Source organism: Meriones unguiculatus, chromosome 18 (genome assembly GCF_030254825.1).
Source record: "Meriones unguiculatus strain TT.TT164.6M chromosome 18, Bangor_MerUng_6.1, whole genome shotgun sequence".
NCBI lineage: Eukaryota > Metazoa > Chordata > Mammalia > Rodentia > Muridae > Meriones > Meriones unguiculatus.
In genome coordinates this window covers 23194864-23330252 of record NC_083365.1, presented here as the reverse complement: position 1 = coordinate 23330252, position 135389 = coordinate 23194864, and the positions used below count along the sequence as shown (strand labels likewise).

The window sequence follows — 135389 nt, the reverse complement described above, 5'->3', positions numbered from 1 at the left end:
GCTGGCTCTTAATCACCACTGCCCCCCGGGCAGGGAGCCCAGCCTCCAAGCCCTCAGCCAAGCCAAGCCTGTAAGAAAGGTGGAATAGAGGGACCCGGGGATGGCTTCCTAGGCCCTTTCACTGGGCCCCATCTCCTCAGAGATAACTCAGCAATGAAGAGTTGGAGGCAGCTTCCTGCCGACTGATGTGTAAAGCATTGGGATGAGTGAAGTGGGGAAAAAAAAGATATCCAGAGAAGGTATCAAGGGAAGGAAAAAGGAAGAAATGAGCCGGGCATGGTGGTGCTTGCCTAGAATCCCAGAGCTTTGGACGGTAAGAGGCAGGAGAGTCAGAAATTTGCTACGTAGTAAATTGCCAGGCTTGACTATGGGGAGGCCTTCCACAGTAAATAAATATTAGGCTGAGATCAGCTTGGTCCCCCAAACTTGAGGAACACGTGCCTTGTGAAAATGCAGAACCAAGGAGAAGATAGCAAAAGCCCAACCAACAGTTATGTCTTGGGTGAGTTTTCCACTGACTACGTTCATGAGTCAACGGTAAGATTTATGTGTGATATTAGAGATGGGACATTGTTGAAATATGTTATCTATTTACTGTACAACAAACTCACAAGTGCAGTGGACAGAAGAACCTGTCTCGCCAGTAGCTCAGTCAGGGCCAAGTCTGGAATCTGGAGGTTATCCCTGCCTGGCAGGAGATAATGGCTGTAACTCCACTGCAGCTGTCCTCTGAATTACCTACAGTTAGCCTTTCGGTGTAGCCGCTCATCTTCCTCTTGGGTAACTCTGTTATTCAGGGACGAAGCGATGTTGATTCTTACAACCCATTTCAGCATCTCCATATCATCATGTCCACTCTGCTGGATTTGTTGAGACAGCCACGAAACCACCCTGCATTTAAGCAGGCAACCCTCGGGAGTGTCAGCCACTAGTAAGAAGAACGAGTAGAATATAGAGCAGAATATCGCAGTCATTAAATGTTAGGTCAAAAGAGTTTCCTGTTAAAGGGCTTTCTTTCAAAAGTTTGGGTGTTTTTCCAGAATTGGGCCTGAATAGGTCAAAAAACCATATTAAGTACTTAGAGGGTTTGTCCTGATTTTCTTAGGCTACTGTAACAAAATGTCTTCTACCAAGAAGCTCATAAACAACAAAATTTTGCTTCTGATAGTTCTTGACTGAGGGGAGGAGGTGTCCAAAACAGCACCAAAGCTTGTATAAATGAAGTAAAATAGGGAAGTAAAATGAAGAAGGACATGGTGGTGCATGTCTGTAATCCCAGAGCACAGTAATAAATACATACATACATAGAACTCAACTGAGATCACCATGATCCCCTCTTAATGGCTTTTACTGGAGGGAGAGGAGCTGGAGAGAGCCTGCCGAGGAAAAAACCGCTGTAATTCCTGGCTTCCATCTTGAGTAGGTGGTTCTCTATTTCTTCTCACTCCTGGCTGTAGCCCCCTCCATCCCCTCCCAGTCCCACCTACCCTTCTTCTTCTCCCCCTGAAAGACTCTACCCAGCAGGGTATTAAAGCAGATGCTGAGACTCATAGCCAAACTTTGGATAGAGTGCAAGGAATCTTACAAAAGAAAGGGGAGATGGACCTGGAGAGGACAGGAGCTCCACAAGGAAACCAACAGAGCCAAAAACCCTGGGCCCAGGGGGTTCTCCAACCAAGGACCATGGATGGAGAGGACCTAGACCCTCTGCTCAGAGGAAGACGGTGGCTCAGTTTCCAAGTGGGTCCCTAGTAAGGGGGGTAGGGGCCATCTCTGACATGAACCCCGTGGCTGGCTCTTTGATCACCTCCCCCTGAAAGAGTATGGGCAGCCTTACCAGGCCACAGAGGAAGACAGTGCAGCCAGTCCTGATGAGACCTGATGGGCTAGGGTCAGAGGGAAGGGGAGGAGTACCGCCCCTGTCAGTGGCAGTTCTCTACTTCTGTGTGGCTAGTTCTGTGCCTATGTGAAAAGCGTAGTCAGTGCTTTGCTATGTAGACATTGCTAACGTTGACCGTGTCTCCATCTCTTCTCCTAGACTCACAGGAAACAGTATTTCTCAACTGCCCTTTCAAGTAAGCAGGGCCATGTGATGAGGCATTTGTAGCCGAGAGAGTGAGATGCTGTTTCTGATTATCCAGTCTCTCTTCTGCCTTGCCACGGTGGTTGGAGAAGGGAGTCTTGTGCTGAATGGAACTGCCTAAACACAGAAGCAGCCCATGTCTGTGAGACAACTTAGGGGAGGGCTCATGTCCTGGAGACATAGCCACCCACAGTAAATTTTGTATGAGCAAGAAATAAACACTTTTGTGCTAAACTACAAATATCGTTACAGTTACTCCTTTTCACAGCACAACCCGGCCTATTTTGGCACACAGTCATGGCAACAGGCCTGCATATTCAAGGGATCATACTTTATTTATGTGAGTGGAAGGTATTAAGTCAGGATTTTTTTTTTTAATCTCTGTGTATATTGGTAGTGGCAATAGAACATTCTCGGTCCTTAGGAAATGGAAGTGGTAATGGATAATACAGCCCCTGGGAACCTTTGAATTAAACTATTGGGCTTTTTCTGTCCAAAACTGTCTCGGTCTCTGATAAACATGCTTTGTCTAAATGGCTTTTTGGAGAGTATTTAAATGGTGATAAGCCATTTATCTTCTGGATACCTAGGCTGGCTTTTGACACAGGCACACAACTGGCCTTCTCAGGATTACAGAGTCCAATATAGCCTGAGCAGCAGCAGGGCAAAGCTGGTAGAACATGGATGTGAACCTGTCTCAAACCTGTCTGTGAACCTGCACCATTCCCAAACCTGTGTTTGAATGTCTATGCCGTTTCCAGCCCTCTTTGCCTCTGTAAACCCTTCTCTATCAAATGGATATAAGGAGGAAAAGAGCCATTTGGGTGGGCTTTTCGAGGAGCGTGCAATACTGAACTTCACTATTAGAGCAGGTCCTGTTTATTGATGATTAAAGAAAAATATCAAAGAGGGTAATGCATTCGCCTTCCAACATTTTAAAGCATTCTCTCTGTAGGCTTCAGTGAAATATTACTTAGCAGACCCTGTATTTCCCCCCAAAAATGAAAGAATCACTTACTTTTCTTGCCTTTTTTTTTTTTTTTTTTTTTGATGGAAGATGTTCACAATGAGTCTTTGGTAGTAGCTAAGGCTGACCTTGAACTGACTTTGTAGCCAAGGACAAACCTGAACTCCTGATCCTCCTGCCTCCTGAGTGCTAGATGTGAGTCATCGTACTAGGCAAGTTATTTTTCAGTTAGCAAAGGACACAGTAGTGTTGAGGGGTGTTTTTGTGTACCATGTATTCAAATGCTAATTTCTGTACCCAGAGATCTAGTTGCAGTCTGGGCATTGGCACTGGCATTTCTTAGAAACATCTCCTGTCTCAATGTTATATAAAAATTGTTCTCCATCACCTCTGATCGGTTAATAAAGAGCTGAACAGCCTGTAGCAGAGTAGGAGAGTTAAGGCAGAACTTCTGATCCCAGTGAGGAGGTCCCCAGGTGGAGGCAGAGAGAGAAAAATGTCACCAAAATAAGAGGTAGCCATGAGGACATGTATGGAGCAGTAACAGCCAGGAGGAAACTAAGATGGCAGGTAACAGAATGTGGCTGGGAGGTAGGCCAATGTGAGGATTAGTTGGGTTAAATAAGATTGAGCTAACTGAGAATCTTCCCAGCTATAGTGTTTGAAGCTTATTAATAAATATAATAGGGAGCTAGAGCAGGCTTAGCAAAGCCCTTAATTTTACACAGTAGCTTTTTGTAAAAATTTGCTTACGATTTAGAGCTCCATAATCATAAATATCCTAATGTTCTATCTGTTCTAACTGTCTCATGGACAGCTGTAATGGCACACAGCTTTAACCTGAGCGCTCAGGAGGCAGAAGCAGATGGAACTCTTAAGTTCAAGGCCATATAGAGCTCTAAGTTCTATATAGCAAGTTTCAGACCAGATAGAGCTATATACTGAAAACCCTGTCTCATAAAGGGTAGTAATATTAATACATTCTTTAATAATGTATTAAAGAATAATAAAAATTATTTATTTATTTATTTATTTATTTTATCTAATAAAACCATTCCCCAACTGACATACAAAATTTCCTTGTATGTCAGTTGGGGAATGGTTCCCCATGGATATGAATCTACAAATACATTTTAGTAGCCCTTGCACCTAAAGACTTGCTATTAAAGTTCTCAAGAGTATTGCAGAAATAGAAAGTTGAATACCCTTCCCTTCCTCCCAAGAAAGCCTCAATAGTCACTTACAGACGTATCACATACATACACACACGTTCACATACTGATCATGAAACAACCCGTGTAGGTTTATATTTTTCACCAAACCTACTTTATTTAGGGTTCTTAAGCACCTTTACCTCCCTTCCAACTATTCCCCCACACCACAACCTTAGGTAGGAGATTAGTGAGGAAAGGAGCTGTAGTCTTCTTTTATCTACTTCCTGCTGACCAGGGTTGATGGACCCTTAGGAAATTACCAGACTCGGTCTTCAGGATATCAGCAGTCCAGTCCAAAGGCCAACACAAAGCAGCAAAAGCTGAAAGAATTGGATTGCCCACAGAAGCTCTCTGGAATGTTTCTCTCTATGAAGCCAAGTGTCAAAGCACAAAGATCAACACAGGATGTCGATCCAAAAAATGGTGTCTCACTGTATATGGCCCTCTATATTTGTCCTCTCCTCAGAGTCCACCGACAGATGTTCTCAGCTGACCAATGTCATGCTCCTCCCACGTGAGAGCTCACAGCAAACCATCACGTGCCTACCTTGCAGCAAAACATCACATGACAAAATTCCATCTTGAAGGAAACCAGAAATTTCCACTTCAAGCCCCCAGCTCTCCCGTACCAGGGACTAAATCAAATGCCTTGTGCATCTTAGGCAAGCACTTTACCATTGAGTCACATCCCAAACCCAGACCAATTTCTAATAGTAAACCAGAAATATCCATGAATACTGTCATTCTTGGGTTGTCTTAGGAAGCCACATAGTTGTTAGATTTTTTTTTTTTTTTTGAGACTTCTCAACACTTCTTTGGAGCTCTCTGTTATTGTAAACTTGAGAATCTAGCACATTCTTTCCTGTGTTTCTGTTCATGATATGTCCTTTAAAAATAAATGTGGTTTCTTTGTCAGAGTCAAAAGTTATCTAGAAGCAATCCTGGTAAAATGAGTGATCAAGACAGTAACATCTCCTTCAGGACAAGCTGAGCCATGACTATGACTCAGAACCTAACTTGGAAGTAGTGGTATAGGTTTGGACTAAAGTATATACTTGATTTATTCCACAAGTTAAAAGGCAAGATTCAAAAATTAATGTCCATAATGCGACAGAGCAATGTTAGAAAAAAATCTCTTACATCCTAAGAAACTAAAACCTTCCCAAGGTTCTTTAAGACTGAGTACACAGTCTATTTGGTGTTTATTGTTTTCGTTTTTTTTTGGGGGGGGGTTGTTTGGTTGGTTGGTTGGCTGGTTTAGTTTGATTTTTATGAGACAGGGTTTCTCTGTGTAGCCCTGTCTTGGACTCACTTTGAGACCAGGCTGGCCTCAAACTCACAGAGATCTGCCTGCCTCTGCCTCCCTGAGTACTGTGATTAAAGGTGTATGCCACATCAGGCCTGCCTGTTTAACCTCTCTTTAGAACACTGTAACAACCAACCTTACATGGATTTCCCATGTAATCAACTTTTACAACCTAAGTTAATGCATAGCTACAATCTTATATACTCTTCTGTACCCCTGACCCAGAGTAATGCATGTGTGTTCTAATAATCATTTTCTGAAAGCAGCAAAAGTAGATGTCTAAAATGAATATCCACCAAAAATGTTGAATCCAATGTAGGGATATTGCTTGAATAATGGTGTTTGTTGCTTGGGTCCTATGGAGCCTGTAACTTAATCCCTTGTAAAACTCAATATTAAGATTTCTGTAAAGTATCCTGAAGAAGAGAATGTCATAAAGTACAAGTATCTTGCGGATTTACACTGGGAGAAAACCAGGCTAACCCTAGAGGGTTAAGAACAGAATAAGAACAGCTCAGGATTGTGCTGTGAAGCTTGGTAAATAAATAATACAATAGAGTCTCAATCATTTGGTTGGTAGCCTGGCTAAGAGGGAAACTGAGAAACAAACAAATTTTATAAAAAAAAAAATAGCTGAAAAAAAATAGCTGTAACATTTTGGTGTGCTAAGTGGGGCTCCTACTTACATAGAAAGTAAAACTACAGAGCAGTTTCTAAGTTCTGTTCCTTAAAAAATTAACCATAGTTTCTCAGGCAGGAACTCAAGGCTCCTTGATTAGATCCCCTGTGGTGCAGCAAGGTCCATAGCTGCCTGCAGAAAAAGAAAACCAAAACAAACACAAAAACCCACAGCTGGCATTTTAACACAAATAAGCTTCTCAAAGCCAGACCTTACTAGCCAAGGCAGAACTCTATAATCCCTTTGAGTAGGGGCTCATGGCCAGAGGACCTAACACCTGTGGACCCAGCAACTTCTCAGAGGGAGGGATCAGGACCCCGTGAAGGAGGCAGAAGCACTCTGTGACCTAAAAGACAAGGGCATGACTACTCACAACTCAGCAAGCAGGACCCAGGGAGAGACTGAGAAGCCCCGAGTGTCTGGTACAGAATTGAGCTTGAAAACAATAAGAAAAAAGAGAAGCTGGATATTAAAATAAAAAAAAAAAATCCCGGGAAGAAGTGTTCGGCTTAAATATAAGGAAGTAAAGCCTTAGGAAGAGGTTTTGAGATTTAAAAGATTATTTTCTATGTTGAAAATGGAGGAAGACACCGTGACACAGTGCATCTGGATTTCATCTGAGTTTGTTTCCCTTAGCATACAAATAATTCTTTAGTGATGATTACGGTTTTGTATATCCTCTTTGGGAGAGGTCAGAAAAAGACAGACTTGAAGAAAGAAGACACTGAGACATTATATGCTAAATTAAAGGCCATAGAACAGAGGTTGGAGGAATCTTTAGATCAAAATGGGGAACTTTCAGGGAACTCCAATCTGGAACTTACAATAAAACTGAAAGAGGTAGTTCTGGGTGAGAAAAATCTGCAAAGGCTTGAATAAATTGCAGAATGGCAGTCCATTGAGATGCTGGGCAGAAAGGCTTTGGCTATAAGCCAACATGGGCAGACTGGATATTGTATGTGTATTGTCAAGGTTCAATCACTGGATAAAGTTCTATATGTAAAGTTAGAAATGCAGATCCTGTTTGGTGTTCCTTAGAACAAGGTCATACAATGGCTTGTGTGCTCCGTTTTGCAGAGTTAGGAGAACTGAAGTATATGCACCACGCCATATTCAGGATTTTAGTGAGCAACTGCTTCAAGTTCTGAAAAAGCTGATTTGGTCATTACACATTTACTAGAAATTACAGCAATTATGGAAATGCCTGTAAAAATTAAGACTGACAATGCTCCAATATATGTCTCTAGTAAAATAAAGCAATTTTTCACGTGTTGTAATATGAAGCATATTACAACTATGCCACACAACCCTACAGGGCAAGCAGTTGTAGAAAGCTCCAATCGTACGTTAAAGGAGATGCTTAGCAAACAGAAGTAACAAAGACACCCAGAGTTAGAATAGTGCCTTATTAACTTTACATTTTTTGAATGGTGGTGAACAAAAAACAGCAGCTGAAAGACGTTGGATTATGGAAGAATTCAGCCCATTCATATTGAGGATGTCATAACCTCAGAATGGAAGGCAGGAAATATGTTATGCTGCAGAAGGAGTTATGCATTTGTTTCTATGGAAGAACAAAAACTGGATTCTACACAAATTGATAAAAATCTTTTTTTAATATATATAAAAGAGGTTTATTAGGTAGATATGGAGAGAGAGAGAGAAGGGAGAGCAGGACATGATGGGGAAAGAGAGGGAAGAAAGAAAGGAAAAGAGAAGGGGAAAGAGAGAGGGGCGCCCGATAGAGAAAGGACCAAGAGAGAGAGAGAGAGAGAGAGAGAGACCACATGTTGGTTGTCCCTTTAAGGAGCAAGGTAACCGCGCCTTCCAGGTGCCACCTGGCTGGTGACACATGATGATATAAATTGCTAGGCAACCCTGAAGCAGATTTTGTTCCAAAATCCTAACATTCCTCCCTTTTTCTATAATAATCTTATCTGAGAGAGGAAATCCTTCCAAGTTCTTGGCTGCAGACAGAAGGAAAGAAATCAGGAAGGCCAAACAGGACAGTAACATGATTTGCTGATCCCTCCACATGGGAACAGCTCTGAGACTGACTGAGGCATGAACATGTCTGCAGCCAGGACTTGAGCTATGCATGACCAACAAATCTTTGGCTGCAAAATCCTCAGGACTTATCACTCCATTCTTTTAAATGACATAGATAAAAACTTATTTTACAGTTTGGTTATACAGTCCAAACTAACTTATATAGAAAAATAAATGCCAGTCAGGCATGGTGGCACATGCCTTTCATTCCAGCACTCAGAGAGGCAGAGGCAGGTAGATTGTTGTGAGTTTGAGGCCAGCCTGGTCTACAATAATTCCACAATAATATATCCCTCCCAGTTAAAACAGCTGTTACAAAAAAAAAAAAAAACCTGGAGGGTATGCCAAGAAAGAACTCTTACTCAGTGTTGTGGGACTATAAATTAGTATAGCCATTGTGAAAAACAGTATAGCAAAAAAAAAAAAAAAAAAAAAAAAAAAAAAAAAAAAAAAACACTAGAAATAGAACTACTGTAAATCATGTGTGGGCATGATTCCAAAGGAAATGAAATAAACCAGTCTTTCAAAGCACCTGTACCGCCATGCTGATTGTTGCTCTGGGTCAAAATAGCCAAGATACAGGGTCTACGTAAGCATCCATGAATGGATGGATAGGTAAAATATGGCATAGCTATATAATGGAATATTATTCCACCACAAAAATAAAGAAGTCCTATCATTTGTAGAAGCATGAAGGAGCCTGGAGGACACTGAGATAAGAAACAGGAAGACAAATGCCACATCTATTACCTCTATTCTATGAGAAAGCTAAAAACACTCGTCTCCCCAAAGTAGGGTAGAATCACGGTCACTGGAGACAGGGAAGGTGAGAGGAAGGAGCTCAACAGAGGATGCTTGCTGTGGTTTGAATGAAAATTGTCTCCTTAAGCTCATATGTTTGAATACTTGGTCTCCTTCGGAGTGGGTGTGTCACTGGGGATAGGCCTTAAGCCTGTTTCATTCCCTGTTAGCTCAGTGTTTCTCTCTCTCTCTCTCTCTCTCTCTCTCTCTCTCTCTCTCTCTCTCTTTCTCTCTCTCTCTCTCTCTCTCTCTCATTCACTCTCTCATTCTCTCTGCCCCCTCTGTTGTTATCCCCATATGTAAGCTCTTACCCACTGCTCCAAAACCATGTCTGCCTAGCTGCTGCCATACTCCTAAACAAGACGATCATGGCCTCTAACCATCTGGAGCCATGAACCGTCAAATTAAATACCTCCTTTCATACATTACCTAGATCAGGGTGTTTTATATGGCAATAGAAAAGTAAACAAGACAATGGTTACGTAGGATAGGAAAGCTGGAAGATGTCTAGCTGGGTGGATATGGTAGTCTAAAATCACTGAGTATAAAGAGAAGTGAGCAATCAGTTGACAGGGAGTGAACACAGGGGGAAAAAACATAGAGAATAAGAGGGAGTCAAGAGGATGGACAGAAAGACTCACAGGAAGTAGAAAGGAGGGACAATCAGTGTGAGGGGGGTTTGATATGCATAGAGAGGAGAGCTTCCTTTTCCTTTTGGGACATCTGCTGAGGAGGAAGGTCAACTGGATGCTTTCTCTGCATCTCTGAGCTAGCAGGTTTTCACCCCAGCATCTGGCTGCTGGACTCATTGTCGATAAAATCAAACAAATGAAATTTTGTTAAAAAAAAAAAAAACAACAACAGAGCAATCAAGGAAGGTACACAACCTCAGGCCTCTACACACACGTGAACATGCACCCACATGCACATGCACATAAATAACACACAACTTTTAATGTTCTACAGCCTAATAGACCAACTCAGGTAGGCAACAATTGTATGCTTCCAAAATCTCTAATAAAGAGGATCTACAGTGTTCCTAACACAAAAATCATGTCTGGTGTTTGAGAGGGTGGGTACCTTGATCTGGTCCTTACACATGGCTTACAGTTCCACACTGCTGTACCCCATACAGATGACAACTAGTTTATACCAAATACAGACTTTAAAAAGAGAGAAGTGGCAGATGTTTTCCATCATTGCTGAAAGGAAAGAACGGCTGACTCAGAACTCTCAATCCAGTGACACTATCCTTCGTACATGGAGAATTTTTGGAGGACAATGGCCAGAATGTAGGTGTTCTTTCCCTCGGGAAGTCAAGGTGAACAGCAAGACCAAGAGGTGTAGTTTTCGTGGCAGGGAGAGCATGGAGAAGAGATTCTTCTCTGAAAAGACTAACTCAAAGTTCTCGGAGGGGTTGGAGATATTCTGCAGTAGAGGAGCACTTCCCAAGTACAGCGATGAAGGAAAGGACAGATGGAAGGAGAGGATTTAGAAAATAAGAAATTTATCAAGTAGAATATTCTTTGAAATGGATATTTATATATTCTAAACCTGTTGAGTTGACCCTTTTACTGAACATCTAACTACCAAAAGCAACATGTTGAATTTGTTTAGATTTTAGATTAATAAGCCACTTCAAATAGAGGAATTTCTTTTAACAGCATGTTAAGGGATAGCAGATACATGACACACTATGTTTTAATGGTTAGCACAGGCTTTAAAGTTCATTTTCTTTTACTTTGCCTTGCTGGGAATGGAACCTAAGGCCTTTTACTTGCTAGGCAGGTGCTCTGCTAAGTTGTAACCCTAACCCTGAAAACAAGCACCGCAAAATAATGAATGTACACACCACCTGCAAAATGGGCATTTAGCTTTCCTGGGATCCCTCTCCTCACCTCCTCAGTTATCCCCAGCCACTGGCAAGTACTTGTCTTCTCTCTATTACTAAATTTGTGTTTCTTAGTATATTACAGAAATGGAATCACAAAGTATCATTACATCTCACTTCTTTATTCATATAACAGACTTGGAATGGGCATATGCTTTCATTTCTGTCAGGCAGAAACCTTGAAGCACAACTGCACAAAAGATATGTACATGTTTAATGTGTGTATATGTGTATACATGTGTATATATGTATATACGTATACATATAAGTATGTATATACACAGAAGGCTGAAGCAAGAGGATCACTAGTTCAAGGCCCACCTTGGCTATCCAATAAGTTCCAGACCAGCCTGAGCAACTTAATGATACCTTGTGTGAGTGTGTATGTGTGAGAGAGAGACAGACAGACAGACAGAGACAGAAAGAGACAGAGAGAAAGAGACACAGAGACAGACAGACATACACAGAGAGAGAGAGAGAGAACTGAGGTTTTAGCTAAGTAGAGTACCTTCGTAAGAAGCACAGGGCCCCCATACTGCAAGAAGAGATCCAAATTGCCGCCTTTGGAATGCACGCTTTTGCCCATCAGACAAGACCACTGGCTACCATTCAAATCCACCACTGAGCAACAATGACATCCTTTTAAAAATGAAAATAGTTTCTAACCCATACCTCTAATGCACTTTCCATTTTCTATTCCTGCCTGTCCTTTGCTGCATTTTGCACCTCCCCCCACTTTTATAGTCGATGTCAGTCTTTACCTTGTTGCTTAAAATGGTGGCTATCTACCTAGGGTCGCCATGCATGTGAGTCAAGCATTTCATTACTGAGTTGCAGCCCTTAACCTGTCCTAACCTTTTTTAAGCTTATTCACACCTCCTTCTTACCAGAATAGTTCATAGGACTTCAGACTCAACTGGCTTGGAGAGAGAACTGCAAAACATAACTGCAAAATTCATAATAGCCTCATGCCGGGCTCCGTGAAGTTCTACAACAGCAGCCCTTCAGGCTCCCTTTGCTTTATAAAACAGTCACTTGAGGATTTTATTTACATGTGCCAGTGATTCCCACCTTAGTGTTTTGCATTATTTGATGTTTCTTATAAAACAGTAGGCATTCAACTGTAGTGGTCTGAGTGAGAATGCCCCCCCCCATAGGTTTATGTATTTGGATGCTTGAGCCCCAGTTGGAGGGACTGTTTGGGGAGGATTAGGAGGCATGACTTTGTTGGAGGAGGCATGTCAATGGGTGTGGGCTTTGAGGTTGCAAAAGCCTGTGCCAGGCCCAGTTAGGATCAGCTGTAAGCTCTTAGCTACTGCTCCAGGATCACGCCTGCCTGCCTACTGCATGTTCCCCACTGTGACAATCATGGACTCTAGCCCTCCGGAACCCCGAGCCTGGAATTAAATGCTTTCGTTTATAAGTTTCCTTGGTGAAATAACTGAGACACCAACTCTCACAGTCTAAAGAGCATTATCTAAGAGATGGGTGGGGCATGGAGTCTTTTTAGGTACATGAAACTATTATAGGGAGTCATATAATACTGGAAAAATTACATTTTGTGTTTGTTCTAATTCACGGATTGTACAACACTGAACCCTAATATAAACTGTGAATGTTAGCTAGTGATAATGTGATGTCTATGCAAAGAACACAGCTCTCATCTTAAAGAGAATAAGAGGCTGTTTGTTCTAAAGCTGTTTTTGAGTGACCATCGCCCAGGAAAACATATCTAGGTTCTATGTTCCAACTAGAAGCAGTAATCTTAAGGTTTTGAGTTTTACTGAACAAAGAAAGTCATAAATCAGGACAAGTTTAAAATACATTGATGGTAATCAGAGAGTTAATTACAGCAAGATAGGGGAAGCATTTCTATAGGCTTCAGATGATATCTGATGACATTCTTAGCTTTTGGGTTGGTTGTCTGCAAAGTTAATAGATATGAAATATCTATAAGTCACAGGATACTAGTTTTAACACAGAGGTGGCCAAGGAATCCATAGAGCTAAAGCAAGCCCTAGACCAGATAATTAGCCCTGGATTGGTAACATTTAAACTTCGCATCCCTGCAGTTTCCATCAGTCAACCAGTCTCTGCAGACACAGCCTTCTTTCCTGGAATTCTGTTTACAAAAGCATCATTAGTTGACTGTAATAACAAATGTAATTAGAGAAAGCTCTGGAAGAGAGAAGGTTTATGGGAACTCTCTGAACTACCTGCCTGGATGTCTGTGACCTTAAAAAAGTCTAGTAGAGGAAAGGGGGTTGCTTTTTCAAACTGACAAATGAGACATTTGTTACAATGTTTTTAAAGACTAACAATGCAAGTTCCTGTCAAGGACCAGGAACTAGAACTCTGGAGAACTAATGGTGATACAAAATTTCCATTTTGGAGCACTGCTTGACAATTCCTAGTTTCTTTCATTTTGAAATTGTAACATTAAACTAGTTTCAAGCTTACATGAAGATTGCAAGAGTCATTCAGAGAACTCAGAGGCACACATGATCATTCACTTAAATTCTCCCATACTCAACATCAGACATTACACTTCTCTTTTTTTTGTTTTGTTTTGTTTTATTTTGTTTTTGTTTTTCGAGACAGTGTTTCTCTGTGTAGCCTTGGATATCCTGGACTCCATTTATTGTCCGGCCATGAACTGAGGGCGGCTTTCGGGGGATGCTGTTGCTTTTGAGTGATGCTGTTGCTTTTAGTAACCCCTGTTTCCTGCAAGTAACCCCTCATTCACACTCCTTATTAGTAGCACAAAAGCCCATTGGTTCACCAAGTTAGACCTTGGTCCATTCGTTTCTTTGGGATGAATTAGAATTGTGTGTGTGTGTTGTGTCACCCAGGAAAAGGCTGTCACACAACACCAAAGTACAATTATTAAAGCTAGAAAATTAAGTCTGATATAATTCTTCCATCTCATCCACACCCTTACAATTTTGGTTGATTGTTTTGATTATGTCCTTAGTGGTCTGGCATCCAATACAGATTCTAATTTTAGACAAACGGCAAGTCTTGAACTTAGAGTGGGTGTTAAATGCTTTAAAAATAAAAGTTATATGGCTCTGGAGAGATGGATGGCTCAGTGCTTCTAAGCACTTGCTGCCCTGTCAGGACACCCCAGTTCAGTTACTAGCACCCACACGGCAGGCAGCTCACTCTATAATTCCAGTTCCATGGGATCTGATGCCCTCTTCTGACCCCTAAGAGCACCAGGCATTCACAAGTCAAAAACTTTTTTAAAAAAAAAGTTGCTCATTGGTAAACTACATGCCTAGCACCCTTAGGGTCCGGGGTTCAGGTTCAATTCATAGCAACTTCCCTCACCACAAAAGACATTGCTACATTTTTAGAATTCAATTTTTAAAACTTCAAAGTTACACTTTTATTTACTTATTTATTATTCATTCATTCAGAGGGGGCATATGTATAGGTCTGAGGACAACTTGTGGGGGTCAATTCTCTTCTTCCCCCATGTGGGTCCTCAGGCCCTTAGGCCATCTTGCCAACCAGAAGGTGTTATGTTTTAAGGTATAAGGATGACCTTAAATTGGCCTCCAAGGTTCTCTTCTGTTACAAATATATGCGTATATGTAGACAAAGCCCACAATACTTGAGATTTAAAGCATCCCTAGAGGAGGCGAAAATGAAACTATCTGTGAAGACTTTTGAAGTTGCTGGCCTTGGGTGACAAATACATGGGGTTGTCCTAATATTTCCCTCTGGTTTTGTGTTAGAAAAAAAATCCAGGATGAGTTTTTCTTTTTTAATAGAAATGACCAGTTGGAAAATGGACGAGAGTTTTAGAGATGGGTGTGATCTGACCACATTTGTGATCTAGGAACTTTACTTTGGCTGGCATGGGGAGAGCTGCTTACCATGGAGGCAAGGATGAAGACTGGCCAATGGAGAACCAGCGAAGAGGCGGAAAAATGGGACACAGCTTAGGGGGAAACTGAGGAAAAGACGACAGTCTGAACGTGAGAGCTGAAAAGGGAGTATGGGGGGAGGGGGAACCCATATCTTCACTGTTTGTTCAGTGCTGCCCTGTGCCCAGCCAGGGGTTCCTGGAAATGGAACAGGTCTCTAGTGGTGAGAGGGAGAAGATTGTTTTGTTTTGGTCTTTCAAGCCAGGGTTTTTCTGTGTGTAGTTGTGGCTGTCCCAGAACTCACTCTGTAGACCAGGCTGGACTCGAACACCCAGAGACCCGCCTGCCTCTGCCTCCCGAGTGCTAGCATCAGAGGCGTGCGGCACCACCGCCCAACAAGAAGACAGTTTTTAAGGGGCCCTTATGTTATATTATCTGAACAGAGTGGATAAATAAAGGTGAGGTGCCTAAGCAATCATTACTAAATGAACAACATAGATGCATACAAGATGGACAGAGATGTGTCACCTAAACCTAAGCTGAAGCACAAGCCGCAGCATGTAGAAAAAGCAATAGAAATGTCTGGAGAGATAGATTATCTATATGCTTGAAAAAAAAATATGGTCAGTGAGTGATGGTGGCATAGTCTCATGATCCTAGCACTAGGAGGACGGAGTAGGAAGACTGCTATGAATTCTAGGCCAGCCCATGCTGCAGAGTGAGACCCTGACTCAAAATTTACATGTAAACATAAGGACACCTATACATCCCTATAAATGTAAAGTAGGATGCGACAGAAAGAACGCTCAAATTTACATTAAATGAGCTGGTCGGATAATTCTCTTTGTAGAAGTGTAGCTCATAAAAATGCACAGTTTTTCAGTTGAAAATGCAAAGAGAGAATTTCAGAGAGGCCAGAGAGCATATATGAGATATTAAATGGATGGTTCGATGGATGACTGATTTTCGTGGGAAAAAAAAGGGGGGACTACTTGGAAAGGGGCACGGTGGAGATGAGGGAGGGAGGGAGGGAGGGACTGGGAGGGAATGAGGGATCGGGACACGGCTGGGATACAGAGTTAATAAAATGTAACTGATAAAAAAAATAAAATAAAAAAATAAAAAAAAAGGGGGGGACTTATATGTTTTTTCACTCCCAGGAGTCTCAGTCTGGGAAGGTCAGGTAAGACAAGACCTAACTCTTCGGACTGCCCTTTAATAACCTGCACTCACTCTCCCATGCAAGGTGAAGGAGTTCCAGCGCCTGTTTCTGCTGCAGACTTGTTTTGTGAAAACACGCCCTTGTCATTCCAACCTGAAAGACTGGCTCTCTAACTCCGGATTCGATTCCATCCCTCAGGATGGATTTGTTCTACCAGAACTCTTCTAGCCCTTGGAAGTTGGGGCAAAAGCCCGCCCACCGCCAACCGGCCTTCTCCGGAGTGGGCCAAACGGCTCAGCCGTGGAGAACCCCGCCCCCAGGCCCTCCTTCTGCCCTAGGCTCCGCCCTAGCCTCTCCTTACAGGCTCTGAGCCACCCCCCCAGGCCTGTCTCCGGCTCGAGGCCCCGCCCCCAGCCCAGGCTCCGGCTCGAGGCCCCGCCCCCAGCCCTGTCTCCGGCTCGAGGCCCCGCCCCAGCCCTGGCTCCGGCTCCAGGCCCCGCCCCCAGTTTGATCTCCGGCTCCAGGCCCCGCCCCCAGCACACCTCCGGCTCCAAGCCCCGCCCCCAGCCCAGGCTCGGCGCAGGCTGAGCTCCCTAGCGCTCCGGAGCACCACCGCTACCTCGCCTAGGCCGCTGCCCCTTCCCCGGCCGCCATGGCCGGTGGCCGCGGGGCTTCTGGACGCGGCCGGGTCGAGCCGCAGGAGAGCTATTCGCAGCGACAGGACCACGAGCTGCAGGCCCTGGAGGCCATTTACGGCCGGGACTTCCAGGATCTGCGGCCGGATACGCGTGGACGGGTAGGAACGTGGCTGGTCTGGCCCGGTGTTCTCCAGTTTAGGGACCCAGCCGGACGCCTCCGGGTTGGGGCGAACACTCAGACCCTGCAGGCTTTTCACGTCTCCGGTTCCACCACCCTCACTTTCTGCCTCTGCGCCGCTGCCGGTCTTGAGAGGCAGGACCCGGGCTGAATTCTCTCTCCCCCAGGTCGGCTCCTGTCTCTGCCGTGCTTCTGGTTAACCGCTGACATTCCCCTAACAGCCCTGGGTGCTTCCAAACCACTCTTCCCCCACCCCGCCTCGCCCCAGGCCGTGCGTTCACAGTCAGTCACACGTTGCTACTTTGTGCTGGGGATGCGAAGGGGGCGTGGGTCGAGGCCTTGTGCACGCAGCAAACAAGCTTCCAAGTCATACTTGGGTAAATCCTGTTCCGGTGTGGAAGAACTTTCTGTCCCTTCCTCCGAGGCATCTGAGGAAGAATAGATACAGCACGCGTTTATTGTCGCTGCAATGCTTTATTTAAAACATTGCTATCCTTTTTGTGTTTGAAGTTAAGCTGGGGACAATGACAGTTTCCCCCTAGTCTTGGGTATTTTATCTGTCGAACTAAAATGTTTCAGAATATTGCTGTTTTGCGAGCACTGCTTTCCTCCATCTGCCTTCATTCTGTAACCCGCAGCAGCTGACTTATCTAGCTTTTGTTTACAAAATAGGCTTTCCTGAAGCCGTCAGGGCCAAGATTCTCCTACTAATTCAATACACTTTTTAGTTAAATAGCTAATGGTTTAGACGCTGGGGACACAGCCTCGGATAAAATAGGCACAGAAGCCCTGCTGCCCGCGGGGAGCTTGCTTTTTCTAGGCCTTACTTTGAAGAGTTATTTGTAACTTTACAAACAGTTTATGCATGCTCCTGGCAAACGGTAAGATAACCTACGGGTCGTCTGAACCAGGAAGTAGGACCTTAGCAGCCAGAATGCGCAGGGGACTCAGGTGGGGCCAGCTGATTTTACTTTAGTTTTCTGCTCCCAAGCTGCAGGAAAATGGAAGGGGGAAACAGCAGCCACTTTTAAAGTATTGGTACTGATAATCTTAAGAATTTACAGCTGCTAGCCTTTAAAACACAGAGAAACCGTAACAGGCAAGTAGGGTTATTCAGTGCCTCTATCCGGCCCTGGATCATAAGAATATAGCCAACGCGTTCTTTCATAGGCCTCTTATGCAAATAGTAGGTGCTCAGTCTGATGAATCAGAGATCGTCCCTTGAACAAGCGCTCATTAGCACCTGCTACATGCCTCTCTTCACGGGAAGGTTATTGGGGTTCACTGTCCTGAATCCCCAACCCTTGAGGCCTGTGGTTTTCTGAATTTAGAAGTGTTCTTAGTCACAATCCCGGGTGCACGTTCCCCTCCTTCTGTGACTTAGGGGTGTGTCCAAAATGCAAACACAATGAAATAAGCGAGTGAGTATACAAATTTCAACTGCAGCAGAATAAACACAATGACGTCTTCTCATTTCAGGCCAAGTTCATCGCTCATAGTAAATTCAGATAATTTGTTTTTTTAACTTTTTTGGGGGGGCGGGGGGATATGTCATGAATTACGTTTTGATTTTGGAGCATATATTCATAGATATCCAAACATTTTAGAGCCCATATAAATAATTAACTTTCATATTAAAAAGTTTGGGCACCTGTAATTCATGAATATATTCTACAGTTGGTGGACACTTTAAAAACACTGCTTACAGGGCTGGAGGGACAGCTCGTCAGTTAGGAGCACTGAATGCTCTTCCAGAGGACCTGGATTAGTTCTCAGCACCCGCGTGGCAGCTCACAGGTGCCTGTAACTCCAGTTCCAGAGGGATGTAGCACCTTCTCACAGACACACATGCAGGCAAAACGTCAGTTCACGTAAAAAAAATATTTTTTTTATAAATACTACTTATTTTGTCTTGCTTTCTGTATTGGCAGAGGATCTGCTCCCTCAATTTGCATTGCAAACCCTCTTTGCTTCTGCTTCCAGGCCTACTGCTTGCTTCTGGGTGTGCTTGTCTTTTTAGTCTTCCTCAGCATTGAATATGTCATATTTTTCCAGTTTGTCAATGGTGAATGAAACCTGTCTCGTCCTAACTTTTATACTTTTATTCTTTGGTCAAAACTCATGTCAACTACCTTTGTTTGTAAACCACTCTTTTTCCTTTTCTCTGAACTATTTATTGATATATTTTTCTACTCTAAGGTCTATTTCTTTTTTTTCTTTTTTTTTTTTTACGCAATGGTAAAAATGTAGATATATGTTAGGGAAATTAATGCTGTGGTAACATGCTACAAATATTTCCTCCTAACTAAGCATAGACATGTTTATGTAATTTATACAGTTAAAATTTCTAACAGAATCAAAATGAACTGCTTATTTTATGAGCCATGTGGGGATTTTATCTTTTTTCCCCCTGTAGAAAGTCTGAGGTATAATGCTAGCCTACAATGCCCTAGGTTTGATTTCTCAGTTCCAGGAAACAAGAAGGAAAAAAACTCCCCTGCTCCAGTGTTACCATTTAAAAAATAAGAAGAAGAAGAAATGAAAAGAAAGAAAAAGGGATGAATCATCAGATTTTTTGAGCCAATTTCTTTTTTTAAATTTATTTATTCACTTTACACCCTGATCACAGTGACCCCCTCTCCTTCCACATACCTCTTCCCCCAACCCTGTCCTCCCCTCTTCTTCTCCTCAGAGAAGGGGGAGGTTCCCCAGGGGTACCAATCCACCCTGGCACATTAAGTCACTGCAGGACTAGGCACATTCTCTCCCACTGAGGCTAGATAAGGCAGCCCAGTTAGAGAAACAGGATCCAAAGGTAGGCCTCAGGGTCAGAGAGAGCTTCCCCTCCAGTTGCTGGGGACCCACATAAAGACCAAACTGTGCATCCACTACATATGTGCAGGGGCCTAGGAGCAGTCCATACATGCTGTTTGGTTGGTGGTTCAGTCTCTGTGAGCCCCACGGATATTTTTGTTTATGTTATGACTTCAATTAGATAAATACAGAAATACTTTTGTTGTTGTTGCTTTGTTTTGCTTCTTTCTTTATTTCTTCTTTCTTTCTTTCTTTCTTTCTTTCTTTCTTTCTTTCTTGACAGGATTTCTCTGTGTGGCCTTGCCTGGTTGGACTCCCTTTGTAGACCAGGCTGGCCTTGAACTCATAGAGATCTGCCTGCCTTTATTCCCTGAGTACTGGGATTACAGGTTTGGGCCAGAAGTAGCTTTTTAAAAGAGGCTTCCTCTTCAGGTGGGTCTAGATCACTAACCATTCTCATGGTCTGAGAAATGGTTGAAGCTTCTAGTTTTTTCTACTGCCAGTTTGAATGCTGCCTTTCCACCCCAAGACTGTTGGTTTCACAAGACCAGGCCTACTTACAGGTGGCTAACCCTTTCATTCCAGTGCTTGATAAAAAGCCTTCAAGAGTTGCTGTTGCCAATTTCCCAAATGTATTTGCATCTCTTCCCTGCCACCGTCTCTTCAATTTTCTTCCACACTATTATAACATTGCTTTAAATTATTGTATATTTATAACAAACCTTGGTGTTTAAGGAAGTCACCATCCACGGTACAGAATTTTCCTGATCAGTTTTTTCAGTGTGGATGTTCAAATGGGCTTGCCTGGTATTGTCTCTTCTGCTGCTATAACATACTGCTATAGATTGGAAATTTTATGAAACAAAAACCCCACCACAGTTTGTTTCCTACAGTTCTGGAGCCTGGAAGTCCAAAATCAAGGGGCTGTATCTTGTAAGGGCTTTGCCGTAATGGCGGAAGGCATGGCATGGCAAGGGAGGACAAATGTGTATGCCCACGTCTCTCTTTGTCATCCTATAAAGCCACCGATCCCGTCACTGGCCCACTTCCAAATATCACCAGAATACATTCAAATAGGTTACTTTCCCAACACATGAACTTTTGAGGGACACATTGAAACCATAGCACCTGTCCTGTTTGAATTTCCACTAGAACAGTGCATCTATTCAAGGAGGATTCAGATTCTGAATGTCGTAACGTTTGTTCAGAATGGAGCTGAAGGTCATATTAAATTTTAAAGACTCTAATGTTTGTGTGTCTTTTTAATTTCTACCAGCTTGACAACAGACAAACATTTGAGAAAGGAAGATGAACTTGATGACTATACAGAAAGTATTCATTTTTAGAGATGGAGGAATGAGGGAAGTAAATATTGAAGGCATTTCATACAACTCTAGAGGAATGTTATCTAATTCCATTTTCTGAGCACTTGTCATCAGTATCTTTCTGGCTGTTCTATCCTCATTTTTTTTTTTTACCATATGTGTATGTGTGTGTACGTGTATATGTCGTTACTTGTACTGTACCCCAATATGTGTCTTCCAGAGGAGAACATCAGGTGTTTTTCCCTATTGCTTTCCACTTGTTTGTTTGCTTGTTGGGTTTAATTGAGACAGGATCGTACTGTACCTCGAACTCACCAGTAGGCTGGCTTCTAGGATCCACTTACCTCTGCCCTCCATTGCCAGGGTTGTAGGCACGTGGATATGACAGGTGGATATGTATGGGTTTTGTGTGGAGATGGGTAGGGGGCAGGTCACCTTAGGAGGCTTCCGCAAAGAAGAGGGAAGCAGCCACCGCCCTGGCCTCAGATCCACGTTGAGACTTCACTAGTGTGCTGGGAGTCCTAGTAAATCAGCACTGTGTGCCGTGGACCAGGACCTTCCGAGGAGTCATAGGAGTCGCTGACACTTCACCCACCATTCCCTATGGGCCTCTAAAAGGCTCGACATTCCCCACAGGCCTGCCAGCCTCGCATCCCACCCTCAACAGGAGCTACTGCAGTGTGCAAGTAGCTGATGGGCAGATGAGGGAAAAAGAGAAGCAGAGTGGTTTGAGCACGATGAAGGACAGTAGGACTGAAAGACTGGATGATGGAGAGGAATATCCTGCTGTAGCCTGTCCTGCTAACTGAGGCCATGGTGAAGGCTCAGCCCGTGCTGCCACTGAGGGCCATGTCTGGCCCATGGCCATGCAGCAGCCAGGTCTGTGTCGCTGTCCATGGCTTATATTACTATTAAAGACCATGCACGTGTTCCTGATCTGGGCTGCCACCTGGAACCACATACATGGCCACGGGCTGTGCACAGCTGGTTCTGCTCCTCACTGATTGCAGCGCTTGGGAGACTGGGCCCTGTACCTCACCTGGGCAACATAGTAGAGCTGGCCCTGAGGGCAGGGATGTGGGTGAGCCGGCCCTGAGGGCAGGGATGTGGGTGAGCCGGCCCTGAGGACAGGAACACAGGAGAGCTGACCCTGCTACTCTTCTGCCATGAGTGGCATGGGCACCCTCTGCCCCTCCCCACCACCACCACCTGTGGTAGTTAGGAGAGTTGCCCCGAGGATCATGAGAGCAGGAGAGCTGTCCCTGCCCCTCACTGGCTGCAACACTCAGGAGAGAGGGCCCTGTACCTCGCCTGGGCAACATATCAGAGCTCTGGTGACATGGTGAGCCAAGGGTGTCCCAAGGGCATGAGAGTGGGAGAGCTGACCTTGCCCCTTGCTGGCTGCAGCACTGGGTGAGCTAGCCCAGGCAGTGCTGGAGAGCTCACCCTGGTGGTGCCGGTATGGGAGCGCTGGCAGGCTGATCAACTCAGCTACCACCCAGGGCCAGATCCAGGGCTTTGCGTTGGCCCACTGCAAAATCTACATCATCTGTGAGCTGCTGGAGCATGTGAAGGGGCCGGTCCTGCAGATCCAAAGCTGCAGAATCTCCACAACACAAGGCAAAGCAGGGTATCAGAGAGGCGTGCCCGTGAGGATCCGGTATTGATGGCGTAGCAGATGCCAGAGGTCTGAAATCAGGCCTCAATGACTCACTGCAATGAACATTTGCAAGTAAAATGTGGACAAAAGGGTATTCTGTAGGACACAATGAGAGAATTACAGCTTCCATGACAAGATCCTTTCTGTGCTTTGCTTTGGTTTTTCATTTTTTTAAAAAATATTTCTTCTGTGCGGGGAGGTTGCAAGGGCAGAGGGTGGATACAAAGATCAGGTCGATGAGTGGGACTGAGGTACATGATGTGAAACTCACAAAGAATCTAAAAAGTTTTAAAAAATGGGACTGTCACCTTCGTATTCTTAGAACCTGAAGATTTCAGCTTTGTGAAGTAAAATCCGTGGGTTTTTTTTTTAATTAATTTTAATTTTTATTTTTTGTGAATTAGTGTAAAGGTATCAGATCCCTTGGAACTGGCATTACAGACAGTTGTGAGCTGCCATGCAGGTGCTGGGAATTGAACCCAGGTCCATTTGGAAGAGTAGACAGCACTCTTAACCAATGAGCCATCTCTCCAGCTCCAACTCCTCAGGTTTTAAGGATCTTAACCCTTCCCTCTAGTACTCTTAGCAAGTACAGACACGTATCTAAACTGAGTTTATTTCACGGGGCCTGAGTGTTTAGGAGGTAGAGGTGCCTGAGAGAAGCCCTGTGAAGCAGCTTTTTATTACCATCACAAAATAGCTCAGACACTCAATTAAGAAAGAAGAAAGACTTATCTTGGCACAGTTCTTAAGGTTTCATTGTCAGTCGGCTTTTTCTCTGGGGCCTGTATTATTAGTCAGCATTCTCTAGAATAACAATTTATAGAATTTATGAATCTCTCTCTTCCTTCTCTCTGTATGTATGTATGTATGCATGCATGTATGTATGTAAAAAGAACTTTTATTCACCTGGCTCAGTTGCTGTCTCAGAGGATTACTGCCTCTGTCTGCTAACCTAGGCCTAGCTCTGGAAGCTTCTAGCCTCCATACACTCTAACCTAGGACTAGAATGTTTTCAGCCTCTGAAGCTTACTGCTGAATAAGCTCACTCTTGTTCTCTCTGAGCTCATAGCCAGCTGGTTCAACCCTGCTGTTCTGGCTCAGACTCCTCTCCCAGCTGACTTACTCATGCTGGCTTCCTTCTTGACCCTGAATTGCTCTGCTCAGCCTCAAACTAACTCCAGCCATCTGTTCTACGCTCCTGGCTCCTTCTCATGTTCTGGCTCATTCTGTCTTCACCTATGTTTAGCTTGTTCTCTTTTCAACCTGTCTCTGTATAGCTGTCCTGCTAAAACTGCTTCCTCTCCCTCTTTCTCTCTCTGCATAGCCCCTTAAGTAGTTTCCCTTTCCTTTTTCTTCTCGGGTGTATCCTATTCTGTCAAATCTTTCTCTGATTTGTCACTTTTTCTGCCACTCAATTAGACATCACTTTCGAACATGCGTGCTTCCTTTTACAAACTAACTTTACCTTCATAGCTCAGGATTAAAAGCGTGTACCACCATGCCTGGATCTAAGCTTTTTCTTTACCTGAAACTTAGGCTATACCAGGTTGGCCTTAAACTCAGATCTTCTTGCCTCTGTCTCCTGGATTAGAACATGTTTGTATTCCAGCCAGATCACACATTTTTTTTGGATGTGATTGCTTGCCAGAGCAGCCATGTTCTGAATTAAAATTCCTCTACATATGTCTGTATAATGGGGATTTATTAGAATGACTTACAGACTGTGGTCTAGCTAGTACAACAATGGTTGCCTGTGAACAGAAGGTCCAAGAATCCAGAAGTTGTTCAGTCCACAAGGCTGGATGTCTCAGCTGGTCTTCAGTATATGCTGGAATCCCAAAGAAGTAGGCTTTAATGCCAATGAAGGAATGAACATGCTAGCAAAGACTAGAGCAACCAGGCGAAGAAAAAGAGCAAGCTTCCATGTCCTATATGGAGACTACCAGTCAAAAGTGTGGCCACTTAGAGGCGGATCTTCTCACATCAGAGATCTGGATTAGAAGTGGGACTAGAAATGTGCCCAGTCATTTGGGTTTTACTTAATTCCAGATGCAGTCGAGTTGACAGTCAAGACTCGCCATGGCGCTGCCTTCGTGAGAATATGTAACAGAGGTGGCTTCATGGTCACATTCACTTCGTGGGCACACTGAGGAAGAGAAGGACCAACTTCTTCAGGGGCACATCCAAAAAAATACCCGAGACTTCCCACTAGGCCCTACTTCTTTAGAGAGTTCATTTCTCTGTAGTTCCAAACTGGGATGGAAGACTGACTTATGGGCCCTTAAGGGACATCGAGGATGCAAACCATAACTGTTTGAATAAACAGTAGAGACTTGCAAGGTTCAGGCCTGGGAGAGCTGTAGGAGATGTGCATGGGGTTGGCTAAAGGTCCCTGTAAGGTTCCGTGTTCCTATGGTGTTTTAAGATATTGGCTTCTTTGTTTCTTAAAGAACTAGGAGGGTTTTGTGTTGTTGTTTTGTTCTATTGTCTGTTTTTATTTTATTTTATTTTTCTGTGAGCTCCACATAAGCACGGCCTGGCCTCTCCTGAGGGCTGAATTTGCATTTCTTGCTTGAGTCTGTTTAGATATTTTGCTAACAAAAGAGTAGCCAACTTCACGCTCACATTAAGAAACATGTTCAGTTCATATTGTTATAAAGATTCGTGGCCTCTCTCAACAACCTCCTCTTTGGTTTTATAGACTAGGCTGGTCTTGAACTTGAGGTGATCCGTTAGCCTCTGCAAACCCCCTGAGTGCTGGGATTACAGGTGTGCTGCGCCACGTCTTACCTCAGGGCTTTTCATTGTACCACATTCATATCACTAATATTTTTCAGTCTTCAAAATATTTTTTTCACATAGACCTTTGTGGGTTTTAAAAACATTTTTACGTACCTTACTATTTTATGTGTATGACTACTTCCCCTGCATGTATGTCTGTATACTGCATGCATGCCTGGTACCCAGGGAGGTCAGAGGGGTGTCACATCTCATGCAACTGGAGTTACAGACCATTGTTAGTGCCATGTGGGTTCTGGGAATCTAACCCAGGTCCTCTGCAAGAATAACAAGTACACTTTAATTGCTGAGCAATCTCTCTAACCCCAGGCTTTGTATTTTGCCAATGATAAACCCTGCATGGTTTTCGTCTCCTTCAGTACTTTCTGTTATATGTAAGTATCCATAAATGCAGTCTTCCTTTGTATTGGTTAAATCAAAATGTTTCTAAGCATTGCTTTCTCATGGCCATTGTCTTCTGTAATTATGGAGGTTCTACCCCCAGCGTTCTCCCAGTGCATATTGCTGTTAAATAGCTTTTAGCCAAATCCTGCCTAGCTCCTGGAGTCCTTGAATGCCCCAATAGGAGCTGATTCATTGTGTCCTGAGCATGCCTTACAAAAAAGCCACTTTTCCATCTGCTTGAGTAAAACCTAGCAAATATTCTTATCTCTGAAAGAACTCTTCCTTGAGGAGGGTTTTGCTTTGAACATTGTTCTTTCAATAAGGTTATGGTAGTTAGTATTAAGTTTAGCTACACACCACAGAGAACCTAACAGCAAAGTTTTTACACATAAAAATCAGGAGTCTAGGAGCCCTTCCTTCTTGCTAAGGATGTTCAACCCCCTAATGAGGCCCTGTGCTCTACCACCGTTATCCAAACTCCCACCTTTGTAACTTTATTCCAACCTGTTTGAGGAAGAAACTGGTGAAGAAACTGCATATGAAATTGAACACAGTGACACAAACCTGTAATCTCAAACCCTCGGAAGTCTGAGGCAGAAGGATCGTGAGTTCAGAGTCAGCCTGGGCTATATAGTAAAGCCCCAAATCAGAAGAAATTATGAAATTATTGTATCCTTTTCTTTAAGATCATTTTCTCTAAATCAGACATGATCATTCTTTCCTTAAAAAAAAAACAAAACAAAACACCTGTGGTTTGGGGGACTGAAATCAGAGCCTCAGGAATGCTAGACAGGTACCGTACAACAGCTCCACCCTCAGCCCAGCATGTGGGAGATCTTGGTTCCCTTCATTTTCCAGAAATTAATCATCGGCTAAACCTAGCTGCAAGGTAGCCTGAGAGTTGTAATCTACTCAACTGTGAGGGATTCTGTTGCTACAAAAAAGAGGGAGACTGGGTCCTGAGGATGACCAACAGTCTTTTCTGAAAAGTACCCCAAAGTTTATAATCTGTGGGAGAAACACTACAGAGACCAATAAACTCTGTCAGCCAAAATAAAGGCCTTAAATGTAGCCAGTCAGCCTGTTCCTCGTGTGGCCTATTCTTGGCTCTTTGGGTCACCCTCACTTGGAACTCACACTCTGACAAGTTGTTAGGGTCCACCTCATCCTGTGTCATTCCTGAGTGGCTGTGGTCTGTTCTCAAATCTGAGCCACCAACACTGGGCTCCTGGGTTCTTGAAGGGAAAACTTTTATGCCTCCAGTGTCTCCTCACTTCATGCCCTATCCTCATTTCTAAACATTGGTTTTGGTGTTAGCTGGGCTGGCCATTTCATCCCTGGTGGTTCTGTGGTATTGCTGTGCTGTGGAAGTATCTAGACTGTGAAACCTGCCTGAGGGTCTAAGGCTGCTCCAGCCAAAGAGTATTTATGGGATATGTTTTATTCAGTCCAGGGTTCTGCATGTCATTACCCTTCCATGATCCCCAGGTGGTCCCAGGAGCTGGCTATCAGAGGCCTCTTTTCCTGTAGTTTGCTAGCAGTCCTTACATGGATTCATTTGCCCTTCATTAAGTGTTCCCCATAGAGAATAGCTTAATGTTGTGTAGTTCTCCAGTGAGCTGCTGTCTCCTGAAGCTTGCTGTGTCAGTGATTCAGAGCATTTAACCATGGCCTCCCTAGGCCTTTTCCCAAGGAGCTTAGATACATCCGAAAAGTCTCATTTTCTATGTCTCAGAGAGAGTGCCTGTCAGTTAGGGCCAGGCTTAGTCCAGAAGACCCGGATGGCCCCAGTGGTTTTGGTAAAGTTCTGAATGTGTGGTGCTCTTCCACATCTCAGTGTTCTCTCCTGGCTTTGCCTTCACCATTCTCCTGTGATTCTGAGGAACCCAGAAAATACCTAGTTCAGTATGACTTTTCACAAAGCAGACAAGACAAGTCAATCCTTGGCCTGTCCATCATAGGAGCACCCTGGCTCGGGTGCTCTGGCCATGTATCTGACAAGGGATAATGTGTGAAGCACGTTCAGTGATGCCCCGTCCCAAAACAAATTCAAGTGAAAACTCTTGGAAGATGTTGTTACAACTGGAAAATTCATTTTCTAAGATGCAGAAAAGTGTGTCCTTAAAATTATTCACAGTGTAGATCTACAATGTTAACTATAGATGAGTTTTCATGGATAATACAGTACATGGATGCCAAAAAACTTCTCTTTCCTACTCAGTTGGATGACCTTGGGACCCCAGGAATGCTGTCTGTATCAGGTAATAAATATTCTATCAACACTTAGGGAGAAAACTGACAAGAAGGAACATCAATGCATTTTCAAAGTTAACTTATCTTCTCTGCAGTCTTCCTACCTCAGTGGGATTAGAGCTATGAGCCTTGTTTCTTTTCCTTTTGGTGGCTATTTGGGGGCTAGAGAGATGGCTCAGTGGTTAAGAGCACTGTCTGTTTTTCCAGAGGTCCTGAGTTCAACTCCCAGCAACCACATGGTGGCTTACAACCCTCTAGAATGTGATCTGGTGCCTTCTTCTGGCATGTAGGTGTACTTGCAGATAGAGCACTTAAAGAGAGAAAGTAAATAAAATACTGCATTCTGGGCTGGGAAGATAGCTTAGTAGATAAAGCATTAGGCCTCAAGCTTTGAGGACCAAAGCTTGGAATCCACTGGCATGGTAGTTGCCTGCGATCCCAATACTTGAGAAACAGAGGTAGGATCCCTGGGGCAAGCTAGCTAGCTAATATAAATGGAATTTGAAAGCTTTGGGTTGAAAAGGCCTTGCCTCAAAAACACAAGTGAGGGTGATCAAGGAAGATACCCTGACATCAACAGTATCAGATTTCCATGTCCTTTCTAGCAACAAAATGGCTTCTGTGTGGAATTCTCTTGGCGTGTAAAGCACAGTGCTGGCCTACAGTGGTTGTGAGGGAGCCGGAGGCCCTTCACCCCTAGCCCACACAGCTGAGGCCCTGTTCCCTGAGGCACCTGCTCCCTGTCCCATTTAACACCCAAAAGCTTGAAAGAGCAGTCTGAATTTGCAGTGTCCACTTGTTCACCTATCTGTCACTTCTCGGTACATGCTCTGTGTTTAGTGTCCATAGCACTGATATAGGTCAAGTCACAACCTGTGTGTCCCCATGGCTCCAGCCATAAATTCTGCTCTCTTCCTTCACCTCAGGTAGCAACTGGGACAAGACCCTTTTATTTTCTTTTGTCTCCTTTATAGCCAGATCTTTCTTGGCTTGATCTCAAATCCATTTTCTCTTCCCCTTCCCACAACCTATCCTTCTCTGAGCATCTAATACTGGCCAAATTGTTATAGTCATTTTATCGTTTGTTTGAAATTCACAGTGCTAGGAATATAACCCAGGGCCTTGTACATGCAGGGCAAACTCTACCACTGAGCTATGTCCTAGCCATATTAGTTTTTTTTATTTCTACTTTCAATCTTCCCCATTCATTCCTTACTCAACAACCACAGTGGTCTATTAAAGTATATATTATATCTTATTGTCATCTTTAAATCCTGTCAAGTTTGTCCTTTATCCTGGCTGATAAAGGCCTGTTTAGCCCATCCATTTCCATCACACCTGCTTTCCTCGGTCTCCCTCACACTCATGCCCCTGACACACTGGCCGCCTTTTGGCCTTTGGGGACACTCGCCTGGGCACTCCCAGTGACTGTATCTGAGCATGTTCCCCTACACCGCAAACACAGTAAATGATCAGAGTACTCCTGTAAGAGTCCTGTCAAGGCAGGAGCTAACTTCTTGTGGGTAGCAACCAAAAAAAAAAAATTGTCCTTGTGACAGGAGCAGGCTGCTCATATATGTTTTGGTGAGACCAGGCCTAAAAGAAAGATATGGCAGAGTGCGAAGCACTGAGGACTACGAATGGGAGGGCTTGTAGTTGGGTACAAGATACCCCAACTGACAAACAACAGGAGGAACAGGGCTCTGGGCCAGTGATGGCAGCCCAGCTAGCCCCTGCCATACTGAGAGAGATGTGTCAGGCACTAATGTCCTTTTGAATCCACTTGCTTCTAATGCAGTTAGTTGTGATAGATTTAATTGTAAGGAAGGATGGCCACTAACAAGAATCTGCTCCCTAGGGAACCACCCCATATACAAGGAGCTGAAAAGGAAGTAACCAAGAAAGACTGCAGCTACGTCTTGGTGGCCGGGTGCTCTGACTGGAAAAGCACATACAGCTTCAGAAACACTCAGGGGCTCCTTCGGGTTCCTTCATGCCATGCATGGGTTTCACCTTGTGAATGTCTCTGTTCAAATTTAATCCAAATACAGGATGAATATCCATAATCTGAAACGTGAATTCTGCAACACTCCCGAAAGAAAGTTTTAAGGAATCTGCAATTATTTCAAAATCCAAAGCCTCTACGATCTGAAACACACCTCAAGCATTTCGGACAGAAATGCTCTACCTGGATTCCCTGCTCGTGAGGCCTCACTCCCATGTTCAGGCAGCTTCTCCCTCATCACCTCATCCCATCCACTCAGCCCTATTTTCTTTGCAGCTCTTCCCATCCTTTGGCCATGCTCATTTGCCTTCTAGTTTGTACGTGCAGTTTGGGGCCAGGTCTATCTAGATTTATCTCCAGCCTCCAGGCCAGTACTTAGCACATAACTGACAACCAGTACCATTCCAAGGAGTGAAAGCTGAGTGGATTTTTTTTTCTTCAATCCTTTGACACCTTTGAAAGGGAAAATACATTTTTTTTTCTAACACTTTTGTTTTTAAATCATACTTTTGGAAACCTGACCTAACACCTCTGTAAACTATGAAGTACTTTCAGAATTTAGGAGTAGAACTTTTCAACCAAGGTGATAATTATCTTCCTCATAAAATTCTTTCTCCAAGGGGGATGGAGAGATGGCCCAGTGCTTAAGAACAACACTGTCTGCTCTTCCAGAGGTCCTGAGTTTGGTTTGCAGTACTCAACACGGCAGCTCACAGCTACCTGTAACTCCAGTTCCAAGGGGTCTGATGCCCTCTTCTGACTTCCATGATGCCGGGCACACACCGATTTAAATACAGGCATAAAATAAGTAGCTCTCCAGAAAAAAAAAAAAAAAAAAGCACTGAGAGGCATGTTCTTTTTCTCTCGTAGGTGAAAGAGCCTCCTGAAATCAGTTTAGCTCTGTTCCCTCAGGGCCTGACTGGTGAAGAAGTGTACGTGAAGGTAGACCTGAGGGTTAAATGCCCACCAACGTACCCAGATGTGTGAGTACCTTCATGATGCGCTTCCATGCTGTTTTGCTTTTTCTGTAGAAACATTGCAGTTAGGAGTGTTTGCTCTTTCCTCCTCCTGTCTTCCATGTAAAATTGCATCTCCCACCACCTGTATCTCAGTAACACCACGTGAGCCCTAGACATTTTGACCAGAGCTGTCTTTAAGTCTGCTTACAGTTGTGGAATACTCACTGTGGTATTCGCCCACTGACTGCCTTTGTGCTTTTGCCACTTCAGCACTTATTTCAGTCTTCGTGATCTGGAGAGAAGGGAGATCTAGATGCATAGGACAAAGGTGTGGCCAGCATTTAGAGTGCATCCTTCATAACCATGGGAAATGAGGTGACCTTCTGCCCTGCCTGGCATAAAGAAAGGGATGGTGGGAGCTGCTGTTTTTCTCAGTGGAGGAGCAAGTGCCTGGTCAGAAGCCTGCATGCGTCTTACTTATAAGTTGTGGTTGTAAATTTGGGAGTTTCTACACCCCCCTTAGATTTGATAATTTGCTAGAATGACTCACAGAACTTGGGAGAATGAATTTGCCAGTTTGTTGTGAAGGATTTGATCTAAAGCATCCGAACAAGGCCGCATAGGACAGAGCACGGTGAGGGACATGGGTCTGCATGTCCTCTCTGGGATGCCATCCTCAGCACCTCCACATGTTCAGCAGCTCACAGTCCTCTTGAACCTTGCTGTTCAGGGGGTTGGGGAGGTTTTGCTCTCTAGGCATGACCAAGCAGTAATTCAGTCACTGACTGTACGTGATTGAGCTCAGTCTCCAGCACCATTCTCCTCCTCAGAGGTCTGGGGTATGGCTGGAATGTCTCAGCCCATAGTCATAGTCGAGCTATCTGTGACACTGTGCAGTCACCGCAGCTCCATCCTGACACTGTGCAAGCGCCCAGCAAGAGGGAACTTTTCCTCATAAGCTCTGGTCTGGTTGAAAGGGTTTGTGATGAACATAGATTCCCTTGAGCTCTATCTCTCATACAGTGATAGACAATTCCAAGGGTCATGGGGCCTCTGAGCCAGAAACCGCAGCCCAAGATCACAGGTAACATAGTCTTTATTGTACCATAGACTCAAGCACACAAATGCTTGTAAGTGAAAAATCAACATGAAAATCTCAGATATGTGAATACTAAAACATTTATCATAGAATAATTTCTGGAAATCAATAGACTAGAGCCAGGCAGCAGGCTCATGCCTATAATCCCAGAACTTGAAAGGTTGAGTCAGGAAGATTGTGAGTTTGAGGCCACAAAAGAGAACACCTGAGCGCAAGTTCTTACCTTGGAGCTACTGATAGGTTTAACAAAATGAGCTTTGTCAGTAAGCTATGCTATGCATGAGTCATATTCTGTGTCTACCGAACAACTCATCCCCGGGTTGTGATAACCTAAAAAGTGTCCAGATATTGATAAATGTTTCCTGGGAAACTAAAGCTGCCCCCTACCAACTACAAAGAACTGTTCCGATAGGTTATATGTCTACTTGATACAAACGTGGGATGGCTTTTTAAAACAACATAGAAATGCTTGGAATTTAGAAAGTTTAAAAGTAACCTTATAACCACATGAAATTATTAATAACATATCAAGGACATACAACATTAAAGTTTAGTATGGTACATGACTGGTTTGTTCCATGAATATTGCTTATAGTTTTTTGTTTGTTTTGTTTTGGGGGGTTGCTTTGTTTTGTTGTTTGAGACAGGGTCTCATTGTGTAACCCTGGCTGGCCTGGGACTCAATATGCTGACCACACCCTGGCCTCAAAATCACAGAGATCCATCTACCTCTGCCTTCCAAGTGCTGGGACTAAAGGTGTACACCACCACACCTGGCCAAAAAATTATGTATGTCAGGAGAGGCTGGAGAGATGGCTGAGTAGATAAGCACACTGGCTGCTCTTTCAGAGGACCCAAGTTCAAGTCCCAGCACCCACATAGTAGCTTATGACTGTCTGACACCCTCTTCTGTCTTTCATGGATACTATGGTATATAAACATACATGCCAGCAAAACAACCATCCACACACATAGCAGAAAAAAAAAAAGGTGAATTGTTTCTTTTTAATTTTTTAAGTGCCAGGGAGCTAAAACAGTAAAGTGCTTGATGTGTATGCATAAGAACCCAAGTCTGATCCCCAGCACATAGCAAAAAGCTGAACTTGCCTGGTATTCCCAGTGCTGGTGTCCCTGGGGCTTCCTGGCCAGCCATACAGTAATGAGTGCCAGGTCCCAGTGACAGAGACTGTCTCCATAGCCCAAGGTGGGCAGGTCCAGGGAGCAAAGCCGATGCTGACCTCTGTCCTCACATGCACGGGCACACAGTGAAACAGTTATGTGCGGCTTGATTTTTAAATGATGTGACCTAGGAGAACATTTGTTTCTGCACAGTAGTCCTTGATGCTTGCGTGAGAGAGAATCCTGAGTGTGCTGGGCTATCTGTGGACTCAAGACATTTTGGCATTACTACGCTTTTTTAAAAAATACAAACTAGATCTCCTAGATTTTGTCTGTCCAGGCGGATAATGACTATAGCATCCTGTCCCCAAGGGGTAGAAATGAAGCCTTGAGAGAATGCATAGGTAGGTGAGGACTCAGGAAAGCTTCGCCAAGGTGAGATGCCAGGAACCACTTAGAAATGCTTAACAGGAAGTGATGAATCACCTTCTCATTGGGAAAATTACATAAATTCTATTTAATCCCGGAGAGCTATTAATGGCTGTTTATTGGTTAGGAATGAAAAGGAAACGCTAAGGCTGCCCGTGTAATTTCCTTGAGTTGAAAGTGTTTGCTTAGACGAGCTCTGAGGGACGAAGCACCGAGCAACACACACAGAGCAGCATGCCCTCCCAGTTTATGAGCAGTACAGCCCATTGTGAGAACTCCAGATGGATCACGATGGCTGCACTCACCCGGCATTCATGTGCTTCCTGCCGGAGCCCAAGGACACGCAGAGAATTGCCTTTTAGAGGAATGCACAGTCAGGTCAGCAGCCAGACATACAGAAGGAGCAGAAAGAATGTCTGGAGGGCATCGGAGCATCAGCGGCAGTGATTGGTGTTGGGACATTTTTTTAAAAATTATAATTTATTCACTTTGTATCCCAGCTGTATCCCCCTCTCTCATCTCCTCCCAACCCCTTCTTCTTCTCCCCAGTCCGCTGATAGGGTTGGTCCTCCTCCCCTTCCATCTGACCCTAGCCTATCAGGTCTCATCAGGACTGGCTGCATAGTCTTCCTCTGTGGCCTGGTAAGGCTGTTCCCCGCTCAGGGTGAGGTGATCAAAGAACAAAGCACTGAGTTCATGTCAGAGACAGTCCCTGTTCCCCTTACTAGGAAACCCACTTGGATACTGAGTTGCTATCACCTACATCTGTGCAGGGGTTCTAGGTTATCTCCATGCATGGTCCTTGGTTGGAGTATCAGTCTACGAAAAGAACCCTGGGCCCATATTTTTTGGTTTTGTTGCTCTCCTTGTGGAGCTCCTGTCCCCTTTAGATCTTGCTATCTCCCCCTTCTTTCATAAGATTCCTTGCACTCTGCCTAAAGTTTGGCTATGAGCCTCAGCATCTGCTTTGCTACCCTGCTGGGTAGAATCTTTCAGAGGTCCTCTCTGTTAGGCTCCTGTCCTGTTCCCTGTTTTCTCGCTCATCTGATGTCTACAGAAAGGTGTTGGGACATTTTAACCAAATCATTAAACTGCTATTGAGCAGATGAGTTGGAAATCAGGCCTAGTTGGGGCAGGGTGGAGCTTTGTCTGACTGGCCCTCCCCGCTCCTCTGTAGGGTACAGGCCTCACCATGCTGGCATGTTGGCATGTAGTTGAAGGCCTTCTGAGAGTAAATGGATACACAAGTGGTCACAGGGAGGGGTTCAGTCAAGAGGTCTGTCCATGGAATCCTTCCTTCTCAATAACTTCTTTCTGTGTGTGTGTTTTGTTTGTTTTGTTTTCAGAGTTCCCGAAATAGAGTTAAAGAATGCTAAAGGCCTGTCTAACGAAAGTGTTAATTTGTTAAAATCACACTTAGAAGAACTGGCCAAAAAGCAATGTGGAGAGGTAAGGCTTGCTAAGGTGGAGCCACCCGCCCTGTCCCCAGTCTACCCCAGCAGTGACATTTACACCCCTGAGTCCAGCGGGACAGCCACCATCCTGACAGCGAGGCCGTCAGGGTTCAGGCTCCGTCCATCCCCACAAAGGTCTCGTACACGATTCTGAAGAATCTGAAGAATTTTGTTTTCAAGTAAAATGGAGTGTAGCTAAGTGCTAGCACAAGCTTAGGGACTCGTTATGGTAGGACATTCCCTGAAAACTGCCTGATAAAGTAACGGACTTCATTCTTTACACGGAGGCAGCACCTAAAACAGTGCTCGGGAATGGTCCCATCTGCCTTGGAGTGTCTGGGGTGGGGGAATGGGGTGTTGGGGAACAGGGTCTCACTATATAGCTCTGGTTGTCCTGAATCAGAGATGTGTGCTAACACACTCAACACTCCTGAGTGACTTTTAATCTGCATTAGCAGGTGTCTCGGTTGTTTGGTTGGTTGGTTGGTTGGGTTTTTTTGAGACAGGGTCTCACTATGTAGCCCTGGCTTTCTTGGAATTCATTGTAGAGACCAGGCTAGCCTCAAACTCACAGAGACCCACCCTTTGCCTCCAGAATGCTGAGATCAGTCAAGGTGTACGCTAGCACATCTGCCTATGTGTTAGCAGATCTTTATCGGCCCCAGAAAGTAATCCAAAAGGTACCAGAGATTTTTTTTTTTAATTAGTAAAATCAAACTCATGGGTTCCTCCCTAAATCAGTCAGCAGGTATTTACTGCCCAAACATCTTGTGCTGTGGAAATGCAAATGAGCAAACCATCTGGCCTCACTGAGGGGCATGGACAAAGCACAGTCTAAGAACCATGGCAGACCGGAGTCACTGATGCCCTGGAGAATTATGGTGAGGTGTCCAGGGTGGAAGGAGGGCAGGAGAGCCCCTAAGCAGAGACTGAGGCAAGTCCTGCACTATGTTGCCTGGGCAAGAGAGAGGTATAGAGTAAGAACCACTTTGGAATATGGTTGCTTTTATCCAGTCCTACAAATTATATCACATGTCGCTCACTCGGAAAATGCTAGCTAGCTAAATCCACAGGAGCAAACCCTTGACAGCTATGGCCCTGCCCCATCCTGATTTAGAAATGGTCTCTCGAAGTGATGGAAATTGCCTGCTTTCCCCAGCTTTCCCTGGGCTTTTTCTTAGCACAGGCCCCTTAGACTCTAGACTGGCGTTACTCAACTCCAGGTCAGGATATATTCTGTAAACAGCACAGCTTCTGGTATGTCAACCACCGTGGAAGGTGGAATGTCAAATGAATGGACTTGCAGCCTTCTAGAGGGAAAGTGTTATCAACACTCAGGCCCCTTTAAGAGCAGCATGAAGAAACAAGGCAGAAATGCTCTCTGATAACTGTGGGGGAAGGAACCTCAGTCCACGTTCCTCATTGGCAGAAGCAGCTTGGACGCTGTACCCTGGGCTGGGCCGGGTCAGTGTGGTCTCAGAACCCCTTGTACTATTGTTTTCCCACACCAGGTATGGCTTTGGCTTAGCCTAAAGGTCGGAAAAGTGGCTTTTTCTGTTTCTCTAATGGATGTTTGAAGTGGCCTTTTCTCCCTGGCTCTGCCTGGCTGGTTTAGGTGTTGACCAGCCTGCTGCTGCTTCATTGCCAGTAGGGAGGCCATGAGGGCTTTACAAATCTGCTTTGGGGCCTTCGATCACTATGTTGTATGAACAAGTGACAGCAGCGACACTCATGGGAGCTGGGAGCATTCTGCCCAACTGTCATTTGACAGGCTTTCTACTGGGAAGATAGCCCTTCCGCTATTGCAGCCTTAGATAGTTTCCACCTTTATTTATGCAGATGCTTAGATGTTAGGAAAATAACAGTAAATTTGAGTAGTTCTTCCCCTGAGCCCCCCCCCCCCAGGGCGAAGCTCACTTTTTATTTATCTCCTCGGCAGTTCATCTTGATCACAGACTCAGTGAACCTTTTAATAGCTTCTCCTGCTGTGGCCGTGTCATATACCTTATTCCAGGCATGCCAGAGCAAAGTGACAAAATGTCTGCATGGCAGGTATGAGTCTGACCGCCTGCTTCCCACCCTCAACTGATCATTTGTGGTTGTTTTTTTCTTTACGTGTATAGGTGATGATATTTGAACTGGCATACTACGTGCAGTCATTTCTCAGCGAGCACAACAAGCCCCCTCCGAAGTCTTTCCACGAAGAAATGCTGGAAAGGCAGGCTCAGGAGAAGCAGCAGAGGCTGCTGGAAGCCAGGCGGAAGGAGGAACAGGAGGTGAGATCAGGCTGTTGGTGCTCACCCCGCCTGGAGGCCTGTGGGTGTCCCTGTGTCTACTCCATCTCTGACTAGGAATGTGTTCATGAGTTTTCCTCAACATTTGATTCAAGAAATGGGAATTCATAGAAACACTACCCAGCGCCCTCCCTGCAGCCATCACTGCTGCCCTGAAAGCTCTTCTCCAGGTCTTTAAAGAATGGATGACAAAGAGAAAGTGGGTCGTCTGACTGGGCTTCCTGTTTCACTAAGCCTGCCAGGAGTTTACTGAACTGGGAGGCTGGTTTCCTCTTGACGGAGAGATGCATCTAATGTCTCATTAGTTGAAGAGCCAGGAGCTAGTGACTTGCATGTTCATTCAACATCTATAGTCTCCTTTTAGCTTACCCCGAGCAGGAACCGCTTTCTGCCTCTAAAAATCCTTTAAGATGGTTTATACCCTGCATTTCCTTCTTGATTTTAATTTCAATTGTTTTCTATTCAGTTCCCTGATTAACTTGTAAGAACTTGTGTGGCTGCAGCTTGTTAAAAGAAGAGGCCCTTCCCTAACACACTGAGCAGCCATTTCTCATTCAGTCATCTGTAGGGTTCCTTTAAAGCCATGGATCCCAGCCTTCCTAATGCTGTGACCCTGTAATACAGTTCCCCATGTAGTGGTGACCCCAACTATAAAATTATTTTTGTTGTTACTTCATAACTGTAATTTTGCTACTGTTCAGGATCATGATATGGATATCTGATATGCAGGATAATTGATATGCAACACCCGAAGGGGTCATTACCCATAGGTTGAGAACCACTGCTTTAAAGTGTTCTCATTGCTGGCCTATGCGAGAGGCTATTGTAAATTATTAAGTTCATTTGTTTTCTTGAGCTTTTGTGTGTTTTTTTCACATGCTCTGTTTTTTTTTTTTTTTAAATCTTTGAATGCTTTTCCCATCTCACAGGACAACCTACCTTTCTCCATCCCTTCATTTTCCTTTATATTTTCAACCATTCTCTTGCCCTCTCACTCCCCAGCTTCTTCTCCCTCTCTTAACTCTCTTCTTTCTTTTTTCCCAAGGCAGGGTCTCACTGTGTATACTGTGTATACTGTGTATCAGTGTGGTTATCCCAGGCTTGCACCACTTAACATTCCTTCACAGCTGAACTATGGAATTGTTTCTTCAGATTCAGCAGAACCCATACACCTCCTGAGATTTTGATTGATTAGAGCAAGTTTGCATAATTCATTTGGGAAGAACTGGTATCTTGTTCATGCTAGACTTCCCATCCAGGACTAGGTTTATCTTCATCCCTTGGGAAGGAAGCCTGATTTTCTTGCTATAGATATTACTACTTATACTGCAAGACTTGGATTTTCGCCCCCACTTCAACTTACCATGTTTCAGTGTGACATTTTCATGCATGCACATAACATGCTTTAATCATATTCACCACCCTGCTATCCTCTCATCCCTCCCTTTCTTCATCCTCTGGTACCTTTTTTTCTTCCAAATTATCCCCATTCTGCTTTTAGGTACTTATGTCTGGTTCCTGTTTCTGCTTTGTTTTCTCTATGCTGTGCTGTGCTAACACCATCTGTGTGTTGTCTCCAGAGAATGCTCTAATGTTTGACAGGGCAAACATTCTCCATCCCTCATATTCGGTTGAGATGGATCTCATCCATTATTGCTTAGCTCCCATTAAGCTATGTCTAGTCACCATTTAGCGTGCCTAGAAGTTGGTGGGCATTTACCTAACAGTCTTTTTTGATGTATTGCTGTAGCTCCCTGTAAGTGTAGGTTATGTTTTCACATTTTATATTATTGCAATTAATGTTCCTGATGATTTACTTAATAGTTTTGATATAATTTAGAAAGGTTGGGAACTTAGAACAATTGATGAAGATCAAGATAGTAGTTTTAATATTTAAAGGATGATGGAAAAGGCAGATTAAGGTCATGGTGGGTTGATGTGGTGCCTGGACCTTCATCCCAGTCTCAGGCTCTGAGGACACCTGTCCAGACCCATGGCAGAGAACAGTGCTTGTGCCCAGTCCCTGCACATGGGCAGATGTCAAAGCTAGGGGAGTGAAAAAAGACGACAGACTTCACACTTCTGCAGGAAAGCCTGCTTCTCAGGAATACTGGCAACACAGATGACTGTGCCTCCTTCAAGCTTTCATGTGTAGAACTCAGAAAACAAGGTCTTGGGGTCCCGGGAGTTCAAAAGCTATGTGAGTCTGCTATGGACCTGCTGGGCGCATTTCCGAGATTGGTGTCTGACCTGGTCTGATTTATTTCAGCAACGTGAAATCCTCCACGAGATTCAGAGAAGAAAAGAAGAGATCAAAGAAGAGAAGAAAAGGATGGAATTGGCCAAGCAGGTACTGTACATTCTATACCAAGGGATCTGTATCTTCTCTGGTAAAATGCCTTATTTCCATTGGAGACACCTTTCCCTCTCACGTGCTAAAGCTGAAAGTACCAAACTTCCATTTATTTATTGGAGGGGGGAGGTGTTTTATTTTCTTATTTGTGGCTCATGGCAGTTCTCCTGCCTCAGCCTCCCTAGCTCTGAAAGTGCCTACATAAGCACCGTGCTTTCTGTTGTGTCTTTTCAGATTCTCCAACTAGGTGGCAAAGTTCAGTGTTGTCTGTAAACAACTTGGGTTTACATAGTTACAGTAATTTATCAAGTGAGTCCAAAGACGGGAGAGTGAAATTTTGTTAATTAGCCTGGAAGAGACTCTTTATGAAACAAACAAACAAAACTGTGTTTTACTGAAGAGTGCATGGAAGCCTTACACACCTGCCCGAAACTTAATTTGGTAATAGAAAGAATGGTTCCCCAGCAAGTTAAAGCAGCTGGATGAATGGGGCCATTCTTCACTGTCTTTCGGATATTTGCAGGAAACAGCACCCGCCTAAGCTTCCCTCTTTCACTGTCCTGTGTGACCTTAGAGGTGACACTTTTCTGCGGCTCTCTTTCTTCGAAAGGACTAGTGCAGTCGGCCATGAGTGGAGTCGCATCTAAATCTGATTTTCTGTTGTCTGCAGCCCTCTCACCTCGCCTCTGGGCTGCCTCCCTTCAGCCACTCTCTTCTTTTAAACCAGCTCACCTCTCTCCTCTCCAATAGCTCTGTCCCCCTAACTTTCCGCGAAGATTCAAAGCTCTTTCACATATAACAATCTCGTGCTCTTAAAGCTGGGACCTAGACGTCACTTCTTGACCCCGAACTGCCTTCAGGTGACACACTCTGTGGGGAGCACACACATGCTCGTGTGTACACGTGGAGGCTGGGCTGGAGCCGACTTAGCTTCCTCAGTTGTTGGCTACTTTTTTTTTTTTAATGTAAAGTGTTTTATGTGCACACATGTTTATGTGCCACAAGTGTGCAGTGCTGGAGGAGGCCGGAAGAGGGTGTCAGATCTCCTGGGATAAGAGTTACATACAGTTGTGAGCTGCCAGGTGGGTGCTAGGAATCTAACCCAGATCCTCTGAAAGAGTAACCAGTGTTCTGAACCTGAGTTATCCCTAACCTGAGGTAGGGTCTCTTACTGAATTTAGCTCACTGATTGGCTGGACTGGCTGGCCAGTGAGCCTGCAGGATCATCCTGTGTCTGCCTTCTTGTTGGGACACATCACTATATCTAGGTTGTGTGTGTGTGTGTGTGTGTGTGTGTGTGTAAGGAATCAAAATTCAGCTAGTTTGTACAGCTGTTCCCCAGCACGCATTGCATATTCTAAAATTGAGTCCAGCTGGCTGTGATAGTTAGCTTGAATGGTCAACTTGACACAACCTGGAATCCCCGGGAAGATAGTCATGTGGAGATTGTTTACATTAGGTTGACCTGTGTTGAGGCTGTGGGTATTGTCCTGATTGCCAAATGATGCGGGAAGGCCCAGCCCACTGTGGCTGGCATCGTTCCCTGGTTTGGAGCCCGGGACTATGTAAGACTAGAAAAAGCCAGCTGATATGAGGCATGCTTGCTGCATCTCTGCTTGCTGCAGAGTGTCGATGGATGGTCTCCTCCCACCGTGACTTACCCACCGTGGTGTACTGTAACCCAGAACTGTGAACTGAAAACAACTTTCTCCCCTAAGTTGCTTTTGATAGAAGGAACAGAAATAAAACTAAAACATCCCTTCCAAACAAAATATTTATTCTGTACTGAGTTAGTGATTCCGGACCGTGCCGGTCATCCACTTGTGTGGTCAGCTAATGTGGGGCTTGCTCTCTCTTTTCTAGGAACGTTTGGAAATTACTAGTTTGCCAAACCAGGATCAAGCCTCTAAGAGAGACCCAGCAGGACCCAGGGCAGCCGCTCTTCTCCATGCAGGCTCTCCTGACTTTGTAGGGAATGGTAAAACCCGGGCAAACTCCTCAGGAAGGTCCAGGTAAGCCCCTCAGACTTCTCAGGTGAGTGGGGGGAATGTAGAAGGATGAAAATGGCCTGCAGTGCTTGTGGCAGGAATGTGGAGGTAGAAGCCTTAATGAATTGTCTGGCACTTTTTATCACAATCTGTTAATTAGCTGTATGAAACCAAGTTTTTATTTAACGTGTTCTAAGTAACTTCACATTTGTATGTGGTGCTGGTGTTTGAACCAGGGCCTCACAATTGCTGGCTCAGTGTTCCACCACAGAGCTACAGCCCCAGCTCTTTTTCATTTTATTTTGTGGCAGGATCTTACTTATAGCTCAGACCTTAAACGTGTGGTCCTCCTGCCTCAGCCTCCTGCATAGCTGGATTACAGGCATACATCATCACGCTTGGCTGCAAGCACCCAATGAAGTCTGTGACAGCCACAGGCTCACCTTCAGTATAGTTTGATTTGACTTTTAACGCTTTAAAATTTTTATCCATCTGAATCATCACCATCAGCTCAAATTTCTAATTTCATACTGTATGTGTTTCAGCCTGTAATTGTGTGTGGGGGGGGGGAGATGTAGGTCGGGGAGACAGGGTTTCATATAAGCTAGGCTGACCTCAAACTTGCTCTGTAGCCAAAGATGACCTTAAACTTCCAGTGTTCCTACCTTCTAGTGCTAGGATTACACCAGGCCTGGTTTGCTGGGTCCTGGAGGTTGAATCCAGGGCTTTGTGTGTGCTAGATGAGCATTCCATCAAGTGAGCTACACGGCCTGCTGTAGATGGATGCAAACACAGAGAGATGTATGGGATTTTCCGAAGTGGGCCGGTATAGACTGCCCATGGGGGGGTGGGGGGGCATCTGATGGGCTCCTGGGTTCTATGTCCCCAGAGAGCACAGAAAGAACACTACTTTCTCCATATCGTTTTCTGCTTAGAGATCTTGTCTGTCCCTGTGCTGTGGCCTCCTGCAAACCAGAAAGGAATTTGAATGCAGAAGCCATGAATGGAGCAGTTATTAAATTATAGGTTCCTCAGCTTGTTTTTAATTAAAGTTTTATTTATTATTATTGTGAATATGTGTGTGTTCATGTCCATGTGGTACGTGTGTGGGGACCACATATGGAATTCAGAGGACCACTTTTCAGGTATTAGTTCTGTCCTGCCAGTCCCACGGCCCCATTTCACAAAGGCCTCGGTGAGTCCGCACATGGTTGGGGGGTGCGACACAGCAACCCTGCTCACCTCACAGCCCCACAGAAGAAAGGATGGAAGGGCTGACACCCCACTGGGCCATGCCTGAGAGACTTCCAATGCCCAGTAGCATGGAGTGGGGAAGCCTTTAGCACATGGGCCATCTGCTGCTTTCCAGTTCCAAACTGTAGCAGCCACACGCTTGGCCTTAGTGGTGGCCAGGTTGTGGACAGGAGTGCAGAGCCAACACACCAGTACCTACACATTGCCACTTACTTTCTTGCCACTTGAACCCTTTAAGTTTGAACAGTAAAAATGTTTTTCGTTTATTATATGTGAGTGCCACAGCACACATGCAGAGACGGAAGGCTTTGTGGAGTGGACTCTTCTTCCACCTTTCCGTGCACTCTGCAAATTGAATTCGGGTCATCAGGCTTGTGAGGTTCAGCCAAATGCTATGACATCTGGCCCTCACTTTTATTTGTTTGCATGCGTGTGTCCGTGTGCACGTGTGTGTGTGTGTGTGACTTAGAGTTAAGAGAACAACCAGTGGGAATCAGTTCTCTCCTTCCACCATGTGGATATGCAGATGCAACTCTTCAGGCTTGGTGACAACATCTTTACCCACTGAGCCATCTTCCTGGACCTTGTTATTATTTTTTCTTTTCAGTTATTAAGAACTTACATTCCCAATTCAGTCTTTAAAAGTCACATTGTATCACGTTCTCAGTCCTTTGTAAGACCTAATTGTAGTATTTGCTATCTTGCTTGAAGCCAGCTTCATCTTATTAGGCTCACTGCTGCCTCAGCTACGAAGCGGGGGCTACCGTAAGTGACATTTCCACCAACTCATGAGCCGTCCGTAACCAGGACAGACCCTGGATTGACAGGTGGTGTCTGTGAGAGTTCAGAAGCTGCTGCTCTCGTCCTGAAAGGTTCTTCTAGCCCAGGGCTTGGTGCATCCCAAGTAAACAGTAGCCATTGCTGACTGGCCTTTAACTGTCAGTTCCATATTTTAAATTCTGTTCATTGCTGATGTATTGTTTGGGTTCCATCACTGTTCTCAATGCTGTTCTTTCCTGGCTGTCGTGTGCCACACTTACTATTTTGTTGATACTTTCACTTTTAAAATCACCCTCTTCTTACAACACTTTTATTTTATGAATGTATGTTTTTTTGTTTATTTGTGTGTTTATTGACTTGCTGCAGTGCTGGGTGGATCTCAAGGCCTTGCCTATATGAGGCAAGTGCTCTACAATGAAGCTGCATCCCCCAAACCCTAACACTGTTAACCATTGTAATGAGATGGTCAATTTATTTTTAGTTCTTTGAGAATTTCGTACAGTGTGTTTTACTGGCCCCCTACCCCTCCTAAATTCACCCTCCCATTTCCTCCCCACCCAACAGTGTGCCCTCCTTTTTTTTTTTTTTAATTTTTTTAATCCATCGAGTCTCATTTGTGCCGCTCATACATTCTCAGCTGTGTGGCATTCCAGTGGGGCTCGACCCAAGGGTTAAACTCTTAAAGAAAACTGACTTCCTTCTCCCAGCAACTGCCCTTTGCCAGTAGCTTCTCAGCCAGGGGTGGAACTTCCTGTCACTTCCCCTCTCCACGCTGTGATTTAGTCTGGCTTGAGTTTGCGCGTGGCTTGTGCCTTCCCTTGTGACTTCATTTGTGCAGCTGCCCCGTTGCATCTGGAGGATGCTGTTTTCTTGTAATCACTCACCACCTCTGATTCTTAAAGTCTTCCACCCTCTGTTCTACAATGATCCCTGAGGCTCATGAGGAGGATAATGGGATGTAGATATCCATTTAGGGCTGAGCATTCCACTTTGGGCAGTTGTGGGTCTCTGTGCTAATCACCAGCTTCTCTGATGGGGGCTGAGAGATGCCCTAATCTGGGTATAGCAATGTCAGTAAGAACTGGTTTACTACAATGTCCATTTAGCAAAATCATAGCAATAGGTTCTCTTCTAGGGCCTGTGACCTAGCCACAGTTTCTTGGCCCAACAACGGTGCCCGGTATGGGCGTCATCTTGTGGGGTGGAACTTAAATACAGTCCAAGTTGTTGTTTACCCCAGGATGCTCATGCCGCTGTTACAGCAATAGGCGTATTTTGCCGGGGCTGGGCAAGATCAACGATTGCCCCTCTTGTGGTATGAATAGTGCCTCCTAGCACTCTGAAAGCTAGCCGGTAGGGATGAGGCTTACAGATCAGTACCGACTTAGTATCTCTGCGTTCTGTGACTCAAGGGTATGGTGATGATTACTCTAGAACACCTGCAAACCTGTCCCCTGAAGGACATTGGGATGCCATGGGCTAAAAGGACTGTGTAGCACCGTCTGCTGCCTGGGGCAGAGCTCATACTAAGGGCTGCTGGATTCTTCATTGGAGTCTATCAGACAGTTTTGAACTTTGGCTTGTGTCCTTTTCTGTGCAAATCTCACCGCGCTCCAGTTTGCACAAGAAGAAGCTTAAACAGAACTACAATGTATTGATTGCGCCCTAGCATTCAGAATACGAGGGACATGTGTGTGGTCTGAGAGGACCCATGCGGGAAGAGGCTGGGAAGGGCATAAGTTGGGGAAGGGCAGGGTTGGAAGCAAAGACACTGGGTTATGACTGAGTGGTGTTTGAGTTTGGGGGAAAGTTAGAGCTATCCAAACAGGATGGGTAGCTAGTGAGGAGATGCAGGGGCGGGGGTGGGGTGGGGATGTCAGACCAGAGAAACACAGTAGGTGACCATGCCACCAGCCACAGTCAAAGCTCCACGGGAAAATAAAACCAAATTTGACGGTGTGGGAAGGTGAAGCTGGTTTGTGTTGGCTACAGTGGTACGGGGAGGGAATGGAGGCTGGTGGGCAGTAGTTTGAACTGAGGCATGGTCTGCAGTCTGTTGTCAATGCTGACTTGAAAGACTGCTGCCAGTGCCAGATTCCTTTATGGATGGGACCATACGGACTGTGAACTTCCTTCTGTGCCTCTTGTTTCGACAAAAGAAAAGTTCACAGTTTGTGCTCACTAGAACCCTGGCCCCCAGCTCGTTCAATACTTTTGCATTCTAGTTGCCCAGCTTGCGTTCTCCATCCATGTTAGAGGAAAGAGGAGGGCAGGGGAGGGGTCAGGAAAAAGAAAAAAATAGAAAGGTTCATATTTTGGAACAGTCATGAAGGGGGTGACAGGGAGTGTCTATCAGAGACAACAGGAGAATGAATGAACAGTCCATGGTTGAGGCCCAGACTGGAAGTGTAAGGACTCTGAGCCCTGCTTCTGAGTGTCCTCCGAGTGCTCTGTTCCTGGAATGAAAAGATGTGGGATCTGTGAGGGGTGAGTGTAAACTGTGTGGCAGCTGAGCTTCCTCCAGTGAGTGACAGCTGGCTGAAGAGCCTGTAATAATGAAATGCTGTGTGTCTCTGCTGTCAGTACAGGAGCCACCAGCCCTGGGTGGCGACTGAGGAGGCAAGAACTTAACTTACTGTTTGTGTGTGTGTGTTGCATGTGTTTGTGTGGAGGTCAACAATGTAGAGTCGTTTTTCTCCTCCTATGTTCCAAGGATCAAACTCAGGTCACCAGGCTTTTAGAACAAGCCTCTTTACCTGCTGAGCCATCTTGTGGGGTCAAGATCTGGATTTTCATTTCAGTGTAAACAGCCAGAAGCGGTTGGTGACTACCACCCTAAATGGAGTCCGTAGCAGTTCATGTGGAAAAGGGAACAGTGGGAGGTGGGCAGTAAGGGGTTTTCAACCCCATCCTCAGTAGACTCAGGCTGGACTGAATGGGCTAATAATTAGAAGGGATGGAGGGGCAAGGTTGTCCTGTGTTGAACTGTAAGTTAAAGGAAAAAAACAAAACAAAACAAAAAACAACATTGTCCAAATTTGTTTTTAAGGCGAGAACGTCAGTATTCTGTGTGTAGTGGCGAAGCCTCTCCCGGCTCGTGTGAGACCCTGTATTTCTGTGTGGGTGGCCCTGAGCAGCTCATGGTGCACAAAGGGAGATGCATCGGTGAGTAAACTAGCCAAGTCCACTCAGTTTGTTTAGTGACAAAAGTTAGTCCTGATGTGACAAAGCCACCTGGAGACTGACCGACACCTAAACCAGCATAACCCGAGCAGGGAGCTGTAATTCTGGCCCCCCCTTCTCATGTCAGCTCCTCAGATGTGAGGTGGCTAAAACCGTGCTCTCAGAAACATACTAGTGGGCAGACGGTTGTAAATGTTGCATCACGGGCATCTGGTACAGACAGAACTTGTGTGAACAAAATGGACCCTGACACTTGAGATCTTTAGGAACGAAATCACTGTTTTTCTCCTTCATGGTACTGGGGATTGAACCAAGATCCCTGTACAGCCGGACAGGTACTGGTCCCCTGAGTCACATTCTCAGCCTCCAAATCTGCCCGGCATTGTCCTACTTAACACATTGTGCCTGGCTGGAAAAACCACCTCATTTTCTCTACATCTTACTTAGCAGTTGTCTCTAGTGGCTACTTTGGAATGAAGTTTTCTCTGTAATTCGGGATTTTACTGATTTTCTTAAAATCCAGTTTTCTGTGTTGACTTTCTCAGCTACATGGATAAGCTTCTAGGGCTTGCTTTCATGGAGTGAATTTAACAATTAACTTTTATTTTCAATCCTATAAATAACACTTCCCAGAATTAATGGATACAGTGTATGAGTCAAGCTTGCTTGCTTTCAGCATCTTTTCTGTTCATTTTAAGGTGTTACAAGTAAGCAAGAGAGCACCTAATGAGGGGGCAGCAGAAGGAGGGGAAGAACCCAAACATCTGAAGAGTCTGTGATCTAGACACTCAGCCTGGCCACTGTGATAGCAGCTGGACAGACTAGGATTCTGCAGACACAGGGCTGACTGACAGCCCTGTTTGTTCTCCAAACAGCCACTAGGCAGGGTCAAGACCTTGGTAGAGGGAGTTGGCCTTGGATTTGAGACTCTCTTTGACTCAGACATTCCGCATTCAGGAACTGGCAACGTGAAACTCCCTGCTCCAGTAACCCGGGAACTCCAGAAGGCAAAGCTCCTCAGGCTCTTAGTCTCACTGGGGCTAGTACTTACTTAGAGTCACCTTTTTAACTACCAAGAGTAAATTTTTTATTTTCTCACAGTGGGTCTGGCGTTGTAAATAGACCCTAATTTTCTATCATCAACTAATTTTGTTATATGTTTGATAAAATAGTTTCATTTTGAAAATCAACAGATTAATGTTTTTCTCAGTTTAACGTTGTTGGAGCTAGAGAAAATAGAGAATAGTCTATGGCTTTTGTGGAGGCACTGACAACCCTCTGGATGGGTAATTATTGCTGGCGGGTGACAGCTTCAGTCAGCGTCCTGCTAACACTCTCCCTCAGCCTCAGGAAACATGTTCGCTGGGCTGCCTCTGCCAAGAAAAAAGGTGATATGAGGGTAGCAAACTGAAATTATAATTTAAAAGCCCTAGCAATTATGAAATGCCCAGCTCTGTCCACACAGTGCCAGTGGAGTAGCTTAATGTATAGGGGCACTTACCTGGCAGCCAAAAACCACATGTAGAGGAAAGATTGACTCCCAAAAGTTGTCTTGTGATGCCCACACACATACTGTGGCATGCATGGGTATGAGTACACACACACAATAAAATGTTTATATATGTGTCATATTTGTTTATATGTGTATATTTATATACAGATGTCTATAAATATATACATATATGACAGTGCACTGGGCAACACACAAATGTAATTTATGGGACTTCATGTTAATCATGTTATCCTCCATCCCACAAACTCTTAAGAGTCACTGTCTCCAATGAGCTGCTCAACACATGATTCTAAAGTTGCTTCCTTTAGCTGACAAGGTTTCAAACATCATGTTTTTTCTCTCTTAGGCTAAGACTTTCAGGAGTCATTGTGACTAGCAAATAATTAGATTATTTTACTTAAAATCTCTAAATTGCCAGCATTTCCCTGAAGTAAAAACTGCCTGTCAAATGCACAGTTTAGGTGAGCAAATTCAGCCATGATCCTCCAAAGTACTTTTGCTAAAACTGTTTTATATGTGCAGGTTTTTGTTGCTTCTGATTTTTCAAATGGAAAACATAAGTATCAAGGGATCTTAAATTTTTCTTCATTAGGAAAGTGAAATAATATCATTAAAAACCAGGGTTGTTGTTGGTTTTTTTTTTTTGTTTGTTTTGTTTTGTTTTGTTTTTTTTTGTACTGGAAAGAAATGGTTAGGCTGAGGAGACAGCTTCATCAGTAAAATGCTTATAAGAACACCTGACTTCAACCCCCAGAACCCACATTTAAAATACCAAAAAGAAAGCTAAGCATGATGGCCTGCACTTGTAATACAAGTTCTGGGGAGGTGGGTGGAGTCTTGGGGCTCACTGGCCAGCCAGCCAGCCACTAGGTGAGTTCTAGGCCAGTGAGAGACCACCTCAAAAACAAGATGCACACCCATACACACTTACACACACACACAAATCCATATACAGGGATAGATTACTATATTATTAGTGGTTTCAAACTGGACATGAGTTAGTAGCCTGGGCTTTTGTGGAGATACTGAAGAGTGCTTGTTTTCTGTGCTGGAGCTTGAACCCCTCACCTAGCACATGCTTAGCAAGCACTCCCCCACTGAGATGCTGAATCCTCAGGTGTGTTTGATGCTTGATGCTGCAGTGGGGGTCCTACTGGCATCTAACTTGTTGCCAGGCAACCAGGCACAAAGTATCTCGCTGCAATCATAGCTGTCTGGCCTGAGTGCTGCACAGATTGATAAGGTAAAAGAAGTGAAGAGGAAAGGAAAATTATATTTTCTTTTTTTTTATCATAATCTTTAATGGCAATGGATATTTTTGTGCAACAGTGTTTGATGTCACAGCAGTTCTGGTCCCCAAGGGGAAAAAAAAAAAAGCGGTGTGCCTGCTAGCTAAGTAAGTGCACTGCTTTCTAGCCTTAACCATCATTTCTGGTTCTTTCCCTCCAAAACATTTGGCAGTTTGGCTTTGCTGGGCATATTTAGAGTTTGTGCCTCTGACGTGGCCACTTTTCAAATTAGACTAAAAGCTGTTGGCACTGTGCATGCTGATCTGTATTGATGGAATGGCCCTGAGGAGGCCCTCCTCCCCGTAGAGCTATGTGAAGGGCAGAGCGAGTGTGGTCAGCAACGGGGAGCTGCCAAGGAAAACAGCACTGTGGGTCCAACAAGGCGCTGTTCTCTTTATCTCTCTTGATGCTAAAATCTCATCATCGCTGAACTTTCTGCAACAATGAGCATTTGAAGGCTCGGGTTATATTGGTAATTATTAAAAATTGGTTACAAATGGACGTGTACTGCAGTAAATGACACTTTTTCTAGTTAGCATGTGATACCGTTGGGGTTAAAGTACACACATGTGCGCTCGCACACACAGTTTGCAGGATGTGATGACCTTTTTCTGTCTCTCTGCAGGCAGTGATGAGCAGCTGGGGAAAGTCGTGTACAACGCTTTGGAAATGGCCACAGGCAGCTTTGTCTTGTTGTATGAGTGGGTCCTTCAGTGGCAGAAAAAGATGGGCCCATTCCTTACCAGTCAAGAGAGCGAGAAGATTGACAAGTGCAGAAAGCAAGTACGTAAGCCAGGCGTGGTGGCGCACACCTGTAATTGCCAGTACCCAGGGACTAGAGCTGGGAAGATCAGCTCGAGGTTTTTCTAAGCTACACAGCAAGTTTGAGGCCAGTCTGGGCTACACACACTCTCGTCTCAGATTCAAAAAAGAGACAATAAGGTCAGTAAGTGTTTGCTGTGGCTGACCAAAGACCTAATCTCAAGCTGTAGCTGACGAAGCAAAAGCCTGCATTTCATTGGCTCCCACCAACGGTCCACAAAGCGTAAGGATGAGTGGAGACCCACACCTTCACCAGGCCTCAGCCCTGCTCCCACCAGGTTAACCTGCTCCAGCCTCACACCCTCGTGTCTGAGACCCCGTGACTTCCACCTTCTCGGGATCAGTTACTGCTCCATTGCTGTGCTGTTCGCAGTTATTCATGTTTTCTCTGCTCTTTTAAAGCTTTAGAACTGGATTTTGAGGGATCAGAGGGATTTTCTTTTGTTTCTGTGCAGTGCTAGAAATGAGAAAAGACTTTTAGATGAGCTCCGGAACACTCCATATGTGTGTAGTCTTTACTTAATAAATCTGTTAAAAAAACAGCCAAAGCAAGAGAACAACGAAGCACACCAAAATCAATAGTTGTTTTGGATGGTGATCACATAAATAAGTTTAAGGGTCTTTTTTTCCCTTTATATTATAGTATAGTTAAATTTCCTTTTTGCAATGCTGGGAATCAAACCTAAGGTCTCCTGCATGTGGGTAGATGCTGTACAATTGAGCTATCCCTCCACCCCCAGTTTTTAAATTTTTTACAATAACACTTAGTATACTCATAAAATGCTATTTTAAATATGATGTTTCTTTTTTAAAGATTTATTTATTTATTTTATGTAGGTGAGCGCTCTATCTGCATGTATGCCTATATACCAGAAGAGGGCATCAGATCCCTGTGTAGATGGTTGGGAGCCACCACGTGGGTGCTGGGAATTGAACTCAGAACCTCTGGAAGAGCAGATGGTGCTCTTGACCACTGAGCTGTCTCTCCAACCTCATAATGAATAAACAGAATAAAATTGATTGTAAAAGCCACTCAGCAGTTTTACGGTATTTGGATGCTCCGTTTTGACACTGAACTTTAGCAATTGCATTTTTATGTACTGTTGGGTTGATTCACCAGTTCAAGGTCATGTATCTTAGTCTCCCATCTTTGAAAGTACTTTTGAAGTGAAGCACCACTTAATGTCATTTGCCTAATATTCTTCTCAGATTCAAGGAGCAGAAACCGAATTCAACTCCCTGGTGAAACTGAGCCATCCAAATGTTGTCCGCTATTTTGCAATGAACTCCAGAGAGCAGGAGGACTCCATCGTGGTAGACATTTTGGCCGAGCATGTCAGTGGGATCTCTCTCGCCAAACACCTGAGCCACTCAGGCCCCGTCCCAGTCCACCAGCTTCGCAAGTACACAGCTCAGCTCCTGGCCGGCCTAGATTACCTGCACAGCAACTCTGTGGTGCACAAGGTTCTGAGCGCATCCAGTGTGTTGGTAGACGCGGAAGGCACTGTAAAGATAACAGACTACAGCATCTCCAAGCGCCTGGCGGACATTTGCAAGGAGGATGTGTTTGAGCAAACTCGAGTTCGTTTTAGCGACAGCGCCCTGCCGTATAAGACAGGCAAGAAGGGGGATGTGTGGCGTCTTGGCCTTCTGCTGCTGTCTCTGAGTCAAGGACAGGAGTGTGGGGAGTACCCTGTGACCATCCCCAGCGACTTGCCTGCTGACTTCCAAGATTTCCTGAAGAAGTGAGTATCACTGATTTTTTCAGTTGTGCTTTCCTCCTGTGGGTCTCAAGAGCTGGGAAGCGGAAGGGAGCCCCTGGCAAATTCCTTTCCCAGGCCCAAGGGTTCTGTTTCCTCATTACAGTCTTAACCTACTTAAGTTTGATAATTGATTCTCTAACTGCTTTTGGGAGACTGCCTGGAATACCCTAGAATTTTTCCCCATTCCTGGCTATCCCAGAAGGGTTGGCAGTGGCGAGAAGGGCTCTGGGTGTTCGATGGGGTGGGCTTTCTCCGTCACTTTGCTCTGAGTCCTGAGAGACCAAAGGGAAGGCCGCAGGAAACCGGTTGAGAAGCGTGGTCTGCCCTCTTCTTTGTTGTTGTTATTTTGCTGTGGTTATTTAACTTCATTATATTCTTAAAATCTGAAGGTTTTAAAACAGCATTATAAACACCTGAGGACCATTCAGCTGGACATAGCATCTTCATATAGATGGTTTTTAAGAACAAGTTTAAGTAAGGCTCTAGTTGTATCAGAAAGGACATAAGTGAAGTAATCTTTTAGACATTTGCCTTGTTGTCTAAGGCACATTTGATATTCTAAAGAGAAAATATACACTCTTGTCCCGGTAGGCATTTTGTTGACGTTTAGAACAAATGCTTCCTGCATATATAACTGACTCCCATAACCTATATGCATTACACCACTATATAAAGTAATACCATGCAGAACTGTTTTCCTTTGGAAGCTCTCATTTATTAAAATAAAAAAGCCTCAATATCAGAATTAATGTATCTTTCAAAATATAGCAGAATTGATGGCTCAGAACTAAGAAAATTAATTAGAAATATTGCATAGGATAAAGAGCTTCTGTGTGTGGGAGCCAATCAGTGGAGAGTTTATCACCTGGATAGGAAGCTGAGAGGTACTGGTGATGACAAAATGATGCCCATACCTTTCAGGGAATGAACATCTCTATGTAGTCCTTTATTACCTCTGTTCTGCCCTCTATCTTCCTGACTACTCCTCCAGTGGCTCTCTTTCAGCCAGGTCTGGGGATCAAATGACCACCTGTTTCTAGCCCAAGGATACTCCATATTTGTGAATCACAAGTACATAATCATTACAAAGCCAGCTTTAAAAAATGCAGAATGTGTGTGTGTGTGTGTGTGTATGTGTGTGTGTGTGTGTATTTGTCCGTGTCTATGAGTGCAAGAACCCGTTGACATGATACTTGGGGAGGTCAGGGAACAACTTTCCAGAATCTGTTCTTTCCTTCCACCATGGGCACTAGGGCTCAAACTTAGGGTGTCAGGTCATGAGTTGTGACAGGCGTGCTCTCCCACAGCCATCTCGCTGGCCCAAAGCCAGGGTTTGTCCAGCTCGAGGGAGTCCTTAATAAAGAGGCTTTCCTTGGGCCTAACTTATTTGTCCAGGCCATTCCCTCAGTGTTTTCTGCTTTCACTCTGAATATTCTCAGTCTAAGCTGGCACCACCTTCTCCATCTCTAATAAGGGGACATATGATCTCTCCAGTTGAGATTTTCCCAGTACTCCTCTGGTCCAGCCTCCTGCAGAAGCTGCCCTGGACTACCTCCCCCTTCCTCACACTATCTCATATTTTTTCACCTTTGTTTTCCTAGTTACTCCTTTTACTCACTTCAGCTCTGTGCTTTCTTTTCCCTTGCCTTCTCATTTCTCTTTGCCAGTCTCCAGTTGACCAATCCATTGTGATCCCTTATCACTGGTTCTCCGGTCACTCATGGACGTCCCTGAATTTGGGCAGTCCTGTGCCAGACACCAGCGTTTCATCAGTGATGGACTGCATGGGGGATGGCAGCCACATCAGACTGACTGCGACACTGAGCTGTGTTCATTTATGCAGCACACCCTACAGTGATGTTGTATTCTCAGGCTGTGTCCCTGTCATTAAGCAACACATAGCATTGAAGCAAGGTGTGTCACAAAAAGTAGCCATGGTAAACTGTTCATTTGAGGAAAGGGGCTGACTTTGATTTTGTGTGCAACATTCCCTCCTTAAAGTATACAAACTTTTAAGACTCTTAAAGAAATCACTTATGATTTCTTTTAAATGAAATATAACTTTAGAACATTTATTTAAATGCACCCTACCATGAGGGTGGCTGAGGTGACGGATGGGATAATGAATTACCCATGAAAAATCTTACTTCCATCTTTCCCAGGCCACCTTGAACTCTTTGCCCCTCTCTGTTGGTCAGTAGTGTTTCATCTCAGCAGTAGAGCAGTGGGGAGGAGGGTTGAAATGTTCCTGGTTCTCCCCTTACACAGACAGCTCCCCTGCGTCACTTCCCCTGTGAGAGCTGAGGTTTGTTGTGACTCTGATAACGTGGCTGTTGTCCCCAGTGTGGGTGTGCACTCTTTTCTGGGAGGGCTGTGGCGGGGTGCTTGGTTGGGAGATGGTAACATTTGAGGCATTGAGTCATCAGCTTTGCTGTCCACCCCAGTTAGCAAAAGAAGCAAATACTGCACGAAAGCAGAGTAGATCCTGGCTATGATCCCACCATTCTTTTTTTTTTTTTTTTTTTTTTTTAATATTCGTTACAGTTTATTAACTTTGTATCCCGCTCCCTTATTCCCCCTCCCAACCCCACCCTCCCTCCCAGGTCTCCTTCCTGCCCCTTTCCAAGTCCACTGATAGGGGAGGACCTCCTCCCCTTTCATCTGACCCTGGTTTATCAGGCATCTTCAAGATTGGCTGCGACGTCCTCCTCTGTGGCCTAGCAGGGCTGTTCCTTCCTCAGGGGGTTGGGGAGAAGAGGAGGTCTAAGAGCCCGCCATTGAGTTCATGTCAGAAATAGTCCCTGTTCCCCTTACTAGGGTACCCACTTTGGACACTGAGCTACCATGGACTACATCCGAGCAGAGGTTCTAGGTTATATCCATACATGGTCCTTGGTTGGAGAAACAGTCTCATGAAAGACCCCTGTGCCCAGATATATTTGGTCCTTGTGGAGCTCCTATCCTCTCCAGGTCATATTAACTCTCCCTTCTTTCTTATCATTCCCTGTACTCTGCTGAAGGTTTGGTTATGAGTCTTAGTATCTTCTTTGATACACTGCTAGGTAGAGTCTTTCAGAGGCCCTCTGCGGTAGGCTCCTGTCCTGTTACTTGTTTTCTCCTACATCCAATGTCCATCCCATTTGTCTAAGTGAGGATTGATCATCTTACCCCAGGTCCTCTTTCTTGTTTATCTTTTTTAGGTATATAAATTTCAGTATGTTTATCCTATCTCATAGGTCTGTATAAGTGATTATATACCATCTGTGTTTTTCTGCTTTGGGGATACTTCATTCAGGATGATCTTTTCTAGGTACCACCATTTGCCTGCAAATTTCATAATTTTCTTGTTTTTAATTACTGAATAGTATTCCATTGTATAAAAGTACCATGATTTCTGTATCCATTCCTCAACTGAGGGACATCTGGGTTGTTTCCAGGTTCTGGCTATTACAAATAAAACTGCTACAAACATGGTTGAGCAAATGTCCTTGTTGTGTACTTGAGCAACTTTTATATATGCCTAGGAGTGGTATAGCTGGATTTTGAGGAAGCGCTATTCCTAATTGTCTGAGACAGCACCAGATTGATTTCCAAAGTGGTTGTACAAGTTTGCATTCCTACCAGCAATGGAGGAGGATTCCCCTTTCTCCGCAACCTCTACAGCATGTGTTGTCACTTGAGTTTTTTATCTTAGCCATTCTGATGGGTGTAAGGTGAACTCTCAGGGTTGTTTTGATCCCACCATTCTTGTCAGCACCCTTAGGAAGTCAGCCTGGAGGTGGGCAAGAGCTCAGGTGTTGGAGCCAGATGGCAGATCAGGGCCCAACAACAGGGCCCTGGTAGCTACACACATCTGAAAATACAAGTCATTCTCAGAGGCCCTTTTTCTGACCTGCATCTGTTGTCACATTAATGTCACAGTTGAGTGAAAGTTGATAGTGTTCTTCAGAATCTAATGCCGCTTATGTAAATGTGTGTGTCTGTGTGTGTATGTCTGTCTGTCTGTGTGTATGTGCATGCCTGTCTGTGGCTTTGTGTGCCTGTGTGTGTGTGCGCACGCACGTGCTAGGAACAATCCCAATAGTAGGAGAATGTGACGTAAATAAATCCTGGTAGTCCCTGGCTCTTCCAGGGTTAAGTGAGTTAACACGTGTCAGGCACTGCCATGGCTGCTGCTCTGTTAGCACTGTAGTTCTCGTCACCCTCAGCAGTGTGAGCGGTGGAAGGTTCCAGGCCTGCCATCCCTGCTGGCATCAAAGCTGGGGTTGGCATTACCTCTGCTGCTAGTAGCCACTAGACTGCCAAACTGATTGATTCTGAAAATGTAATCTTTTCAAGGAGCTCCTGAAAATTGCAGTTCTCTCTCGGCAAGCTTTAAACCATTTGTAGTCCAGATAAGTATTGTGTCAGTCCTGTGAATGTCATGGTAGACCTAGAGTTGATAGTGCACTTTAGAGATTAACACAGCATGTAGAGGGATGGGCAGTATAGTGAGTGTGTAAAACTAGAAATAGCAGAACTAGGAAAGTACATAAATAAATTCTGCTAGGGCCAAGCTGATGTCGGAGTTTAGAAAGATCATTACTGGTATAATTTTTTTTAACTGACGTAAGATTTTAAGACATGGCTGAAAAGACCACTTGCAAAAGGCAAGTTAAAAGCTAATACATACAAAATAATGTTAAAAAAAAAAAACTGGCAGTTCAGTGTCCAAGTGGGTTACATAGTAATGGGAAGAGGGACTGCCTCTGACATAATCTGATTGGCCTGCTCTTTGATCACCTCCCCCTGAGGGGGGAGCAGCCTTACCAGGCCACAGTAGAGGACAATGCAGCCACTTTTGATGTGAACTGATAGACTAAGATCAGAAAGGAGAGGAGAACCTCCCCTATCAGTGGACTTGGGGAGTGGCATGCATGCAGAAAGGGGAAGGAGGGTGGGATCGGGAAGGGGAGGAGAGAGGGGCTTATGGGGGGATACAAAATGAATAAAGTGTAATTAATAAAAATAAAATAAAAGTGAAAAAAACCCTCAATATCCTCAATAACATTATGGTTCAGTTGGTGATCATTTATATATGGAAGTAGACAGGAAAATGTCAGTAATGTTGCATATTAAGAAATTAAGAGAAAGCCAGGTGTGGTGGCACCTGCCTGTAATCCCAGCACTCAGGGAGGCAAAGGCAGGTAGATCTCTGAGTTCGAGGCCAGCCTGATCTACCAAATGAGTCCAGGACAGCCAAGGCTACACAGAGAAACCCTGTCTCAAAAATACAAAACAAACAAACCAGAAATTAGAGGAGGCCAGGCAGGGATGGTGCACGCCTTTAATTCTAGCACTTGGGAGACAGAGGCCAATCTCTGAGTTCAAGGCCAGCTTGGTCTACAGAGTTCCAGGACAGCCAGAGCTATGAAGAGAAACCCTATGTTAGAAAACCAGAGAGAGAGAGAATAAGAGAAAGGAAAAATTAGAGGCAAGAACTTCAATTTATTTATATGTTTGCATGTTTGTTTTTGAGGCAGGGTCCCACTTTGCAGTTTTAGATGACCTGTAACTTACTATGTAAACCAGGCTGACTTTGAACTCATAGACATCTTCCTGCCTCCACCTCCTAAATGCCAGGATTAGACATATTTACCACCTTGACCTACAAAACTTTTTTTTTTTTTTTTTTTTTTGCCAAGTGCGGGTGGCACATGCCTATAATCTCACGTGGTTGAATGAGAAATGAAGGATTCCAAGCTCAAGGTCAATCAGGAATATATAGTAAAACTCTGTCTCAGAAATTCAGTAAGGGTGCCTAAAAGATGGTTCAGCAGTGAAGAACGTTCCTTGCAGAAGACTTGGGTTTGGTTCCTAGGGATCTGGCACCCTCTTATCTCCTCACATGGTGCACGTACTTACATGTAAAAAAAAAAGAATCATTATATATAAAATAAATATAAATCTGAAAATGAACTAACACCAGTTGATCCCAGCACTAGGGAAGCAGAGACAGGCAGATCTCCGTGTTCTAGGGCAGTTAGAGTTACTAGTGAGACCCTGTCTCAAAAGTAAAATAAAATACTTTATAATTTTGAATAATATGTTTTATATTTGCAGGAATTTTGTTTTACTGGCATAACTGAAATTTGTTTTAATAAATTGAACAGAAAATATATCATCTTATTCAAATGATGTTCTCTTCTCTTGTCCTTTCCAGGTATAAATTAATGTTTTAACTCTTCCTGCTATGACATAGAACAAAGTTATTCTTTATGATGGTTGCTGTTATTGCTTTGCAAATGTAGATTCAAAAATCTAGAACTCACGATGACAGCTGATTCTGTTAAGTATGTCTCTTTAAACAGAGTCAAGTGTGGGGTCAGGTACCCTACTTTGAGAATTCCTGGTACGGCTTGTTTTGATTCGTCTCAAACAAACCAAAAGTGACGTGTTAGGACATCAGGTGCTGGGTTAGGTTCGGGGAATGAGGACTGAAGGCTGTGGCGAGGTGTGGAGGTTTTCAGCAGTGTTGCCCAGTGTCAACCATTGTATTTCAGGTTCATCAGCATCCAATTGCTGTGTTTGGAAAGCTTGACTTATGCCTGATCCCCAGCAGGCTTAGTTCAACAGAGCAAGTCACTAAGTTGCTAATGGAAGGGAAAATTCAAAGCTGACTTATATGGCCTGAGAGTATTTCATGTGCCTCCGTGACAAAAATGTAGTTAGTTGCTCTTTTTCCCCCATTTTCTACTTGCCTCCAATCTGCTGTGGGGCATACAGATCCTGAAATGGTGTTTATTCATTTAAAATCACCTTCAAGCATATATTGCTCCATGAGTAACATGAATTTGCTAATGTGTGTTTAGAAAGACAAGCAGACTCATAGTTGAATGGGGTAGATTAACTGGAAAGGCACTGATACTGTACATGCTGAGATTCTCCCTCCCCCACTGAGGTGTGTCTGCCTGGACGACAAGGAAAGATGGAGCCCTCAGCAGCTGCTGAGACACAGCTTCATGAACCCTCAACCAAAAGTGCCTCTAGTGGAGCAGAGTCCTGAAGGTGAGTTATTGCCTTTTCTTTTTTTTTTTTTATTGTGAAGACACAAAACCTGAAACTGATAACATCTGCATGGATTATTTCTTTTACCTGGGCCAGGCTACACTTAATCCATGCATATGCAGGCCTGGTGTGTATGGGGCTGCTTTACAACCCTAGTTCTCCAGCCTCTATTGATGGAGCGGACATCCTCTTCTTGTGTGTCACCCATATTGCCCTGTTACCTTAGTAGAGCTTGGCATGGACCAGGAAATTTGAGTTTGGGTTGTGGTGGTCTAGTTCAGTCACTTTCTCTCCATCTGTTACCCTCACCTGTAAAGTGGGCTTACTGTATCCTCCTGCCTATTTTAAAGATGATGAGGTAAGAAAAGATGTCAAAGGGTAAGAAGTGTTGTTTGGTTGGTTGGTTTTTGTTTGTTTTTTCAGATCACTAGATGGGTCCCCTTCCTCTCATGCTTATGTTGTTGGCTTCTGTGAGCTGCCTGCTTCTTTTTATTATTAATTATATGTATATGTGTGTGGGGGCATGTGCACACATGGATGCAGTGCCCAGAGAGTCCAGAAGAGGGCATCAGATTGCCTGGAGCTGGAGTTACAGACACTTGTGACCAGCGTGGGTGCTGGGAACCAAACTCCAGTCCTCTGCAAAGGCAGTATGAGCCCTTAACCCCTGAGCCATCTCTCTGGCCCAGTCTTCCTGTATTCCTAATGCTTTTGTTTCATCTTAGATTCTGGAGGACAAGATTACATTGAGACTGTCATTCCCAGCAACCAGCTGCCAAGCGCTGCATTCTTCAGTGAGACACAGAGACAGTTTTCCCGATACTTCATTGAGTTTGAAGAACTACAGCTTCTAGGGAAAGGAGCTTTTGGAGCCGTCATCAAGGTGTGACGGGGCTGTCCCCAGTCCTTTTAAAGTTCCTTCTTTTCATTTCCATGACCTCATAGGTTTGGTTCTACTAATAAGACTATGAAGCTGTGAGTACCTTCGCCTCCTAGAGTTAAAGGCTATCTTGTATGCTACCCTGGACACTTTTAGAATACGTTTAATGGCTGGTTGACAATGACATGGAAAAAACATGATTATAAGCATCCCAAGTCATCAAGCTCTCTGCAGGAAGAACATTTTCTAGTGCTTTGGTCCAGGAAAGGACTTGTCCTTCCCGCCTTGCCCTCAATTTTGTCAGAGTTGCCACAGAGAAAAGGGTTCCAAAGTTAGAACAGAGAGAGCAGTCACACTGGGAGATGGCCTTAATGGCTCTCATTTTCTAGTTTAGGAAGATGGAAAGTTAATGGTATGTTTCAAGGTGTGCTGCTGTTAGGCCTCTGCTCATTTGGTCTGGGAAAATTTTATTATGTGAATGTAGGAAAAGGCGTCTGCTCTTCTTATATAATTTAATTATTTTCTAAACCATAAAAGAGATAGGTTAAAATGTATGAAGAACAGCTGAGGTACGTGGCATCTTTTATGGATGAAGGTGACCTCTGCTGGTGTGGCACATGGGTATTTGGGGTTCTGAGAGTATGAGGAGGAAAGCCTCTGTCACTTTCATTTATTGATTTTATGTGTTTTGGGGGGTGTTTTGTTTTGGTGGGTTTTGGGTTTTTGTTTGCTTGCTTGTTTTAAGACAACGTTTCATGGAGCCTAGGCTGGCCTCGAACTCACAATTTAGGAGATGACCTCGAACCTCTCATCTTCGTACTTACACCTTCCGAGTACTGGGATTTCAGACCATTACTTCCATGCCTGTTCATGCCATACTGGGGATCAAACCCAGAGTTTGTGCATGGTTGGCAAGCACTCTCCTAAATGAGCTAGTGGTATCCCTGGTGGCCAAGGGTGACCTCAAACGCCTGGTCCTCTTGCCTCCACCTCCCAGTGTTGGGGTCACAGGAATGTCTTACCATGCCCAACTTGGAAGCTTCAGTCTTACTGTAAACGCCCTCTCAACCAAACAACAATTAATTTCCCCACAATAAAAGAGGGAAATTGTTAGCAATCAAGTGTTCTACAAGAAAGCTCATTGTCCTAGGGAGAGTTTAATTCAGTGTCATTTTTATTAATTCCATGTCCTTGGCCATTCTTGACTTTAAAACACTAACAGACTTTCTTTTTTCTTTTTTCCCTTATCTTTTTGGTCAGGGTCCCTTGCAGCCTTCTTTACTCCATATTCTTAAAGATGATTAGAGAGCTGCTGTCACAGGGCATCTTCATCTGCGAGGTCCTCGTTTCTCTTGAGAACCCCTGGCTCTCACACCCCTCTCCGCACTGCTGTCTGAGCAGGGCAGCCTGCTTCACAATCAGGTTTCGTTAGCAGCTGGCCCTTTGCCGTCGGAGCACTTTCTCCTTTGGACAAACGAATTGCTAGGACTTTGTAGTACGCTAACCCTCCTGTGAATAGAAAGGAATATCTGGTATAGTTAATGCAGTCAAACCAGCGAAGCCTTCGGGGGAGGGGTGGGGTTTGAGCACGCTGGCCTTGGAGACCTTTCTGTTGTTTCTTTGTGCTCCTACTTGTATCGTTAGATTTTATAACCGTCTCATCAGTTTTGGGTCTTAGTTGGGTGACAGACCCAACGGGCAGCATGGGTATCCGTGGTAGCTGCTGCTGTTGGTCAAACGCAGCTTTCTGGGGCTTTGATAGTCTTCTTTCTCCGTTTGTTCTCATTTACTCCTGAGTGTCCCCTCAAAGTGTCATATAGGTAAGAAAAATTTACTTCAAACGAAATCGAATATCTCCCCCACATTTACGTGGCCTTAGAAATTCTTTGTACAATAATTAGCACTTTATTTTAGATTTGTTAAAATTTCTGGCATTTCATTCATCATGAGTGATTGTTAAGTATTATGAAAATAAAATCATCAGATGAAAACTCACACTGGCCTTAGAAATTACTTTTACTTTAAAACTAAAATGCATTTTGATATTTACTTAGCAGATATAAAAAGAACAGGGAAGTAATTGTCGTGAAAATTAATGGAACTCATAACTCCATATGTTAATCTAATTTTTAAGAGAAAACGTTATGCTCATCAGTAAAGAAATAAATGATTAAGATAGGCAGATGGTCCATGCCTGAAATCCCAGCACTCAAAAGGTGGAGGCAGGGGGACGCCGAGTTTAAGGCTAGCCTTATCTCCGTCTGAGGCCAGCTTGGGCCATCTGAGACCCTGTCTAAAAAAGAAAGAAAATGTGTATTCCTGTAATCCCAGCTCTGCAGTAGGAGGATATCAAGTTTCTGGTCTGTTCCAAAAAGAGAGAGGAGAAAAGGGAGGGGCGGGGAGAAACAAGTTCGTGGAGAGATGAAGGTTGTGCCCTCCTTATTTGTCTCCCAGCGAGTCCTCATATTTGGATTCCTTTAACTTTTTCCCTGGTCTGGGGCCAACCAAGGCTTTCCTCCGTTTGAATTCAACCCTTGTGGCTGTCAGCTATCGTTATGGGCTCTCAGGCTCCAGGTTCTACTAGGAAGGAACTAATGGGGCTGGGTGGTGTAAAGGATAGTGCTCAATGCCCCATCTGACCAGGTCCGGTCCCCTGCTGCCCGGTAGGTGCAAAACAAGCTGGACGGCTGCTGCTACGCCGTGAAGCGCATCCCAATCAACCCTGCCAGCAGGCACTTCCGCAGGATCAAGGGCGAGGTGACCCTGTTGTCGCGCCTGCACCATGAGAACATTGTGCGCTACTACAACGCCTGGATCGAGAGGCATGAGCGCTCGGCTGTGCCAGGCACACCACCCCCAGACTGCAGACCGCAGGCCCAGGACAGTCCAGCCTCCTGCGGGAAAGCATCGGGCGACAAGGACGAGCTGGGCAGCGTGGAGGCCGCAGCACCTCCGCCCATCCTCAGCAGCTCCGTGGAGTGGAGCACATCTGCAGAGCGCTCCACCAGCGCGCGCTTCCCAGTCACCGGCCAGGGCTCCTCCAGCAGCGATGAGGAGGAAGAGGATGAGCACGATGGCGTCTTCTCCCAGTCCTTCCTGTAAGTGCTAGCAGCGGGAGACCCCTAGTCCCTAACCCAACTGGCCCACAGCAGAGGAACTCAGAAATCCCAATGTGTTGACCATGTTAAGAAAGCAGCAACCCGGTGGAAACTCCCTCTTTCACAGCAAAGCCAAATGCAACCCAGAGCTTTAAAAGATTTCCCACATCCAAGGCCCGAATTTATAACCCAAGGGCATTTGATTGACAATTTATATCATTGTACTCAGTTAGATTTATTACAACTCAGATTTATTACAACTCTTAGCAATTCATTACATTAAGAAACAATCTAGCTACTTTTTAAAGTTTATTGTTGGGGCTAGATAGATGGTTCCGTGGTTAAGGCCCCTTTTTGCTTTCCACAGGACTTCTGTGGGCGTACTTTTTAAACTATTTCATTTCCTTTTATTGGTGTTTCTTATGGGTCTCTCTCCCTAATCCACCCCAATTCATTCCAACACCCCAATACCTGGTAGGAGAAAGGTTAGTAGTGAGAGGGGGCGAAGTTCTCTTTGGCTACTGCTGGTTAGGTTCCTTGGGGCGTGTCCAATCCTGGTTTCAGGATATCTTCAAGTTTCCTGTCAAACTGCAGCAGCAGCAACCAGGAACGGGGAGGGGGGTGGGTAAGAGCAGCCTTCTTTCTCAGAGCCCTTAACACTCTCTGGGCTCTGGCATTTATTCTCTCTCAACAGTCCTCAGAATTAAACTCTCTGCAGCTGGCAAAGATCCCCTGTCATAGCCAGCACCAGGCAAATAGTCTGCTGCTGTGGACTCTCTGAATCAGCCCCACATCCCACACCTGGGATTAAAACAAAGCCATGTCTACATAACTGAGTTTTTAAAGATACCAAAACTTTCCACTACAGACTTCAGTTCAATAACCAACACTCACGTGACTTCTCACTACTGTAACTCCAGTCCCAGAGGGATCCGACGCACCCTTCTGGCCTCCACAGGTTTCAGAGAACTGGTCCATTTCCATTTTAGTGGGAAGCATGGTAGCAGGCAGGTATGAGTCGCAGGCAAACAGACAGACAGACAGAGAAAAACTGGGTCTTTTAAGTCCTCAAAGCCCACCCTCAGTGATACCCCTCCTCCACCAAGGCCTCACCTGCTAACCTTCCACCTGGAGATAAAGCATTCACTTTTATGAGCCTACGGAGGCCTTTCTCTTCCAGACCACCACATGGTGTAATGCTCTAGCTTCTTTGGTTTTCTGATGAACAAAAAAAGAAAGTCAACCTTTTTTGTTTCTTTACTATGTCTTTATTTCTCTTTTTAAAGACCTGCTTCAGATTCTGACAGTGACATCATTTTTGACAATGAAGACGAAAACAGTAAAAGTCAGAATCAGGTAAATATGTAATTCAAAGGTATCTAGTTTGACTTAGATCACTAATGACATCTGATGTTATAAACATCAGGCAGAATGCCAGAGCCTTGGTCTGATATGTGAATGTCAGTTTTAAAACACAGCCATTCATTTAAAATATTTGCTACTTGTATTTACTATGGGCTTTCATTCACATCATAAATTTATACTGATATATATATATATATAAATTTATCATAAGTTTTGTACTGACATATGAAGGAATAATAAATTGACACACTGTACTTTTTCCATGTGTGGAGAAAAGTTTCACAGAGGGCCTAGAGAGACGGCTTAGCAGTTAAGAGCAATTAACAGCCCTTGAAGATCTAAGCTTGGTTCTCATCACCTATATGATGACCCACAACCACCTGTAAATCGAGTTCCAGGGAATCCAGTGGCCTCTGGTCTCCACAGTCACCTGTACACATGAAGTACACAAACTCAAGCAGGCACATACATACAAATAAATCAAATACAATGCTTAAGTTTCCTAGTAGATTGGGGAATGTTTTCTGTGGTTGGGGATGAGGGTTGTATGCAAACTAAACAGTCTCATCATGGAGTTAACAGTCTTCCCCACAGCAGTTAATCTGATAAACCATCTTCAAGAACAGTGTTTTAACTGCATAACATGATCCTGCAATGTCCGAGGAACTGACTGAGAGGCTCACAGCCAGCCTTATTTTATTTCTAATGTTGTGGACAAGAGGAGAGAATGCCAGATGTGCCTTACTTTTAGTAAAGATGAATTCTGTTAATGGAACTTGGGTTTTTCCAGGGGTTGGAGGGATGGCTCAGCAGGTAAGAACAAGTCCTGCCTGAAAAGTTCCCAGGACCCAGGCCAGACAGTTCATACCTGCCCGTAACTCCAGTTCTCCGGATGTTCACACACACACACACACACACACACACACACACACACACACACACACATTAAATCTCTTTTTAAAGAACTGTCTCTTGTGAGTGTGTGTGTTAGATGGGATATAAGATACATTTCTCCATGTGGCTCGTAGTTTTAAAAGCTTGACAAACTGTCTGTGTGCCTTAGATCCCACACAGGCCTGCTTCCTTCCTTCTCTGGTCAGGCTGCAGAGCCCCAGGCTGGAGCCTCAAGCTCAGAGTGAGAACAGTAGGCTGTCCTTGTAGATTCAGAAAAATAAGTGTTCTGTGACTGATGTGGTCTGTGATGACTGGATTACTTGGAATAAAAGGATAATCACTGGCATTTACTAGCTCACTCACAGGATATAAACATGTAGATCTTGTTAGATACACAGTTTAATTGATTTGAAAATTTGAGTGAATTAGCCAGTATGTTTTTAATAAGCAACTTGTTAGTTAAAAATTACTTAAGCTCCTTTTGCTGTCATTTTAATTATAAATTTAGCTACAGTAATAGCATAGATAATCTAAACTGCTTAAGCAAAAATTATATTTGCTTTTAGTGTTAGCTGTGGATTTAATTATTAAGGGCATCAAATTTATGCTTCCAGTTTAGCTCAGTTAAAGGCAGCATCCCATGAGCATTCTAATTATGGATAGAAAACCTCAAGGGCTTAATAACCTTCACAGACACTCTCCAGAGAATATAAGTAATTCAGTAGTTGAATCTAGTTATTTCAAGAACAGAACTTTTTGGTTTTCTTTGAAAAGAGAAAATATTGAGAAACATCCTTCCTCATAAAAACTGTAGTCAGCTAAGAGCATGTAATACCCTACAAGGAAATGATGCCCAGCACTATCTCTCGGCTCATAACTGCCTGGTCCTCCAGCTTCAGGAAATCCTGTGGCCTCTCCTAGCCGACACAGGCACTTGCACTCAAATGTACACACCCACACATAGGCATGCACATATAGATATAAGTAAAAATAGAAAAAAATAAAATCTAATAAAGACCCTGTGGATGAGAAATGATCAGAAACTAATACTTTTTTCCCTACTAAAAGTATTTGAATCTGTCTATGCAGAAGAAAAGACTAAAAATATTTTAATGCCTCTGTATGTGTTTCTGTTTGAGGTTAGGCACGGCCTGTGAGTTCTTCTGCCCCATCAAGGCTAGAGGGCACTGGCTCCCCTGGAACTGGAGTTAGGTACTTGTGAGCTACTTGATTTTGGTGCTGGGACTAGAACCCAGGTCCTTTGCAAGAGCAGTAAGCACTCCTAATCATTGACCAGTAACCATTTTCTGGGCTCTCCAGCCTGGAAAAGACTATTTTTTTTTTTAAGGTACCATGTATTAGGAAAAAACGACCTGTGAGAGACTAGAAAGTGAGCCATGTGAGGAAATGGCCTACATATTCCTTGCTACTCGTGAGTGGCAGCTTCTCCTGGGCATTCAGGAGTATGTAGCCCAGAGGGCACTCTACCCTCCGACAGTGCGAACACATTAAAACCGCTCTCAAAATCCCACCAAAGGAAGCCCTCCTGTTCACACAGGTTCACCTGCATCCATTCCGCCCTTGTCATCATCTTAGTCACTCTTCTCTTACTCATCCTGGCCTGCAGTGTGAAGACTGGAGCAGGAGTCTCCCTGTTACTGCACATCCTAACCCGTTCCCCGTCTTCCCCGTCGTTCTGGATAGTAGCAGGCCTGGAAGCTCTGCAGACTTTCCTTTAAAGTGCTCCAAGCGTCTAGAGGACGGTTTCTGTGTTCTGCTCATGTCCCCTAAAGCGATAGGCCGTGCAGAGGCGTGAGACTGTGGCCTTAGGCACAAGCTCTTGAAGGCAGCGATGATCTCGTTTACTCTAAGCTCAGCTTGCGTTCTCCCGTGTTCCTCTCGGGTTAGGATGAAGACTGCAATGCGAAGGACAGTTGCCAGGAAACTGAGCCGTCGGTGACAACCGAGGCTGTACACTACCTTTACATCCAGGTGAGGCCCTGCTGGACCGCTCGCCCATGCGGTGTGCTCGGTATGTGGTGGTGGTGGTGTGCCTCATGACGTATCACAAGGTGGTGGGCAAAAGAGGGCCGATTGCTAAAGATTAATTGGCCAGCAAAGCCGTAGCATGGAAGCCTTCCCCCAGCCTTGAACTCATCCCTTTTCACAGTGTTCTCAGGTGTACCATGGAGCAGCTCTGAACCAAAACAGTGCAAGTTCACATCCTGGATCCACCTGTCACCACTGTGTGAGCTCAGATGAGATTCTCTAGTCTTCGGCGCCTCAGTTTCCCACAGATTAATTAATTATCTGATTCTTCTCACAACTAATAAGATGAGGTGCCTATAACCACGTTTGAATCCTGTGAGTGCAGGAGTGGGCTGCCTTAACTGTCTGCTTATATCCTTTCTCTAAACAGCCCTGTGAAGGGTAGGACTCAGGAGAGCTGGAGATCCTGAGTGAGGCCTAGAGGGTGACTCAGAATGTGCCATGCCTATAATGTTTTTCTCTAGATTCGAAGAGTATTTGTTATTTGTATACAAATAAGGCCAAGGACAAAATCAGGCTTAATTAGCTATTCTTGGAAACTTGAGACTGGAAGCAGTCTTGTAACATAACATTTTATTGCAATCTCAATTTTAATGTTTGTGACAAGGATTTTAAGCAAAGAACTTTCCAAAGCTGCTTAAAATCTCTGTCACAAGTTTTAACATGAGTGATTACATTGACTGCAGCTATCCTCCTCATTTTGAACCAGGGCCTGAGCAGGTTTGTCTCTTTCTCTAGATGGAGTACTGTGAGAAGAGCACTCTGCGTGACACCATTGACCAGGGACTATTCCGAGATACCATCAGGCTTTGGAGGCTTTTTCGAGAGATTCTGGATGGATTAGCTTATATCCATGAGAAAGTAAACTTCATGATTTCTTGTGTCCACATACTTCTATTTATATAGCTTGTGTCTGTGTGCTGCATGAATATTTGTGCATGTGTTGTGGAGGTTATGGATACATTCCCCTATGAATGTGCTTGCAGATGCCAGAGGTCAACACTATGTAGGTTGAGTGAATATGGCCCCATAGGCTTATGTATTTGAATACTTGGTCTCCAGTTGGTGGAACTGTTTGGGAAGGATTGGAAGGTGTGGCCTTGTTGAAGGAGGTGTACTACCTGGGGATGTTTCAAAAGCCCATGTCATTCCCAGCTAGTGCTCTCTTCCTATTAGTTTGTAGATCAGGATGTAAGCTCTCAGCTACTGTTTCAGGGCCACACCTGCCTGCCTGCTGCCATATTCCCTGCCATGATGATGGTCATGGACTCACTATTGTAGAAAATAAAAATGAGTGTTGGGCTATATAATATCTATTATTACCCTATAATTATGTGATAATTATTTAACCTGCTATCACAAATAGTAAGACACAGATACCTGTTAGATTTTGTAATTGCCTTATTACCTTGGGCCGAGCAGATATTTCTACCTATGCTGTCTGGATAACCTCACCATTCACCTCCCAGCCCCTGTCCAATGCCGCACGCCTTAACCATCCTCATCTGGGCTACCTTTGATCAATAATCCCAATATACTTGCTTATATTTTTCATCTTGGTGTTTTCTCCATCCACGCCATCCTTGGCACCTTCCTTCTCCAAGCTAACCCATTGTGGTGATCTCTTTCCTCCTCCCTTCCCATCCATCTGTCCATGATTCTCCTGTCCTCAAAAGTCCAGGAACCTTAGCCACACCTAACCCATTCTGCCCTGCCCGAGTATAGGCCATTTAATCAGCCAATTGGATAGGTTTACACAACAAGGACAGGCAGATCTTGGAGGCCAGTAACACACATCACACCAACTTCCAGCAACTCACCCTCTGAAAGTTTAAGCCCAAATAAACTTTTTCTTTTTTAAGTTGGTCAAAAAAGTAACTAAGACAGGTATCTTCTTCTATTGCTCTCTCTCTCTCTCTCTCTCTCTCTCTCTCTCTCTCTCTTGCTCTCTCTCTCTCTCTCTTTCTTTCTTTCTTGAGACAAGGTTTCTCATGGAACATAGAGCTTGCCATTTGCCACCCTTTGTACTTAGCTTTTATGTGGGTGTTGAGTATCTGAATTTAGGGCCCTGTGCATTCATAGCAGGTACTTTACCTGCTGAACCATCTTCCTGGCCCTGACTTATATAACCTTATATTAAGAATCAAAAAGGAAAATGTAGAGCAACAAGCATGAAAAACAAAACCAAGGAGGAAACTATGGGGACGATAAAGTAGTCTTTACAGTTAATTATGTTTATTGGTTTATTTGTGTGTATGGTGGGGGGGGCAGTAAATGCCACTGGATACACGTGAGGGTCAGAAGACCATTTTCTTCCCTTCTACCATGCGAATTCTGTAGATCAAACTCAGGTTATCAAGCCCTGAGGCGAGGACCTTTGCCTTGCTAAGCCACCTTGCTGGCCGGAAATAACATATTTTTGAAGGTAATAGAACAAAGTACCAAAAGACAAGGAACAGCACCCAGTGTCAACTCCCATAGACAACACTGAGGTGAGGATGGGGATCATCAGACAATGCCCCTAGGTCAGATCTAGCTCACACCTGTCCTTATATGGCCCATGAACTAAAAACAGTTTTTCTATTTTTAAGTGGTATAACAATTTTTAAAAAGAATATATTATGACATTAAATTGAAATTTTGTTGTCCATCAATAAAGTTTTATTAGAACAAACCCATGCTCATTTGCCTGTGGCTGTATTTTGCCACAGCAGATTTGAGAGTTGTAATAGACTGTCTAGCTGTAGGAGTTACTTTTCTGTTGCTGGGATAAGACACCCATGACAAGGCAGCTGACAGAAGAAGGAATCTGTCCAGGCTTACAATTCCAGAGGGATAAGAGTCTATGGTGGTGAAGTAGAGGCATGACTGGACCCTACCAGCTCCCATCCTTTACCACAGTGCACAGGGACAGCTGGAGCCACAGTAATGTCGTGATGCTTTGAGTCATCAAAGCCTGCCCCAGTCATGTACTTTCTCAAGCAAGGATAAACCTTCTAGTTCCCCCAAACCAGTGCCACTAACTGGGGACCACGGGTTCAAATACATGAGCCTGTGAGGGACATTTTCATTCAAACTGCTACATAGCCCAAAAGCCCCAAAATATTTTCTCACTGGCCCTTCACAGGAAGTTTGCTCACACCTGTATAAGGAAGACATATTTGGACATGGACAAAATGTTGAAGATGATCCTTTGATTAATTTTACTGTAGAGTAAGAATGTGGTTTGTACATACATATCTGGTCTTCCTAGGAACCTGAAGAAACTAAAAAGCTCCCTAGCAAGGAGAGGAGTGACACTCAGTACCATAGCTTTAACTGTATGTAGAAATGTCATTTAAAAGCTAAAAGTTAGCAGTACCAGGTGAATGTTCTCAGGCCTGGCCTTGGGGCAAGACACTGCTCATATTCTAAACAGGGAATTGTCTAATGCATCAGACAGTGAAAACATGTTAGGTTTTTTTCCCCTCTGTCTCAACTTTTGAAACTTCAAAATGTTTATACTGTGCCCTGTTCATATTGAGAAGCCATGACATCTATGTGGCATAACTTAAAAGGTGGAAAATAAAAGGGAATTGTAGCAGATACCATTAGACCTCTCACTGCGGTGCTGTGCTCTATGTGCTCAGGGCCTGAACTCTATTAGCGATCACCACACTGTGCCTCACCTACATACACAGAGGCACAAACATGTGACAAGCCCATGCCTGAGACAGACTCCTGTTCTCAGAGATATAAGCTGCCTTCATGTCATGTGAAAGATCAGACAAGGAAGAGTTCTTATTACGCTTGGCATCTTCTAAGTGAGACAGTAAGCATGATGAGCCCTTAGGAGGAGGAGGAAGCAGGATTCCTGAGATACCATCACTGAGTTATTCCTGGAAGCTGATGGTAGAATAATGTGCAAGGTTCATGAAAGAGGTGGAACAGGTAAATGTCGGTATGATTTGAACAAGTAGAGAAGTACAAAAGTGTCCTAGGCAGGGGAAGTAGTGCAAAGAAAAAAACATGAGAAGGACCCGAGCAGAGCAGGGCTTGTGGTGTGGCAGAGGGAAAGGTGACGTGAAATCTCTGACAAGGAATGGTGCAGGGCGCCTGTGAGTTGCTCCTGCTTGGGTCCACTGGTGGAGAGGTCACAGAACCCTCTGAGGACATTCCAGAGAGCAGACATCGAGGACCAGGTTGTCCATGGGAGAAGACCCCTGTCCAGCTGTCCTCACACACTCAGCCTTTAAAATCGAGAAATGTACAAAGTGCTAACCTTGGGAAACCTGAGAAGCAACTGTTGGATTCTTCATTGTCTTCCAACAGGGGATGATTCACCGGGATTTGAAACCTGTCAACATTTTTTTGGATTCTGATGACCATGTGAAAATAGGTGATTTTGGTTTGGCAACAGACCATCTTGCCTTCACTGTGAGTATTTTTTTAAAATCAGACTATGCATGAAAATGACATGGGTGCCATAATAATTCTGGAAGTGCAAAGATGGGACAGTGACCTCTGCACCCTGCCCTGTCTCTCTCCACTGCCAGACAAGGCTGAGGGGACAGGCTTCAGGTGTCTCTTAGGCTTTCTATCGAAGGGACATGAAGTTACTGGTTTATGAACACTGGTTAGATAAAAGGCATGCAATGCTGTGAAATAATTTTATATTCTGGCCTCTTTGCTGGGCATCTGACAAGATGCTTTGCATCTGAGGAACTTTCAGTTGGTTTGCAAGAGTGCGTCTCAAACACTTATGACATTACGGATTAGTTAGCATACAAAACTAATTAATATAAAGTGAGAAAATTGTGAAAGAAGAGTAAGGAGAGGAGGAAGTAAGTAGCTGTGAGGGATGAGAAAGTCTGTAAACCCAGTGTTATGGCACATACCTGCAGTCTCAGCTACACAGGCGGTTGAAGCCAAAGAATCAGTTAAGTCTAGGTGTTCAAGACCAACCCAGGCCACTTAGTGAGACCCCATCACCCAAAGAAAAAGAAAGACTGCATAACAACAGATGGGCCTTAATGGGTAGGTGGGAGTCTAGCAGGCCAGAGTCCAGGGCAGAACATAGTCATACCAGGGCAGGGCTCATCAGCATAAGCTAAGGGCCTAGGAGGAGTACACTTGGTTGTTTGAACATCCTGTGTTGTGATTGGCTGAAACTATGAAGTATAGAGAGGTTGATGGGTAAAGAGGAAGTCTTTGAAAAGCTGGGCAGACTTGTGTGCTAGGGATCTTCTTAATTATCATAAGCTAGCTTTTAGGTTCATTCCAAGACTGGTCAGAGAAAGGAAATAGAATTTAGATGATGACAAGAACAACCATCAGGACTAACTTGGGAGGTAAAATTAGGAGTGGAGGGTGAGGAGGCAGAGAAGGGCTGGGAGTGGTGGTGGGTGCCTGTCATCCCAGTACTCCGAAGGCAGAAGCTGGAGAACTGCCACAAGTTCAAGACCAGTGTAGGTTACATAGCAAGTTCTAGGCCAGCCAGGGAGACCCTAACACCCACCCCCAAACAAAGAGACAGAAGACGAGCGATAAGAACTGGGTCCTGAGCAGAACAGATAAAGTGTATTGAAAAGTGCTGAGGCCAAGCATGATGGGATATTGACCCCATCTAAAGAACCCAACGTGGTGTTGGGGTACAGGAGAGGCTCTGTAGTCCCACCAATCTGCACAGAGAGCCTTGCACTGCCCTGTGCCCTAGCCTTGGCAGAACTCACACCTCGGCTATAAAACGTGTGGATTCTCAGGCCTGCTCCAAAGACTCACCTGCAAAGCAGAACAGAAGGTGAATGGCATCGCCCGGAGCCCATCCTTGTGGTCTGGGTGTGTGAGTTACTTTTCTTTAACGTCTCTTGCTGTGATAAGACCCTACGACCCAGGCAGCTTACAGACGTGTTTCTCTGGGATTTACAGTTTCGGAGGGTAAGAGTCCAGTGTTGGCCGAGCTGGGGCAGCTGGGAGCTGGAACAAGCAGGAAGCAGCACCCTGGGAATGACCTGAATCTTTTAAACCCTCAAGCCTGCCCCAGGTGTGTCCTCCTGCAAGGACACACCTCCTAGTCCTCCCCAAAAATAGCCACTAACTAGAGACCAAGTATTCAAACACGCAAGACTCACGGAGGATATCTCATTCAAACCACCAGAGATGGTTCAGGGTGTGTGTAGATGGCTGGTTTTTAAACTCTACTTTATTTGGGGTTCCTTAAGCCTCTACCTCCCTTTCCACCGCCAACCCTAACTAGGAAAGAAGGAAGGTTAGAAGGAAAGGGGGCAGAGGTCTCTTTAGATTTTGTTCTGGCTGGTTAGAGTTGTTGGGTTCTCTTGGGAAAATACCAAACTCAGTCATCAGGATTTCTAGCAGTCTAGCAACAGCAAATGGCAGACACCAACAGGACAAACAAGCAGCCTTCTTCCTCCTCCGTCTGTCTCCTTGAAGCCCTTGCCTTCTGTCTCTGGGATCTCATATTTATACTAACCGTAGCTGGCAAAGGCCGCCCTCTCCATGCCACACAAGGCTATTATCAGCTGTGAACAAACTAAGGCAGTCCCAGGGATTAACACAAAAACCTGCTTGCATAGCTGAGTTTTTAAAGAAACCGAAACTAATACTACAGGTGTGGCTGTTAGGGGTGTGCGGAAAAGTGCCTGTGAGTGTTTCAGCAAGGGACAGTGGGGCAAGTTAGTGACCAGCCTTGGGGGGGGGGGGTAGCAAAACTGACCTGGAAGAGGTTGTGGCACTAGAAAAGGTAGCACAGTGATTTTGTCACCATTTTTAATTCTCCTGAGATGCCTGGTAAGCAGATCCTGTTCTTGGTGTCTGCGGTGTGGACATAATTGGCTTAAGAGTCTGGGTATTTCTGTCCTGGAAAGAACTGTCCAGTGAGTTGCTCTTCTTCCTCCTGCTTTCACCGGTTTCCCTTTGAGCCTTGCATGAATGGGTTAACTAATCATAAGCAACAAGGATGTGAGATAGCTAAAAATAACGGTAATAATTCTTCTGACGGCCATGTTACCTTCAGTCTTCGCTCAGAAACCGATGAGCCATTCCTGTGGAGTGCTGTGAGGCTTTAATCTCTACTCGCTTGTGTTTTAGGCTGAAGGTAAACAAGATGACCAGGCAAGCGATCGTGTGATTAAGTCAGACCCTTCAGGTAAAGCCTCTATTTCATCCATGTGCTTACAAGCAAACCACGAAACTTCTCGACAGGAAATCTGCCTTTTACTTATAAAAACTTTATTCTAAAGCAAATTGAAGTTATTCTTTGAATAGCTTTTACGGAAGTTTAAGTATTTTTTTTTCTTTTTCAATATATTACTTTCTCTCCAACCTACTCCAAATCACTTTCTCTCTTTAATCTGGTCTCACTATGTATCCCCTAGTTGGTCTGGAATTACTATGTAGACCGCAGTGGCCTCAGACTCAGAGACATTTGCCTGCTTCTGCCTGCTGAATGTTAATAACTATGGTTTGACTATATTAAATGGGAAATTATATAAATAAAATTTGAATTTTAAACAGTGAAACAAACAAGCAAAAAAGAAAAAGAAACATAAGAACTTCAATCAGTAGAATCATGGTCTCCTGGGCCCCTGAGCTGAGCTCTGATCAACACCACTTGGTCCTGTCAGGTTACCTCAAGACCTGGCCTGTCTGGGGTCCTGTCTATTTCTAGCCTTCCTGTGTAAGCAGAGACCTTTGTGTGAGGCAGTACGGGGCAGTTTAGGGCATAGATCAATCGCCTGTGTGGTGCTCGCTTTCCTCCTGGTGGGTACTGCAGACAGCAGATCGGCCTCGCTTTGAAGGCAGGTAAAGGCGCTTGCCACCGAGCCTGATGACCTGCATTTAACCCTCAAGCCCACACAGGAGACAATGAGTTCCCACAGGTTGTCCTCTGACCCCCACATACATGCCACTGCGCACACAATCCCGCACACAAATAAAGAAACGGAACTAGGGTTGGAAAGAAGCCCTTTATTTTCAGTTTACGTTATCTGGAGCGTGGGGTGTAGCTTACTGCCGCTCACCTGGCATGCACAAGGCCCTGGGTTCAGTTCTTAGCTCTATGAAACAGCAACAACAGTAAGGCTCTCCCTCTGTTTCCTCCACAGGCAATTTGACTGGCATGGTTGGCACTGCTCTATACGTAAGCCCCGAGGTCCAGGGAAGCACCAAGTCCGCATACAATCAGGTACTAAGAGTGTGCATGTGTTTGGAGGTGGGGGGGGTGTCTCAAAGTAATTTACAAGTAAGGCATCAAGACCGTAACAGGTAGTGACCAGCTGAAATACAGATAGCCACTGATTCCCAGGCTAGGCAAGCATGCAGCAGTACCCAAGCAGCTGAAGCTGGCATCATTGTTGCAGAAGTGTGCAATTCCTCTATCTGTCAGGGGTATGTGAGCTAACCTCTGTGCTGTTCCCATCCCCAGACCAGGAACATAGGGAGCAAGGCACTCACGGGAGTAACAGCTGAGTTCCCAGCCCTCCGGGAGCTGACGTAGTGATGATGGAACCAATAATGAGCAAGGAGGAAATAAATAAAGAGAAACGTCTTAAGTTGTGACGAGGCCTCTGAAGAAACGAGTTGAGTACTAAGGCAATAGTGGGGCCCTGGCAGCCATTCAGAATTGTTTTCTTCAGTTCTGGGCCTTCAGCCCCACGGGCCTTGAACATTCTAGGCAGTGTTCTACCATCAAGCCATCTGCTGAAACCCTGACAAGGATAGTGTTTGGGATAAAGGGGGAACAAAGACAAGCCCAGGCTAGGGGTGTGGCTCGTTGGTAGGGCTCTTGCCTGGCATGTGAAAGGCTCGGTCCCATCAGTAGCACTGACAAGCCATGGCTAGAGCACGCTGGGAAGGAGAAAGGGGTGAAGCAGCAGAAACAGAAAGCATCAGGAAATGGTCCTTGGCAGGGGCACATTCTGTACAGCGGGGCATCTACAGTTTATAACAATGTATAACAACCGGTTAATAATTCCTTTTTAAATTTATCTTCATTGATTACAGTTTGTTCACTTTGTATCCCAGCTATCGCCCCCACAACCCCTCCCAATCCCACCTTCCCTCCCTCATGTCCTCCCCTTCCCTCTGGCCCGAGCCTCTCAGGTCTCATCAGGGCTGGCTACATTGTCCTCCTCTGTGGCCTGGTCAGGCTGCTCCCCCCTCGGGGGAAGTGATCAAATAGCCAACCACTAAGTTCCTGTCAGAGACAGCCCCTGTTCCCTTTACTATGGCACCCACTTGGAGCCTGAGCTGCCATGGGCTACATCTGAGCAGGGGTTCTAGATTATCTCCATGCATGGTCCTTGGTTGGAGAATCAGTCTCAGAAAAGACCCCTGGGTCCAGATTTTTTGGTTCTGTTGCTCTCCTTGTGGAGCTCCTGTCCTCTCCGGGTCCTTCTATCTGATTAATAATTTCAAACATTGCCACAGAGTAGATCTCAAATGTTCTTACCATAGAGAGGGAATAATAGAGAAGGAAGGAGAGAATGGTAACTATGTAAATTGATGGACATGGTAGCTTGACTGTGACAATCATATTTCTGAATGAAAAATTTGAAATCAGCTTTTAAAATTATAGGTTGAAAGTCTTGTTTTTAGACCAGATCACCAAATTTCTCAACTTCTTTCCAGTGCAAACCGCCAAGCTGCTGGACATTACACCGTGATATCAGAACTCTCTAAAGGCAACTCTGTTTTCCCCACAGAAAGTGGATCTCTTCAGCCTGGGAATTATCTTCTTTGAGATGTCCTATCACCCCATGGTGACAGCCTCAGAAAGAATTTTCGTTCTCAACCAACTTCGAGATGTGGGTGTCAGATATGTTTGATACATAAATTTCTAGTAGCCTCAGTCTCGTGTGGCAATCAGAGCACAAAGCAGGACTTTCTCCTGGTATTTATAATATAGAAGAGGCTATCAATTGTTGATTTAAAAAAAAAAAAAAGTCATCTTAGCCTATTGCCCAGGCTGGCCTGAAACATGAGGTCCCCGTGTTATCCTTCAGAATGCTGGGATTACAGGTGTGTGACACCAAGCCTGGTGCCTCCTGTCATTTTAATCACTCTCATTGGCTGATACATGCTAAGGTAATCAAGTTCTATCACCTGCAGTGAAACATCTTCAGAACCAAGAGAGTTGTTTCATTTAAGTTGCTAACAGTGGTTTTGTTAACTAAAGATTGTCGGCATAGACTGTTCTGTGTTCCAGTACACTTCTGCCGACATGTCCAGTGATGAGAAACAGGTTTTTTGTTTGTTTAAAGCAAACCAGTCTGGGCCACATGAGACTCGAGACCTTATCTCCTGCCCTTCTCCAAAACGTAAAGGTTTATATATTGGTTGAATGTACTTAAAACAAATCTAAACCACCAGAAGTTAAAATGAGTCTGAAGTCTGGCAAAAGGCCTCTGTGGTGGAGCATTTGTCGAGCCTGGCACACACACGGCTCTCAAAAAGACCAGTCACTTGAGCTGTCTTTTTCCCCAATGAAATTCCCACTCGTGTTTTTGAGCTTAACCCTTGTCTCAGTTACTGCTTGAGCTTGTAGAGACAAGTGTTACAGGATGCCAGGCCACGGATGCCCATGACAAAGGAGCATCAAGACAGTGGAGAGTAAAGTCTTGGCAATTTAGATTCAGTTATTCATGAGCCGCGGGTCTGGAGAGCCTTCTTCATCCTTAGGGAGCAAAAGCAAGCAGACGTTTTGGTTAAAAGTAAGTCACATAGAGCACGGCAGGCATGGTGGTACATGCCCACAATCCCAGCACATGAAAGAGAAGGATCATGGACCCAAGGCCAGCCTGCACTATGCAGCAACACCGTGTCAACGGCAGCATAGGAAGAGACAACAAGCAGACAGGTGACTCAGCAGCGCACGCGCTGAGGTCGCCCCTGCGGGTAGTCCACAGAGTAGCTGAGGTACTTTTGACAGCAGCATGTGGGGAGCAGTGTGTGGGTGAGCCGAGGGGTGAGCCTGCCACTCGCACGAGCCCGGACGCTCCTGGATGAGCATGTCCCTGAGGAAGTGCCTTTCTGTGCTCTGAAATTATGGTTTTTCCTTCATTTCAAGAACATTTAAACTATCAGGCTAATCTTATAGTTGAGGTCCTATTTATCAGAAAAGTGAGGACTTAGGGAATGAGCAGTGTTTGGTGCTAACTAAATCTGTCATTCATTTATTTATTTATTCATTTGTTTAGAGGCATTCCTTGTGCGGCCTAAGCTGATCTCTAACTTGGATATATATATATATATATATATATATATATACATCCTCATATATATATATATGAGGATGTATATATATATATGAGGATATATATATATATGAGGATATATATATATATATGAGGATGTATATGAGGATGCCATATATATATATATATATATATATATATATATATATATATATATGAGGATGCCATTGATCCTGCTTCCTCCGAGACCAAGTTTTCCTCTTAACTGAGGTTGATGATTTGATGGAATTTTGCCTTTTTCACTATGTGTTTCATTAAATTGCTTTGTGTTTTTAGAAAACCCTTAAATTTAATTTGCTCCTTCTACTGACTTCTATCGACAGTAGATAGTCAGGTTAAAAATCTCTAAGTTTGTTTTCATTTACACCTAAGGAAGGTGACTTCCATAACCTAGGCCATCACTTGGGCGATGCCTGCATTAACAGACTGTGTGTGCTGGAATTGTGAGCACAGGTCGTGGAAGGGGTGTCATGTTAGCAAATTTTCGTTTCTCTTTGGTTATTCACCACATCTTACTGTGATGGATAAAAGCTTTGCCTGTGGCAGCCTGCCAAGCACTTTCTGATTTGAATATAATGCTCTTTTAGCCCACATCGCCCAAGTTTCCAGAAGACTTCGATGATGGAGAGCACACAAAACAGGTAATTTGTCCACACGTTAACTTCTGTGTCTTCAGTCTTGGGTTTTAACTACGGTTTCTTATCACTTTCAATTAGTAATCTTCTGCCACTCATTCTCTTGTGTTCTAGGAACAATGAGGGGGCATACCAAAAGATGAAGCTCTTAAGATGTTACTAGACTTGAAATGCACTATTAAAGACCAAAGTTCTGACAGCAAATTAAGGAACTTGAGTTCTTCTGTGCACTCAGTTCTGCCTCTGAAGTGCTGCTTGGACCATTGGCTCAGCTGGGAGGGAATGCTTTTATAGCAAATTGCTTTAGATGAAACTTGGGACTTAAAGGGAAAAATTACAGTCTCAGTCTGTTTCATGGTTGAAGCAATTCAGGTTGTGCAGAAAGGATTGTACTCTGGGTGGTCTGCTGTTACAGGTTTTGGGGAATGTTTGGTTTTATTGTACTGGGGGAGCAAACCCAGGCCCTTCACATTGGAGGCAAGTGCTCCACTGCTGAGCTGTTTCTGTAGCTGGTGTTACGGTATTTCACAGCAAGATAATGTCTCACACATACTGTAACCATCCGTGTGTGTGTGTGTGTGTCTGTGTGTGTTGCATCTCAGGCTAACCCTGGCACCCAGCTAATATGAGAGTTCCTAGTGAGCTGTGTGCTGTCTCTGGTGTTCCGTTCTTCTTGCTGACAGCTTGCTATGGTGAAACATCCACTCATTAATACTCCTCATAGGGAAGGTTGTCCCTTAACAGGGTCCATTAACACTGACTGTTAATGACAATGATAGGATAAAAGTCTCTTATTTAAACTATCAGAGTTCCCCAGAAAGATGGCTCAACAGTTAAGAGCACTGCTGTTTTTCCAGAGGATCTGGGTTCAATTCCCAGCACCCACATGGTGGCTCACAACCATCTCTAACTGCAACCCCATGGGATCCAATGCCTTCTTCTGCTGTCCAGATGTACAGGCAGATAAAACACCCATATACATACACACATACACACACACACACACACATACACACACACTATTCAGAGTTGGGAACAGGACCATAAACAAAGCATGTCAATATTTGTAACTTCTTACTGGCTTCATGTCTGTATGGCCGCTGTGCATCTCTAAGACTTTCATTTTTCTTATCCGTGAGACAGGGACTAATAGTATCTTCTTATTTCTGTTCCTGTGAGCTTTGGTTGTTGGTGATGAGAGATTAAAAAAAAAAAAAAAAGGCCTCTCCCTTTCAAGAATTACTACATTCATCCACAAGTCTGTGGTCATACGCGGTACTAATGGCACAATCAGGGATCTCAGAAACGCCATCCAAGCGTAAGACGTGTCCCGAGTGACCAGTATCAGGAAGGCTCCTCAGACTTCCCTGCCGTATCCTCACCAGTCATTTCTGCCTGTCGCGTTGCAGAAGTCCGTCATCTCCTGGCTGTTGAACCACGACCCAGCCAAACGGCCCACAGCCACAGAACTGCTCAAGAGTGAGCTGCTGCCCCCGCCGCAGATGGAGGAGTCGGAGCTGCATGAGGTGCTGCACCACACGCTGGCCAACATGGACGGGAAGGCCTACCGCACCATGATGGGCCAGATCTTCTCCCAGCGCATCTCCCCCGCCATAGACTACACCTACGACAGTGACATCCTGAAGGTGGGCCAAGCCGTGCGCATGCGCTATCTCCGCGGACTTCTTTTATTCTTTGACAGTTTTTGTAATTACATTTTATTCGCTTTGTGTCCCAGCTGTAGCCCCCTCCCTCATCCCCTCCCAGTCTTATCCTCCCTCTCTCATCTCCTCCCTGTCCCTCTCCAAGTCCACTGATGGGGGAGTTCCTCCTCCCCTTCCTTCTGACCCTAACCTATCAGGTCTCATCAGGACTGGCTGCAGTGTCTTCCTCTTCTGCCTGGCAAGGCTGCTCCTCCCTCGGGGGGGAGGGGGAGGTCAAAGAGCTAGCCACTGAGTTTATGCCAGAGACAGTCCCTGTCCCCCTTACTAGGGAACCCACTTGGAGACTGAGTTGCCATGAGCTACATCTTGAGCAGGGGTTCTAGATTATCTCCATGAATGGTCCTTGGTTAGAGTATCAGTCTCAAAAAAAGACCCCTGTGCCCACATATTTTGGTTCTATTGCTCTCCTTGTGGAGCTCCTGTCCTCTTCAAGTCTTACTAACTCCCCCTTCTTTCATATGATTCCCGGCATAAAAGTTTGGTTTTTGCCCAAAGTTTGGTTATGAGTTTTAGCATCTGCTGTGATACACTACTAGGTAGAGTCTTTGACAGGTTTTACATATGGCTGTGATACAGTCTGATCAGACACATCCTTCTGCCCTTTCTTTCTCTCTCTCTTTTAAGATTTATTTGTTTGTTATATATATATATAGTGTTCTGCCTGCATGTATACCTGCACGCCAGAAGAGGGCACCAGATCTGACTATAGATGGTTGTGAGCCACCATGTGGTTGCTGGGAATTGAACTCAGGACCTTTGGAAGAACAACCAGTGCTCTTAATATCTGTGCCATCTCTCCAGCCCTACTCTGCCCTTTCTTATCCTCCTCCTACCCCTAACACCCTCTCCCTACTAAATGCTTATCTAGCCACCGTGTCTTATGTCTTTATAGCTTTTAATAGCATTTCTTTATGGGGTGGGGCGTGCTCACGTCACAGTGCACATATGGAAGTCAGAGGACGAGGACAACTTGCAAAAGTCTGTTCTCTCCTCCCACCGTGTGTGCATCAGGGACTGAACCCAAAATGTCAGGCTGGGCAGCAAATGCCTTTAACTGCTGAGCCACCCCACTTTCATGTCTCTTTACTTTGTTTTCGGTTTGACTTTGTGATACAGTGGGTTTAGCCAGCTGTTTAGAAAGTTGGGTGAATAGATAACCAATGCTAGTTATCTTTGCCACGTATTTCTTTGTAGTTAACCTGCGGTATAATTTTAGAAGACAGAATTTAGAGGAAATAGTATAGATTTTTAAGTGTATATGGTCATGAACACATGTGGCCCCCAGGGAGGCTGAAGAGGATTGTGTCTGGGCTAGCCTGGGCAACACAGTGAGACCCTGTCTCACAGGGTGGTGACTTTATTTTGTCTTTTTGCTCGTTTTTATTTCTGAAAATATTGTAATAAAATGGAATGAAAAGGAAATGAAAACCCTTACGCAAACATGCCTTTCCTCTAAATATGTTCAGAGAGGCAGTTGCTTGAGAGCTCCACTGTGGTCTAAGACTGAGGAGCTCTGCAGTGCCGAACATAAACCACAGAGTAGCATTACAGTGGATTTAGGCTTGGGTAATGATTTTTCCTCGGTCCCATTTTAGGGCAACTTCTTGATCCGTACAGCCAAGATCCAGCAGCTTGTATGTGAAACCATCATCCGCGTCTTTAAAAGGCATGGTAGGTCCTTTTCTGCAAACCACCCCTTTCTCAAACAGTTTTCTAAAAAGTATTAGAAAGTACCTCCTGGGGGTTGAGGAGGTGGCCAATAGTAAAATGCCTGCACACAAGCAGAAGGACCCGAGTTCAATCCTCAGCACCCACCTGACAACTCAGATATGACAGCACGCGTCTGTAACCCCAGCATTAGGTCCAGGGACACAGAGTCAGGGGGATCTCCAAACTCAGGGACCAGGCAGCCAACTCAGTCAGGAAGCACAGGCTCAGGGAGAAGCCTCGTCTTGCAAAACCACATGGCGAACAATTGAGGAAGACCCTGACATTAACCTCCCGCATAAGTGCACACATATATGCACAAACCCATGCATGTGTGCGCATACTAACACCGACATATTCCACATGGTTATATACACACAAGAAAAGAGAAGGAAAGGAAGGCCAGGTATGGCTGTCCACGCCTGTAATCTCAGCACTCAGGAAGCTAAGGCAAGCAGACCAGGAGTTTGAAGGCAAGGGAGTCTAGTGAGACCCAGTCTCAAGGAAAGAAAAAAAAATTACTGCTGGTGTTTGTTTTTTTTTTATAACTGTATATTAAGGTCCATTTATAAGCAGTTGGCATGAGGAGTTTGTTTAATTTCATGGCTCAGCTTGTTGGGAAGAAACTGGTTTGACGATTCCAGTCTTGCTACTACAGTACAGTTGGCTCCTGGAGTCAGAAATCTGACTGAATTGGCAAAGCTCTGCATGTATCCATTTGGAAAGCTGAGGAGAGACCAGTGCTGGGCTTTCAGTGGTCCCAGGGGCGGCTCGCTCACCTGTCGGGTTGGTGTGCATTTGGGGCTGCCTCCCAAGAAGCATGAGAACTGAGGCGCAGTTGCTTTGTCTGTTTCCGGTGTAGGAGCCGTCCAGCTGTGTACCCCGCTGCTGCTTCCCCGAAATAAGCAAATCTATGAGCACAACGAAGCCGCTGTTTTCATGGACCACAGCGGCATGCTGGTGATGCTTCCTTTCGACCTGCGGGTGAGCTGGGATGCTCCTCTGGCAGCCTGGGTGCCATGTCTGCCTGGTCAAACAGTTACCCTTTATAGACACCCACTACAGGCTTATATTGGGTGTGACCTTCAGGAAAAGACTAATCAGAGTAAAAGCGTTACTGGAGTTCAGTAACTGTCTGCTCCTGTACTGCAGAATAGTCTAGGGACATTAACCTCAACTCTGACAGGTGAATGGAGGGCATTGTTTGCTTCCCAGCTAGCTCTTCAGTAAAGTCCCAAAATGTTACTATCTAGAGCAATTAGTGCGCGCAACAGCTAAGGGTGTTTTGCCCTTGTTCCCTTTCACTTCTACCTTCCCAACTGCTACGAACCCATCAGCACGCCTCAGTACCAGAACATGTCTAAACAGACAAAGAGAGACATAAAGAAAGCATATAGCCAGGCAGTAGATAGACGAGAAATTAGTAACATTGATAAACTTCCAGAAGTGTGTTGAGGACATGCCAAGATACATTTGACTGTGCACACATGCTTAACTTTCCTTGCAGAGTGTAAAAATGTTTAAATTATATTATCCAGAGATGGCCAGGATGTAGGAAAATTGCTGATGAGACTATTAATTGCTAAGTCTTTAGAAAAGTAATGAAAGTTCACAATAGTTTTCTTTAATTTTTTTAAATGTGTGTGTATCTGTATAAGTGTATGCCACGTGGGTGCAGATGCCTACAGAGGCCAGGGGAGGGCATTATATCCCCTGGAGCTGGAGTTACAAGCCTCGTGAGCCCATCAGTCATTGGCACTGAAAGCAGAACTCGGGCCCTCTGGAAGAGGGCCATCTGGGCTCTGTTGGAAGGAGTGCGGAGAAATCGCGATTAACACCGATTTCTTACTCTCTGCTTACTAGGGGATTGGGAAGGCAGATCACTAAGCTTCCTTTCCGTGCGCTGATACTCAATGCAAAAAGTAAAAGAGGCTGTTCCTTGCAAGGTTGCCCATCAAGAATACTCTAAAGTGTCTTTGGGCAGTCTGACACCAGTTTGGTTATTTGTGGGTGGTTATTAAGAATTTCTTCGAAGAGACCGATATGGAACTCGGGAAATTCACCATAAGAGATAGTACTCATTTTTACTATCTTATTATAAATGATTTTTTTTTTAAGAGAAAGGTAGAAATTATCTATGGAGGCTAGGAAACAACTTTGGGAGTTGGTTCTTTCCTTCTACCATGAATTCTGGGATTCAAACACAGGTCGGTCATTAGGCTTACATGATGCCTTCGGGTTTCTATTGTTTTGATAAAACACTATGAGCAAAGCAGCTTAGGAAAGTAAGGGTTTATTTCATCTTACTCTTCCACATCAGTTCACCATGAAGGCAGGTAGAGTCCGGTGGTGGTGGTGGTGGTGGTGGTGGTACATGCTGTTAACCCCAGCACATGGGAGGCAGGCATAGCTCTCTGAGATCAAAGCTAACCTGGTCTACAGAGTTCCAGGACAGCCAGAGCTACACAGAGAAGCCCTGTCAGGAGGGTGGGGGGAGAAAGTCAGGGCAGACACTCAAGCAGGGCAGAAGCTAGAGGCAGAACTGATACAGAGGCCAGAGAGGAGTGCTGCTTACTGGTGTCCTCCCAGGGGCTTGCTCAGCCTGCTTTCTTATCACACCCAGGACCACCAGCCCAGGGGGCATTACCCACATCAATCATCAAACAAGAAAATGACCCACCTACTTGTCTGTAGGCCAATCCTAGTGAGGCATTTTCTCAATTACTTCTTCTAGCCAGGGGGGTGGCACACGCCTTGAATCCCAGCGCTCAGGGAGGCAGGTGGATCTCTGTGAGTTCGAGGCCAGCCTGGTCTACAAAGCAAGTCCAGGAAAGCCAAGGCTGCACAGAGAAACCCTGTCTTGGGGGGTGGAGGAGAAAAAACAAACAAACAAACAAACACAAAATTAAGATTCCTTTTTCCCAGATGACCCTAGTTAGTGTCAGTTGAAAACCAACCAGCACAGTACACACGGCCAGCTTTTCTGCCCATCAAGCCATCTCTGTAGCCCATAAATTATATCTTAAAACCTAACCTATGCAGATTTCAAATGAGCATAATGAAATATGACTCTAGTTTCAACAACAACAAAAGGAAGAACAATTGTTCTCGGACTTCAGAAACGCAGGGACTAGAGTCTGCAGCAGAGCCTACTGCCGGAACATTCCAGGATGTGAATGCTCCCAGGGCACCGTCACGCGTCCCTTAACGGTTAGGGTCTGTTCTTAAAGAGATATATCGACAGGCTAGTTCATCGCTGTGCTGACGTCATAGACTGCGCTGGCCAGCAGGTCACCGGCAGCAGTCTTACGGAGCTGCTGTTGGAGGTGCAGTTTGTTCCGACCTCACTGCTCGGTGGGTGGCGGCACCAAAACCACTGAGTTGTACCCTTTGCAGCCACGTGTGCGAGTTCTAGCTCAGTAAAGCTGTCTTCAAAACTAAAAGAATGTAGTGGCTGGCGCCCCTTGACGCAGGTCTTTAAAACTTTCTTCTTTCAGGTCCCTTTTGCAAGATATGTGGCAAGAAACAACATACTGAATTTAAAACGGTGAGTCACGTCAGCATTTGACGTAGAGGTGGTAAATGTGGGAAAGAAGTCAGAAGACAGCAGGTGTTTTTGTTTTATTGTCAGAAGCTTTCACTCAGGAAAGATTTCTGAGGTTGATGAAATGAAGAGCACGTGTCTGGGGAACCCAGCCCCAGGGCTCCCTTGTCCTCAGATGACTAGACTGTCATAAGACATCTTATCGTTAGAAGAAACCAACCAGTCAGGTCACCTGACAGGCCTGTCATCTCTTCTGTGCTTGCTGCGTGTCCCCAGGCAACATAACAAATGATGTTTTCCAACTGCTGCCTGGCTGTACTTGGCGAGGGGTGGAGGCTGTGTCATTCAGATACTGCAGGGGTCCTCCTCTGAGATCTTCGCTAATTGAGCCACATTGCTGTCAATGGGGCACGCCACTTCCCAGCTCCTTTCTTCAAATGAAACCACAGCCCTCCATGTGCTGTAAGGCCACGATTACTAGCCAGTCCTAAGGGGTAGGCAGTTCTCTGGAAAAAGCCATCACTTAAAGTTGATGCAACTTCTTTCTTTAATATATGTCTCTTTCAGACATATATTTTAAAAAAAATTAACAGTGCAAGGCTGGGGACGAGGGTGTAGATTATGAGGCAAAACTGGCCTGGTTCAAATCTCACTTTGAACCGTTGAGCACAACACAGATTTTTTTTTTCATCTTCATTTCATTTCCTTTGCCCAGCAATTCCTCCTCCATATTTGTTCCCGATGAGCAGCGCTCTAAGAAAGCCGGTTTCTTCCTCCAGATACTGCATAGAACGGGTATTCAGACCCCGCAAGTTAGACCGATTTCATCCCAAAGAACTCCTGGAATGTGCGTTCGATATCGTCACTTCTACCACCAACAGCTCTCTGCCCACCGCGGAAACCATCTACACAATCTATGAAATCATCCAGGAGTTCCCCGCGCTTCAGGTTCCTCCCGCATCTTGTTGAATCATCCCGCTAGCCTCCCTCCATGTGTGTGGTGGGGAGTCCACAGCCTCTGCCACCTCCTGCCTGGCGCTGGAGCAGGTCGTGGCTCTTCTCAAACAGCCACGGAGGGTTCCAGCTTCACTGTCGGTTCTCACCCCTCCCCCAACAGAACTGGCTGAAGGGGGGAGCTTGTTTCTCTACCCATCCTTGCAAAAGTCAAGCCTGAGGCTGTTTTCTATAATGCTCTTGGCGCATTCCTACCCTGATCAGAACCCTCACTGCTCCCTCCTTCATCTCCTCTATCAACTCCCCAGCACCCTAGAGTCCCTTTTGGCCAGTTCTTACTCTACTTCACTGATGGGGACTGCTGGCCTGCCCTCCTCACAGGCTCTGCCATTGCCCCACGGTTGGCCAGGGCTGTCCACTTGTCTAGAAAGTCTTTCAACCAGCCATGGTTCAGGCCCTTCCCCCAGGAAGCCCTCTGAGGGTTGGCTGGCTGGTCACCTTTTAGTCTCCACCCTCACAGCTCTTGACATGAGGCATCCATGTGCTCACTTAATTTTTTTTTTTTCTCCAAGCACAGTGTGCTCATTCAAGGTAGAGCCCCTGGGCCAGATCCCGCTTTGTCCAGTTGTCCCAGCACACCTGTGAGTGGTCATTAACTGGCTGCTGTGGCCAAAAGTAATGACAAGTATTAACGGCCCCCTGCTTGGAAGTCAGTTACCACTGAACTGAGTCAGTCTGTGTGAGCTCTTTAACTTAGCCAAAGGTCAGCCAGTGTATTTTTATGCATTTTATAAAAATGTTACATTTTTCAACTATAACACTGAAGATCATGGATATGAAAAATAAGCCAGATGGTGGTGCATGCCTTCAGTCACAGCACTTGGGAGGCAGAGGCAAGTGGGTGTCTGAGAGTTCAAGGACAGCCTGGTCTGTAAATCAAGTCCAGGACAGCCAGGCTTACACAGAGAAAGCCGGTCTTAGAAAAAAAGACAGACAGACATACAGAAAGATGGAAGGAAGGAAGGAAGGAAGGAAGGAAGGAAGGAAGGAAGGAAGGAAGGAAGGAAGGAAGGAAGGAGGAAAGAAAGAAGGAAGGAAAGAAAGAAAGAAAGAAAGAAAGAAAGAAAGAAAGAAAGAAAGAAAGAAAGAAAGAAAGAAAGAAAGAAAAAGAAAGACCAGGAGAAAAGGAGAAAAGATGCTATTTTAGCTCTCCCGTGTGGTTAGGATAACAAATTAATTACCATACTTCAGATATGGCCACATACTTGTCTTTATAATGAAAATAATAGTATCTTTCTCTCTATTCTAGGAAAGAAATTACAGTATTTACTTGAACCATACAATGCTACTGAAAGCAATACTCCTACACTGTGGGATCCCGGAAGATAAACTCAGCCAGGTTTACGTTATTCTATATGATGCTGTGGTGAGCATTTAATTGTTTTGACTCGATGTTGAAGGAGGGTGATAATAATAGCCATGATTACTGTCTGACTCATGCATGCAGCCATAAAACTACATGGAAAATGTCATCTCCTTTCTTCATTGCTCTAATGTGATAGAACCAATTACGGTTAAGATTTATTTTTATTATTTCTAACTATGTGTCTGTTATTGCTAACTCTGTGGACAATCTGTGGTTAATGTAAAATGAATTGTGACATTCATTATTGTTATTTTTCAGTACACAGAAGCCTTGGCCAACTTTTCACTCATCTGGCAGATTGGCTTCAAGGGTTCCTCTGTTTTCTGGGGATTTGTTTCTTCCTCCCAAAGTGCTGCTGCCACCGAGAACAGCAGACCAGGGCACTGGCAGAGGCCCAGGGACTGGGGAGGGAAGGTTGGAGGTCGTTCTTTTTGCTTTTGTTTTGAGACGGGGTCTCACTCTGTAGAGCAGTCTGGCCTTGAATTTGCAGAAGCCCGTCTGCGCCTCCCAAGAACTAGGCATCTTTCATTGTTCCCTTTCTCTTTCCCATCAGACAGAGAAGCTGACCAGAAGAGAAGTGGAAGCTAAATTTTGTAACCTGTCGTTGTCTTCCAATAGCGTAAGTACCTTCTGACGCCGTGCTTGCCACTGCCTCCACCATTTTATGACGTCAGAAAATGTCACCAGTTTTTGTAGTGCTGCTGTAGCAAGCAACCCACATCCGCCAGTCACAGATGTAGCTTTTCCCTTGAGTGTTGGTGCCATGGCAACCACTGGGATTAGAAGAGAGAAACTAGTGCTGTGATCAAAGAGCGTCCTTCTGTGTGTCCTCCATGTGCTGACTGTCCTGCTCTTTGTTGATTACTAGGCTCGCTCTTTCATACCCCTTGTAAAGCCTGTGCTTTGCACAGCCTCCTGCTGAGCAGGCCCAACACCAAGTTGCCCTCTCCTGAAATGGGTCATGTGGAACCAGGTCACAGATTTCTGAAAATCCTTCTAGATACCCTAAGCTCACCTCAGGTCTTCTCTTTGGAATGGAATTGTGGAAGTTTCATTCTTCCTTCCTGGAAATTTTCCTATCTCTAAAGTCTTCTGTTTGATCTAGTCAGCAATAAGGACATTCTTAAGTGGTAAACAGGTCATCTGTGTTCTCTCTACTGATGTCATTTAATCCAGATCTTTGGTACAATAGCCCACATTTAACTGAATGGCTGAACAGCAGGAGAAAATAGAATTTTGTATATTGCCCTCATTTTTATATGAGAAAGAGTTGGTTTTAGTTTTCCTATGCTAGGCTAGAAAATTACATCCTTCCACTAAACCCAGCCCCGAGAAAAGACTGTTTTATGTTTAAAACTTTCCCAGAAGCAAGTGGGCATGGTGGTGCATGCCCTTAATCCATCCTTTGGGAGGCAGAGGCCTTACTTTGAAGCCACTCTGGCCAACAGAGCAAGTTCCAGGACAGCCAGGGCTACACAGAGAAACCCTGCCTTGACAAACCAGATAGGCCAGGTGTGGTTATGCACACCTTTAGTCCCAGGACTCGGAAGGCAGAAGCAGGCACTCACTCGATGTGAGTTTGAGGCCATCCTGGTCTACAAAGCGAATCCAGGACAACCAAGGTTACACAGAGAAATCCTGTCTCGAAAAACAAAATCAGATAGATAGATAGATAGATAGATAGGTAGATAGATAGATGGCTTTCCCAGAAGTTTTCCAGCTCTTGATCTGAAACTCATTAATGATCTTATAGTGATAGCAAAGTACAGTTTCAGTAGGCTAAAATATGATTGTAGATAGGCCAAGTAGAGTCTACTGTATGGCTGGCATAGTGCCTGGACATAGAACAGAAAGGGAGGATCTTCGCTGCATATATCTACCCTCAACTCTTTGGATCAACTTTCACAGGGCACGCACATGCCACAGTTGAAAGAAACACCCACTTCTCATTTAGGGAAGATATTCTAGTTCAAGTTCTGTTGCTGAGACCAAAACCAAAAGCAAATTAGAGAGGAAAGGGTTTACTTGGCTTCCACTTCCTTGAAGTCAGGGCAGGAACTAGAAGCAAGAAGTAAAGCAGAGACCATGGAGGAACCCCGCTTACTGGCTTGTTCCCTGGGGCTTGCTGAGCCTGCTGCAGACAATTCTTCAGTTGAAGTTCCCTCTCCCAGGTGACAAAAACTAACCAGCACAGAAGGTAAACAAGATATATAGGATTCAGGGGTTAGAAATTCAGCCATGTTAAACCTTACAAATTTAATATTGAAAAAAATATTAGTGACCTAATAGCGTAAGGTTAAGGCATACAGAACAATGTTTACACATACTCTAAACACCCCAAAGCCACCTCCTATGTGCAGAAAAAGTCCCAAGAATAAACAGTGCCAAGAATCTGGCTGCAACTATCCAGCTTAGTGAGTGACTCCATACCACAAGTTTCTTTGAACTAATGCCACATTTGACGATGGCTCACAGATGCCAAGCACTGCTGCTAATATGTCAACTTCCTTTGTGATGCCGAGCAAGAAGGGTATTTGACTAGTTTTTAAAGGAAAAAAGTGGGATCCAAAAGTGACATTTAATACTTGGTTATTTTAAAGTGGCGCTCCGGGTGTATAAGGGAAGGCAGAGGCACTGTGGGGAGAGTCCAAGTGTCCAGCCAGCCAGTTCATGGGGACATCCTGAAACCCAAAAGATGTTGACATTCATCCAGACTCTTGGGTGCAAAATCTCCTCCACTTCTCCTGGAAGTTTCATAAGGGCTAATGTCATAGAAATGCTATTGAGGAAAAAAATAATTGATCTTATTTGCACTACTTACTTACTTCCTTTTTCATACTAGGGATTAAACCCAGGGCTCTGGGTGCCTGCTACAAAACTACATTGACAGCCCTAGGGAGAAAAAAAAAAAGGCAAAGACATGAGTTTGGATTTAAATTTTTTATCTTTAATTTAGTAAGGAAAAGGGAGCTGGAGAGATGGCTAAGTGATGAAGAGCATTGTCCGTTCTTCCAGAGGTCCCGAGTTCAATTCCCAGCAATCACATGGTGGTTCACGATCACATATATTGGTTTCTGATGTCCTCTTCTGGTATGCAGGTATACATGCAGATAGGGCATTCATACACTAAATAAATCTTTTTTAAAAATTAAGTAAGCATATTACAAGAAAAACACAAAAAAACTGGGCACTGTGCCACACACCTTTAATCCCAGCACTCAAGAGTCAAGCAGATCTCTGTGAGTTTGAGGCCAGGTCTGCACAGGGAATTCCAAGCCTACAAAGTTAGACCTTGTCTCAGAAATAATAAAGAATAAGCTTAAAAAGGAAAGAAACTCTTTGGGATTTGAAGTACAAACGACTTGACTTAGCTGGTTACATTAAGCTGAGCCACTTTTCAGCTCCTGGGTTTTGTGTACCAATCCACAGGTGGGCCTGATTCTCCTACAGTGCAGCATAGCTATGATTTTGCTTTTATTTCCAGCTCAGCTCCTGGTAGTTTTCTTTCAGGCACCATGTCCTCTTCCTCCTGCTGCGTGCTGGGGACTGGCCTCAGTCAGAGCTTGTTGTTCCTAGCACTGCTGCTCTCAGAGGCAGACAACGACAGAAACAGTCAGAGCACGCATCTAGCACCCAGCATGAGCTGAGGGAATGAAGACTGTGGATAGAGCTGGTGCCGGAGGAGACAGGCCCAGGCCCCTCATAGGGACTGCTCAAGCAAAGTGAAGGGGCTAAGTGCCTGGCCAATTCTGTGACTGTCTGAACAGTCGGGCTTGGCCTGCCTTTTCCCGTGGTGATGGAACAAGGATGAGGAAGGGCAAAGGGAAATAAGGTTTATGGAGAGAGGATGCACAACAGAGGCCTGCTGGTGCCGGGTCCCAGTCACTGGCAGACTCGGCACTGAATGAAAAGACTGTGTGTCTCAAACATTTCTGTTAGCTGCTTCAGGCTGGGGTTTAGGGGGAAAGGATGGTCTGGAGGCCTGCAGTGAAGGCCGGGACTAGCCAGGACCAGCAAGTCCCGCTCGTGGGCTGCACGGGCTCCGTGAGCCTCCAGCACAGGGAAGCGCTGTGCACGCTGGCCGTCCCTTCCACAGGGCAGCAGCTGACCGAGCCACTTTGCTTTCCAGCTGTGTCGACTCTATAAGTTCATCGAGCAGAAGGGGGACCTGCAAGACCTAACACCAACCATCAACTCCCTAATAAAACAGAAAACAGGTGTCGCCCAGCTGGTGAAGTACAGCTTAAAAGATCTAGAGGAAGTCGTCGGGCTGCTGAAGAAGCTCGGCGTGAAGCTACAGGTTTGGCAGCTGTTCTGGGCCCGCAGCGATAACAGCGGCCCCGGGGAACGGGTTTGATTTCCCTAACGCTAGTGTGGTGTTTTTCCACACACCCCCACACAAAACTCTGCTTGGGGTTCTTCTGCACACATCACTGTTTCTGTCACACAGCCACCCTGCGGTGGGTGCCACAGAGAGGAGGCGGTTGTCCGAGAGCTTGGTAGGCTCCCGTGAACAGTTCTTGCCCGGGCTTACGGAGCTTTTTCTTTATGTAGTCCCCATTCCACAGCTGAGGCTGCTGACCTGTGTGTGTGTATGTGTGGCCGTTCCCTCCACAGGTCTCCATCAATCTGGGCTTGGTCTACAAGGTGCAGCACCACACGGGCATCATCTTCCAGGTCCTGGCGTTCAGCAGACGCAGGCAGAGGGCTGTGCCCGAGATCCTCGCAGCTGGCGGCAGATACGACTTGCTGGTGAGGGCGAGCGCCGTGCACTGACTAGCTCTGTGACCTCTAGTTCTTCCTCTACTCACTGTTTTGATCTTTTTTTTCTTTCACTATGATAGAAAAAAGGTAAGCCAGTAAATCCTGTCAAGTCCCTCTGTAGCATCCATCTAGGAATATAAACGTACTGTAGATAAGCATGGTGGAACACACCTGTAATCCCAGTACCTGAGTGGCAAAGGCAGGAGGATTGCTGCAAACTCAAGGCCAGCCTGATCTACAGAGCAAGTTCTAGGAAAGCCAGGGCTACACAGAGAAACCTTGTCTCAAAAATGGGGCAAAGAGGAGAGTAGGAGGAAATAGGGAATGGTCAAAGTATATTATACACTTGTATGGAATGCAGTACTGGGTACAATGAATATGCCAATAAAAACAAACAAACAAAAACAATAGGGCTGGTGAGGTGGGTAAAGGTGGTTGCTATGGTGTCCTGGTGACCTGAGTTCTAGTCTTGGAAACCCATATAAAGATGGAAGGAGAGATCTGGCTCCACAAAGTTGTCCTCTGACCTCCACATATACACACACTATAAAATAGTAATAATAATAATACATTACTTGAGACTTACAGGAATTTACGAAGATGGTACAAATAGGTCTGCAGGACCTTCTACCCACTTCCTGCCCTGAGTCCACCTCACCATAGATTGATAAAAGTAGGAAGCTGGCTGGGCTTCCTACTTATTCTGCTCCATTTCGTTGTGTAGATTCCCACACCCACAGTCAAGACACATCTGCTCCCTACACAGAAGTTGACTGGCCTCAGTATTGTCGGTGCAGAGGCTGCGTCATTTTACCTATGCCCCATATGGTCAGATTGTCTTCAGCCTTTTCTCCACATGAGAGTGGACAGCCACACCTGTGGCCGTCTTGATTTGAAATTTAGATTATAAGCTGGGTGTGGTAGTGCACACCGTTAGTCCCAGCGTTCCTGGGTTATAGGTGAGCCTGGTCTACAAAGTAGGTTCCACAGCAGCCAGGGGCTTCACAATGAGACCGTTGCCAAAAAAACAAGCAAACAAAAGAGAAACAGTAATGTGTCCTGGCACGAGGCTTTGGCACTTAATCCTTTTGAGGTTTCCTTCCTTTTTCTTGAATCCATAGGTTTATGTCTTTTGCCACGCCTGAACTTGTAGGCTTCCTTTGGAAGTTCTCCAGTCTCACAGAGCTTCAAGTTGATTAATTTCTGTGGTTGCCCTGAGCTTCACTCGTTCTTCCCTTGGTCTCCATTCCTCTGCCAAGTTCTGAGCTCATCCAGCCAGGCTTCCTCTCCACACCTTTTGGTGTGCACTCAGGCGACTGTATGGTCCTTGCTTTAAGAGCGTCCTGCTGTCTGCTTAGTGTTGGTGTGTGTCATTGTCTTTCTCATTCAGCCTGGGGCCTTCTGAGCTCTTGCGTGCTGTGTGAGTTTCTCTAGAACCTTGCTTCCTGAGGCTGTAGAGTCATGCAGGTCTTAGCAGGCTCCTGGTGCTGCAGGGAATGGGCAGAGTGCTGTGTGTGCTGGGAGGATTCAGGTGAAGACACGGATTCCTTGAGTGGCCTCCTTCCACCCAGGTGGGAGAGTGCCTTGTCCCTCTTTCCCATGTGCATCTACCAACACTAGAGGTGGAAGTAGAGGTGCCAATGGGAACCTCTCCTGGACAGTACTAAATGCTAGCTGCCCTCCCAGCTCCTGTGCAACGCCAAGCTGGGACGATGCCTTCCCGACCTCCCCTCACTCTGCTGCGTGGTGGTAGAGGGACATTACTGCGTTATATGTGAAAGTCCAGGCTCTGGGCTTGGTTTTCCGTTTCTCCTTTCCTGTGGAGAGGCCTCTGTACATCTGAAGGGGGATGAATGCCTGGGCTGCCTTAGCTGCTGGGCAACCGCTTTCTTCTAAGATGTTTGGCTGACGTGAGACAGTTACTGTCTAAATGTTCTGTGGTTTGCTATGTTGCCCCTTGACCTTCTACCTAGAAAGAACGGGTTTTCTTGGAGCCTTTTCTGCCTGCTCTCCCAGGCATTTTGAGTTGCCAGTTTCTCCAGCACCCAGCCAGCCCATGATATATGAAGTGGTGCACAAACTCAGAGAACTGACCACATGTTATCCCTCAGATCCTCTGGCCTCTCGCCGGTCTTGTTTGCCCACTCTGGTTTTCAGCGTCCTCAGCAGGAACAGTACAGAGATGTACAGCTATTCTACCACAGCCCAGAACATACATATGTTAAATGACCCAGTGATGCTAAATAAATATAGTCAAGATTAATTTCACATATAATTTCCACCGGTCCTGAAACTTCTGAAAATTATGTTTGTTTTTCTAATTCTGGGTCTCTGCAGCAAGCATGTGCTTTACATGTATGTCACGTCAATTTGTAAATTTCTGATGCTTGGTAGCCACATGTAGCTAGTGGCCAGCACACTGAGCCATTTAGATCTAGACAAAGCACTTGTTAATATTTTCCTAAAGTTGCAGGAATGCTTGATTCTGTGTAAACACTCACATTCTTTTTTGTTGTTGGACCCATTAATTACTGACACAAAATTTGGTTTTATTTGTTATTTTGGGTTTTGTTTTAATTTGGGTTTTTTTTTGTTTGTTTGTTTGTTTGTTTGTTTTGCTGTTATTTGAGACAATGTCTTATGCAGCCCAGGCTGGCCTCAGACTCACTCTTAACCAAAGCTGGCCTTGAACTCATGATCCTCTTCCTGCCTCTGTCCCCAAGTGCTGAGATTACAGGCACGTTCCACCATGCCAGGCTTTTGAGAGCTTGCTTTTTAACTGTTGCTTTCCCCACAGTATATTTCTCCTCTGTTCTAGCCAGCCCTCTGTTCTATCCACAGATTCCCAAGTTCAGAGGCCCCCAGGCTCTGGGGCCAGTCCCTATTGCTGTTGGTGTCAGCATAGCCATAGACAAGATATTCGCTGCTGTCCTCAACATGGAAGAGCCTGTAAGTCCTGCTGCTTCCCAGCATGCTTTGAGACGCCTCCATTCCTCAGTTCTATTTACCTCTGGAGCCTAGCCTCCCCGTCACACGCTCACACAGCAGGTTAGGGACACCACAGCAACAGACAGAGTTCCCCTCACTTACCACGCTAGTCACCAGGTCTGCCCCTCCACCTCCGGTGTCCTTTAGAAGCCCCATTTGTTTTGTCTGTGTGCCTGAGCAGCTATCTCAAGAGTTCCCATAGCCTCCTCATTGAGTTTGATCCATTTCTTGGAGCAGGTCACAAAACGTAGAGAAACCCTTTGTTGACCGGTTTACTATAACAGATATTAAAGAGGTGAGGACATGCCCTGTGTGGGCGCTTGAGAAGGGACACTGAGCTTCTGTGCCGTGTGGGCTGCACCATCCTCCAGAATCTCCACAGGCTGCCCTCTGGGAGTCTCCTTCCAAAGCACTCTGACCCTTGCCCTTTGTGCTTCTGTGCAGGCTTCATTGCATAGCAGGAGTGATTATGTCACCAATGATCCACTCAGCCCCTTCCCTCCCAGACCTCGGGGCTGTGCCTGAAAGCCCCAACCCTTTACCCTGCCATAGCCTGCTCAAGGGCCAGCACGCGCACACACACACACACACACACACCAGTTATCAGTTATCTCATTAGCATAGAAAAAACAGCACTTTGGTGAATCTAGGATTTTAGGAAATGGGGACAAGGAGCACGTAGCTGCTTTGAAGATGTGGCAGCTGCAGCCTGGGCGGTTCAGAAATGCTTTCGAGTCCTCCTTGCTTCTCAGCCCTTGTCCTCTGCTCTCTGGCTGCTGCAGACTCCGGCATCTCCTCTCTCACTTTCCATACCCACAGTGCTCTACATAGAGATAAAATGTCCGGGTTGTTAACACACTGCTCAGTCCTCTTGCTCAAAAACCCAGCCAGTCTGCAAAGCTGAAAAATGGCTTTTCCTGTTTCAGGCAAAATTCATTTTTCCGGTGCGGTGGTGGGGAGCGGGAGCTGGATCTTCCCAATGGCACAAGACAGCTGAAATGATGTCTGTGTTAAAAGATGAATGCAAAGCTTTTTTAACTGTCCTGTTTTCTGTTTGTCTCCACGGTGTCCGTTTTAAATCAAAGCCATGTGTGCGCTGTGTTCAGGGGCTCACCTGCCTCCGGATGCTGCGCTCACCCCGCAGCTGCAGGGTCCCCTGAGGTAACGGCTGTTTCTCACCAGGTTACAGTAAGCTCCTGTGACCTCCTGGTTGTCAGTGTGGGCCAGATGTCTATGTCCAGGGCCATCAACCTAACCCAGAAACTCTGGTCGGCAGGAATCACTGCAGAAATCATGTATGACTGGTCACAGGTAAGAGACAGAAAGCTGTGAATGAAGTGCAAATAGCTATGGGATCAGGATAGATCAGTCTTTCACGGGCATGTTCACCCCGAGGCCACACGGAGCCACAGGTTCTAACCAAAATCCTTAACTTATTCGCACCACTGAGGTTTCTGTTATTTTTATTTACCTTTTATTTGTAACTCAATGGTGAGTTTCTCAAGGGTAAGCTTTGTAGATGATAATGGTACTGTCTAGGGGTCTTCATTGGGTTCATTTTCTCTTCCAGGTAAAAAATTAAAGGCAGGAAAAAAAATCTCAGACACAGCCAGGCACATAGAAAGACCCTTAACAGAACAGAGGCAGGACTCCACAGCTCAAGTCTGGCCTCCTTGAGGGTTGGGAGTTTTAAGGGGATCTCTCTCTGTTCCCTAATTTAGGGTTAGTCAGTTTAAACAAAGACAGGGAAGCTCATAGGCCCAAAACTGTGGGTAATTGTGCCCTGGTCTGGCCTTGAACTTTTAGACCAGTTTACTGGCAAGTGCCTTACTGGCGGGAGAAGAAGCCTACCAAGTCCTTAGGTCATTGTCTCAGGTCAGGAGTGTGAGAAAGAAGCTGGACATTTGCCGTCTTCATGATCTGTTTGCCCTCTGCCATGCTGATCTGCCTCTCGGGGAATATATCTAACTCCACTATCATGTAACGATGTGAGAAGGTTGGTCATAGGGGCTGGAGAGGTACCTCAGTGGTTCACTCTTGCTGCTTTTCCAGAAAACCCACTTTCTGTTCCCAGCACCTATATCGGCTGGCTTACATCAGCAAGTGAATCTAGTTCCAGGGGTCCAACCCCTTCTAGACCCTGCAGGTACCTACACACATGTAGGTCACAGAGAGACATACATACATACACAGAAAAACGTAAATACATTTAAAAAGAGAGAGATTGGCTGTGCCTGCCAGTCTACACCCAGTCTGTCAAACTGAGTTTATCTCTGTGGGTGGAGTTACCTCTTGCATTAGCATCTGATGGCTACTGTAACACATGACCACAAACCCAGTGGCTTAACAGTTTTAAGTTTCTGGAAGTCAGAAGTCTGGGTTAAGATGGACTGGCAAGGCTTGTCCTCCAGAGGCCCTGGATCTATTCCTTGCCTTTTCCTAATGGCCTCCTGCATTGGCTCAGCCCCTTCCTCCCTTTAAACTCAGCAGTGTGGAATCTTCTTCCCTGAGGCTTCCTCACTTCCTCCTCACTGAGGCTTCTGTCCTTACCTTCTCTTTACCTGACTACCATGGGCCCCTGTAATGCCCCAGGGCAATCGCCGACAAGTTCCAGGGACCAGCATGAGGACATCTGGCTATGGCCAGCTTACCACACTGGGGTACTCTGGCCTTTGTGTCTGTGGGTCTCCCTAAGTCTTCAGGCCTCCTCCAGTGTGCAGACCTGGAGGATGGGTGGGGTGGGGGGGAAGTGGCACCGGGCTACCTGCCTGCCCTTCAGAGTTGGACATGGGAGCTTTAGCATCCCAGTGGCTGCACTGTCACCAGTGGTGGAGGGGTGCTTCTAATTATCCACACTACAGGCACCCCAGGGCTCTGCAGTGACCAGGAAGAGACAGGTCAGCTCTGCCGTCATGAGCCTTCTGCAGCTGCTTGACTGCTGTCAGGATGCCAAGCACCAGTTTTTAATCATCTGATGGAAAAAGCATCAATTTGCTTGTTTCGTATGTTGCTAAAGAAGTGTTCTATTGTTTTGTTTCTGTTTTGTGAGACAGGATCTCACTGTGTAGCCCGTCCTCCTGCTTTAGCCTCCTCCTGAGTGCTGGGATTATAGGTGAAAGCCATAAAATCCAGTTTAATTCTGCTTTCTACCTTCTGCTGTTTCTTGATTCCTTTGATTTCCTAAAGAGGGTATGAATGAGTGAGTGAGTGTGTGTGTGTGTGTGTGTGTGTGTGTGTGTGACAGTTCTTGGCACATTTTGTTAAGACTTGAAGCCATTGAAAACCTCTTCCTGTCACGACTACATTACTTGTTCGCTGTCCTTCAAAACAGTCATGAAAGTAGAGAAAGCACAAGAGAATTCCTTCCAGGAATTCTGTGCTCCTCTCAATAACATTCAAATGTTTAGTAATTTACCTTGGGAATACAATTAGAAGCAGGTTTTTATTGTTGTTGTTATTATTGACTTGAAGGAGCTGCAGGCACACTGTGTCTATTTGTCTCACTGTCTGTTTCAGTCCCAAGAAGAGTTACAGGAGTACTGCAGACATCATGAAATCACCTATGTGGCCCTGGTCTCCGATAAAGAAGGAAGCCATGTCAAGGTAAAGGCGGCAGGGGAGGGCTGGAGACGTAGCTCAGTGGCTGAGCACGTGCCTACCATGAGTGAGACGCTCAAGTCAATCCCCATTAAAACTACACACACAGGCACGTGCAAGACCACTGGGAAATCAACTAGCGTTTTCCACAAACTGCATTGCCTGTGGAGCATCTGGTGTGCTTCAGCTCTCTCTCTCTCTCTCTCTCTCTCTCTCTCTCTCTCTCTTTCTCTCTCTCTCTGGCTCTGAACTCTCACTGTCATGACTGATCGTCTTCCTGGAGAAAGTAGATAAAATAAGAATATCTGAATTCTTTTACCTTTTTTTTTTTCACTATTTTATATGTATGTTTGCCTCATCTATGTCCGTGCACCATGTGTGTGCAATGCCCACAGAGGCCAGAAGAGGGCGTCAGATCCCCCAGAACTGGAGTTACAGATGGTAGTGAGCTGCCACAGGGAAATCAAATCCAGGTCCTCTGCAGGAACAGCCAGTGCTCTCGGCTGGCCGCCAGCCCTGAGCACTTTCCTTCGGGGAGCTATGCCGTCACCTGCATGTCTTCTGGATTCCTCCTAAACAATTCTACTTTTTTGTACCTAACCAAAAATGTCCAAAACCTAGCACCTCGTGACCTTTTTAAATATTGGCTTTAAAGAGAAAATTTACCCTTAATCCTTGTTTTCTTTTGTAATGTTGTCAAGACCTGATAGCGGAGTCTTCTTTTATAAATTTTATGAGCTTATTTTCTGAGTTGGACCTGTGTCTTAAGAGTTCTATGCAATTAGACTCGCACCTCAGGTGTGTGGTATGATCATCATAACCTCACATGGACCCAGCTGGACAGATGGCTCAGCGGGTAAGAGCACACACTTGCCCTTCCCGAGACCCTGGCTCTTATTCCCAGCACCCACATCAGGACTCATTGCCTGCCACTCCAGCTCAACAAGAATCCAACACCTCCCGCCTCGGCAGGCAGTCTGCCCTCGGCACACACCTACAGACACACACATGTACATATCAAAAACAAAACAAGCAAGCAGAGTCCACACAAGCCTGCATACACAGCAGTCCAGCTGCCTCTTTCAGGATGAGCGGAACACTCTCTTTCCCATCAGTTTCCCCTATGGCTATCTCAGGTATTCCATGGCTATTTTTTCCACTGTCTCTAACATCTGGAAGGATGCCCCCTCTTTCATTTCTGACACTAGTAATTTGTGTCTTCCCTTTGTTCTTTTTAACATAGCATATTTAATTTCACAGATCATTTTATTAATATACAAATTATAGCATTTTCTAGCTACTTTTGTTTAGGTTTTTTTTTTAATGGTTTTAGTTATTTTTATGTTCATCGGTGTTTTGTTTTGCATGTGTCTGTGTGAGGGTGTGGGATCCCCTGGAACTGGAGTTACAGATGTGCTAGAACCTGAACCCAGGTCCTGTAGAAGAACAGTTAGTGCTCTTAGCCACTGAGCCATCTCCTCAGCCCCTCAAAGTGGCATTTTCATACATACATGCCATTACACTTGGTTTAAGGCTTGTTCCTCCCACCAGCACTCCCCACCTCCTACCCTCTTCTTTCTGGCCCCCTTTCTTCCTCCAAATACTCTTTCCTTTTGCTTTCACGTCACGTGGATTCTATTACCTTTTCCCACACCCCCTAAGACTTCTCTCCCCTGTGATCTCTGCTCTCTATGTGAGCATGAGTATACACGTACATACACACACCTAGATCCCACATACAGAAACAGGCATATGGAACTTGTCTTTCTGTGTCTGGCTCATTTTGCTTAACATCTTAATCTCCAGTTGCATCCATTTTCTTGCAAATGTAATGATTTCATTTTCATTACAGCTGAAAAAAATGGCATCGTATGTATGTATCACATTCTCTTTATCCATTTATCTACTGCTGATTAAATGGAATTTTGGCTGGTCCCATGTCTTAGCTGTTGTGCTTAGGGCAGTAATAAACATGGCTGTGCAAATACACTTTGATGGAAAACATAAAACTTTTGTTCTATGTCTAATCAGCATCCTGTAAAGAACACTCCCGGCCTGAAGGATGGGGGCAGGTAGCGCGGACATCTTCAGGTGGTAGTGACATTTCTATTCAAAGACAGGCAGGCTATAGATGGGTGCCGAGGACCTTTTAAGCAGCAGGCATAGCAAAGGTCATGCGGGGGTTTTAATAGTCGGTTGTCTCCAAGATAGAGACAGGTCCTTAGAAAAACATTCTGATTCTGTGTTGTGTGACCTCCCCAGGGTTAGACAGAAGTACCCATATACCCCAGAGAGGACACTAATAGACCAAACAAATGATTTTATCCAAGTCCAGCTTGCTGAAGCAGTGAGTCTACTGGGATGTCTTAAGGAGGCATTAGTAACTCAAAAGCAGCTGCATCACTGAAAAGCCCGCCCAACATGAGTGAGAACTCATGAAAGCTGCATCTCTGGAGTCCCAGCCCCAGTCGACCTTCTGTATACTCTGGCAACCAAGATCATGTGTACCTGGGACAGACCACATGTGGGCTGGGTACAGGGTAGAAATCTAATGACCCTTCTATCTCCCACTCTGAGAAAATATGAAGAAGTCCAATCCTGTGAGTCCCAAACCTGTGAGTCTCTTGAGTAGCTAGGTAACAGCTGCTCTGACATGCCCAAGGACTGAGTGCCACTAGGCCTTTAGAGTCTATTTGAAATGGAAGCTACTCACTTCAGCAGGCGCTTGGATATGATTTCATGGAGTCTGGAGTGATTTAGCAGCCAGTGGGGAGCCAGTAAAAGTCTGGACAAAGGGTACATCAGAATTAAATCTGAAAAGTTGTTTACCTGAAGGGATGTTATTGCAGAGTAGAGTGTGGAAACTGCAAACAATGACAGCATCAGGCTGGCCCAGACCATAACTGGGCACTGGCCCTAACAGTGAATGTGAAAGGGTGGGCACCATGAAAGTGGATGGTAGGTTCTGGGTCTGGAAAGCTAGGTAGTGCTGATGTCTGAGAAACCTCCACGACTGGCTGGATGTTTAAGAGAGAATAATGTAGGAATATGAGAACTGTCCATCATGGCCATTTCTTGTTTGTTTTAATTCTGTCATCTCTAACTGTTCCTGAACAGACCAACACTTTTAACATGGTTCATCATTGCTGCATCCCTGACTTTGACCTTGTAATAGTTTATAAGATGCTGAAGCACACCCCACAGCTGTGACATCTAAAAACATCTCAGAGCCTGTGAGTCGAGGTGCTTACCACCAAACCTAAGGCTCAGTCCCCGGGACTCACATAGCAAAAGCAGACTGCACTGCTGCAAGTTATCCGCCGTCCTACATGCGCGCACTCGCCACAGCATGCATGCTCCACACACAAACACACAAACTAGAGAACGTTTGTTACAGGCTACTTTAAAAACAAAACCTCCAAATACTGTTAAATGTCCTCCAGAAAGCAGAATCACCCCCAGTTAAGACCCACTGACTATAAACTTTTGACCCAGTCATCTCACTGGGGCACACTGAGCTTCTGGCTTCAGAAACCTCTAAATGATACCAGTTTCATTCTTTCCAAGGTCAAGTCCTTTGAGAAGGAGAGGCAAACAGAGAAACGTGTGTTGGAATCAGATCTTGTGGATCACGTTATGCAGAAACTGAGGACCAAAGTCAGTGACGAAAGGAGTATCAGGTAACTCAGAACAGAATCCCAGAAGACTAAGTGCAGTTACCTGCACAGATCCTACCTAAACTTAAAGGTTGATTCTCTTGGGATACAGATGAATCAGGACTGACCGAAACCATTCTGTTCCTTCTGAATAATTCAATCAACATTTCAATTATGTCATTTGAACAAGACTAGTCATATCTTGCTTTCAACATTTGTTTTTCTGTATTAGGTTTCTTCTTGTAAGAAAATACCCAAGGCTGGGCACTTTATAAAGAAAACAAAGTAATTTAGCTGACAATTTGCGAAGCCAAATATCCAAGATTGGGCAGCCTCATGTATTTACTTTCTGGTAAAGGTCCATGCAGTAACATGTCAGAAAAGAAGGAAGGTACACAGACATCCCTAGGCAGGAGAAACCTAATACATGGAGTGGCCTCACTTCATAATAACCTGGATCTGTGAGAACTTCCTCACCATCATTCATCTCTTCCAGTAGACTCCAGTTAAGGTGGGAATGATGGCACATGGCTGTGATCTCACCACTTAGGGGACTGAGATTGGGAGATCACAAGTTCAAGGCCAATCTGGGCTGCCAAGTGAAATCAAGCCAGCCTGTACTACATAGCAACACTCTAATACCCCATCTCAGATTCTTCAGTATCTATTAGAAATCGATTCCTAAACATTTAAAAAATGCATAAAGTAATAAACCATGTTATGCTAACCCAGATAACATATTTTAGTGGAAAACAACTTTATTTTTAAAAATAATTTCAGTTTCAAAAGTAATGTTGTGTTTAAGTCTTGAAAGTGTTGCATTTTATAATCTCTGCAAAGCCTTACTGGAAGGATGTCCACAAATGGGATGAATAGTATAATCCCACTTTCTTAAGCCAAAATATGCAATCTATATACAGACAATATCTGAAGGACTGTATAAGATGTTTAACTGTAGTTACTTCTGGGAATTACAAAAGATCTTACATCTTTGCAACTTTTGTATATATGCAAAGTAGATCCAAGTATTGAAATCCTGACAAATGCCTATACTCCCAGGACTTGGCAGGTCAGAAGTTCAAGTCCAGCCTGGGCTTCATGAGACCCTCTCTCAAAACAAAACAAACAAAAAACCAAAAAGACAGAAAGAAAACACACTTGGGAGATGTCAGTAATTCTCAACTAGTAGGAATTCGGTTCCTACTGTGAGATCATAGTGTATGCAGACAGGCTGTTGTAACAACGGGGTATTACACGTATAATAGAGGCCTGAGTGCTGCTGGGCATGATGGCAGGGCATGGATGAAGGTACCTCCGAAAAGAATATCTGACACCAGGAGCCATGAATGTCAGGACTGAGGCATCTCGGCTTATAGAAAAACAAGACCTGCTTTACTTCCTATGGCCCCAATACTCCCCACCTCCCAACACACACACTTTCCATGGCCACTGAGCTTTGATGAATTCACTCTCAGGCTTCTTTCAAGGAATGTACTATTCTTGAAGTCACCAGGTATTAGAACTGCAGGGTCAAATCGAAGTTAGACCTTTAAAAAATAAAAGGGAGGGAATGCTATTGTCTCTTAAAGGCTATATATTAATTTGCAGCATTTGAAAGAACACCTGTTTTCACCTTTTGAAATATCTGTATTTATCAAATGCTCTCCTGCGGTGGTCTCCAAGCTCTTGGCTGAGTGCCGGTGGGGCCTGCTGCTTCTTTATAAGGGAGCAGAAAGAACAGCCATTACACTTTAGCTGCTTCTCTGGAGCCTGGATTTCAGACCCAGCTGGATGAATCAGAACATTTTCTTAGTCTTTTGTTAGCTTGAATCATGTCCTTCCTGGTTTTATTTTTACTAGCTTGTGACCAAAAGCATCACTAAGAGCATTTTCTGTTTTGTTTTTTTCCTCTAACTAATAACCAAGAGGACCCTGTGTTACAATCAGTAGGAAAGGTGGCATGCTATGAGGGCACCCTTATGTGAGTTGCTTTTGGCCTTATTGACTGCCTCCTAATTGTTTGTTTGCTTGTTTTTAGAGAAGCTTCTGATAATCTTGCCGTGCAAACACTGAAGGGGTCCTTTTCTAATGCTTCAGGTATAATTACTAATTGAAATCCAGTGTTAAGAATGCTATGTTGCCTGCACTGAGCCTCAGGCATAAGGCTAATGCCTTCTTACGCTGAAAATGCCTTTTAAAGGAGTGTGTCAACAAGCTGTAGCACAGGAGATGTGTCCCAACATCCTGCAAGCGCTAATGCAGTTTGGGCTCAGGCAACCCCTCTAATCCTAGAGTGTCTCAATGTTGTAGTGGTACTTGTGATTAAATTTCAGTTTACTGTGCATGTGAAGTGTGGGTATCTCCCTCATAAAAGGAGCTAAAGAAAAGTATCTCAAATATCCAGATATGGTGGCACATACCTCAGGAGGCTGAAGGAGAAGGATGCAGTCTGGTCTATAAATATTTAAAACAAGACTCCATCTCAAAGAGACATAAGACCCAGACATGATCTGTCTCCTAGAATAACAACCATATGTACAGTAATAAACAGCTTTTTATGGTGTGTTCTAGAAACTGGGCCCAGATACAGACTGTAACACGAAACTCTTTGCCGCAGGTTTGTTTGAAATCCACGGAACAACAGTAGTCCCCACTGTGAGTGTTATATCTCCAGAAAAGCTGTCAGCCAGCACCAGGAGGCGTTATGAGACTCAGGTACATCACATCTTCCTTTCCTTGTCTTTTTTTTTTTTTTGCTTGCTTTTATGTATATGGGTGTTTTGCCGGAATGTATGTCTGTCCACCATACTTATGCCTCATGCCCTTGCAGGCCAGGAGAGGGCATTCGATTCCCTGGATCTTGAGTTGCAGATGCTTTTGAGTGACTGTGTGGATGCTGGAACTAAATCTGGGTCCTCTGGAAGAGTAGCGAGTGCTCTTAACCACTGAGCCATTTCTCCAGTCCCCTGTCCTTGGCTTTCTAATAAGAGCTACAGAAAAGAAAGCGACAGGAAGGAATATAAAGATTTCTTCCCCCTTTGCTAAACTGGTGGCCTCTGAAGATCTGGCCAATAGAACATCTCTGGTGCCATAATTCAACCCATCTGTCCCCCAAAGATGTTAGTGTGACAGCAGCAGCTGTCAACAGATGATCCATCTGATCTGTCTCCCGTGGCAGCCGAAGTGACATGTGAAATGTTTCTCTTCTAAATAAGACTATGTTAGGCCAGTCACAGGAGTGAGTGGCTCTGTACATAGTCCCAGGATCTGCTGTGTGCATGTGCTAAGACCACTTGTGTAACCTTAGAAGCAGGAGCACTGTGCAGGTAAGAGAACAAAAGACGGTTGACAGTTAAATGTGTTGATCTGAGTGGTAAGGGTGTGCCATGACACTAATGGGAGACGATGTTAAGAGCGTTTGTTTGTTGTTGTTTTGCTTTGGTTTCTCAAGACAGGATTTCTCTGTGTAGCCCTGGCTGCCCTGGAACTCACTCTGTAAACCAGACTAGCCTAGAACTCACAGAGATGCACCTGTATCTGCCTCCCACGAGCTGGGATTAAAGGCTGCTCCACCACAGCTTAACTGTTAAGAGCACCACACCTGTAATCTCAGCTGCTTGGGAAGACCACAAGTTTGAGGCCAACCTGGGCAACAAAGCAAGACCTAAAATCAATTTCTACCTCAACCTCCAACTCCCTTCAACATATATCAAGAACAGATCTTTATGTTCTGTTTGGAAACCTTTCTAAGCCCTAGCTTTGTCACCCTGTTTTCTGAAATAAGAAATAAGATGGCTCAGTTTAACATGCCCTGAACTCCATTTTCTTATTAGGTACAAACCCGACTTCAGACTACCCTTGCCAATTTACATCAGAAGAGCAGTGAAATTGAAATTTTGGCTGTAAGTCACTTTCTTTAACAATTTGAAAATAACATCTGTCTGCACTGCCTAGGGTGGCTGTTCCTGAGGTGGGTTATAGGCAGCCTAAAGCTAGAAGGAGCCAGGGAGAAAAGTCGTTTGTGTGTGTTTCTCCTCTTTCTCTTTTCTTATGGCCACACTCATGTCCAGGCCTTCCTAAGCACGCCAGGCAGCACCGCACCTCTGAGGTCTGGATGTGAGATCTGCATGTGCAGCCTCAAGTGCTTGTTAGTTCACAATCCACTTAGGGGCTTTAGGGGTGGGAAGATGTTGACATGGTTAAAGCACTTGCCATGCAAGCATGAGGACTAGAGCTCAGGTTCCCAACACCTACATAAATAGAGCCCTCAGATGGCCACAGCAAGCCGGCTAGCTGACGCAGCACACAGCCAGCTCTGGGTTTCACTGAGACTCTGCCTCGAATAAGATGGAAGAGGGGCTGAGAGTAATTCCAATATGAACCTTGAGCCTTCAATGCGCACAGAGAAGAAAGTTCACAGAAGCTCCGTTCCTATCATCGCACGGCGACACCACAGTCCGTAGTCAGTGTGTGCAGCTTAGACTTCTCAGTACATTACGTACATTTCTGTATATTAACAGGTGGACCTACCCAAAGAAACAATCCTGCAGTTTTTGTCATTAGAGGTAAGCAATGGGAACTGTTCTGCATTGTGACTTTCACAGTCTTGTCAAAAGAAAACTAGTAAAAGATCTTAAACTTCCTTAGCATCAGGATTTTAGCTAGCAACATTGGCCCTTCTCTTAATATGTGTTACAGGCATTCCCGAATCAGAAGCACACAGCCACAAAGGCTCAGAGCCAGGGCTTGAGCCTAGCAGACTAGCATAATGTAGGTTCTTACCCATAGTACCATGTGTTTCCCAAGCAAACCTTCCCAGCTAGGAAAGCACAACTACACAGATTCTGCTGTAAAAGAACAGCAAGCTACGTTGGTTTGTTTGTTTACAGGTCTATACTTTTATACTTTTTTTTTCCAGTTTTTAAAAAATTGAAGTTTCCCAAGCTAGTAATCACAACTACAGGTGATTTTTATTACATATTTTTGTGAAACATAATCTTACCAGGTAGCCTGTCCTAGTTTGCTTTCTGTAGCTGTGATAAAACACTGACCAAACACAAGTGGGGAAGGAGAGGCTTATCACCTCTTACAGGCTAGAGTCCATTACTGAGGGAAGCCAAGATAGGAAGTCCAAGGCAGGAAGGAACCAGAGGAATGCTGCTACTGGCTGGGTTGGTGGCAGAGCCCAGGCCTACCTGCCCAGGGCAGCCCCACCCCACAGTGAGCTAGGTCCTCCCACAGGAAGCCCTAATCAAGAATATGCCCCGGGGCCAATGTACTGGAGCCAGTTTTTCTTTTGAGGGTCCCTCTTTTCAGATTAGTTTTTGTCATTAACAAAAACCAACCAACACATGGGCCAAGCTGGACTTGAAATACAGTAGTCCTCTTGGGCTCCCAGGAATAGAGATGACAGGCTACAGGTAATTTCATATCATTTAATATATGATTAATATATGAATATTTAATATCATTTTAAATATTTCATACCAAATAACGTTTTTGTCTTTCCATGTTTAGTCACAGATTAAAAATAAGTAAACTGCTACTAAGAACTGAAAGCAGGAGAGTCCTCAGTTCAGGGCCAGAAAATGCTACAGATTAAGTCCCTGTTTCATCATTACCTATTGATCAAACAAATAAGCATACACCACCATAGCAGTTTGCTGACTTTTGATCCACTCCAATGAGTAGACATTAAAGGCAACAATCTCTACCTTACACAATAAACCCCAAGGAAGGCAATCTAAAGTCACATTAGCACACCTGGGCTATGCCAAGGTTAAGCACCCTCTAACTAGACACCTGTGGTCTTGAAAACTGATGCTTCAAAGAGCCCAAAGTGTCCCCCTAAGCAACTCTTCTGACCCAGAAAAGGTCAGGCAGTAACCCTGAATCTCTGCTGTCACATCTGCTCTGCTCTCTCCTAGTGGGATGCTGACGAGCAGGCATTTAACATAACTGTGAAGCAGCTGCTGTCACGCCTGCCAAAGCAAAGATACCTCAAACTCGTCTGTGATGAAATTTATAACATCAAAGTTGAAAAGAAGTAAGTTACAGCAGGCTACATGTAGTTAAAATTCAGGGAAGGGGTCTGCGTGTCATGTGTATCTTGATGAGGGTTGGCAATTCAGAAGTGTGACTGACAGCCTTAGTCCTCTCAGACTGAGCCAGTGAGGATCTTATCAGTGAAGGCACTGTGGGCTGCAGTGCAGCTGTCCCAAGTATGTTGTTCATCCAGGTACCAAAAGTATGTTGGCTTTTTCATGTGGGGCTAGAGGCTAATGTGTACGGCATATGGAGTCGCTCCCCACCGTTCCTTTTTGACACAGGGTGTGTCTGTCTGACCCTTAAGCTCGTCAATGAGCTAGGCTGACTGGCCAATGAGCTTCAGGGACCCACCTATCTCCACCCCACCCAAAGCTGCAGTTACAAGCATGCGCCGCTCTGCCCAGCTTTTCAATATCTGTTCTAGGGATCCAAACTCAGTGCTTGTTTGGCACTTTACCAGCTGAGCCATCTCCCAAGCCCCTAGCACTTGGGAAGTTGGGACAGATCAAGAGTCTAAGATCATCCTCAGCCTTATAAACAAGTTTGAAGCCAGTCTGGGTCACACAAGACCCTGTCACAAAAAAGCAAAAGACATTTTTTAAAAGTGACTGCCTTTGCTGTGTATGTTAATCATCCGTGCCAATGGGTAACTTAAAGCACGTCAGGGAAGCTGGTGGTGAATGCCAACCTTCTAAGTGAGACCTTAATTGTGAACTGTCAGGCACAGCTCCAAGAAAACTTACACACTTTTTCCAGTGATCAGTCTCCCATCATATTCATAATTAAAACAAAGCTAGCAGGCTGGAGAGATGGCTCAGAGGTTAAGAACACTGGCTGTTCTTCCAAAGGTCCCGAGTTCAATTCTCAGCAACCATTTCATGGCTCACAACCATCTCTAGGGAGATTTGGTGCACAGACAGAATAATATATAAAGAATAAATAAAATCAAAACAGGAAAAAAAAAAGCTAGCAACTATGTTGGCTGACTGAGTCGGGTCTATCTGCCCCTTCCTTTGCAGGGTATCGGTCTTGTTCCTGTACAGCTACAGAGATGACTACTACAGAATCCTGTTTTGACCCTAAAGAATGGTTGCTGCATTGTTCAAATGGACAGGAGCTCCTACTGGAATAATGGAATGTTATGCATTCAATTCATTTTAACTTTAAATATTGGGGGGGGGGGGGGCGGTGTGAGAGAAGGTTTCTCTTGGCTGTCCTGGACTTGCTTTGTAGACCAGGCTGGCCTCGAACTCACAGCTATCCATCTGTCTCCGCCTCCCCAAGCACTGGGATTATAGGCATGCACCACCACGCCTGGTTTAACTTTAAATTCTATAAGCTGTCCCACAAAGCTGAGCTTTGTTGGTTTTTCGTGTGTGTTGTAAATTTATCTTTTTGATACAATAAATGCTTTTATATATATCTGCTGTGTTGCAGTTCTGCCAACACTAGAGGTTAGATGGAGCTGGAGAAGAGAACAGTTTCGTTTTTCCCTTGATCCTAAACACTAAGCACATGAAAATGTCCTAACATTTACATTTTCCCAGTAGATAAAAAGACATAGATATAAAAAATCAGCCCTTGTAATCTTCTTTGCCTCTTTAGTTGGGGGTAGGAATGCAGAACAGGGTCTCACTATACATCCCAGGCTGGCCTCGAACTCAAAATTAGCCTGCCTCCAGACCACTGAGTTATATATAGGCTTATACCACCACACCAGGCAGAATCTTTTATTCTTGATGATTCTCTAATCTCCTAATGTTATTAAGTGAACTCACGTTTGGCCTCTGAGAACTCAGCTTTGCTGAAGGAATCATGATAAGATTAGTAAGGTCCAGGCGGATCTCTCTGCAATAAAGATACTTGCAGCCAAGCCCAACAACCTTCAGTTCAATCCCAGACACATGTGGTAGGAGAGAAACAATCATTCAAGTTGTTGCTGTGGCACAGAGCAAAGGTGTACACATACAAAGAAACTAAACATAATTTTTAAAATATTTTTTAAATTATATAACTAAGTTTAAAAAACCACTTGTAGGATAATATAACTTTTAATAAAACTGTCAGATTTCTATTACAGTAATCTCAAAGACAAGGCAAGTAACTGAGTAACTATCATTCTAGAGTCAGTAGTTACTGTTGTAAATATGTAGGCAAAGAAGCAGCCAGTGTGGTTGGGCTTAATGATGCACTGCTCTTCAGGATGACTAGATGTTAAGGCTGGAACCTAAGAACATCCAGCCATACGATGCAGACCTAAAATAAAGTAGCTTCTTAGCACAACTCCCTAAGACCATCCCAAACTCTTCTCTCTTAAAGGACCCTTACATGAAAACAGGTACATACAGGAGGTGCCAAAAGCAGCACACAAAGGAAGACCACACTTTGGTGGCTCGTTGGTAACGGCCATGGCTGTCACTGTGCTGGTTTGGTCTTCTTGCTCTTGTTCTTCTTGTCCCTCTTCTTCAGCCCGTCCATGTTAGCTCTCAGTAGATTTGAATAGGCCTGAAAGCCAGAACATAGCCTTAGCAAGAAAAAGTACAAACTGGGGAAGCTGCTGACTTTTCTACAGTTGACTTAAGAGTAGCTGGCAGGAGAGAGCCTACTGGGACACCACGGGACATCTGTACTGGGAACTGGTATGCCACGGAAAGCCTTTACTCCTTCAGCAGCTCCTGAGACACTCCTCCACAGGGAGCTGCAGGGTTTTCTTTTTAAGCAAAAAGGGAAAACTGAAGGCAACTTCTTATTCAACAGTATTACAGAGTATATCTGAAGTTTAAGGAAAAACTAGACTTAAAAACAAAGGAACTAGGTACAGTGGTGCATGCCTGTAAACCCAGTGCTCGAGGAGGCAGAGGTAGGCACAGCTCTGTGAGTTCAAGCCCAGCCTGGTCTATAAAGTGAATCCAGCCAACACTACACAGAGAAACCCTGTCTCGAAAAAATTACAAAAAAAAAAAAAAAAGAAGAAAAGAAAAAAGAAAAACCTGGTCTACAGAGCAAGTTCTAGACAGCCAGGGCTACACAGAGAAACACGTCTTGAAAATCAAAAAAAAAAAAAAAAACTGAAAGGAAGAAAAGCACTGCTTGGGGGTTGGGGATTTAGCTCAGTGGTAGAGTGTTTGCCTAGCAAGCCCAAGGCCCTGGGTTCGGTCCTCAGATCTGAAAAAAAAAAAAAAAAGACAAAAAGCACTGCTGGACAATATTCATAAAACACCACAGGCAAGCAGTGAAGCAATGGCCCCACCCTGAGCAGAGCCCACTCGCCTCAAGGAGGAACGGTGAACACGAGGCGAACAGAACTTACCATCTGAAACTTATTCACTTCTTTGGAACTCACCTGGAAAGGAAAAAGGGCATCTCTTTTAATAGATGTAGATACCACCTAATTCACCCAGAATGGATCTCAAAATGCAGCACCTAGGCCAGGCGTGCACTCTGGAGGCAGAAGCAGGAGGATCTCTGTGCGTTCTAGGCCAGCCTGGTCTACAGAGCAAGTTGCAGGACAGCACAGAGACCCTATCTCAAAAAGAAACACAGACAATTACCTAATCTTTACATATCCTCCCCCAACCCCAGGGGTCACTGTGTACCCCTCCCTACTCTCAAGAACAAACAGAGCAACTCTGTGCTACATCTTCTTCCACTTGGGAACTGCACCAGATTAGGAAGGTAGAAGGGGGCTCCCACCAAACCTATTCACTTTAAAAATCCCTCAGATAAGCCAACTCTGCATTCTAATCCCAGCACCTGTGAGGCACAGATGGGAAGATCTTGTGGCAACACAGCCTCTAAATTTAAGGTGAAAAAAAAAAATTTCCTTCAACTGATGTCCCTAATTTTTTTCCCTTAGATTCTGAGAGACAAAGAATTTATCAGTGTTGGTTTTCTTATGCAAAATACATTAAAACTACTCCCTCAGCTGAGCATGGCCTGGAATCCAGCATTCAGAAGGCTTGGCCTGGAGGATAATGAGTTCCAGGCCAGACTGGAAGAGAGAAGCAAAGAACTGTCTCAAACAAAAAAAGTGTCTTCTATTGATTCAGACTGACATAAGCATAAAAGCTTATGCTGCCATAAAAGAGGTACCAAGGAAAGAACCTCAGTTTCATATTCATGGCAGCCAACTGTAACAGCCACATAAACTTGCCTTACTTTAAAACTCAAGGTAACTCGGAGGAAGATATCAATTATTGACAGCAGTTTCCTGAGTGCCCTGTGCTACCATGATCACAGGATCTCTGTAGAATTAACACGTATTCACTCTGAATCCAGGGAATCTTTGTTTTGCCATATTCACCCTCTCATAAAGACCATGGTTCAACAGGCACGGAGGTGGACACCTGTGATCCCAGCACTTGGGAGACAGAGGCAGCTGAATCTCTGTTCCAAAACAGCCAGGGCTACACACAAAAAAAAACCAAGACAGTGGTTCGCAACTATAGCCTCTAGAGTACCAAGCCTAACCTGTAGCTACATGTCTGCCAAGTGAACCACAAAAACAAGGGGAAAATCAGCTTAAAAATAATCGTCTAATACCCAGAAATTGTTTACTTAAGTCCCAGTACAGAAAGGAAATACATCAATCACTCTTCACATCAACTACTAAGAGAATGGACCCAGGTACTCATTTCCACAGAAATTACAGCAGAACAACATTTGGCCTCTACTTTCTGTTTCAACAGTTTATTGTTGATAATCTGTCCTACAAAAAATAGTAACTGAGAAAGCGGTGCACACTTATCACTTTGGAGACAGAGGCAACAAACAGAGTTACGAATTCAAGTCCATTCTGGGCTACATAATGAACCTGAGTTACATGGGACCTCATCTCAAACAAACAGACCCCCTCCACCAAAAAGAAGATCCTGATCCCCAAACAGCCTGGGAGTGACAGACCAAAATGAGATGGAAGGGGACCTAATCCAGATATGGCTCTCCCCAGTGTTTTACAGTGTAGGAAGCGGGTGGTGAGGCTCAAAAACTGAGGGGCCTGGATTCAATCTACAGGTGCTCGAAATTCATCACTGTTATCTATCTCAGTTGATAACAGACCTCTGTGGCCCCAGGCTGAAGCTCCTGCTGTGATCTTCTTAGATCACAAGTTCAAAGTCAGCCTGAGCTATACAGCAAGACCTATTTAAAAAAAAAAAAAAAATGTCCATTCTACTAGCTAACAGTGGAATAGATTTCGCCCATACCGGGGCCATTTGGGAGAAGATTGAGTTCACGGCCTGGCCGCCTCAAAAGAAAACAAAGCAGGAAGAAAAGACTCCAGCTCACCACGGTGCTGATCTTCCTTTTCCCATCCGTGGCTCGTAACAGACACTTGTTTTCTGAGGGCTCGGGGCCCTCCACAGAACTCTTCCGTGGAGTGGGTTTGGTGCGACCGTCATCTGCGTTTAAAAAAAAATCCATTCAGGTGAACACCACCACAGGAGCTGCGTCTGGGTCCAAAGTGAAAACCATAGGGTTACAGGGCTGACCCAATCCATCACTGTTCTCGCCTGCCATGGCCAAGCACTGCGACCCCAAGGCACACTCGATCTCACCAATGAAACAGGGACAGGGCCGCCTGACAGAACGTGGGCCTCTGACACTTCGGGAACCACTGTCACGGTGAGCAGGTGCCGGGGAACGCACCAGCCACACTTGCAAGGCCGCGTCCCTCAGCTATGGAGGCGGCGGGTGCTGGGAGGCTGGAGTCGCCCCCCCCCCCCGCCCAGCAGGCAGCCTCCGGGCCGCCCCCTCCCAGCCGTTCTCCCGCGGGGCCCCAGGGGCTGCTTACACTTCTTCAGGGTGATGAACACGCTGCCCGACGACCTGCACTTCTGGAAGAGTCGGGTCAGCTCCGTCAGGAACTGCAACACAACAGGCCCCGTTAGGCAGCCTCCGCTCCTCGCCCTCACGGCCCTGGCCCGCCCACAAAGGGAGAACCGCGACCCGAGCTGACCCCACTCGCTAGAGTCCCCGGCCCTCCGGAGCCGCTGGTACCTGCTCGCTCTCGAGCAACACCATCCCGATCTCCGCAGGTCCCGACTCTGTCGGCAGAAGCCGCAAGCAGTTACAGGCGGAAGTCCCGCCCGCGCTGGGCGGGGCTTCCGCTCTAACGGCGGTCCCTCCGCCAATCCTTCCCCCCCCCCCCCCGGCTGCCCTGCGCCTGCGCTCTTGGACGTCCGTCCCTTATCGCCACTTCCACGGCGTGTCCAGGATGACGAACGTCTCTTTGGGAATTTGGGCTGTCACGTCAAGCGTCACCCTAAGCTGTGGGGAGGAACGAGAGCAAAAGAAAGACTCGATAGAAACATACAAGTTATCCAAGAATCCACTGCCCCCGTTTCCTCTTTTCTTTTTTTTTTTCTTTTTCAAGACAGGGTTTCTCTGTGTAGCCTTGGCTGGTCTGGATTCACATTGTAGACCAGACTGGCCTCGAACTCACAGAGATCCACCTGCCTCTGCCTTCCTGAGTGCTAGGATTAGAGTTGTGCACCACCGCGCCCAGTTAGTCTCCGCATTTTAAGTACCTCTTTCACAATATGGCTGTGAAGAGCAGATATATTTTGAAGTAGAGAATATTTGTCTAGTACATAGAAGTGCTAAGTAAACTTTAGCCATTTGTCCTAGTCACTGTTCTATTGCTGTGAGGAAACACCATGACCAAGACAACTCTTATAAAAGAGCGCATATAGCTCTTTTGGGGATGGGGGAGGGGTGGCTTGCTTACACTTTCAGAGATTAGTCCCATAATCACCATTGAAGCAATTCCGGCCAGCTCCCAGGCCTTGTCCTTCTCCCCTAATCCCTCTGCCTTGCTGAAAACCTCCAGATTACATTCCTAAAGCTAGCCACCAAGGTCCACTCCCTTATATGGCCATTTCCTCCTCCTCCTGAGGCTGACTACCAAAGTCCAGCTATCAAAGTATTGAAGTCCAGCAATCAAAAGTCCCCTTTGACTCACCTAATTAGCATACCCAATTAAAATTAAACACCTCATCCTAACATGGGGTTTCCCATTTTACCTTTATAAATTGCCATTTGCCTACGGGTCACATCTGTCCCCTCTGTAACCACAGGTAGTCCTTTGTTCTCCTCCAAGACAAAGAACCCTTGTTCCCTCCCCTTCCCCCCCCCCCCCCCCCCCGGCATCCACAATCCCTTCTCTCTCTCCCTTCCTTCCTCCCTCCCCCCCCCCCCGTTTCCTGTCCCCCTGGGACAAATAAATCTCTTCTGTGCTGGGGACTTAGTCTTGGAGGTCCTGAGCTGATACTTTTTTTTCAGTCATGGTGAAGAGCATGGCTACATTCAGACAGACACGGTGCTGAGAATTCTACATCGTGATGCTTTAGCAGAGAGAGACTCTGGGCTTGGCACCGGCATTTGAAAACCTCAAAGCCCACCCCCAGTGACACGCCTCTTCCAGCAGGGCCATACCTCTTCATCCTTCTAACCCTTTTCAAATAGTGCCACTCCCTGGTGACTAAACCATAGATTGGTGACAAATCTATGGGCTTATGGGTAACATTCTTATTTCCACCACACATTCTTATTTCCACTGCCATTCCCAAACAATAAGTGTTTATTTTTGCAGTCCTAGAACCCCGGGCCTTGTGTATGGTAGGCAAATAAATACTTGAACACTGAGCCTCATCCCTGTCCCAGGTCAAATAATAAAGGTGAACTCCCCATAAAGGCCAACCCCCAGCTCTCAAGAGAGTGATGAAGGGGCTGGAGAAATGCTTCAGAGGTTAAGAACACTGGCTGTTCTTCCAAAAGATCTAAGTTCAAGTCCCAGCAATGACAATGTGGCCTATATCCATCTATAGTGAGATCTAGTGTCCTCTTCTGGTGCACAGGTATACATCCAGGCAGAATGCTGTATTAAATAAATAAATAACATCTTTTTTAAACGTGAAAGTCCAGTCTAATTCCACCTCCAGACTGACTTAGGAGGCCAGGGTTCTAGGTCCTGCTCTGTTGAAAGCCAAGTTGAAGCCTGGGCCTTTGTGAGGGCAAGTATTCAATCTTGCAACAGGTCTTTGGTGAGTGCCTTGTTAGCCTGTGCCAGGCACACTTAGGGTCTAGAGATACAGCAGTGTGTAAGACGCACTAAGATCCTGGTTTCCTTGAACTTGGGGTAAAAAATGGGGAGGAAACAATCAAAAGAAGTGAGAAGCAGAACTTCAGATAATACTGTAAAGACAACTGAGAAGGTTTACAGTGGCAGTGACAGGAACCTCTTTAAATGGTGGTCAGAAGAGCTTCCCCTGAAAAGGAATAGGACCAGACACCCAAAATTTCAGAAACACAGTGTTTCAGACCAAAGGACTATCCAGAGTAAAGATCTCGAAGAGGAAACCAGTGGCCCTGTCAGGAAGGTCAGGTGGTGTGTGGGTGGGTGGGTGTCTGTATGTATGTCTCTGTGTTTTTGTGTATGTGTGTGTATGTCTATGTGTGTGTTTGTATGTGTCTGTGTGCCTGTCCATATGTCTCTGTGTCTCTCTGTGTGTGTCTGAGTATCTGTGTGTGTGCATCAGAGAAATGCAACCAAAATGAACACCAGTACACTAAGGAGTTCCCTGCTTAAGAATCTCCATTCAAATAAAGCCCAGTCCCTGAATGCACCACAGAAAACAATTCCATCTCAGAGTTACAGTGAAGCTTTAGCAGAACTTAAAATAGAGGTAAGAGCATATGCATGCTTTAGATTTAATAACCAGGGTTTAGAAAGAGGAATACTGAAGAGAAACATGACACACAGCCCCAAGGTATGTACCTGTACATGTAGAGAGTGATGAAAGAGAGAGAGAGAGAGAGAGAGAGAGAGAGAGAGAGAGAGGAAGGAAGGAAGGAAGGAAGGAAGGAAGGAAGGAAGGAAGGAAGGAAGGGAAAAACCAAACATAAATAAATCCAGAGAGAAGTTTCTTGATAAGAAAGTTTTAAGCAAACCCTGACAATCATATTTATATTTTGTATTGTACTCTACCCCATCTGTGGTGTGGAGAAAGAAGGCAGAACTGAGTTTGGTCACAAATGTCTATAATTCCAGAGCCAGGGAAACTAAAGTAGGAAGGTAGATAGTAAATTCAATCACAGCCTGACTCCAGAATGGGTTCTAGGCCAGCGTCTTAGGGTTTCTGTTGCTGGGATGAAAACACCACGACCAAAAAAACAAGTTGGGGAGGAAAGGGCTTGTTTGGCTTACATTCCCAGATCATAGACCTTCACTTGGGGGAGTCAGAACAGGAACTCCTAGAGGCTGGAACCTAGAGGCAGGGGCCTGATGCAGAGGCCATCGAGGGTGCTGCTTATAGACATTTGGCTTGCTTCAAGTAGCTTGCTCAGCCTGCTTTCTTATAGTACCCAGGACCACCATCCCAGTGCTGGCACCATCCACCATGGGCTGGGTCCTCCCGCATTGATAAATCACTGAGCAAATGCCCTACAGCTGGATCTCATGGAGGCATTTCCTCAACTGAGGCTCCTTCCTCTCTGTAACTGTAGCTTGCACCAAGTTAACACACAAAAAGGGGGGAAGGGATGCTGAGTATGGTGGTGGTATTGGTGGCAGTGGTGGTATTGGTGGCAGTGGCGGTGGTTTTGTTGTTGTTCATTAATTACTTTATTTATCCACTTTACATCTTAATCACAGACCGCCCCTCCCTCCTATCCTCCCAGTCTCCCCCTTCCACACCCCTTCCACCCATTCTCTCCTCTTCTCCCCAGAGAAGAGGAAGCCCCCCCCCATGGGTACCAACCTGCCGCAGCATATCCAGTCACAGCAGGATTAGGCACATCCTTTCCCACTGAGGCCAGACAAGGCAGCCCAGCTAGGGAGAAGTAATCTAAAGGCAGGCAACAGAGTCAGAGACAGCCCCTGCTCCAGTTCCTAGGAGACCCATATGAAGACCAAGCTGTACATCTGATACATATGTACAAGGGGCCAAGTCTAGCCCATGCATGCTCTTTGGTTGGTGATTCAGACTGTGTGAGCCCCCATGGGCCCAGGTTAGTTTATTCTGTAGGTCTTCTTGTGGTGTCCCTCCAGCTCCCTCAGTCTTTCCCCAAGACTCTTCCCCAAGACTCCCTGAGCTCTGTCTAATGTTTGGCTGTGGGTCTCTGCACCTGTTTCCATCGGCTGCTGGATGAAGACTCCCAGAAGACAGCTATGCTAGATGCCCATCTGCAAGCCTATCGGAGTATCACTAATAGTGTCAGGGGTTGGCTTTCTCCCATGGGAGGGGTCTCAAGTTGGGCCAGTTATTGGTTTAGCATTCCCTCAATCTCGGCCCCACGTTTATTCCTGCACTTCTTGTTGCAGGAAAAATTTTGGGTTGAAGGTTTTGTGGGTGGGTTGGTAACCCCATCCCTCTTCCGGAAGTCCTGCCTGGCTACAGGTGGTGGCAATTTCAGGCTCCATATACCTCGATGCCAGGAGTCACCCCCACAGACTCCCAAGAGCCTCCTCACAACCATCCTTAACCCCAGTTCCAGGGGATCTGATAGGCACATACTCAGGGTACATGCCTGCAGGCAGGCAAAACGTTCATAATCTTAAGTAAAACCAATCTTTCAAAAGTGAGATTTTTAAAATTCATTCTTTTAAACCTCTGGGTCAGGAGCCAAACATCAGTGTACTCAGAGGACTGAATTCCATATCGAAGCTTCCAGGAAGAATTTGTTTTTTACCCTTCTAGGTGTTATTCGCCTTCCTTCGCACGCGGCCTCTTACCCAGTTCAGAGAGACACAGACCACAGGACACTTCCAAGGACAGATGAAGCAGGATCCCAGTGGCTTGGGGAAGGGCAGGGATCTGCATCTTCAGACTTCTGCGTGGAAGGGGTAATCCTCACCTTCAGCAGAGCTCATCAAGGCACACCCTCCCCTCAGTTCCTGTTCCAGCTGAGCAGCCTCACCCTCACTGCGCAGCTGGAAATCAAAGACCTTTAAGTTCTCAGCAATGTGTGCTGGTGTCACAGATGTGGGGCCACCACCAAGCTCCCTGGTATGGGGAACAGGGTCAGCCCTCGAGCTGTTGTTTCATTGTATTTGGCTGCAATTGCCTTGGTCCTGGGATCCTCCAGGAGAGAAGGGTCTTCAGGCTTGGCCCAGGGCCTGTCAGGAGAACCAAGAGGACTGACTGTTCGCATCACCTCAACGCCTTCAGAACGGCAGCACTGAATCTTCTCCCGGCTTAGGCACAGGCGGCCCTCGAGCTGGCTAACCACAGGCTTGTATCTCAAGGCAGGTTTGTTTGAGAACCTCCCAATCCACGGACAGATGAAGCTGGAGGCACCAGTCGTTTTCACTAAACCTTCATCCACTAGTTGACCCACGGCGGGCCACGTGTCCACAAAATCCGTGTCACCTGAACTCATGTTTCCTGATGCATCCAATGGGAAATAACGAGGCCCAGGCTTGAAGCCTGCCGGCCAGTGAATGAGGCAGAGGTCCAGGTGGCAGAGCTGCAGGTGGTGAGTGCCTTCCGGCAGGCTCCTCTCACCAGGCTCTTAATTGTGAGGTGTGCCCCACAGCTTGTTGAAGGTGAAGAGCTCCTGGAGCTTCCCCATCTGAGTGTCTCCTGAGGGCCACTCCCAACCCTTCCCATCCTGATACACCTGGGCACAGTCAAAGTGGCGGTACCTGATGTCGATAACATCAATGGCTTCAGTCACCTGGCCAGAAGGAGACTTCCGGGTGTGTGGGGTGGGCCAGATGGCTGGCCATGACTGCTACACACGCCGGCCCACAACTATGGTCCTGCCTCCTTAGGAGGAGCACATGGAAAGTGTGACGGCTCAAAACACAGGCATGGGCTATCGAGCCACGCTCTGCTCTAGCAGAGGATCTGGATTCAGTTTCCTGCACCCATATGGCGATTCACAGCTGTCAGTAACTTCAGTTCCAGGGATCCAACGTCCTCTTCTGGCTTCTGAGGACAGCAAGCAATGCATGTGATGGTACATGAACACACGCATACACACACGCAGACAAAATACTCATACACATAAATAAAAATAAATTCCATTTTAAAAAAATGAAAAGCCTAGTCATGAGCCAGGCATGGTGGCATGTGCCTATAATCCCAGCCCTTGGGAGATGAGGGTCGGGGGTGCAAGTTTAAAACCTGCCTGAACTATATAGAAAAACCCTGGTCAAAAACAAAACAAAAATGAAAGTGACCACTTCCTGCTTGGCAAAATTTGTATCTCATGTCTGCCTCTCCTGTGTAACTGGCTGGAGACAAATTATAGGAACCCTGTTGAGATGTATTATTTAAGAAAATTAAGTTTCGATCAGGTTTTTGTTAAAATCATTGTCATATTTTTATTAAAAATAAAAACTTATTAATAATAAGTAGATGTAATTAATAATAAGGAAACTTATTAATAATAATTAATAAGGGTAGATGTAACAACTCATTCAAAGAAAAATATAAAGACTGGACACATGTCTAAACCAGGCATTCAGAAATGAGTTTGTAAGAGCAAACGAAGTTGAATCTTGCACAGGTGGGTTGTCTCTCCACCCAAAAAAGTTTGTCTGTCCAGGCAGAAGAATCTTTTGGACTGCCATGGGTCCTCTTCAGCTGAATGAAAGGACAGGCTAGCATCAGCTACCCCTGACTGAGACTGTGTAAACAACACAGCCTCTCCCTTTGAAAAAACACACAAATCCTTGTTTCGCTTTGGATCTTTTTTTTAACATTCTCAAAGCTGTATATAAAAGAACTAGAGAAACAAGTTACTTTTTTTTTTCCTTATAATTCAAGATTCTTTTTTGAAAATTAGGACAGCATTGAAGGTACGTCCTGGTGCTAAGAGGCTTGCCCAGGGCCTGTTTGTCGGCATCCAAACAGCCCCTCACCAGCAGCCATCTCTTTCCTAGGTCGGGTTAGGTGTCCTCTAACAAGCAGGACATCTGCCCCACCCAGCAAAAAGTAGTATGAACATCTCAAGAGGCAGCAGGGCATGAAGCCGTCCTACAGGGGGACACTGCTGGCCAACAGTCACCAAAGGAAGCCCGCAAAGAGATCACAACTCAGCCAAGAGCTGAAGGTTGGCCAGAGCACAGGATCTACTGTGGAGTTTGCATTCCTTTGTGTGGACCTTTTGTTTGTTTGCCTGGTTCTCCAAGGGAAACCCAAATGGAGACAGGAGCCGGCCTGGAACTCCCTAAGTGTGGAGGATGGCCTGGAACTTCTGACGTTTCTGCTTTCACCTCCTGAATACATGCCCAGTTTCATGCAATACTGGCACTCAACCTAGCACTTTACTGTCTGAGCTACATTCCCAGCTTCCCTAGGCGCGCTCTCTCTCTCTCTCTCTCTCTCCCCCCCTTCTCATGAGTGTGTGGGTGTGCGCGCGCGTGCGTGTGCGTGTGGTGAAAGCTGTTTCTTCTTTGAACCTCTCTTTCACTTTTATTCCTCTCACTCATTTTGTTTATTCCACCTTTACTTAAGTCTAGCTGCTCCTTAATTTCCCCAACTACAAAGTAGGGATGTCATGAAACATGAGAGAACCTGCCTTACTGGAGAGGAGTGAATGATGTACCTGATCATTCAAGGTCGTGACTCCAGCCACCCAGGCTGGAGATGGCTGCTTCCGTTTCCACCTTGTCAAGGTGGTTGCGTCCTCAGAAGCAGGTTACCACTCGAAGCTCAGAGGTGAGTCTCTGCAGACGCAGACAGACTTACAGAGACTGTCCTCTGGACCACAGCGACTGTTGTCCATTTCAATCTGAGCAAGACCGTGGGTTCTGAGCTGCCTTGCCCAGGCTCTGCTGAATTCACCTGAGTTTGGAGTGAGCTGAAGATTAAGAGGGAAAGTGACTGTAAGGAAGTAGGGAATGATACAGAGCTGGGCTGGCTTCAGGGTGACAGACTGAGGTCCTAAGACCTAGGGGCCTCCTTGGTCAGTGGGAAGAGATCAGCTCTGGTGATGGAAGCACCCTAAGGAAAGCCAGAGGGAGAAGAGAGTGTGTTCCTACATGGAATACCACACTGGCCTGTCGGCACACTTTGTAGCACTTACTCTCAGCTGCTAATTGCTACACTCTTCTCCAGTCAGCCAGCCAGTCAACGAACATTTGGGAGACTCCCAAACTCTGGGCCCTCATTGTCCACCCTGCCCTCTCAGAATGAAGTGATGGATTTTAACCCTGACCCCAGGACCCTATAGAGCCTGTGTAAACAGTTTTGGGGACAGAGGCCCTGGGTTGTCCTGGTCCCTCATTTTGGTGTGGGACCTGGGTAAGTTATTTATGTGCACCTTATCCTGAGTGTGGCACCTACCCCAAAGATGTAGGTGGTTTTCCAGTTGCAAGGAGGCAATTCCACCATCTTGTAAGCACTTAAGACTAATTCCTAAAATTACTTCTGCTTCCGAGAATAAGAGGGCGTGGAATCTTGTATCTTTAGTGCCTGAGCACTTCCGGAGACAGAGGCAGGGAGACAGATGCAAGTTGGAAGCCAGTTTGATCTAGCTAGTGAGTTCCAGGCCAACCAGAGCTCTATAGCCCCAGACCCTTCCAGAACTAAGGCATCTCTCCCCGAAGCCTCTCCGCGGTTTACAACGTCTCTAGCGCCTCCAGATGTGCTCCATAAGCACTGGCCTTCTTGCCCCTTCAGACATCTAAAGCTGGGGAAGACCCGGTGTTTTCCTAACAGGCAGGCATCATCGCGCACGCCCCTCTCACCCCCAGCTCAACCTCCTAGGGACTGCCTGCAGTACTCCTCCTGACCAGCAGGGGACGCCGTAGCATCATTAGACAGGTGCAGCTGTAGGCAGGCAGGGGAGCTTGGACAATAATTTACCCTGGACAGACACGAATATCGTAGATTGTGGGCTTTATCTTTAAAACATGCTTCCGGAGGGGACTGAAGCTTTCTGCAGAACAAGGAGGGATCATTCGTCCATTCACTGAACAGACACTAACCAGGGACCCTCTGGTGCAGAGCATCACTGTGTGGGTATCCAAAACGGACCCTTCTGTATTATTGAACAAATTAGCACTTATTTACTGAGAAGTTACGAAGTGCCAGGCACGTTCCTAAACAGCTTACCTGTGTTCTCTTGGGTCCTCCTAACAGTCCTGAGATTTGAGTGTTTCATACCTGTTGTCACTAAAGCACCAAGAGGTTAAATGAGGCCAAGAGGAAGTAGGGCCTGGATGTTTAGGGCCCAGTGTACAACCTCCCTGTGTCATGAAAAAGCCTATCGATGAGGCCAGTCTAAGAGAAACTCACACTGGGGATTGGACCTTTCAGACACCCACAAAGATGGCCATAGAGATGGCGGAAGGGAGAGAAGGCAGGAAATTGGCCAGCTCTGGTACTCCACTCTCCTCCCTTCATCTTTCCTTTCTCTGCATCGGGATTTCCCCACTCCAAGTGCCTGCCCTCCCTTATACTCCAGGCGACATTCTGTCTCCTGAATCCTCAAATCCTTATATTGGAGGCTCCGATCAGCACTTCCTAGTTGTGTGTTTGAAAGAAAGTCACCTTTTAAATCTTTATTTGTATATTTTTTATAAGCGTAGGTGTTTTGCCTGCATGTATGTCTGTGTGAGGGTGTCAGATATTGGAGTTACAGAGAGTTGTGAGCTGTCATGTGGGTGCTGGGAATTGAACCCGCATCTTCTAGAAGAGCAGCCAGTGCTCTTAACCACTGAGCCATCTCTCCAGCCCTGAAAGTCACTTTTTTAAAAGACTTATCTCCTTTTTGTGTACAAGTGTTTTACCTGCTTTTAAGTCTGGGTAACACATATACAGAACCGTTGGAGGCCAAAAGAGAGCACCAGATCCCTAGAACTTGAGTCACAGATGGCTGCGAGCTACCTTGTAGATGCTAGGACTAGAACTTGGGTCCCCTGGAAGAGCGGCCAGTGGTCTCAAGCAACAAGCCATCTCTCCAGCTCAGGAAGGTCACTTTGCTTTCTAAGAACTTCCATCTCAACTGAAAAAAATGGGAAGGTCTTCCTCACTGGGGTGAGTTAAATGAGATCCCGTACAAAGGCATCCCACAAATGAGAACCAGGCCAGAGAAGCTGGGGTGTCAGGGTTCTTACCCCTCCCTACTCAAACAGCACCAGGGCACAAATACTTGGTGGAAGGCAGGGCCCTCTATTCATGATGATTTAGGGTCCCAAATTTGTTTGTTTCTTTTCAAGACAGTGTCTAACTAGCTAGCCCCGGCTTTCCTAGAAACTCGCTGTGTAAACCGGGCTGGCTGCAAACTCACAGAGATTTGCCTGCCTCTGGCGCCATCATGCTCAGTTTCCTTCTAGTTATTCTTAAGAAAGAAAACAGAACAGGGCCAGGAAGGGAAAGTAAGACGCTGGGAGTCCTGAAGCCCCAGGCGGGTCACTGCTCTTCACACACGGTGAATACCAGCCGCTTAGGGCAGGCGGGATGGAGGCTCAGGCTCCTTTTGATTATCCAAGGGCAACACTCACTGTCTCCCCTGGCAGGTGGGCCTGTGTGTCAGCCTCAGCCATCACTGAGAGGGGAAGAGTTGGTCTCAGGCCTCACACCCCAGGCGCCAGGCTACAGATTAGAGGCAGCTTCCTGCTTGGCTGTCATCCAAGGCCGTTTCACAATTGGGGGAAGAGTGTTAGGCTGAGAGTACCAGGTTACTGCTCTCCCCACCCCCACTCCAGGCCTTCTCAGGCCCCCTGGGGAGAATGGCCCAGACACACACACACACACACACACACACACACACACACACACACCACTGCTGCAGGTTTACACTGAAGAGAGTTGTGAGAAATGAGCTATACCCTGGGCATGCCTATGGGAAACATTTGGTGACCCTCAGAGTTGGATAGAAGGGCAGCCACGCACGGGCCACGCTCTCCAGTCTTTCCTCACTGACCATCTGCAAACACTCACACTGCTGGAATCCCTTTAAGGGTGGGAGTGGTCAGCTCAGGTAACCCCCATAACAATCCCATGCTGGGTCAGAGGGGCACAGCCGCAAAGGCCAGTGGGCCACAAGCTTGGCAAGGAACAAGGTCTCGGTCAGCTTCCTACAAGGGGACAAAGTGACAGCAAGGCAGCGTGTCCCGCACAAGGGAGCAAGCTGCCCTTCTCTTTTTCATCTCAGCATGCCAGGGTCTGAGACAAGCTGGCTCAGCTGACTACAGTTCAGGCAGGAACCAAGAGAGAGACTCGGGACATGTGCTGAGGACTCATGGTGCCCTGAGGTGGCTCTAGATGGACCTGGTTTGAAGTAAGAGACAGTGGTTAGGGACTCTGAGTCTCCTGTCTGTCGGTCTTGAGGGAGAGACAGACCAAACTTAGGCAAAAGGTCAAACCACAAGACAAGACAGCGGGAGGCCGGGTCCACACTGGCATGCTACACGGTCTAGGAGAGCCAGAGGGCTGAGCGAGACTGTCTTTGTGCAAAGCTCTCGGGGAAGAATGAACCTGGGGGTGTGGCACAGAGAGTGGAGAGAGACTCCGGGTGTGTAGCGAACATGGGAGAAGATGGTTGCTCCCTTATCCATAGGAAGTCCCCGAGGCAGGTTACAGTTTAGAGAGAGGGTGTTGGGGGGGCAGGGAGCAGTCTCTCCATCTCCGGAAGTGCAACAGGAAGCAGCTGCAACAGGCTCCAGGGCCTACTAATATCTCTCACTCACCTACACAGACTGCTGTCCTACCCTCTCCCCCAGCCCCCACTCCTGCAGAACAAACTGTTCTTCAAGAAACTCTGGGGGCAGAGGGCTCACACCTGCTCCCTGGACTGTTCGGACAAGCCTCCATGAGCCCAGCAGTGGCCATGGCTCAGCTCAGAAGCCTTCCTCTCCCCCTACCTCCTCCCACCCCAGACTCAGCTTCAGAATACTGAGGCAATGAAACCCAGAACAAGAGCTGGGGGGGGGGGAGGAAGTGACCGGAGGTGCCTCTTCAGTAATGCCTCCTCCTGGGGCTTCCAGTCGTGTCTCTAAAGTAGTAGGCCCTAAACTCCAAACCCAGGCAGTGCTGGTAAGCTCAGCTCGCACAAGACCTAGACAGGAAGTTTGCTGTGACCTGAGGCTGGTCTGGGCTACCCAGGATAGCCTAGTGTGAGATCCTGTCTCAAACAATAAACAGAAATATAAAGAAGCCAAGCACGGTAGTGCACATCCATAATTCCAGCACCTTGAAGGCCAAAGGCAGGAGGATCAGGAATTCAAGGCAAGTGTTGGCTAAGTCCTGAGTTCAAATCCAGACTGGGCTACACAAGACCCTGTCTTCAAAAATAAGATAAAACGGAAAAGAGAGACAGAGACTAAGACTGACTTGGGCCTCTCGGCCTGAGGCTTTCGCTCAGGAAGAGCTCTCCAGGAAGGGGCTGGCAAGATGGCTCAACAAGCAAAGGCGCTTTCCAGGGAGCCTGGCAACCTGACTTCCATCCCCAGAACCCACGTGAAGGCAGAAGGAGAGAACTGACTCCACGGAGTTGTCCTCTGACCTCCATGTGTACCCACACATGGACACAGGGCACACACGTGTGCAATAATAAAATAAAGGATTCAATAAAAAAAAAAAAAGAAATACTGGGCATAGTGGCACAGGCCTCTGATCTCAGTACTTGGGGGGCTGAGGCAGGAGGATCGTTGTGAGTTAAGCCCAGCCTGGACTACATAGCAAGACCTTTTTGTTTAAAAAAAGGAAGAAGAAAAAAGAAAGAAGGAAGGAAGGAAGGAAGGAAGGAAGGAAGGAAGGAAGAAAGAAAGAAAGAAAGAAAGAAAGAAAGAAAGAAAGAAAGAAAGAACGCTCTAGGTTTAGAGAACATTCCCAAACTATTGGTATAGAGGAGCTGGGCTACTTCCAGATGCTGGCTGTCCTTAGTCACACACATAGGACCCAGGGAGGGGAAGAGCTAGGAGAGGGACAACCCCTCCCCCCGAGAAGAGTGGGTACAGTAATAACTGAGAAGGACAGAACCCCAGCCTTCCCAACTCTATGTCTCCCTTAAATGTCTACTTTAAATGTCCTTTTAAATTAAGTTTCAGCTGGCATTGCACAGATCAGGGGGAGAAAGGAACGGGGATTTGGTACACACAGGAGGGCAGGGACCACCAGCAAATGTGTGTCCTCTTCAAGGGACGTGAGGGCAGAAAGTGGCCAGAGCAACCTCGGGAAGACTACAGGGTTAGAGAAGAGATGAACGGGCTCTCGGAAGAACAGGTGACAGACTGTGACAAAGCCTGTCTGATACGGTGTGGCCTCCAGTCTCCCTTAAAGTGATGACTGTCTCTCCAAACTGAGCAAACTCTTCCTAGAGTGTCTGGCTTAAGGCAGGTAAGTGTAGCCCAGAGAAAGTTCCCAGCACCCCCATACACCGTTCCCCAAGTCCTTCGGTTTGAAGTCATCACAATACCAAAGCGGTATTATTTAATTTAATAAATAAATCAAACAATAAAATTTTTTTTAAAAGATGTGGTGAGGGGGTTGGTGGGTTGTTTTTGTTTTTTTGGTTGTTTTTTTTTTTTTTTTGGTTGTTGTTTTGTTTTTATGGCTTCTGGGAACAGGGTTTCTCTGTGTAGCCCTGGTTGTCCTGGACTCACTGTGAAGCCTAGGCTGGCCTTGAACTCACAGAGATCTGCCTGCCTCTGCCTCCCTGGGTGCTGGGATTATAGGTATGTGCCACCATGCCTGGCTGATAAAAGACTTTTTGTTGTTGTTGTTGTTGTTGTTTTGTTTTTTATAGGGTGTTTTGTCTCCATGTATGTCCTGCACACCAGAAGGTGAAATTGGACTCCACGGGATGACAGTTACAAATGGTTGTGAGCTGCCGTGTGGATCCTGGGCGTTGAACTCAGGACCTCTGGAAGAGCAGCTAGTGCTCTTCACCACTGAGCCATCTCTCCAGCCCCAAAAGTGGAATCTTCAGGGGTGGCATCCCCTGAACTCCTTCAGTTAAAGCTAAAAATCTTGGCACCACCCTTCAGATCCTTCAGAGTGATGATTTAAATTGCTAACATTTTGTCCTTCTATGCCCCAGGTATGCTTAAGGGGGGAAGGGGACATAGAAACTGAAAGGAGGGGGCAGGACAAAGATCACAGGAAGCATAATTTTTTTTTTTTTTTTTTGAGAGCAGATCCCGTGCTAGCTCTGTGGGCCAGACTGTGGGCATTGACGAAGGAGAAGGTCCCAGACCCCTAAACACCTATGTCCCTCTGAAGCCCTCAGCCTTCTAGGCCTCAGTAGCCCTTGGGAAAAAGAGTCAGTATCTACTACCTCTTTGCTCTCCAGCGTGTAAGAGGGGACAGGGTCATGCCATGCTCGGGTCTCCTACCAGCTTAGGCCAAACCGAGTCACAACCCTAGGCTTTGGGAGGCAATTTCAGGGCAGGGAGCAGGGTCGGAGGTGGGAGGGTGGGTGAGGGCATGCGAGAAGGGAACAAGCTGATCTCCACGACATTTGGTCTGAAGGCCTGTCCTCTGCCAAATCTAGTTTTGGCAGAAAGCGAAAGTAGAGAGGAAGAGCAAGGGCGAGCCGGGCCCATGTGTGGTGCTTCTCAGCTGCAGCCCAAAGTCAGGCAGGCCTGGGGCTTGTGTGCACACGAGAGAGGGAGTGTTAGCCACCTGGGTGAGCACCTGCAGCCTCAGTAGAGGCGTCAAGGCCAGTGGAGCTGAAAGCCTCAGAGTCAGAGGCCCCATTCCCACCCTTGTCCATCCCAGGCACTCTCTGAGCAAACAGGAAACAGAGAGGTGGAGAGGTTGAAGAAAGGGTTTCACCTGCTACAAGTCCCAGACCTTCCTCAGGCCAGCAGCCTTCCTCACCCTGACATAGCCTTTCCCTTCTGTCTGCCAAACAGGGCTTTGGGAGCAACTCCTTTGTCCCAGGCACTCAACAAGTCTGGGGGCCTCTTTCCTAAAAAAAAAAAAAAAAAACAAAAAACTGCTGCCTGGGAGAGTCAAGAGGAATATGTAGCACTTGGAGGCAGAGGCATACGGATCTCTGGGTTCGAGGCCAGCCTGGTCCACAGAGAGAGTTTTAGGACAGCCAGGGCCAGAGAAACCCTGCCTCAAAACAAAGAGAAACACACACATACACACAGAAACAGAGGAAAAGAGACAGACAGACAGAAGGAGAAAGAGAGAGAGAGAGACAAAGCAAGAGAGAGAGAGAACACAGGGTCCACAGGTCACCTCTGATTCCACTTGGTGAAGGATGTAGACAAAGAGAGGAAAGACTAGGGAAGGATGGAATTCTTTCAACTCCTGGACTTCCTGCCTCTGCCTCCCAAGTGCTGGGATTATAGGCATGAGTCACAACGCAGGGTTTATACCGTGCTGGGATAGAACTCAGGGCTTTGTGAATGTGAAGCAAGCGTACTCCAACTGAGCTACATCTCCGACCCACAGAGGACAGTTCTCTAACATCAGCTGGCCGGGTCACATTAACTCATACTGTCAGCTCCTACAAGGTAAAAGGCAGTCTGTCTTTACTTTGGGTGTTGGGCGTAAGCGTGGTCTGTAGGCTACCTACGCCTCTGTCTGATGTGGGTACAAATCTGGAGGATCGCACCACCTTCCTAAAATTGTTCAGAGCTGAGCATCGTGGCCCATGCCTGCCATGCCAGCAGAAGGCAGAGGGATTGAGAGTTCAAGGTCAGCCTCAGCTACCTAGCTAGCTGAGACCAGCCTGCAATACAAAAAGACTGTCTCAAAACCAAACAAACAGAATGATAATTCACTCAGTGACATCCGGTATTGTCTCAAAAAAATGATAATTTATGCAGATAACTTCTAAAACTCTCTGTCCTTGTATTTAAAAACCTGAGACGCAGGATGCGAGGCTAAGCACTGCACTCAGGGTCAGCCGCTTTGGACCCAGAGAAGAGCATGTCTGATTGCATGCGGGTTGATGCCCCAGGTCCCGCCTCTGAGAAAAAGGTATCGGACGGGTCTGATGCTCTTTGGGTGGATGACACCTAAATGAACATCAGTACAAAGTCCCAATTTATTTCTAATATCAGAGATCAGACCTCTACTCTTGCCTGATGCGTCAAAAACAAAAAGGGGGAACTGTAGAGAGCTGCGGAATGCTATGCCTTAAAGATGGAGCTGGTTTCTGCCTTCCACCTTCCCGATGGTGAGTGCTCTCTGTCACAAACAACTCCACATTTGGCTAAGGCTGAGGATCTGGCTTGCTTCCATGTATGTGGACCTATCTGCATTGCCCACGTGGCATGCTGAGGTTGGCTACCCAGAGGCTATTTAAAGTGGGCTGGCTTTACCCAGGGTCAGATGATTGTTCAAAGTTCCTGAATAAACTGCATTGAAAATAAAAATAAAAATAAAAATAAAAACCTGAGACGGATCTTGGTGTTTGTGTTGTTACAGTGGTGGGACTAGAACCTAGGATTTCATACATATTAGGCAAGTGTTGTGCCTCTGAGTTCTGTCCCCGGGCTCCTAATCTTTTAGAGATTTTTAATTAATTAATTTGTTTGTTTTCTTTTTTTAAGTTTTATTATTCATTATTTATACAGCACCCTGCCTTCATATGTGCCTGCACATCAGATCTCATGGTTGCTGGGAATTGAGCTCAGGACCTTTGGAAGAACAGCCAGTATTCTTAACATCTGAGCCATCTCTCTAGCACTATTTATCTGGTTTTTAAGACAGTTTCTCTGTGTAGCCCTGGCTGTCCTGGAACTCACTCTGTAGACCAGGTTGGCCTTGAACTCAGAGGTCCTCCTGCCTCTGTCTCTGCATTGATCAAAGGTGTGCACCACTAGCTTAAAATTCGGGAGTGTGTGTGTGTGTGTGTGTGTGTGTGTGTGTGTGTAGGGCAGAAGCAGATACAAGAGTTGGAGTTAGTTACAGGCCATCACTAGCCGTCCGGATGGGTGTGAGGAGACAGACAAATGTGTCCTGAAATGAGCTGCAGTCATCACTCTTAACTGTTGAGCCATCTCTCCAGCTACCCTTCCTAATTTTCTTTTCTCCCCACCCCCCAATTTTCTTATGTTTTTGTTTTGAGATATGGACTTGCTCTTTAGATTATTCTGAACAACAGTTTTTTTATTATAAAATATTGCTCAGGATAGACACAATGGCATATGCAATTCTAGCCCTTAGAGGCAGAGGCAGGAAGCCAGCCTATGCTACCCAGCCAGAGGCTTTATAAATGAGATTATATGATGTGAGGTTCTGGAACTGCCAAAGGGAAGAGACAGGGAGGACAGCATCTCGACTGGAGGGACACAAAGCTGATGTCCTCCTTGTGGGATACACTGGATCACCCCACCGGAATCACTGTGTTTGCCAACAGGACGCTCCTTCCAGGTTCCACGCCCTGGGCTTTCAGCCGAGCATGACTGATGATCCTCGGCCACCAGATGACCTCAGTCTAGAACACCCTTCCCCTCCTCCCTGGAGGTTAGCAGTGTAGCTGGCTGCAAGTTGGAGATGACATTTCTAACCTTCTGGTCACGTTCTTGGTCTTTTGGATGAAGCTGGACCCTCTGAGATAGTCTAAGGGTCACCATGAGTCCCATTATGAGGATAAATTCGGGTAGGGGTGGATCTTTATGAGCAATAAAGGGTATTCCTATCACTTGGGAAATCCCAGATATTTTTGGCAAAAAAAAAAAAAGGAGGGAGGGAGGTACAAAGACCAAGAACATTGGTTTTCTTTATTAAACCACAGACTGGAGGGGACAGTTCTTCTAGGGAAAAGGGCTACTGAGGACAGAAAGGCAGAAAGGGCAGATGATGTTGAGGCTCAGCCAAAGTCACTCCAAAGCATGACAGTGTGGCATAAGCTGAACTAAAAGGACTAAAAATGAAGCCCTAAGGCATCTCTGTCTCTTCTCTCAATCCTCTCTCTCCTAAGTAGCTAACAAGACTTTTTCTGATATTCCCTTATCTGTACAAAGATCAGACCCATCAAGGAAGAATACAGCACTCTTAGATCTTTTTACTGAAACATCATTTTTTGTTTTGTTTTGTTTGGTTTGGTTTGGTTTGGGTTTGGGTTTGGATTTTTTTTTTTTTTCGAGACCAGGTTTCTCTGTGTAGCCTTGGCTGTCCTTTACTCAGTTTGTTGACCAGGGTACCTCAAACTCAGGGTTTGTCTCTCCCTCCCCAAGTGCTGGTATTAAAGGCATGTGTCACCACATCGTTTAGCAAGGAAGATTGAACTACTAGGGGAAGAGACTGGAAAGTGATGACCATGCTTAGAGACCTGGTCCCAAATCATTGTTCTTCAACCATCCATTTCTAAAATTTATTTGCCTTATGAGCCCAAAGCTTCTTTCTGGATAGGGTGGTTAGGCCTACCCAAATACATTTTTCATATTTGTATGTTTCATATTTGTATGGGTCCTGTGTGCACGCAGGGCAGTGAGATGGCTCCATGGATGGAGACGCTTGTCACATAAGCCTAATGACCTGAGTTTGATCCCCAGATGCCACTGTGGAAGGAGTGAACAGATCCCAAAAGTTACCTCTGGCCTTCACATGTACAATGGCAGGCATGTGCGTGAACACACACATCAGTGAATAATTTTTTTTTTTTTAAAAAAAGAAAGAAATTTGCCAGGTTGTGGTTACTCGGGGAAGGCAAAGCAGAAAGATTCAAATGAGTCTGAAGCCAGCCTGGGCTGCATAGCAGGGCCCTGATATAAAACAAAATAAAGACAGAAGAAAGACAGGAAGGAAGAGGGAGGGAGGGGAAGAAAGAAGGAAGGAAGAAAGGAAGGAAGGAAAAGAAAGAAAGACAAGACTAGAAAGATGGCACAGTGGTTAAGAACATTTCCTGTTTTTGCAAAGAGCCTGGGACTGATGCCCATCAGCCATGTCAGGCAGCTAACTGTAACTGCAGTTCCAGGAAATCCAACATTCTCTTCTTGGGCCATAGGCATGAGTGTGGTACACATACATACATACATACAAACAGACAGACAGACAGACACTGGCACACATAAACCAAGAAAGAGAACCGATACGCCTTTATACATGCCAATCCTCCTGCTGTGTGTTCAGCCTCCATTACGCAGCCTCCAGGGAGAGTGTGAGCATGCTCTGGCAACTGGCAAGGGGAGAAGATGCCCCCTGTAGGAGAGGCAGGTGCTCTCCTTCAGGATCCTGGCAGTTGGTCCTTCTCTTCACATGTTTTATTCCAGGTCTCCTCCCCACAAGGAAGAGTCCTCCTAATCTCTGCTTCTGTCCCAGAATCCCCATGACTCAAGCTGCTTTCCACCAGCTCTGTGTAGTGATATCCCGGAGTCCAGATGCCTTTTCCCCTCCTAGCAACCTTCTCTGGCCAACGACACAGGCCTGTACTCCAACACCTGAGGCAGGAGAATCACAAGTTTAAAGCTAGTCTGGGAAATTGTAGTGACATCCAATCGCTAAATAAATAAATAA

The 135389-nt window shown here is 45.5% G+C and overlaps 2 protein-coding genes and 1 pseudogene across 5 annotated transcripts; 1 reads left to right on the top strand and 2 right to left on the bottom strand.

Annotated features, from left to right (window-relative positions):
• Positions 1–16583: 16583 nt before the first annotated feature.
• Eif2ak4 (eukaryotic translation initiation factor 2 alpha kinase 4) lies at positions 16584–111435 on the top strand. Of its 4 annotated transcripts, XM_060371587.1 has the most exons (40): positions 16701–16823; positions 28050–28089; positions 30957–31069; positions 35039–35141; positions 37270–37422; positions 39710–39790; positions 41657–41805; positions 46865–46980; positions 50426–50583; positions 51832–52367; positions 59326–59432; positions 60158–60315; positions 62980–63410; positions 64697–64766; positions 67578–67661; positions 68457–68579; positions 72030–72134; positions 74805–74862; positions 75821–75900; positions 77420–77521; positions 79558–79611; positions 81015–81251; positions 82925–83000; positions 83899–84020; positions 86534–86583; positions 87360–87528; positions 88844–88960; positions 89514–89579; positions 93090–93260; positions 93578–93712; positions 96566–96673; positions 97895–98023; positions 100229–100315; positions 103877–103989; positions 106004–106062; positions 106583–106680; positions 107799–107867; positions 108486–108530; positions 109893–110011; positions 111033–111435. In XM_060371587.1, exons 2-40 carry the CDS (start codon positions 28054–28056, stop codon positions 111088–111090), a joined length of 4845 nt encoding a protein of 1614 aa, XP_060227570.1. In that variant the 5' UTR covers positions 16701–16823; positions 28050–28053; the 3' UTR covers positions 111091–111435. The 4 variants fall into 4 exon arrangements, 3 of the variants coding, with proteins under 3 accessions (XP_060227569.1, XP_060227570.1, XP_060227571.1); XM_060371586.1 differs by lacking the exon at positions 28050–28089 and having other exon boundaries at positions 16584–16823; XR_009587363.1 differs by lacking the exons at positions 28050–28089; positions 106004–106062; positions 108486–108530; positions 109893–110011; positions 111033–111435 and having other exon boundaries at positions 16584–16823; positions 107799–107849.
• A 610-nt stretch (positions 111436–112045) lies between these two features.
• Srp14 (signal recognition particle 14) lies at positions 112046–116166 on the bottom strand. Its single transcript, XM_060371589.1, has 5 exons — positions 116011–116166; positions 115805–115877; positions 115300–115412; positions 113324–113356; positions 112046–112518 (listed from the first exon to the last, which is right to left on the bottom strand). The coding sequence occupies exons 1-5, from the start codon at positions 116032–116034 to the stop codon at positions 112429–112431; spliced, it is 333 nt and encodes a 110-aa protein (XP_060227572.1). The 5' UTR covers positions 116035–116166; the 3' UTR covers positions 112046–112428.
• A 4669-nt stretch (positions 116167–120835) lies between these two features.
• On the bottom strand, positions 120836–124355 carry LOC110543850 (aldo-keto reductase family 1 member B1-like; annotated as a pseudogene).
• Between the last annotated feature and the right edge of the window lie 11034 nt (positions 124356–135389).

Excerpts from the sequence above, each read along its gene's own strand:
- Eif2ak4 (XM_060371586.1), top strand. The coding sequence starts at position 16,680 with ATGGCCGGTGGCCGCGGGGCTTCTGGACGCGGCCGGGTCGAGCCGCAG. Across the intron at positions 75,901-77,419 it reads CCAAGTCCGCATACAATCAG|AAAGTGGATCTCTTCAGCCT; the intron begins GTACTAAGAGTG and ends TTTTCCCCACAG. Across the intron at positions 93,713-96,565 it reads GCGGCAGATACGACTTGCTG|ATTCCCAAGTTCAGAGGCCC; the intron begins GTGAGGGCGAGC and ends TTCTATCCACAG.
- Srp14 (XM_060371589.1), bottom strand. The coding sequence starts at position 116,034 with ATGGTGTTGCTCGAGAGCGAGCAG. Across the intron at positions 113,357-115,299 it reads AAAGGAAGATCAGCACCGTG|GTGAGTTCCAAAGAAGTGAA; the intron begins GTGAGCTGGAGT and ends TTTCCTTTCCAG. Across the intron at positions 112,519-113,323 it reads AAGTGAATAAGTTTCAGATG|GCCTATTCAAATCTACTGAG; the intron begins GTAAGTTCTGTT and ends TCTGGCTTTCAG.